At 36.9% G+C, this 144,179-nt stretch overlaps 2 protein-coding genes across 2 annotated transcripts in view; one reads left to right on the top strand and one right to left on the bottom strand.

Annotated features, from left to right (window-relative positions):
• The window catches only part of LHFPL6 (LHFPL tetraspan subfamily member 6), a gene marked incomplete at its 3' end in the record, with an annotated part of 219,716 nt that extends 217,019 nt beyond the window's left edge, over positions 1-2,697 (bottom strand). The window contains exon 1 of the mRNA XM_084235979.1: positions 2,266-2,697. Within this exon, the coding sequence (XP_084092105.1) occupies positions 2,266-2,650 (385 nt within the window). The 5' untranslated portion in view covers positions 2,651-2,697. The remainder of the gene's footprint in view (positions 1-2,265) is intronic.
• A 47,210-nt stretch (positions 2,698-49,907) lies between these two features.
• On the top strand, positions 49,908-115,803 carry COG6 (component of oligomeric golgi complex 6; the record flags this gene model as incomplete). Its single annotated transcript, XM_084234352.1, has 19 exons — positions 49,908-50,060; positions 53,066-53,209; positions 56,919-56,990; positions 62,675-62,733; positions 67,544-67,655; positions 70,488-70,570; positions 70,915-70,985; positions 74,031-74,124; positions 79,143-79,271; positions 79,349-79,440; positions 81,305-81,369; positions 85,053-85,144; positions 85,905-86,022; positions 101,971-102,102; positions 102,715-102,882; positions 105,547-105,654; positions 106,678-106,731; positions 107,181-107,260; positions 115,656-115,803. The coding sequence occupies 19 exons, from the start codon at positions 49,908-49,910 to the stop codon at positions 115,801-115,803; spliced, it is 1,974 nt and encodes a 657-aa protein (XP_084090478.1).
• Positions 115,804-144,179: the final 28,376 nt, after the last annotated feature.

Genomic DNA, 144,179 nt, shown 5'->3' with positions numbered 1-144,179 from the left:
ACCACTTAGTTTTTATGAATGAAACCTCAAACAATTGGAAGTTGAACAACAGGAGGAATTTTTTTTTGAAGCATCTTTTGGTCAACCAGTCTACCATTAAGTCAAAGTGATGAATACTACAATTTTTAAAAACTTTTGCATAATCCAAGCTTTTTTTTAATTTTTAATTTACTATTACCTTGAGTAAGGGGGTGTATTTACTTATGCTTTAAAGAGGATTGAATCAGAAAAACCCTCTTAGGTTTTACATTCAGAATTGGTTTTGCCCCATATGAAAAATGAGAGCACACCAAATAAATATGAGTAATGTTATATCCTTAGCTTAATGTCAGTGACTCTGACCAAGCCAAAGTTCATGAAAAACATATACAAGAAGATAAAAAAGTCCTTTTATACATGTGTGTGTGTATATATACACATATATATGTAACTTTGCCAGTGGTCTTTCCCCTTGAGTTTTCTGTAAGTAGAATATTTAACTATATATAATTCAAAAAAAATCTATACATAGCTTAGAGAAGGAAGCATAAATCTCGTGGGTCTCAGATTCTCTTCCTGTTGCCTTCCTTCATTATACATTTAAAGATAATCAATAAAAACTGATTTCTCTTTGTAAGCATTTTCCTGTTCTGCCAGAAATAATAGCAGTCCCTGCCCTAAAATGAAAGGAAAAAATGGAAAGTAATATTTACCATAAGAGGAGAAAAAGAAACTCCCTAAGCATTTTTCCTGAGCCAAGTGAAATACAAACAGCAAATCAAGTTTGTTCTTAAAGAAAAAAAAAAAAAAAACTTTAATACTTCTGGCATTAGTTCCATTCTCTAAAAACCTGTGGTGTCAATAAGTTTTTAAACTCTGGAATAATATTTCAACTTTCAATAGCAACTCTTTTTGTCTCCTAATTATTTTGCTATATTTTCTGTATTAATAGACAGATCACTAGAAAGAACTTAGCTCAAGTTGAACACTGAGGCAATAAAGAGAGGACAGTTAAGCCCCCCAAATTGCCTTCTTAGGCAGAGAAAGACAGAAAACCACAGGGAAAAAACACAGACAAGAACAATTCCATCAGTAAGGAAATAAAGAACTGTAAAACTGCTATCTCTTGATGCAAAACACAAAACTTTTTGCACTTGAATTTTTTTTTAAGCACAGGAATTTTCTTACTTAAAACATTACTTGAAAAATTTTATATTAAAATAAAAGAAAGTGGTGGTGGTTTTTTCCCCAATATGTTGAGTCTATCTCATAACTATGCCTTCTTAATTGTTTTCTTCTGGATTCTTCACAAAGACTGGAAAAAACACTAACTGGAAAAGTAGCAGACTTTTACTTTGTAATGAAGTTACAAATACATTTTACATGTTTCCTGGCTTCCTACTTCCTTTCACTCTGTATTATCTACAGACGTTGTCATATTTCACCAGGGCAGATTGTAAATCAGACAAGTTCAGTCCATCAGGTTGAAGAATGGAGGTGAAAGGCACAGAGCAAAATATATAAAGTATAATTAAAACCATATGACCAGAGATATTGAAGCAATACTTACTGGAGAAAACCCAAGTAAAAATCAAACTTTTTCTGGTGTTAGTGAAACTATCCAGTCCATTTGGGACAAGCATGCATCACTTGATAAATATTCTTTTTTTTTTTTTTTTCCACAACAAGAGCACCCAAGGAAGTTAAATCCTCACAAGGCAATGAAGCCCATAGTTATCTTTGTGGCATACTGAAATTCACAGTTAATGTAAAACTGATCTCTCACTTAAAACTGTAATCACTTATTTAGAAAGACAGTTTGAGATTGGATCAGGATCAATTTCACATTCACCAAAGAGTATTAAAGGCTTATGATGACAACATGGAATCAAAAACCTTTTCCATTTTTTTCTATGAAGTCTTCATCTCTAAAGTCCTGAGGATTCCAATAAAACAAGAAAAAATCTAAGTGCTTGTTGCTGAACATAAAGAGCAAGAAGTCATAAAATCCAAACCTTCTCTCCTACTACATTATAAACAACCTAGATGTTACTGCTTCACATAGATGGGTACTTAGAATATACAGAAATGAACAGCTCTTGAAGCTGTAAAGCAGCTATAGTAAAAATCTTCAGTTCTGGCAATCTATCACCAAAGCCATTCCATGTCTAATTCCCCCAAGTATTCCAAGAATCAACCACAATAATCTCAGTAGACAACTGAAATATAATTTTCAATACTGCTTTGGGATTCTGGCAAACAACGCAAGTTTAGCAAATCACTTACCCCCCAGAAACTGAATTCCTCCAGCCACTCTTCCCACTGTCCTGGAGATGAGCTCAGACACACAGCAGCCCATGAGGGCAGTGAGCGCCACCAGGAGGAGGAGGCCACAGCCCAGGCCTGTCACGATGGTACAGATCCTCCATTCCGTGCTGGGGATGCCCTGGAAGGAGGCATAGCGCCCACATTCCTCCACCATCACCATCATCTGCCGGGTCTCATCATGCACAGGATATGAGCATCTCCGGAAAGTGCCAAAGGACACAGGCTTGCCCAGCTGTGAGCCCCAGAGCCAGTAAGGCATAAAGAACCCCACACAGGAGGTGGCAGCACAAAGAAATGAGAGCAAAGCCCAGATTACTCCTGTACAAGTCAGACTGGAAGCCATCGTTCACCAGAGAGAAAAATGAGGACCCAAAGTAATTCTTCTGAGGCCACGGGAGTTAGTAAATGTGTGAAACCACCAGGGACCCACAGGTAATCCAATTTCTGTAGGGATGAGTATCTATTAATAGAACGGATCTTCTGGCTCACTGGGCATCACCTTCCCATCCTCTGTAGTAAAGATGATGGTCCCTGGTAAAACAACAGGAAATATTAAAAGTTAAATAATTTTTAGAGAAGTGATAACACCAATTCAGTTGGTTTATAACTTTCAAGAAATAAGCACTCATACTCTGCTCAACACTTTAAAAAAAGTGGGAAAAACTAGTTATTTCCACAAACTTTTCTGATTCAAGTTTTGTCAAACTAGCCCAAAGCTTTTTCATGTCTTTATCTTGTACAAATGCTCTCAAATTAATTCTGACAGCTATTTATTTAAAGAAATGCATGACTTCCATTTGCCAAGTCAGTGAATTTACTTCACATGCGCACATTAAAAGTAATGTAGCATTTTTTACTGGCAGTAAACATAACTCCAAATACTATAATAAAATGAACCGTATCGCGGTTTATTCGGCTTGCAAGTTCATGCTCATAGTCTGTAGCAACTTTTCTGTGTCCCTTTAGGTGTCTTAACTCTTACATGAAACCCAAATAAAATAACTGATTTTCACAATGACAGGGAATCATAAACTCAACCAACATTATAGACTGTCTAGGCAAATATATTAAATGGAACTTTTAGGCACCCCCAGTACCCATACAGTAGCATTTGTAAATTCCTTCATCCTTGGCCATCTTCTCTGAGCTGTTGCTCAGAAGTGCAGTTTTGATTCATCGGTTCTAAAAAAAAAAATTTACTGAACCCATCTCTTCAGTGGAATGACTGTCAGAGTTTAAACTGAAAAGTACCCTTGGCTTCCCAGTACTCCACATCCAACTCCAGTCATTCAGAAGGTTCTGCGTGCATTACTCCCATCCCTCCTTTCTTCTCAAAAACAGTTCCTGAACCACTTCCCACACTTTCCATAAAGACATGAATCGAGAAGCACAGAGCCCATGCAAGCTACACTTCCATCTCCAGAACTCCAAAGTTCAGCTTTCAGGGTTCACAGCAAATCCCCACTTCTCTCATCTTACCTTTTCCCCAACCCTCACAGGCACCCGTTTCATTCCACCCAACACCCTGCCTCCCACCCAGTGTGTCGCTCCAGGGGAGCTCAGATACTTTTTTAAAAATCTTGTCCACTGTGGTTAGCATCAGCGGTTAAAGTTGGTCCGTGTGGACCCAGAGGCTGGGGCAGACCGGGGGGGAGGGGGCCGGAGGGTCCGCGTCTAGACGGGAGGTGAGGCGTCCTCATCCAGTCCGGGCCACAGCCAGCCTCTCCGAGCCCTCACCCACCCATCCCCAGACTCCTGAAGACACACAACGCTCGCTCAACCCCAAAAGGGGGAGAAGGACAAATGCCCGCCCGCCCCGCGCGCAGGGAGGAAATCAGGCTGGGAAGCAGCACCCCCCGGAGGCAGACGCCGCGAGCCGACGCGGAGGCTGGGAGAGGCGACCGAGCCGCCGGGCTCAGGAAGTCCAGAGCCGGGGAGCAGCCCAACTTCGGCGTCCGGGGAAGCGGGGCTCCGAGAGAAAGGCGCGGAGCCCACGCCTCCGAGGCAGCCGAGCGCTCCACTTACACGGCTGGCGGGCGGCGGCCACCTTCCCTCCCGGGTCCCGAGCGCAGACACAACTTGCCGTCTGGCCCGAGCAGCACATCCGCGGCCGAAAGGACGGTCCTTCCCCCCGCGCCGCGGCCCCTGCCCTCCGCGGAGACCCCGGCCGGGCTCGGAGAGGAGCGGCCGGGCAGGCGGCGGAGAGTCGGCAGAAGCGCCCGCTGCGCCGGCCCCGCGGAGCCCCGGGAGCCCGCGCGTCCCCGGCGGCGGCTCGGCAGGAGCACTGTGGCAGCGCGGGGCGCCGGGCTCGCCGGAGAGGAGCCGCTCTCCCTTGGCAGGCGAGGCACGCACCGCCCCCGCCCCGCCGCCGCGCCCGGCCCGCGCCCGCCCCTCCCCGAGCGCAGACCGAGGGCGCGCGCGGCCGGCGCGGACCTTCCCGGCGCGGGGCTGGGGGCGCGCCCTGCTGTCCGGCCCCCGGTCCCCGGCCCGCGCCCTCGGCCCCAGCCCTCCCACCCCTCACCCCCTTTTGAGCAACTCCGTCAAAGGGGAGAGGGAGGGAGGCCGAGGACCGAGAAGTAGGGGAGAAAGTTCCTTGTTGTCTTCGCGATCCCGAGGGATTCGCTGAGGAGGAGCCGCGTTCGGTGTTTGCTTTCTGGGTCTGCTGCTTGGGGCTCCAGCTTAAGGTTCCGCCCGCATTTCTGAGATACAGAGGGCGTAGCGGGCCCTACATAGTGGCCCTTTGGAGCTCTGAGGAGACTGTGGGCTGTGGCCACTTTCGCAGGGAGTGAACAAGACCAAAGTGGACTTGGGGATGAGGATGGGAGTGGAGAGCCCAGGCCTCAGGGACTTCATAGGACAGCCACCGCTCCGGAAGAGCTAGGGAGAAGGCAGGGGGACACTTCACAGAAACTCTCCCAGGATCTGTCCTCCTCAGGAGCCTCTTCGAGATCTCGACATCTTTCTCTCTCTTGTTCTCTCCCTCCTCTCTCCCTCTCCCCCCCTTACTACCTTCCCTCTTCAAACCCTCTGCCCAATCAATAGCATCACTGAATATCTTGAGAAACAAGTGATTCTCATTTCCCTTAGCACTATAACCCCTTCTGAGGTTTAGTTACCTTTAGTAGAGGACTGTGGGAGTCTCTGCTGAAGATAGTATTTTAAGAATGGTGCCATCTGGGAGTAGCAGTTTGTGAAGTAGATACTTCCCTAGATCCAATTTGTGAAGTGCCTTTTCAAAGTAGTTAAAAGTAATAAATGGATAGGTATTATCTTTCATACTAAATTTTCAAACTGCACCATGTTAATTAGTCTGATAGCTTACATATTTTTCCACAATACAGCTAGAGATGGGCATTCTATCATTATTATTTTGAAAGACTTGTGTAACTGGTCCCAACCCTTTTGAAATCATAGAACATTTTAAGAATATGATGAAACTGATGAGCTTTCCAGAAAAAAATGCTCATACATATTAAATTGTATAACAGCAGTTCTCAAGGAGAAGAAGGGAGATTCTGTGACACACACACACACACACACACACAAAATTATCCAGGCCAAAATGTCAGTGGTATCAAGGTTGAGTAAACCTGTTTCAATCAAATGGCAGATGGTTCCCTGTTCCTATCCATGATCAGAATCCCTGATTTAAGTTATTTTCATTCATCTTGCACAAATCACCAGTTGTAGAGCATAATAATGATCAGTTTTACTTCCAGTAATGTTCCACATCCTTAGTTATTACAGAGCCTTCAGCTCTATATGTAGGAGATATTACTATGTAAATATAAAATAATGCTAGATTCCTACTCCCCTTCCATCCAGTCCACCAGAGAAATTGGTCTAGGTTGCTTTCTCAAGCTTGGAGGAGTTCTAAGCATTGAGATGGATGACTGGAATTAAGTCCTTGCTGTGAGTTGGTCAATACATCACGTTTTCTTAATTACTTTATCTAGTTCTGAAAAAAAGAAGAAAAAAAATCTTTGAAGAAGGTGCGATGGTTGTTTTACAGAGTGGTTAAATAATTGGTCTGAGACCTTATAGCTAGAAAAGTGGATTTCTAGAAATGTCATTATCTGCCTTCTGTGAAATAGAGCAAATGGGAGAGATTCTGCCTAAAGTGAAAAGAAGATAGAGGCTCAATTTTTAGAAATTATCAGGATCAGTATCATTTGTGAATAATAAAAGAATGCATAGTGTGTTGTATATAAGGACTTAAATTTCTAACTTAGATAAGTCAGTTTGGACCAATGGTGAACTTTCTGAGCCTGTTATCGCATATATAAAAAAAGGTTAAAATAGATGATTTTTATTGTAGTCTTCTAGCCCATGACTTCTAGTATCATGATTACATGGGTACTCATATTTGAGAAAGGTTTAGGAGTCAATAAATCTTGTTCAAGGACTTAATTTTACAGATGAGAAAGCAGAGGCTTAGCATCCTTCCAGGATCTTATCCAAAAATAAACCTAGGATCCATGTATCCTGATTTCCCTTTTCTTCCACTGTGTAATTATCATCCCAAACTATAAAGTCTTCCGAATTACTCTTTGGGTTCTTACATGCATACTTTATAAGCAGAAGTATTATAATATCTTTAAAACCCTTGCATTAAATTTGCACCTTAAAAAAAAATCTTTAAATTACTTCCTAGCCAGAAGTTCCCACATAGCAGATGCTACTTATACCTCCTATTCTAGGCCTGAGTAGCTAGTATGTCTGGATAGTTGTCCCATTGAGTCATAAAATGAGATCATGAATGTAAAAAGTATGTGGAAAGGTGCAAAGTATCTATGACAACATTCTTAGTTTGCTACCTGATATTAATTCCCAAACCCCTCTCTTTCATTCACTAGGCTTTTCTATCCTCCTTCAAACTCAGTGATGGACACAGGACCCTGTTTTAGCCAATTAGTCTGCTAAGAAGGCCTTTGGGAAAGATTGTATTCTCTGATAAAATGAGGAGGTCTGAGAGAACAGTGCTCAAAATGTGCTGGCTGCCTTTGGACACATTCTTGAAAGATGAGATGTTTGGAGCTTTGGAAGCCTTCTTGTAACCATGAGGGTAATCACAGAGACACAATCCCAGCACTCTCACATTATGGGGCTACTTACCTCCTTTTGAATTTTTTAAAAGTAAATTATAGATTTTTGCCATGGTTTAATTCACTGCTGTTTGAATTTTCTTCTTGTAGTGGCTGGAAGCATTCCTAATTGATAATGCATTGTGCAGATAAGACATACAGTCGATGACAGGAAACATACATTAGTCAATGTTGCATCCTAATGCTTGACAATGGAAGATAGGTACTCAATAATTAAACATTAACTGAGAGGACTAACGAACAATTCAAATCTTTGTGATTATTATCTTTGTTCTAGTGCAGCCTACAGAATGGATATTTTACTTTTTTTAAAAGATTTATTTATTTAACTTTTAAACAAATGGACTGTGCTTTGTGTAATTAGGGTTGGAGTATGATAGTGAAATCATGGAATCATGGATAGTGAAATTATGAAATCATGGAATCAAATCACCACTGCTGACCATTGGGGAGCGGTTGGAAAGGGGCTTCTATTCATATGTATGTCAAACAAAGTGACTGGATTGATACAGTATTCATACCCAACCTCCTTCCTCCATATCATTCTCTTTAATAGAAGCAGTGCATGTTAAAATCTCTATTTCCCAGCTTCCCTAGAAATTTGAGTGGCTTTGTGATAGTTCTAGCCAATGAGATGGAAGTGGATAGAAGCCACTTGAAGCACAGAAACCATCTTTTAAACATTAGGTGGCATGACCAAGGGCAAATATCAACACACTAATGAAAATGGAATAAAATGGTCGAAAGTCTTTGTAGGCAAAATCCTCAGATGTCTCTTGGGGGACACCAGTAACCCTTAGCTCTTTTAGTCACTTTAGCAATAAATACATTCCTGCTGCACTAGTCACACAAGGTATTTTCTTGCAGTCCAGGGACCAGCAGCACAGAAAGTGGTAAGACAAAAAACACAGAGAGGACAGCAGAGTGTGTAGGGAAATTCTGTCTCCAGCAAATGGTGACTGTGAAGGGCAGTTATTGTCTATGGCATGTAGGAGAGAAGGTGGGTTCTCCTTAACATTGAGCAAAGGAAACAAGAATAGGCATGAAAAGTTTACAAAATGTCTTCTCTTAAAGTGTTAACTTTGAGGAGTTTAAAATAATAAGAAATTTTCAGCATTATAAAATGGCCGGATATGAAAAGGTTTGAATACTGACCACTGAGATATAGATGCAGCAAGGTCCATGGTGTAAAAGAGAACTAGCTGATATAAAAGGAAGACACTGAATTGGGACAGGGAAGAGAGCTCATCTGTAACTGCTCTTGACTGTGGTGTTCATCAGTTCTTCTTTGGAATGTGTCATTTATTCCTTAACAGATGCTGGGAGATACCCCCAAGAAATGCACCACTAGCTGAAAAACTGTAATCACAGTTTTCAGTATGGAAGCACTGAACAGCATTTAAAATCAATAGTTTGAGACCTTGGTAACTTCCTCCTTTTGGGCATTTCCTCCATTTTTTCATTCCTAAACTAGCTCTTTCCCTCATGAATCTTAAGACAAATTTGAATGGGTATTGCTATGGGTTATGTCTAATAGCTATGGGTATTTTACTGTCCTCTGTTCATCTTATATAGTGGGAGAAAAATCTCATTGGACAAGTGACCTGTTAGCTTTCCTGGCCTCCAATTCAAGTAATCATTGCATAGAATAGTGTATCACTTTTAGCATTCTCATTCTCTCATTTTTATACTTATACTTACCATAGCTATCCCAGCATCCTACTGAAGTAGAGTTGCCTATTTCATTTCCTATTAAATTTCTTCCATGTGTTTGATAGACTCAAGACACTTCTTCCCTGTAGAAATTCTGTGTGTCTAGTTATGTACAATTTTTAAACATGGTGATTTGTGTAACTATATTCCCCAGGAACTCGCATGGAAATAAGGTGCATAGCCATAGCCCATCCCCCAGGGTGCTATCTCCATTATTCATTTAAAGTTTGGAAATTACTTTGGAAATATGAATTGCCATATAATTTTATATATTATTCTTTTATGAATTAAAATAGCATACAAATTTTAAATCAATAACTTATTCATAAGAAGGAAAAAAATGAAGTGTTAAATCACATTTAACATAGCAAATACTTCACATTAAACCATCAAAATGGAAAATGTCCACAATACATTATATATTTTTTTGCTACATGACCCAGTATGCATTTTAAAGCAGTGCAAATTACATTTTATATTGAATCAGTGTCATGCTTTCATACTTTTAAATTCTGCCTTTTTATTACAATATCAAAAATGAGCTCAAGCTTTTCAATGTTATGGTGTTTCCTGGTTTTAAAAAATATTTCCCCAGAATATGTAGAAAGATGAATATAATGAACTCTATGGGAAGAGATAATAATTTTTTTGTGAGTGACAGTATTTGCCACGATCACTCATAGCTTTCTGGAGAATCCACCAAGATTTGTTTGTACAGCATTTTAAAATAAAATGATATAAAAAAAGAATGCCTAAATTCAAAATAATTTTGTATTATAGCACTAAGAAAGGCTTAACGAACACTAATTTTCCTAAAATAAGTAATTCATATTATAGAATTATTAAGAAATGGTAGGCTACATGCATCTACCCAGTTCTTTGGTTTTCCGTGGGGAGAATTGGCCTCTCGCTACTTATCTGAGCACCAGCAACAATTGGAGAATCCGGGAGGAACCCTTGAGTGAGCTTGCTTAGCACTGTTCTTCTGATGGGTAAATCAGAACTTGGGCAGGAGTGTCCCTGCAAGGATCGGGAAGTCTGTCCCCACACAGGCTGATGCTTTTTGGCAAATGAGTCTGCCAAACTCTGGAGCTCAGTTAGCAGGCCCATTTTTGGCCCTCATTAAACTACACTCTCCATTTTAACCTTTATCAGTAATAACCATGGTATGTTGGTCTCCATCTGCTACTTTTCTCCCCTCAATCTTTCCAGATTGCAGCTGGGGAAGCAAAATACTATTTTCTGGCTCCACAGAAACCCCAATATGAACAAACTGAATGTCAGCACACTTAGTTAAATATTAATTACATATTACCATTTTGTGACCAATGTGACACACACACCAGGTCTGTGATGGGGTCAAGGAGAAAGGAGGAACTAATTTTCAGCAGCTAGCATTGAGTTGAACTGCCAAAGGTTGGGCCATAAATGTTGAGCTTGGTTGACTTGCCAACTAGAGTTAGTGGATGGATGAAAAGAGAATGCTGTTTGGCTAGTTTTGTCTTTGAAAGATCAACGTCTCTCTGTGCTAAAAGCTAAAGAGCATGGGAGATGTGACAAGAAGCAGAAATACAGGAATAAAAATAGAGTTAAGAACTGCATACTACCCAAACACATTAACAGATAAACATTAGAAGTGGTGAATGTGTAGGGAGAGGAAGGAAAAAGAGATGGGGTGAGAGGCTGAGGGAGGCAGATCCGCAAAGAAAGAAACCAATTGTTTCTAGTTTGGGGGTTGTTTTGTTTTGTTTCTGGGGAGAGAAAGATAAAAAGCAATACCTATCAACCACCCTTTGAAAACACAGATGTAGAGTACTTACCATGTTTTGTGGAGAATGTGTGATGAGAAAGACATGTCAACTTGTAAGCATAGTCATCAAAGGAATCTTCGCTATATGCAGGGAGGAGATAAACTATATTACCTAACCCTTTGTCCAAAACCACCTATATAGGTTCCTATAATGACAATGCCGTATAATAATCAATGTTGGCCAACTTTCTCAGGTGGTTAGCCAGTTCTTCCTCTATCCTTCCAATTTATACACTTGATCATTAGTTCTTTAAGAACTACCTGACTCATTTTGCTAGGCACATAGGAGACACTTATATGGTAAAGGCAAAAATTTCATGGAATGCTTTGACATCTTTGAGCCACAAGGATCTACCTGTAAATTAATTCCCTGCTCTTCCCAGATAGTCTCCCTCAACCAGAAAGAAAGCCCATCTACCCAACTAGCTCCTTATTGGCCAGATGAGTTATAATCCACCTGTCTTTATTTTGATTGACTTTATCTCCCACTAAACATTTAGACAAATCAATCACATCCTGCTGTGGGAAGCAGGGGGCCCTTCATCCTTTCGTATCTATAAAGCCTGTCTCCCTCAGCCCGGCTGGCTCACTCTGTTCTTACACAATCCAGTGCAATCCAGCTGCATGGTGTACAGGCTCCTCCTTTCCCAGATTTTGGGGGAAAAAAAAACAAAACAGCTTTCATTGCATCTTTCCAGTATCAGATGTCTATGTGCCCAGTCATATTATTTAATGGGGGATACCCCATCTTATACTATTTAATGGGGGATACCCCTCTCATCAATGAGATGAGTAAGAGATGATCAGAATAGTGATGAATAAATATTTATTTAGAAAATGAATGTAAAAGCCCATGTCATTGAAAAACTTACATTATATGTTTCCTTGTTCTGCTTAAAGTCACTAAATTATAAAATATGCCTTGGAAATTTTTCATGTTACAAAGATTAAAATGTCGGAATATGAAATCCTTATCTATCTAGAAATTATTAGCCAAATTAGTCATTCCTTGATGGGTGCAGGTAAAAATTTTACTATATAATTGAAATAAGCAATGACTTACACATCATTAAAATGAAAATGTGGTAAGATTAAAGGATTTTTTTCTTTTAGCTTATCTGTATTTCCTAATCTTTTCCTCAAAAAGCCTGCATTGCTTATATGTGTAAAATGTTTAATTTGAAGTAGAAGCCAATTATCAAAATGAAACACAGAATGACTAAATCTAACCTACTGGACAGAACTACTTATGAGAATCACATTTCATATCAGAGCAAAGGAAGGACAGGAGTTGCCCCTGAATGGACCATGTATTTCAAATACTTGCAAACTGTAACTAGATAATATCTACTTAGAGCAGATCTGTGTGTCAGGAATGTTGGAGATAACAACTCAGATTTGGTCTGCATTTCTATTTGATTCTTTTCTGTTCCCTTCTATTCTTCAGGGTTAGAGTCTTCTTTAACACTTGAAATAGTTCAATTTTAGTTTGAATAGTTCATCTCCCCACTCTGCTGCCAATTATTTGAAGAAGCTCTAGTCTTTTCTCACTAAGCTCACATCTGTCTCACCCCGGGGTTCTCATATGCAACCCCAGATGGTAGAATACATTTTCTTCTGTATCTCCAAAGTAGAACCACTCAGGGTGGCAATTCTTTCAAAGGCTTAACGGAGGACCTGGGAGGCAGGTTGTATTTTAGCTCTGCAAAACAATTTACCTACAATGGAATGATGGCATTGGAATCTTAGAGCACCCCATCCAGTAGTCTCACAAGTGATGCTACTTCCTTTCTTCCTGCTGCCATTTTTCATAGCTGGGTGGGTTCCTCTTCCTGAAAATTCCTTTACTTGTCTTATGCTGTACCCCTATTTTTCTCTGAACTTAGCACCTCTCTCCCAGGCTGCCCATGAAAGCTGAAGTCTCTGTTTTCTGTCTGGTGTGAGCAGTAAAGCTTTTCCCCTTTGTCTCAGATCACCCTCCAGAGAGTGAGCATGACCAAAGGCACTAAAAAAATCTCCCCTCCCCCGATCCAATTTTAAAAATGTTAAAAATGTTCTCTTGCTGAAGGGACTTGGATGTGTGCCTTCCTCAAGTGTTAACTGGCTTAAACATCAGCCTGCTTCTTAAAAATGTAAAATAAAACTTATTTAAAACATGTTATTAGACTATGTTCCAAAAGACACTTCTTTAAAAGCAACAATTATCATCTGTTTAGTAGGAATTCCATATCTTCTTAGAGACCCTTGGAGGCAAAATATTGAAATAAAAAGCCCACATTACTAATTGCTTAAGAAAGATAGCATAAAATACACGATTACATAGCCTTCAAAAATTTTTATCTTTTCCAAGACAAGTCAGAGTCAGCTTCTGGTCACCATACACAAAAGATAAAGCATTCAGGAGTGGAAAGAACACCACATGGGGGTCAAAACCTGAGTTAGAGTCTGTATCTTGACTGTACTAACTATGTCTTGGCTATCAGTTCTGTTAGAACTAATCTACACAAGGCAATGACTTTGCCCAACAAGGCTGTCCACCATATCTAACCACTTGTGTCACATGAAATGAATCAACTTATATACATGAGATCATGGTAGAGGTTGAACTAATGCTAATGGTTGGATTGAATATGGTTTTCCTGAATATTTCATATTTTTTCTTTATTTCAGAAGCCTCCTACTAGAAGAAATTCAGCAAAAAGGAAGTTGGACTTTCAGTAATTTTTCTTCTAGGTGTAAGGGTGAATGTTAGCTTTTAGCCTATCCTTGTCTGATTTATCTGTTAATAACAAATTAGCATCCCAATGTCACTTATTGCTAGCATATTAACATGGGAATACTTGGTTTGGAATAGGTATATTGAAAATGGTATTTAGGCAGAGAGAAACCCAAGTTCTATCTTTGCTGTAAACACCTTGTGAGTTATATTTTTTCTCTTGTTTTTGTTTTTACGTACATGACTATTACTTATTTCATGGTCATAATGCTCAATCAGAAATGTATACTGTATTTACTGCTAATTTTAAATTGTCGTGTACCACCTGCTTCTGATCCCAAAGTGTCACAAACCTTATTTGAACCTGGTGATTGCTTTGAAAACAAATGGTTGTGGCATAGCAAAGAGAGGGAAGGCCCACTTTTCTTGATTTGAACAAACCTTTGAGTCTGGCTAAACAGAAGAGACAGAAAATAAACATCCGGTGTTTTATTGACATTCTCTAACAGTCATTTTGTCTGTAAAAAGTCAGAAAATGGAGAGGAACACAAAGGACCTCTGTATGGGAACAAGAATGGGATAGAAGTCAGGAACACCTAGTTCTGGACTTGCTTTAGCTACTAAACTGTTGCTTGACCTTGAACAAGTAAGAATGTAACATGAAGAATCTGATCATTCTAGCTGTGCTCTCCTCAAAAACAAACAAATAAACAAACAAACAAAAAACCCCTGCATGGAGGATTGGAGCTGGGTATAGCTCAATGGTACAGCATTTGACTGCAAAAAAGACCACATGGATCTGTGATGAGACTAATAAGGTGATTCTCATAGCCAATGAGGCCAGTATCAGAAAATTCCTGCTGTTGTATGTTAGCTAAAACCTTATGGGATAAACATCTTTAAGTTTCAACAAACCACAACATGGACATAGGTGAAAAGATGTCCCATTTTTTCATGGATTAACTTTTCCCCTATCTCTTAGTCCTATACTTCTTACATTAAAAACAATACCCTGAAGTCTTAATAACCATTCTGCTGTACTAGTCAGTGCTGGAGAATGATTAAAAAAAAAAAAACTCTGACATCAAGTTTCCTAATTTATTATATTAATACAGACCATCAATTTTGAATCATTCATTTTCTCTAGCCAGGTTTTGCAGAATTTCCTCTGCCATCTTAGAAGTCATTTAGTAACAAATAATCCAACATGTCCACACTTAGAATAAAAGTCTGACCTGTCATTTTAAGATGAACTGAAGAAAGCAATTAGTTTTCCAGGAGCACATAAAGATCAAGATTCTTTTGGGGTTATAACATAGCATAGAGAACCTAAATCCAATTGATTTTCCTGTTTTATATTAAAGGAAAAAGTTTCTCTTTGTTGGTATGGCTACTTTTCTAGAGTTTTTTTGATTAAATGTTGATGTTCAATAAAGACGAGCCGAAGTATAGATATATCATAATGATTTCCTACCACCAAGACAGGTTTGTCTTGATTTAACCTTAGAAATAACTCCTATGGGAGAAAGGCCTGTTATGATTTAGACAGGGAGATTCCAGTTTCTGCCACCTACTGGTTTTCTCATTCTAGATCAGCAAGTTATGTATCCAGTCTAAAACTCAATTTGCATATCTGTAAAATGGAGATAATAAGATGTTCCCCATTGTGTTATTCTGAAGACTAAATGAGATAATATATTTAAATCACTTAACACAGTACTAAACACACAGTAAGCTCAATAAACAGTAATTATTATTTTGGTAGTATTTCTTACTATTTTAGAATTCATTTAGCAACAAATAATCCAGCATATTCAAACTTACTGGAAAGTATGAGCTACCCTCTTAAAATAGTTATATAAACATAGTAAACATATTAAAGTGAAACTTAAAATATGATTATTCAACATGCAATTTGTTATGCTTTCTATAATTCCTTTTAAACGAGAAGACAAATTATGATCAACTCTTTCTTATAAATAAAAATATAAAAATGCACCCCAATTTTGGCATATTGTTCAGTATGCTACATTACACAATAGAGTAACCAGTTAAAAATTTCCAGTGAAAATAATATTACGCCTGTAATCATTAAATTAATGAGAATTGAACTTTGGAGAAGGGATAGAAATACGCAATTTACTTTTAGAAATATGAAGGTGAAGTCCCCAAAAGCCGGTCTATTTTCTTTCCTCTAATCAGTCCAACTCCATACCACACCCGTCCCTTTCTTTCCATTTTCCTTTCCTATCTCTGAATCTATCTTGACAATCCAGTTTAGCAAGGACATATGTATGAAAGTACTTTGGCTTTCTAGGGAAGACACACTAATAGAATCCCAAAGTTCTTAATAAACAACACCAGCTCATAGTGTTAAAGCCTTCACTGATTTATATCAATTCTAGTTAATTACAATTAATAATAACCTTTGTTGATAAAACCCCAAAAATACTGGTCTGGAAAATGTTGACCATCTTCTAATTCTTCACATTAATTGTGATATTAGAGATACACATCTAAATATACACACGTGAAGAAATTGTTCCACTAAAATAAACTTCAGACTTCAAAATTGATGTAGAACCCCCAGTCATCATTTTATACTGATACGTTTTCAGAAATCAAATAAATATTAGTTTGATTATTACAATTGAAAAATATCCTTTCATGGCAGAATTAAAATAATGCTTCTCCAGTTTACATAGAGATTAGTAATTACAGAACCTGTGAGCTAGAAACAATGCACCCACTGCTCAATAGCGACATCTACTGACCCAACAGGTACTGAGTGGCTGGAATCAAGCAGTTAACTCGCAGGCAGGCACAGGTTTATTTTCTAGATGGTGAATTTTCTAGGTCTTAAGTGACTCTCTGTTCTCCCACTAATTCTCTGTTAGTTGGCTGAAGGCAATCTTGGCATTCCTACCAGATGTTGAGTGAATCAGGAATAAAAAAGAAACCTGACATCAATCTATATTGTTTCAGTTATTTAATGGCTTACAAAATATATATAAAGTATCCTTACAAAAGAATTCCAAATAATATATGTAGACATCCCCCATAACCACAACTAGAAGGTAGAATTTATGCCCTCCTCCACTCCTTTTGTTACTGGGCAGAGTAAGGGGTACCCCAGAACTCCCAAACCTGCCCGCTCTAAATAGGGTTCCCATCTGCCACATGAAGACAAAATATACTCCAGTGTGTAAGACTTTTAATGGAAAGGAACCTTAATACAATTCCTGTGCAATAAAGAAAAGAGAAGGCAAAGAATACATTAAATAATTTCCAAATCAAGCACCCCCAAAGTTCCCCATCCCCTCATGGGTAAATGCACAGCCAAACAGGGTTAGGCCAAAGCAGGCCACCGAGACCCACAAACCTGCAACAAGTCTAAGGCATCTTCTAGTGGGGACCCAAAGGAAATGGGCAGAAGGAGACAGGCACATTTGGAGTAAACGAAGCAAAAACAAAATCAAGATAAATGCTGCCATTGTCAACTCTCCATGGGTCTCTCACCTGCCTCTGTTTCAAGTGTCTTCTTCCATGCCCCCGAAGTCCCTGGTGCCAGTCCAAGGCCGAGAAGCAGGCACGACTTTTTCACATGGGTTTGTGCTCCATGTGCCTCCTCCAGGACTCCTTCCTGCCCATTTCCCTCACTCTCTCTTTCAACCTTCCTCTTCAGCTTCTCCTCCTCCCTCTTCAGCTCCACCCTCCTTGGGTGGGGGAGGGAACCTGGAACCTCCCCTTTCCCTGAGGACACCCTGTTACACGTTGAGGGTCAGCTGGACTTGGTGACACATAAAATATAGAGCATGGAAAGGGAAAGTAGGAACTTTACAGTGGAGAAGGCTGGCGGACAGCATCCTCAACAGGTGCCGAGGACAACACCAGTGATGTGTGGAGACCAGTTGCAGGACACCTCTGTGGGAGTCTTTCAAAAACCAATAACCCAGTTCTAATCACAGCAGACCAACCCAGCCTGGGGGACATTCTACAAAATACCTAATCAATACTCGTCAACATTGTCAAGGTTAAAAAAACAAGGATGACTGAGAATTTGTTACAAATCAGATAGGATGATAAAACATGGTGTCCTGCGAAATGGAATGCCTAGGCTGTTCCTAGGCAAACTGGTGAAATCCAAATCAAGTCCGCGGTTTAGTTAGTAGTTAAATGCCAAGGTTAGTTGTTAGTTGTTTCATCACCACAGTGATGAAAGAAGAAAACATTAGGGGAATGGGAAAATGAGGGGTATCAGGGAAACTTGGTCCTATCTTTGCACATTTTCTATAAATTTCCAAGTATTCAAAGCAATGTATTTTAAAAAAATTATTAAGTATTTGCTATATGCCCATTTCTATGCAGACATTACTGGAGATAACGCCTCGTATTTGAAGAACATGTCACAGATTGAAACATCTGTTTACTTTCCTTTTAACTTTCATAGCAGCCTGTGAAGGGGGTAGATGAAATAATTTCTAGCTACAGTGTATAGGCGAGGAACTAGAGGCTCAGAAGTTTTGTGCTGTTCAGAGTCCCACAAGGAGAAAGAAGCAGTGCCAGGACCCAGCACAGGACTAGAGGTTGCACCTCCAGGACCCTGTCTGCACCTTATGTCCCTCCCCTTCTTATTCAAATAGAAGTGATTGTGAGGGGAGTGATTGACACAATCAGAATGGAGATGACTGAAGGGAGATTTTTGGATTGAATGGATCTATGGTATCCTGACCCCTCTGGATAAGGATATAAGTGGGGAAAATAGTAGCAAACACTCTATGAAAAAACTGAAATTGGAAAGAAAAAGTTGAAATCCCAATATTTACTTCCAGACTTCATCATAAAGTAATAAAATTCTCTCGGCCAGAAAATATCCTTCTTATCCCTAAGGATTGACTCCAGAATGACTCGGTGAATCCAACTGTTATAGGGCAGCCCCGATACAAAACGGGGTGCCTGACTGTGGGTCCTCACCCGCGCGCTTAAAAGGACTTATCAATGCTCTACTGCAGGCACACGCCAAAGGTTAATAAAAGGTTTATTTACAAGGGAAGGGCAAATGAGGAAATGTACAACTCAGGGAGAAAAGTGGGAGACAAAGTTTTAAATGCGTCCTACCCGATCCGCCATCAGGAATCCCAAATGGCACTCTGAGAGCTGGCCGCCAGCCAGGAGCCATGAAGCCAGGAGGCGAGCGACAGAGCGAGCGAGCCCAAGGCCCACGTGTTTGGTTTTTATACCCAACCTGGCTGCTTAACTCCACCCTCAGGTCCCAGCCACTTTCCCTTTGGTGGTGACGGGATTTGTTTTTCCCAATGTCTTGATGACTTTTCTGGAGTGGGGGTGGGGTCCACAAAGCCTGTATGGGATTAGCTCAGGACATCCTTTCCCCCTAACACTTCCTCTAGATTCCCCTATACGTTAATGGAACATGACCTTCTACACTCTGTATTCTTGCAGCACTGTTTATTTTGTTTGTGATTATTTTTTTGAGAAGCCTTTAGAAATAAATATTAGAAATATGCATTTATATTTTGCTCTACATAAAATGACTCACTTCTCCTTTTCTTATAATCTCATTTTCTGTGGGTCTGCTACTCCTAGGCAGCCTATTCAGCCGCCATTTTGTCACCTAAACAAGGTCAAAATGGCCTGGCCAGTTAGGAACAGGAGCCTGTAAAGGGCAGGAATGGACACTGAGCAAGTTTTCTAGGATCCCATGCAGACTGGGTAAAGGAGGAGACAGAGTCCTCAGTGGTTTTGCAGGTTTTTATTGGGGTTCAGTGGGTACGTGGCAGGCAGGGGTGCTGGAGGGCTGGGAGGCTGGCAGTCCTCCCAGGCCCCAGCAAATCTTCACTCTATCTGGGCTCTCTGGCGATCTCTGCTTCTGCTTCGGGCTTCTTCTCTTTCGGCTTTTACTCAGCTTCTGCTGGCATCCCTGTGACGCTGCCCTTAAAAAGCACAGTCTTAGTGCAGGTGTACCCACTTCAGGTGCCTGCCATCAGGCATGCATTCAGGATCACAGGGTTCCCTCATCTATCCTGATGGCGGGAGGGCAGAAAAGCCTGATACCTTTTACCTTACCCTACAGTCCACCTCCTCGGGGTTTTCTGCCATATAGTCTACATATATATACAATTTTCTAAGCAAACAAACAATGCAGCCATGGCCCACAAAAGCAAATACATCACAATTGTAAAGGGCAGGAAGGACCACAGGGCAGGTTTTCTGATCCCATGCAGACCGGGTAAAGGAGGAGTCAGAGTCCTCAGTGGTTTTGCAAGTTTTTATTGGGGTTCAGCGGGTACGTGGCAGGCAGGGGTGCTGGGGGGCTGGGAGGCTGGCAGTCCTCCCAGCCCCCAGCAAATCTTCACTCTATCTGGGCTCTCTGGCGTGCTCTGCTTCTGCTTCGGGCTTCTTCTCTTTCGGCTTCTGCTGCTTCTGCTGGCTTCCCCGTGACACCGCCCTTAAAAAGCACAGTCTTAGCCCAGGTGTACCCACTTCAGGTGCCTGCCATCAGGCATGCATTCAGGACCACAGGGTTCCCTCATCTATCCTGATGGCGGGAGGGCAGAAAAGCCTGATTTTTAGCCTTACGCTACAACAATATAACAAAATACAACAGAACACAAATAAGTCCAGGCAGGGCCCCAACCTAGTGGCAAAAGACAATTATTGGTACCAGCAGATGAGCCACCAAATCTGCTGCCGAAGGCACTGCTCATACGAGGGAGGGGAATCACTCACGGCATCTACTGTAACACACCAGGAGCCGTCAGGCTTCCTGGCCTTCTCTGGCTGTAGTCTTGGCTACAAGCCACAGACCGCATCCACCCCCAGGATGCACTCGCTCTGGGATTGGCGATTCTATTCTGTTGGGGGTAATTGCCAACCCTCAGGGTTTCTGTCTGCAGTTGCTCCAACACTCGGCCTTCACAGCCACCAATGCGACTCGCAGACCCCTGCACTCAGGCCAACCCACTGCACAAGCACATGGGTCGGGGATCCAAATTCTACATTTGGCCTCTTTCAGGTCCCCTCTTCGGCTTGGGCTCCACCCCAAGCCACGTTCCCCACCCGTCCCCCAAGGACGGGTTCCTCAGCTCCTCACCCTCACTCTACAACGAGCAGGGCATCACCCACAGGTGATTTTACGAGACTCACAGGTCTTCAGCATACCCAGGCTGCTTAACAGCCACTCAGGGCTTCCCAAACTTAGCATCAGCACCAGCTTTTGCCTTCTCAGTTGGCTTTTCTCCTCTGCCTGGCTGCTGGGCATGCACAGGCTGCTTTTGGCCACCAAGGCCCATTGGCCACCCCCAGATTCCCAAAAAAACATAATCTGCCAAGGTCCTCCGCCTTCTGGCAGGATTATCAGTCCAAATTTATCAGTCCATGTCCATCAGTCGAAGTCTGTTGGCCTCTTCCTGCATCATCACTGGCGAGCTCTGAATCATGGTCCTCTCCTCCCCGATGATTCTGCTGCCTCAGGGGTCGTTGGCTGGTCCTTTCAGGTGTTGTTGGCTGGTTCTCTTGGGCGTCTCCTTCTCCTCCTCTGGGCGAGGTCTTATCCCGTAGATCCTGGACATTGTCCATCTCCTGGGTCGCCATGACGCCTCCAGCGTCGTCACAGGTAAACACTGTCACCCCTTACTCCCTCCAGATCTTCGGAGGGCTCCAATACCCGTCTGCATGGATCATCTTACTGACTTACGCCAATTGTAAAGGGCAGGAATGGACACTGAGCAAGTTTTCTAGGATCCCATGCAGACTGGGTAAAGGAGGAGACAGAGTCCTCAGTAGTTTTGCAGGTTTTTATTGGGGTTCAGTGGGTACGTGGCAGGCAGGGGTGCTGGGGGGCTGGGAGGCTGGCAGTCCTTCCAGCCCCCAGCAAATCTTCACTCTATCTGGGCTCTCTGGCGATCTCTGCTTCTGCTTCGGGCTTCTCTTTCGGCTTCTACTCGGCTTCTGCTGGCGTCCCCGTGATGCTGCCCTTAAAAAGCACAGTCTTAGTGCAGGTGTACCCACTTCAGGTGCCTGCCATCAGGCTGCATTCAGGATCACAGGGTTCCCTCATCTATCCTGATGGCGGGAGGGCAGAAAAGCCTGATACCTTTTACCTTACCCTATAGAGCCCAAACCCTTAAGCCCTTCAAATCAAACAAGAGCACAAAGCTGGATCACACTGGGAAGGTTATGCATCACAAGGTATGTCCGAAACGCCTGGGGGGCTAAGGACTGATGCATAACATGTACATCAGGAAGTATGCCCAGAATGCCCAGGGGGCTGAGGACACATATTCCCAACTTATACATCATGAGGTATGACCGGGAACACCCGGGGGGCCGAGGACCGATGTATGACAAGGGACCCCAGAAGCTGATCAGTGGAGCACCTTGTTGATAAGGCTAGAACCATGGCTGGGGATTGGGGTGTATCATCAAGTAGATTAGAAGTGCCTGGAGGGCAGACTCACAATCCCTAATCTTCTACACCCTTCCCCTTTCTTTAGTCTCCTTAATCTCCTTACAACCTATTACATGTGTGAATAAAAGGGCCAGGATCTTGCTCTTCAGCAGCATCCTGCATTGTGCAGCCTGCTCCATGACTCCCGTTTGACAGTGTGGTATTGTCCGATGCAACAATTTTCTATCCAAATTTAAGTTTCACACATATTTTTTCTAGCTCAATGTCTCAGTGTAGATGAACATGTTACGTTAATTTAAAATTCTCAAGCCCAGATGACAGAGACCAGTGATGGCACATAGATGGGTGAATAGGCCCAAGGATAGGAAAAGCCAGGTGGTTGTCTTTGTCTTTTATTTTTCCACTTATGAAAAATCCATGAAACTGATATTTACCTATTATGAGAAAAATGGTGCTTGATGATCAATGGCAACTGATAATTGACCTCAATATTTTTGAGGGAACCAGAGGATTATGTGAATTGTGACAAATAAGTGCATGGCCTATTTAAAGGGAAAGAACTATTTTGTACCAACAGCTATTATCTTGTGCGAATTTAAGAACAATATGGTATATATCCCTTTTTATTTTTTGAAAGAAGCTTGAAATTTGAATTTTTATGTGAAACCAGTTTTGAAGTTTTGGTTTAGAGTTGGTTAAAGCACTGTGTTGACTAAATATGACAGATTGTAGGGTAAAGAAAATGTCAGGCTTTTTCTGCCCTCCCGCCATCAGGATAGATGATGGATCCTTGTCCTGAATGCATGCCTGATGGCGGGCACCTGGAGTAGGGTGTGGGCATAGGTAGATGGGATTCAGCTGAGCTAAGACTGTGCTTTTAAGGGCGGCATCACGGGGGGGACGCCAGCAGCACCAGTAGCAGCAGTAGAAGCCGAAGCAAAAGCCGAAAGAGAAGCCGAGAAGCAGCAGAACGAACGCTAGAGAGCCCAGCTAGAGTGAAGACTTGCTGGGGGCTGGGAGGCCTGCCAGCCTCCCAGCCCCCCAGCCAGCACCCCTGCCTGCCATATGCCTGGTGAACCCCAAATAAAAAACCTGCAAAAACCCACTAAGGACTCTGACTCCTCCTTTACCCGGTCTGCATGGGATCAGAAAACCTGCACTGTGTCCAGTCCTGCCCTTACACAGATATAGCCCCAATTTGCCAATGTATACCAGTTCTCAGCCTCTGGTTTAAATAATGTGTCAAGACCAATGTTAAAGTTTTGCTTTGAGAGGCCCCAGGAGAGATTTTTACCCTACCAACCTGGGACAGATATCAGAAATTCCAACACTGAATACTCTTTTTTTGAGTTTATTTGAGTTTATTTTTTGTGTTTATTCATAATGCAGTTATCTTTTAAAAACCAATATATTAAGTTATTTTTAAGGATGTTAAACTTTAATATATATGATATCATCATATCCTTTAAAACTGTTGGGTAGATGGGACATGAGGATTGGAGGAAACAGAGAACATAAGATTAGAGAAACAACCTCCTCAGGATAGGAAAGAGCTAAAAGCTAAATCAGCTTAACCTTGATTTATAATGATAGTGCCAATAAGCAACCATTGTTCTTATTATAAATCTTGAAACTGAGTGGAGACGTCTCACTTTTGATGGAAAGACCTTTTCTTTGATTAGTTTACAGTTTCCCAATGACAAGATGTTAGGAAAGGCTGAAAATTAGTTGTAGATGAAATGCACAGATGAAGCTCATACAAAAGCTCACTATATCTAGTCTCTTCCTTAATTAGGCATAGAGCCCTAGTTAAAATGCGTCCAGTCAGATAGATAATGTGAACCCATTTAGTATTTCTATAGAGAGAATGGGACATTATACAGAATGGACTTTCCAGAGAAGTTTTGAACTTTGTGGGGCAGGCTTATGAAAGAACAGAAAGAGAAGCCCCAAGTAGAAATGGAGATTTGGGAAGATTAGAAAATACTATCTTTGACACTGTTTTGCCTGTAGGTCAGCTTTGTGAGTAGATATGATAGAACTCTCCTTCTGTGGAAACGTTGTCCTCTGCTCTCTCATCTCCCCTTAGGAGCTATTTCTCTGTTTGATGGCTAAATGAATCTCTGCTTTCATGTTGTATTTTATGGAATACTCAAGGCAACATTTGAGTCCTTCAGATGGGCCTTCCATAATTTTCAGAGCCTCTCAAGTTATTCAAGCATTAACTTCATCACTGGCGTAGCCTTCTTTTCTGAATTTCCTTTATGGAACGCCTGCCCCTGACAAGATAAGATTAATTACAGTGTTGGTAACTCTCATAGCTAAGCATTTTGGAGCCAAACAAAAGGAGGGAACTGACAACTGTCAAAGCATTTTGAGAAAAGGATTATACCTTCAGAGAAAAAAAAATCAAGTTTATGTATTGTTTGGATACATGTTCTGGATATTTCTCTCAAGTGAATGTTTTTTAGTATCAGTCAACCCTTTCTGCTATTTAGGTACTTCTTTCAACTACCATCACTTCATTGTATTTTCTGATTTCTGATCACCCAATTAAATTCTATATTTTCTCATTATTCTCCTTGTCTATTTTATTGGGAGTTCCAATTTCCCCACAAGTTTAACATTTTGGATTTTTTTTTCACCTACCTAAATAAGTAAAATACATGCATATGTAAATACACATACACACGTCAAATGTTCGCATTTTTAAAAATAGAGAAGTTGATTTATTTTTAATGACTTTCATCTTTATTTCTTCTTTTGTGAAATGTTTGTTATTTTACTTTTCATTATTTCCCTGTGGGAATGTCTCAATTAGTTATAAAAATCCTTATTTTAGAAAGTCAAGGGAAGAGATTGGATAAAAAAATTTGAAAGCCATTAAGAGTCTTTCTAAGAATTTGAACCCAAATTAATAAACAATAGAACTTTATATCAATTATCCACTTCTAGCCAATTAATTTTGAACATTTTATTTATTTTTTTAAAGATTTATTTTTATTTATTTATTTTATTTATTTATACAAGCACTGGGTACAGTCAGAAGCGCGGGAGGGTGAGAGAATTCACCAGAGCCAGAGCGGGGAGCAGAGCAGGCAGAAGGACCGAGGTACACTGCTGAGGGGAGCAGCGGGCGTCAGGAGAGGTCTGCGCGCCTTGTGGGACCCTCCTCCGGTGGCCGGGGAGCAGCAGGGGATTGAACCGGCACTGCAGAGGCTGCGTGCAGCTTCGCAACCCAGCGCTCAACGGCTGAGCCACCGGGGAGGCCCAATTTTGAACATTTTAAATTATAAAATATAGGGCCTCCCCTGGTGGCGCAGCAGTTGAGCGCTGGGCTGCGAAGCTGCCTGCAGCATCAGCAGCGCTGGTTCGATCCCTGGACTCCGGCCAAGGGTCCCACATGAGCACAGACCTCTCCTGCCCTCCGCTGCTCCCCTCATTGTACATTGTACATTGTCAGTCTGCCTGTTCTGTTCTCCGCTCTGGCTCTGGTGAATTCTTTCACCCTCCCATGCTTCTGACTGTACCCAGTGCTTGTATAAATAAATAAATAAATCTTTAAAAAAAGTAAATAAAATAAAATAATAAAATAAAATAAATAAAAAATAAAAATAAATTATAAAATATAATGATTTCAGAAAATGTCATTAAAAATTAAGTATAGATTAACAAATAATTGTAAAGTAATGCCAGACCAAGAAATAGCACAATATGGCACCTAGAAATGTCCGTTCTGCTCTTCCTTGAATAACCTTTCATTGCCTCACTGCCTACATCAGCAACATTACTTAGTTCTTTTTTTCAAACATTTATTTATTTATGAATACAAGAACTGAGGTACAGGCCAAAGGTGTGGAGTGGGGGGACATGAGGGGATTCACCAGAGACAGAAAGGGGAGAAGAACAGGCAGACCAACTGAAATACATGGCTGAGGGGAGCAGTAAGTCCAGACTGGAGAGGTCTGCTGTGCCATGTGGGTAGCTCCGTGGCAGGCTGGAGATTGAGATCATGCTGCAGAGACTGAGGATAGCTTCACAGTCCTGTACTTACCTCTTGCACCACCAGGGAGGCCCTACATTACTTAGTTCTTTTTGGTGTTTTTTTAAAACCCTCATATGTTACTATTATTTCAGATCATCCCTTTTTGCTCAATATTATACTTGTGAGAATAACCTATGTTTTCATTTATTGCTTGTAATATGTTCATTTTCATTGTTATGTAATATTTCTTTCTCTGAATAAAGTTGCAATTTACACATGCATTCAGAAGTTGATGGACTTTTAGGTAATTTCTAGTTGATCCATTACAAATAAAGCTACTACCAGTTTTCCTATTCATTTATCATGTATAATCTCTTTAAATGTACTCCAGTGGTGGAATTATTCTCCCAAGTTTGGTAAAGAAGTCCAGAATATTTTCCATAGTTTTTGTACTAATTTATACTAGACTAGAATAATGTGCCATTATAGGCCCCCTCTTCATCAACACTTGGGTTTGTAGTTGAATTCATTGTGGTTTTTAATTTGCATTTTTCTTATTTTTAATAATGGCAGGCACCTTTTACTATGCTTAATGACAATCAAATATTCTCTTTCATGGATTGTTTATCTAAATGCTTTGCCTGGTTTCTATTAGATTACAAGGAAGTTATCAAATAAATAAGGAATAATGGAAGCCAAATTTCTTACTGTTTGAGTAAGAAAGTTATAATTTATAACTTTATAATCATAGAGTTAAAATCGCAGTCATAATCACAGAAAGGAAGAACACTGAAATGAATCTTGTGGTATTTATAGGAAATAGAAGGATCGATGTGAAATCATGGCTTCAATATATGTAGAAGTCTATATAAGCAGGAAAAATAAGAGATTAACCTGGCATATATTCTTTTTTTATTTTTATTTTTTTAAAGATTTATTTATTTACTTATTTATACATGCACTGGGTACAGTCAGAAGCGCGGGAGGGTGAGAGAATTCACCAGAGCCAGAGCAGGGAGCAGAGCAGGCAGAAGGACGGACATACACTGCTGAGGGGAGCAGCAGGCGGCAGGAGAGGTCTGCGCGCCATGCGGGACCCTCCTCTGGTGGCCGGGGAGCATCCAGGGATGGAACTGGCGTCACAGAGGCTTCGGGCAGCCTCACAACCCAGCGCTCAAACGCTGCGCCACCAGGGAGGCCCTGGAATATATTCTGAGACAGAAAACAAGGAAATACTTAATGATGGAATTCCATTAAATAGGCACATGAACCTGTTTGGACAGTCTCCAACTATCCAAAATAAATAAATAATAATGTTAATGGACTCATTGAAGAAAATAGGAACTCTATGTCCTAATCAAACAAACAAATTTAAAGTTTGGTAATATCCCAAATTTAAAGTTTGGGATATTTGCAGTTTCAAATTATTTCCCATGAAACATTTTTTAAATAGATGTGAAAAAAGTTTTAATATTAAAGTTAAGTAGTCTAACAGGCCCTACTTTCATTAAATGACCAAAGTGGGTATCGTGGGTAATTGGACAAATTAAAAGTCTGCACTACCTGATAAGATGTAATGAGAAAGTATCATCAACGATAATGATATTCTAATAAGGTGCACTGAACCTCCTTATGAGGAAACATCAGAGAAGGTGAAAGTGAGGTTCATTCTATAAAATAGCAGGCCTATAATCTTCAAAGGTATCACAGTCATAAAGGTTGAGAAATTGTCCCAGACTGAAGGAGAATAAAGGCAAGTGACAAATAATATCATCATTGGATTCTGCAGGAGATCATTAGTGAAACTTGAATAGGATGTTAAAATTTTTGCAAAATCATCAAATAATTTACTGCTATTTAGTGTCTGGTGAGCCAAGAGAGGTCTGGTAGCAGAGTTACCAGCTGGGGTGCTGATTGTGTCAGGAACAGTACATGAGAGGCTGTGCAGAGTACCCTTGGGAGGGCCTGTGCTCATCTTTTTCCACCATCCCTTGGTCTTGCCAGGTTCTGACAGCATTCCCTCTCCTTCCCAGGTCTGTACCACCTGCTCCTTTCTCTACACCTCCATGTTCAGAGTATGTGCCATGCAGGATTCAAAGGAACAGCAGGAACTTCAGAGAGGAGGCTCCTGCCCTTAGGAGAGCAGGCAGCTTGCAGTTCTTGTAGCCCCTGCACCCTCATCCCCTGGGCTCAAGCTAAGAATCTGTTACTGTTCTATCTTGAGCATCAGGCTTGTGTAGAAATCTACAGGCACAGGAAGCAGTGTGCATACCATTATTTGAGCCTGTTATTTCCTCCAAAGTCCCACGGTGGCGTTGCAGAGGACCCAGATGGCACTTGTAAAGCCAGTGGTTACAATACACAGTGAAACATGAAATCTGAGAACCTGCCAATCTATAGAAACAGTAAGCAGGCCTGATCTTTGCACCTCTCAAGGTTGCTGGCTGCAAACAGAATCCTGTTATATTCTCCCCAAATAGTGAGTGTCCAGTCAAAACCTGTTTGGGAATTTTGGTGTCCATATTCATATTATTCCTACAATCAACATTGTGAAAATCTCAGATTCCCATCATTAGTAAAATATTTAAGTTAAGTAAGATGTATCCATAAATTGAATAGTATATATTAAAAAAAGAAATGAGCTGTTACATAACATTCATGAATTTTATAAACATAAGATTAAATGACTGAATCCAAATAGAGCAAATTTAGTGCACTGTTTCAGTTATATAAAATTGAAAGGCAGAGGGAACTAACCTATGGAGAGAGAGGTCTAAAGAGATAGAGATCCTGGAATTAGTGATTAGAATGGGTAAGATGAAGGCCTCTGAGATGTTTGTAATTTTTTCTTCCTTTGTGTGGTGCTTACATAGCTGTGTTCACTTTGTGATAATCCACTGAGCTGAACACTCAAGATATGAGACGTTTTCTATGTTTAATTTCAAGAAAAGATTTAAATTAAAAAAATCTAGTGCATGTTTGCTTTATAGGTGAAATAATATAAAGACATGTTAAAGAAATGCCATTAACTTTACCAGCTTCCTAGTCTCCTGGGAAATCCATTTTAAATAGACCGGTATACATTCTTTTGTATTTTCTTCTGGTTAAACATTCACTCACTATATGATGTACTTTATAGAATTTAATGTTTTATTGACAATTTGTCATAGAATTATTTATAAATACATAGCTTTAATTGGTGGATTTTTGATCTCCTATTTATAATTGTATAATTTTTCACAATTTTGTAATTATGATTTACATAAATAAGAACAAATACTGTTGTTTATTTTTAGTGAAGCCCTTTTTTCTATTTTTCTGCTTCTTTCACATGATCCCTATCATTCCTGAACAACATGAAGTTTTTCTTAATATTAATATTATCATTTATAAATGTATAAGTTATATGCATAGTTGTTTATGTACAGAAAATTTAAAATTATATACAAATATATAAAATATGTTCATATTAATATTCAACACTTACAAATTTTATTTACTATTTCTATTCTACCTTATTCCTAAGGTACATTAATGTAACTTTTTTGACCATTTATTAATTGAGGTTCCATACACTGCAGAGACATTCAAAATGCTATAAAACATATAGCTATTTTATTTTTATTATTTATTTATTTTTTTTATATCATTGTTCATTTTTATACAATTTTTGCTTCCCCCCACCTGTTCAGATGTAGTCCCCATGGAATTACCTTCCCCAATGCACCGTGCTCCATCACCTCAGTTGCCTGTGCTCCTCCCTACCTCTCTCTGATCCCTCTCCCTCCTCCTCCCCTGCAGTATGTCACTGATTTATAATTGTCTGTTTTTGCTTTGTTGTGTTTTGTACTGTTATTATTTCCCCCCCGATGTCTTATTTGGTTCCCCTATATTCCTGCTATAAGTGAAACCATTCCATATTTTTCTTTTTCCTTCTGGCTTATTTCACTGAGCATAATTCCTTCTAGCTCCATCCACGTTGCTGTGAATGGCATGAATTTATCATTTTTGATTGCTGAATAATATTTCATTGTGTATAAATACCACATCTTCTTGATCCAGTCATCTATTTTTGGGCATTTGGGTTGTTTCCAGGTTTTACCTATTGTAAATAGTGCTGCGATAAACATAGGGGAGCAGGTGTTCTTTCGAATCAATGTTTTTAGAATGTTGAAAAAATGTTTGTGTCCTTTGGGTAGATCCCTAGGAGTGGAATTGCTGGATCATATGGAAGCTCCATTTTTAGTAGATTGAGGAAGCTCCAGACAGCTTTCCATAGTGGTTGGACCACTTTGCACTCCCACCAGCAAGGTAGGAGAATTCCTTTTTCACCACATCCTCACCAACAGTTGTTATTGCTAGTTTTTTTAATATGTGCCATTCTTACTGGTATAAGGTGGTATCTCAATGTGGTTTTGATTTGCATTTCCCTGATGATAAGAGATGTTGAACATTTTTTCATATGCTTGTTGGCCATTTGTATTTCTTCTTTGGCGAAATGTCTTTTAAGTAATTCTGCCCATTTCTTGACTGGATTGTTTATTTTATTTTTGTTGAGTTGTGTGAGTTCTTTGTATATCTTTGTGATAAGTTCCTTATCAGTTGTATGGAGTGCAAAAATTTTTTTCCCAATCAGTAGGGTGTCTGTTTTGGTTAATGTCTCTTTTGCTGTACAGAAGCTTTTCAGTTTGATGTAATCCCAGGTGTTTATCTTTGCCTTCGCTATTACTGCTTTGGGTAATGAGTCTTTAAAGATGTTTCTGAGATGTATGTCTTATAGCATTTTACCTATATTTTCTTCTATATATTTTATGGTTTCAGGTCTTATGTCCAGATCTTTTATCCATTTTGAGTTAATTTTTGTGCATGGTGAAAGGTAGTGATCTAGTTTCATTTTTTTTGCATGTCGTAGTCCAGTTTTCCCAGCACCATTTATTGAACAAACAGTCCATGTTCCATTGCATATTCTTTGCTCCTTTGTCAAAGATTAGTTGTCCATATAAGTGCAGCTTTATTTCTGGGCTCTCTATTCAATGTGTGTGTCTGTTTTTGTTCCAATACCAAACTGAATTATTATGGCTTTATAATATAGCTTGAAGTTTGGAAGTGGAATGCCTCCTTTTTCTTTTGTTTTCATCAGTAAGGCTTTGGCTATTCATGGTTTTTTGTGGCTCCATATGAATTTCATCAGTATTTGTTCTATTTCTTTGAAGAAAGTCATTGAGATTTTTATTGGAATAGCGTTGAATCTGTATATTGCTTTTGGTAGGATGGCCAAATTCTTCCAATCCATTAACAAGAATATCTTTCCATTTCTTTGTGTATTCTTCAATTTCTTTTAACAGTGTTTTATAATTTTCTTTGTATAGGTCCTTCTCCTCTTTTGTTAGGTTTATTCCCAAATATTTGATTTTTTTGTTTCAATTATAAAAGGGATGGTTTTCTTGATTTCTTCTTCTTCAGAGTAATTGTGTATATGAAGGCTACTGACTTTTGTGTATTGATTTTGTATCCTGCTACTTTACTAAACTGGTTGATTATTTTGAGTAGTTTTCTGTGGGGCTTTTAGGGTTCTCTATGTATATCATCATATTGTTTGCAAATAGTGATAGTTTTACTTCTTCTTTCCCTATTTGGATTCCCTATTCTTTCCCTATTATGTCTTTCTCTTGTCTTATTGCCCTGGCTAGTGCTTGCAGTATTATACTGAAGAGAAGTGGTGAGAGAGAAGACATCCTTGTCTTGTTCCTGATCTTAAAGGAAAAGCCTTCACCTTTTCACCATTGAAAATAATATTGGCAGTGAATTTGTCATATATGGCTTTTATCATGTTAAGGTATGTTCCTTTTATCCAGAGAATTTCAAGGGCCTTCATCATAAATGGATGTTGGACTTTGTCAAATGCTTTCTCAGCAGCTATTGATATGATCAAATGGTTTTTATTTTTCTTTTTGTTGATGTGTTGGATTACACTGATGGATTTTCGTATGTTGAACCATCCTTGTGCCCCTGGGATGAATCCCACTTGATTCTGGTGTATTATCCCTTTGATGCATTAAACCATATAACTATTTTAAATACTTCGTTTTAAACATAGTTTTAAACATAGAAATAGTTAATGGTTTTATTTTTCATCACAATTCAATATTATCTCATGCATTTTGGGAAAAAGTAGTTTCTTTGAATTATAGATAAGACTTTATCAGGATGTATTACATGCCCCCTACTGGAAGCAAATGGAAACTTAGACTGAGTGACATGAATTAATTTTTCTGTCCAATAGCTGCATGTTATGCTTCTCTACCTGGTAGCATAAAAACTCATCATTAACTCATTAATGTTACTACTTGTAAGGAATTGTGGGCAGTGAACTAGGTCTTCTTTTATTATATTTAATGTAAATTATTTCTTACTTTTTGAAGGAAATTATCATTTCAGCAAGTAATTAAGTTGACTTTCTATTTTTAAAAGAAAATAACTATAAATTGACATGTAATTTCTTCAAAAATAAAAACTAATTAACATTTTGAATTAAAACAAACTCAATTGCATTTGATGGCATTTTGCTTTTTAAGAAAAAAGTAAAATTAGCATCATTAGAGTTTATTAAAAAATGACATTGCTTCATAACACTAAATAGGAATGAGAAACGTCAATAACAGAGGAATTCTCAATTTAAAAATTCATCATTGTAAATTTGTGTCAAGTTGGAAAACATGTAGACATAATTCATAAGTAATTTTTACTTTGATTTCAATTTCTTATCAGAGGCAAGTGATTTTATAAACTTTTTTTTTTGGTTAATGAACACATATAGAAACAGGCCCTATCCTTTACTCTAAAAAATAGGAAATAACCTTTAGAAATCGTTCTATGAGAAGTCAGCCTGGAATTACGCAAAAGAAAGAATTTTTCTTTGTATTTCACCATTCATCTGATGTCGTCTGGGTCTGAAGTTTTTGTTTGACATGTTTCTATTAATTTCATCTTGATTAAAGAGTCCACCTTTAAGAAATCTGTTTTCTCAGTTGTGTACCTAAGTATTTTGCCCTATCAGAAATAAAGAGTGAGGATGAGTTTAATAATATGAAATCCATGGTTTGTCAGAGCTCTCACATCAAGGTCCTAGGACTGCACAAAAGTTGCTGTTCACCTATTGTCACTCCTTGTCAAGTTTTCCTTTCTGCTCATCTTTCTCCTTTTACAAAGTGTCAGCTGGTTTTGGTGGCTCTCTTCCTTGACCTCATGATTGAATTTCTTCTTCAAAATGACTGACTCCAGGCAACTCTTTAAGCAGACTGGCTGAAAACTGCAAACCAAATAATCCCAGAGGTCAACTACTCATTATGAGGGATGTAATCATTCATAATCATTTGCCAATTGCTGGAGAGCAATTCAAATTTTACTAACCAGTCACTGTTGACAGCTTTACTATCAAATCTCCTATAATAGTCTCACCTGACTGAGGTCTTGCTGTTTCTGTGCAATTATTGCCTTAAGCTGACAAAAAAATTGTATTGCATTAATATTTAAAATTAAAATCAATGATTATTCTAGTGTAGTGACAGAACACTGCTGCTGAATGCCATTGAATTTCTCATTAATATTAATTTGTAGTTTGTAGAAAAATGGTTTAACAACTGAGCTACACACATATAACTCAAATATTGATTAACTGAGCCATGAATCTGTGATCATGAAAGAAATTGCCTTTAACTGTCAGTGTTTGATTTTAGGGTCTCTCTTAACATTTTAAAATTTATCATATTTCAGTAATAACACATAATAAACCTTTCTAGTTTATTTCTATGTTGGTTATTAGCAAATATGATCCAATTTTCTGAGCTGCATAAATTTGTTTTAGGTTGCCAGGAAGGACATACAATTCTCAATGAGAATTTTCTTTACCTAAAGGCACCATAACCCTAAAATCAATCTTATCATCAACCATCATTTACTGAGTGTGTTTTAAGAAACTGGAACTGAAGTAAGAATCTTGTTTTCAGTAGTATAGCAAAATGACCCTGAAAACAGTAGGATACCTAATTTGAATTGGTTTTTTTTTTTTTGATTGCAGTAATTAGCTTTCACTATGTTGTAGCTATAAACCTGTCATGTCTGTAACATTAGATGGATATGTGACACAAGGCCCACAGAACAGTAATTAAATATCCACTTTTATAAATTCCAAACAGAATACTTGCTTTTTATAAGAGAACAATAAATTTTCTTACTAATAAATATTTATTGAATAGATAAAGCATCATACCAATTTTTCATGTAGGCCATATAGGAAAATAACTCAGATTCTTTAAACTCAAGGTATATTAGTATAAGCTAGGAAAATTGATGAGGCATATATTTGCAATAACCATAATATAATTCTACTTTTATATATTCTTTTTCCCCCCACTTCCCTAGATTTGTGTGTGAGAGAGAATGTCCCAAATTATTGTAAAAAAGGAAATTCTCTTGGGATATCCTGTCACTGGAAAACACATGCTTAAAGTCAGAGCGGTAGAATACAAACTTCAGTGTATACCTTAATCACCTAGAAGACATGTTAAGACATAGACTGTTGGGTCTCACTCTCAGAATTTCCAGTTCAGTGGTTTGTGAATGGCCCAGAGACTTTGCATTTCTAACAAATTTCCAGATGATGCTGAAATTCCAGGTGGAGAAATCACACTTTGGAAGTACTTGGATTTTGGATTAGAAATTTCCAAAAGGGCCTCCCTGGTGGTGCAGCGGGTTAAGAAGCAACCTATGAAGCAATCCGCAGCCACTGAAGCACGAGTTCGATCCCCAGCCAGGGAGCTACCCAAATGGCGCAGCAGACCTCTCCTGACTTGCCCGCTGCTCCCCTCAGCAGTGTATTTCGGTCAATCTGCCTGTTCTGTTCCTCACTCTATCTCTGATGAATCCTCTCACTCCCCACAGCCTGGCCTGTGCCCCAGCTCTTGTATGAATAAATAAATCTTTTTTTAAAAAATGTAATTCTCAAAATTGATTATTCATAAAAATTACATAGGGAGCATTTTCTTGCTTCCTGTCTTCCTTTTATAACTCTTTCTTTCCTTCATCCCTCGCTTCCTCCCTTCTTTGTTTACTTTTTAACATAGAGATTCTTCCTTGTCCCCTTAAGAAATTCAATGAGTCTTTGCCAAGAATTGAAAATCGACACTTAAAACGATCATACCTTGGTGAAGGGGTGAAAAAATATTTTTGCTTTATGGAATTCTGGGTAAGTTAATTTTCTTTTCTAATGAACTGGGGGCAATAGAGGAGAGGACTGGGTGAGCATGATACAGGGATCAATAAGGTGGAGAATTTGTGCTCCTTGATTTGATTTGTTAATAGTCATGAAAACTCCCCTTCATATAAATTTGTCGGTGAACTTCTTCAGTTATGTCCAAAGACAGTACAGTTTAGAGCATTCTTAGGTACTGGTCCTGGCCATGCACTGCCAGGACTGTGGCTATTTAAGTTCTAAGGGTGTCGCAGCACAGTGGCAGTGATGAGGAATGACTCAATTACTTGATCTGTCCACATCATACACATTTTCCTATTTTTAAGCAAGCTTCAAGGTCCTATTTCACTTCTCACCTCACTAGCCCTAATCTAGTTAATGTATCTTTGTTTTTCCCAAACTGGACTATAAAAACATCACACACACAAATAAAAGCAAGGAACATCTTCTGGGATCGTTAGTTTTAGTTGAAAAGTGCACATCATCTCTCAGAAGAGATGCTAATGCAAGCACCATAGAAGTATATTGTGCTTGAGTGTGTGTGTGCATTTTATACTTTTGTGCTGGTAAAATATTAATAGTATGTCTGTTAGGGGGAAAAGGATGTCCTAAAGCTAATTCCATACAGGCTTTGTGGACTCCACCCCCACCCCAGGCCAAAGCCAAAGACACTGGGAACTCCAAATCCCATCACCACCAAAGGGAAGGTGGCTGGGACCTGAGGGTGGGGTTAAGCAGCCAGGTTGGTATAAAGCCAGACACGTGGGCTTTGGAGGGGTCCCCATTTTGTCTCTCCGCCAGCTCGCAGCGTCTGGCCAGTTCTGTGAGTGCTTTTGGGTTTCCAGGTCGTCGGATCGGGTAGGACGCATTAAAGACTTTATTTCCCTATTTTCTCCCCGAGTTGTACATTTTCCTTCTTTCCTTTTGTTTTGTAAATAAACCTTTTATTAACCTTTTGTGTGTGCCTGTAGTGGAGTATTAATAAGTCCCTTTTTTTTTTTTAAAGATTTATTTATTTATTCATATAAGCAATGGGTACAGTCAGAAGCGTGGGAGGGCGAGAGAATTCACCAGAGCCAGAGCGGGGAGCAGAGCAGGCAGAAGGACCGAGGTACCCTACTGAGGGGAGCAGCGGGCTGCAGGAGAGGGCTGCGCACCATGTGGGACCCTCGTCCGGCGGCGGGGATCGAACCCGGGCTGCAGAGGCTGCGGGCAGCTTCGCAACCCAGCGCTCAACCGCTGTGCCACCGGGGAGGCCAATAAGTCCCTTTTAAGCACGTTTGGGTGAGGACCCACAGCCAGGCAACCCGTTCAATATAGGGGCTGCCCTATAACATGTCTAGTTAGAAACAATGTTTGCAACTATTTTTTTTTTTTGATTGTTCAATGGCCAAAACTGGAAGATGGCAAAATCAGTCCAGTAATAAATTATGTTACTTCCATCACTTCATAGTCTCCATTATCTGTGCCTTCAGAAGGTGATCGGATAATATTACACTGAATTAATAAATTTAATAAATCTTGAAAGCAGGGAGTCAGTTCTTTAAAATAAAACTTGTGGGCCTCCCTTGTGGTGCAAGGGATTAAACACCACACTAAGAAGCAGTCCACAGCCTCTGCAGCACAAGTTCGATCCCCAGCCAGCCAGAGAGCAACCCACATGGCAAAGCAGCTCCCCCTCAGCAGTGTATTTCAGGCAATCTGCCTGTTCTGTTTCCCACTCTGTCTCTGGTGAATCCTCTCGCCCCCTGTATCTCTGGCCTGTACCCCAGTTCTTTTATGCATAAGTAAATAAATCTTTAGAAAAAAATAAAATAAAACTTGTGTATAATCAATTACTGAACTAGTTAATATGTAAAAGGATGGCCAAACCTATCAATAACCGAAATTGCTTATTTATAAATGGGATCTTATACCTATGTTAGTCAATAAATAAGACCAGGAATAGTCAATATAACGGAATTATGGCAGAAGATTCTCATATAACAGCATTCTCCACGTAAATGACCTTTAGAGACTTAGAGTTTCTTTCTGCTCCATGCCATTGAAAGGAACTTCAAGTTGATATTCCACCAAATAGGAGGCCTATTCTGCATTTCCCCGAGAATTGACAGCTGACTCCTGTTTCGCCCCTTCCAGTAAGAGTAAATGCATACATGCTGTCTTGTTTGCTAACGCTAAATGAAAATAGGCCCTCGTTTCCAAACTTTTTACAAAACAGTTAATCCTTCCATGAGTCAGGTTTCTTGACTCCAAAGCCCACATTTTTGCCTGCCTCAACTAAATGAATACCTATGAGGTGCTAAGTAGTTTGCAGAACAATTGTTAAGAATAGAAAATAATGAGATCCAGTCTCTCCTTTTAAGATGTTTATAATCTTCTCATAGGAGAAAGGATAAATCAGCACAATTCTTTCTAAATATTTCATATTCAAATGTCAACCTTTAAGTCCTATGAATGTTTGTTTAGATGAAGTAAAAGGAACGACCCTAAATGGAATGAAGTTTAATGAAGGAGAAACCTGACAGATGTAGATAGAGGTAAACTGGGGTAAACACCAAGACAGAAGGAAGGGCATGCACACAATGGGGACAAAAAATACTGGGTATGTTTAGAAACAAGAGATTAAAATATTTGATTTGCATAAAATGAAAATAGAGCAACAATGAGAGTAAAATAAAAGGATGCATTTTTCAGTTGGATTGGGCTCAAATTATTGGCCACCCCCTCCCCACCCTCCCTGGGATGTATGTGTGAGAATGTATCAGGGTGTGAGGAGATGTCAAAACATATGTTTGGCATTAGTTTTTAATATTAACAATGAAATACATTGGACATTATAAACTTTACCCTACTGGTTGACTCTGGCCTCCTCACTGTTCATATTTTCAATGTCACAGATGACATTTCATGTACAGGAAGGCAGGCCTCCTGAGGGAAGCATGGGGGCTCCAAAGCACCCAATGTAGAAATATTTCTTCAAATATTTGTTGAATAAATTAAAAATCATCCATGTAAATAAGTCTGTCCATTTGTAATAGTTTTAATATATTCAGTAAATACTTATTCAGCTCCTACTACATTTTGAAACTGTGTAAAGTACTAGATATTCAAAGTTTGAATGAGATGCTTTTTAGCCTCAGGGAACTCAAATTAGTAGAAATAATCAAAATGTATTGATAATGATAGAGAAGGTGAAAAGCACAAGGTGCTAACCAACACAGGCCACCTGGGAACATTTCTGGAAGATGAAGCTCTGGAGGAGCCTGACAGACTGGGTGCATGCTAGTCAAGAAAAGAAGCTAGGGACTGGGCTCAGGCAGAGGAGATAGGATGACCAATGCCCAGTATGGTGTATGTGTGAACTCAAGCAAAAAAGAGTTCAACAAAAATCAGATTCATTGGGGCGGTTGGGTTGCTTAATTTTTCTAAGAGTCTATGGATTCATATATTCTGAGAAGAAAATCAATAGCAGTCAATTAAAAGCAAAGATTCTCAGTTCTGTACAGAATTGCTATAGGGGAGTCAAATAGAAAGAAGGAAAAAAAAGTTTATGTGCTAAAACTACAGCATACAAGTTGGCAAAATATTTTTTTAAGCATAAGTTGAGAAGAGTTTATATTGATATTGTCTTGCTAAAGGGATAAATCGTGGTGGAAATTTTCTATCTATCCATTTCTTTATTTAGTGTGAGTGGGGGTGGCACTGTATATGAGTTCTCTTTCTATATTTAAGTAATTGTCCACTTTCTCAGCTCCCCTGCAGTGGGCACAAATCTGTTACCTAAGCTGTGCCAATAAGAAGCATCTGTCCTGACTATGAATCAAAAGAAAGTGACACAAAAAGCATGGACAGTGGAGAAATATTCAGGCAATGATACAGTTTCAAGGTTAATAATCTCTAAAGACAGCATTGGCAGTTATGCCATGGAGACATCTTATGTCCAGGGTCAGCAGTGTGGGTGGAGTGACCTGTCCATTCCAGACTTTCACATGACAACAATGGGACCCACAGTGAACTGCTCTGTGGAATGGTTTTGGTGCAAGTTACCTGTGGCCAGAGCCCTTTTGGCTTTGCCTCTCTTCCTCCTTATGTTCTGCTCCAAAGAGCACAGTTCTTCAACCTTCCTATTTGTTCTGAGATGAATATCCTTACACTAAATTAATTTCTACTTGAATCACCCACTATCAGTTCCTTTTAATTGCAATTAAGCACTCTAATTTATAAAGCCATAAAATTCATTTTAATGCTTTTTATTCAGTGAGCCTTTGATCAGCACAGATATTGTTGGAAACTAGGAATGCCAAGTACTTAGAGTCTAGAGGGAGAACAACAAATACATTAGAAAAATTTAAAGATAATAGGTGTTGTATATTAAGTGCTGTGGAGTCTACAAGATGGATCAATTAATTCTGTTTGAGGAGTGGTAGGGAACTTTGTGAAGATGTAGAGAAATGATATTTTACTGAAGTCAGAAGGATAAATAAGATTTCACCAGTTTAACAGAAGCAGACCTTCCTGGACAAATGGGTTGTATGAACCAATGTACAGAGGCTCAAATAATAGTGGTCTGTTTGTAGCCCCCAAAACACAAGTAGTTAAATTTTGCAATCACATTCAAGTGCCTAGAAATAAGGCTAGAGTGATAATCGGAGTTCAGATTATGAAAGCCTATGTATAACATCCCAAGTAGTTCTTTTAATCAGTAATTGCCATCATGATTTCAAAAGCAAAAGAAGTGATAGAACTAAATCTGTTAGAAAAGCAATGCTGGGATCAGTGTGAAGGAAGAACTGTGTCAAGGCAACACCACCATGGAACATATTTGAAAGTTTAACTGTAAATTTTTTGCCTACGTTTCAAGTCAGAGGTGTATACAAGTCAAAACCAAAACTGAGGAGGCAGTAGTAAAATTCCATAAGGAACTACTAACTTAGTTTATAACTAGTTGTGTGATCTGAGGTTAGTTACATATCCTTAGAAAGATTTCTTTAGCCTTAGTAAAATTTGCTTACTCATCAATAAAAGTTTTAGTTACATGATCTTATGTTGCAGGGTAGTTAAGAAAAGTAGTCTATAAACAGGGTCTCTCACCAAGCATCATTCTCAGTAAGTTTGCAAACTAAATAACGAGAGCTATTATTAATATACTGAAAATTCTAACTTACTTTATGACTCACCAGACATGGCTTTAATAAACACCATATTATATTTTGGTGAAGCTACAGTGACTAATATACTGTGACTTCCACTTACATAAGAAAACAAGGAGCAAAAAAATAAAAAATAAAAAAGTTGGGGAAATCAGAGAGGCCTTCCTTTCAATTTCTGTTTTGAAGGTAAGAATCTCCACATTTGAATCCAAAGCATGATTTTCTATAGTTATGTGAAATGGTTTACTCTTGACATTATTCAGCATTTTAGTAATGCAACATTATAATAGCCCAGATATGGAAGCAACGTAAGTCTCATCTATGGATGAATAAAGAAGATGTGATATAAATGATGGACTACTACTCAGCTATATACAGAGAGATGAAAACTGGCCATTTGCAACATCTTGGATGGATCTGAGGGGATTATGTTACGTGAAATAAGTCAGACCTAGAAAGTTGAATGTTGTATGATTTTACACATACATGGAAGATAAAGCAGCAAAGCAAATACATAAAAAGAACAAAGCAAAACAATCCTTAGACTGACAACAGAATGGTGGTTACCAGAGGAGAAGGGTAAAATCAGATTAAAAGGGTCAATTATTTGGTGGTGGATAGAAACTAGAGTTTTGGTGGTAATCACAGGGAAGGAGGTAGAGGAGGGGGTAGGAAAATCAAGTAAAGAGAGTCTACTGCACTGTACTGTGGAAACCAGACTTTTGGTACAGATCATATGTAGTTTATACAGATGTCAACTATAATGTTGTATACTTAAAACCTATACAGTTGTAAAGCAATGCAACTGTGAGGATCCTTCTGTTAAGATAGCAGATTTTGGGATGATGGGTTAGAGAACATTAGATAATTAACCTACTTATGACTGAGAAGAGAGGCTCTCAGCTGTAAGGATTTTCCCTTCAGTGACATGTGAAATATCTGCAGGCAATCAGGTTTCTGATTGTCCCAACCGAGGAGGAAGCTGTCAGTGTCAGTGTGGTAAAGGCCTAATAATTGCCACACATACTGCAATAAGCAGGGCAGTCCCCTCAACAAAAATTATCCATTTCAACTTGGCAATAGTGCCAAAGTCAAGAAATCCTGGCTTAGAAGAACTTAACCTTGGAATCAAAAATTCCTTTAAAAATTAAATAAAAGATATTTAAGATAAATAAAATCAGGCCTCGCCAGTGGCACAGCAGTTGAGCTTTGGGCTGTGATGCTGCCGGCAGCCTCTGCAGCGCCGGTTTGATCCCTGGCCGCCAGTGAGGGTCCCACATGGCACGCAGACCTCTCCTGACACGCAGACCTCTCCTGACGCGCAGACCTCTCCTGCCGCTCCCGCTGCTCCCCTCAGCAGTGTATCTCGGTCCTTCTACCTCTTCTGCTCCCCGCTCTAGCTCTGGTGAATCCTCTTACCCTCCCGCACTTCTGAATGTACCCAGTGCTTGTATAAATAAATAAATCTTAAAAAAAAAAAAGAAATAAAATCAATGGAGAAGTTACCTGTTTCCATAACTTTTACAAGGTAGAATTTCTAAACACCTCGATAGGTGCTTCAGTGGAAACTAATGAAGCAAGTTCTAACCAAATTCTGCTACATGTCAAAACACACTGGCAAGCAGGCACTAAAGAGTCATATAACCTTTTTTTGCAACCCAGCCGAATTCCAAACTCGCTGTCCCTTTTGTGGTTTTGATAGAAATATAAAAAATATTATTAATTCTAATGAATTTGTATGTTATTTTAGATTTCAAGAGATACATTTATGTCACTTACAAATAATGTGTGTTTGATTTTATCTTTTTCTTGCTTTTTTTTTGGTTTCAAACACCAATTTAATGTGTCATGGGATAGACCTTTTTACTAAACAATCCATTTCAGACTGTCTCCTTCAGGCAGAGAAAGAGCATTCAGATGCCTCCACGCCCCAGGGCCCCGCAGGCAGAGCAGATCACCTGGAGGTGCCCCCTTCAGTGGGGAGCCAGTGTGTCCATGGCGGCTACCTCCCTGAGCCATCTGGGACCTGTTATGCTCCTTGGACTTCTGTGCTCCCCGACATCTGTGCTCCATGTCTATGAGTCTCATGCCGCTCCTGGCCCCTCTGGCTGGGCCCAGCCCCTGACCCCTCTCTAGATCGTCAGCTTCCCCTGGTGTACTCCTGTTCACCATGGGGGGTGGAGGGGTGAATTCTGCAGAGTGTGGTGGTAATGTAACAGGGTGGTCCCCAGGAAAGGGGGAGGTTCCCTGCCCCACCCAAGGGAGGGTGGAGCTGAGCAGGAAGAGGAGAAGCTGCAGAAGAGACTGAGGAAGGAAGCAGGATGGAGCCAGGAGACCTGGAGGAGGCACATGGAGCCTAGAGACACGTGAAGAAGCTGCGCTTGTCTTTTGGTCGTGGACTGGGTGACACAGATGTGGGTGAGACCCGTGGGGAGGTGACAATGGCAGCTTTTATCTTGATGTTGATTTTGCTCTTTTCCTTCCGGGCTTGTCTGGTTGTTTCTGACTCTTTTCTGTGGGTCCCCACTGGAAGATGCTTTAGACTTGTGGCAGGCTTTGGGGCCTTGCTCTGGGCCAATCCCATATGGATGGACTTTTACCCACGAGGGGATGGGTAACTTTGGGTGCTTGATTTAGAAACTAGATTCTTTGCCTTACCTGTATTGTTTTCTAGTTGCATTAAAGTTCCTTCCCATTAAAGTCTCATATGTTTTGTGTTGATGCGGCGGATGGCAGAACCCATTTAGAATAGGCAGGTTTGCGGGGCTTGGGCTGCCCCTCTCCCTGTCCTATAACAGTAATAGTTTAAGTCTCTGGCGGTACGTATCTGTGGTGGCTTCTTCCATGGAACGGTGCACAGAAACAGCAAACTTTTACTATAGTGTTGATTATCCTCCTAGCTCTGGCCTTGACGCCTCGGCTGGAATGAAGGGTGGAATCTGAATTGTAAGCATTGTGTTCATGGCCCAGTCTTTCTGCAGGGGCCACTGCATTGCTGAACAGGAGGTGCCAGTCACTTCTTGGGGGAGGTCTTACGGTGGTGCTGGAGGGCTGGGGGGCTGGGCTGGAGGTTTTGCTCCTGCATTCCTGGTCCCCCTCTAGCTGGGGGCCAGGCAAGGAGGTGGTGCTGTGTTCCTTGGGGCCCTCCAACTGCTGGTCTAGCAGGGGATCCTCCAGCTGGGGGGTTGTCAAGGAGATGGTGCTGTGCCCTTTGACTTGCTCAGGCAGAGGGCCTAGCAAGGAAATGGTGCTGTGCCCCCAGGAGTCCTCCAGCAGGATGCCTGCCCCGGAGGTGATGCTGGGCTTCCAGGCGTCCTCCAGCAGGGAGTCTGACCCGGACATGGTGCTGGGCTCCTGGGTGTCCTCCAGCTGGCAGACTTTCATTGATAAGGTCTTGCGCCTGGAAACCTCAGGCTGCAGGAGGTAGTCCTCCGAAGCCAGGCCACAGTGGGCCACAACGGGATGTAGGGCTTGTGGAAGAAGGCAGGGCCCAGCCCCTCCTCCGCCTCCTGCTGCCTGGAGCACAGTATCCTGTATGTCCCCATAACATCATCATATTTTCCGTCCGAAACCTCCCTGTCAATGTCATCTCTCTGGAATCCTAGGCGGACCATGGCTTCCCTCGTGGCCTTGTCGTGGTGGCCGTGGGATGGCTCTCTGCAGGGCAGGAGTCCGTTCTCCAGTCCCACCCAGGGGTGCTGGATGATGCTCTCCAGGGTGCTCCGTCTCTGGGGGTCCCCTGCCATCATCTTCCTTAACAGGTCCTGGCACTGCACCTAGAGGTTGTCAGGCTCGGGGTAAAAGCCGCTCAGCACCATCGCCTGGAGTTCCGAGGGGCTGGTCCCCATGAAGGGCAGCTCCCGGGTCACCAGGTTGTAGAGGATCACCCCCAGGCTCCAGACGTCTGCCGTGGGGCCTCTATAGTCCTGGTGAAGGAAAAGCTCGGAGTCCGCGAATTCCGGGGTGCCACAGTAGGTCTTCAGCAGCACTGCCCGGAGTACAGGGCGCTGAGCCCGAAGTCCGCCTGCTTGATGTTTCTGTGCCAGTCCAGGAGCAGGTTATCCGGCTTCAGGTCCCGGTGCGCGATGCCATGGGCGTGGCAGTGGCTGAGCGCCTAGAGGATCTGCCTGAATATCCGGCGGGCCTCGCTCTCCACGAGGTGCCCGCGCTCACACCGGTAGTCCTCCAGGTGGCCCCCCTTCACGTACTGCATAACCAGCAGCACCTCGTCCGCAGTGTCCACCACCTGGAAGAGCCGCACTATGTTCGGGTGGCGAAGGGCCTTCATGCACCCCACCTCGCGGGCCAGGTACTTGTCGTGCTGGCTGGACTTGCGGATGACCTTTATGGCCACCTCCGTGCCTGTGGGCACGTGCAGCGCCAGCTTCACCTTGGCGTGGGCGCAGTCCCCCAGTGCCCCGAGCATCAGGTAGTTTTTCAGCGTCATTCCTTGGCAGACAGGTGCCTCAGTATAGTGAGTGTGGACTCGCTCACTACTCTCACAGGCCCTGACTGTCTAGCAGCCCTCACAGCACTAGCTCTGCTATTATATTAACAAATGTACTATTAACCTAGTGTTAACAGTACTTGAAAAGGACACGCTAAGCTAATTAAATGCTAACAGTGCTAACTTAACTCTACTAGCAATACTAACTATGCTAACCTAACTAGTGATACTAATACTAACTACACACACACACAAAAAAATGAAAATACACAACCAAAAAAATTACCAATGAGATAAAAATTTAAAAATATGATAAAAACAACCAATTACAAACTAACCACTAAAGTTAAAAATAAAACATAGAGCAACAAAAGACAAAAATAACAAACCACAAGGCAACAAACAACAATTGCAAACTAACAAGTAAAATTAAAAAAATAGACAACAAATGGGAAAAAACAACACACACAAAAAATAACACAAGGGAAAATGGGGGAAATAAAAAAAATTTAAAAATTAAAAACTCAAAAAATTAAAATAATAAAGAAAAAATAGAAAAAAGTAAAAACAAGCAAATAATAAAACAATAAAGGAAAATAAGAAAAAACCAAAGAAATAAAAACAAAGTAACTAAAATAAATAAGTAAATAAACCAAAAGAAATCCCAATAAACCAACACATGCTCTCTCCATCTGAGTGAGTCCACAGGTCACTATCCCAAAGCTTCCTGGCTCCTAAGGACAGCCGCATTCCAGGCAGGGCTTATGTAGGCTGTGCTGGTGACATCACAGTGGCTCTTTATGGAGTCAGAGCCAGAGGCCACAGCCCCTGCCTGAGGGGAACCCCAGTGGCTTTTCAGCCTTCACGAAAAAGCAACTTCCAAGAGGTGTGTTGATAGGACTTACCAGAGACTGAAATTTACCCAGTTCAAGAAACCTGTAGAATGCTTGTGAGGCTGTTTCCTTTGTCGTGAGAAAACCTGTCCTAGGTTTTGGCTTTTAAAGGTCTCTCCATACAGTCACTCCCTCAAACTCTGATGCTTCTACATGTGACACGACACCATCAACAATTTCTTCTGATGCAGTAAAGCCAGAAATTTTTTTGTATTTTGTCTCCTCGTTACTTTGCAAAGCTTCACTAGTTTTTGCAGACTTAGGTTCTTCCCACAGTTTTAGTCTCAATTCTAGACCTTGCTTCTTAATTTCTTTTTCTCTATTTGTCTTTTCACCAATATCTTATCAAGCATCTTCATCTTCTGAATAGCATCTTGAAGTTGAGAATCTATTAATTCAGGTGTATCTGAACATTCAGGGTTTGACTGATGTTGAACCATGTTCAGATCTTCATCTGACCCCTTTTCAACCAATTTTATTTTCTCATAATAGTTTTCTTCTTTGTCATCATTTCTGTTTCTACAGTCTTCTGCATTACTGATTTCCGAGTGGCCTTCTTTACTAGAGCTCATCTTGATTGTACTATCAACCTTGAAGGACCCGGGTTCCGGGGAGAGCACCTGCAAAGACGTAGTTGAACTTGAGGCTGGTTTTGAAGTTCCATGTAAACTGCCCTTTATAATATCCATTGATGTCCTTACGGGGCGAGTCGCCCGGCGGCAGAGCGCGGCGGGCACGGGAGGAACCGCGGGGCTGCGCGGCGCCCCCTGCTGCCCCCAGCGGGGAGGGCGTCCGTCCCGCGCCACGGCCTCTCTGGAGCGCGAGGCGCTGCCAGCTGCGCGGAACTTTTTCTGCCTCTTTTTCTTGCTTTGTTATTCTAGCTGTAACCTCCTGTATGCTAATGAAAAGTAGTGGATATTCTTGATTTATCCCTGGTTACAGAGGAAGAATTTTAAATATGTCACCATGTGCAGTGTTTGAGATCCTCTTAATCCAATTGAGTCTTACTCTAGTTGCCAGAAGTTTGTTTTATCAGAAATGAGTGTCTGCTTTTTCTGCATCTATTGAAAAGTTCATATGGGGAAAATAATTGTCTTTTCAACAAATAGCACTAACGTCAACTAGATAGTTATATTCAACATACAACAAAGCTGGATCCCTATCTAATACCATTTCCAAATATTAACTCAAAGTGGGTCACAGACTTTAAGTATAAATGCAAAAACTAGAAGACTCTTAGAATAAAAACACAGGTACAATTAATTATTCATAATCTTGGGTTAAGCAATAATTTCTTTTTTTTTTAAGATTTATTTATTTATTTATACAAGCACTGGGTATAGTCAGAAGCGCGGGAGGGTGAGAGAATTCACCAGAGCCAGAGTGTAGAGCAGAACAGGCAGAAGGACGAAATACACTGCTGAGGGGAGCAGCGGGCGCGGCAGGAGAGGTCTGCGGGCCATGTGGGACCCTCAACCGGTGGCCAGGAATCGAACCCGCGCTGCAGAGGCTGCAGGCAGCTTCGCAACCCATCGCTCAGCTGCTGTGCCACCGGGGAGGCCCCAAGCAATAATTTCTTAAGTATTGCACCAAAAGTACAAATAACAAAGAAGCAGCTTGATAAGTTGAACTTGATAACATTAAAATCATTTGTGTTGCAAAGGTCCCCCTTTAAAAAATGAAAGGTCACCTCCAGAGTAAGAGAAAATATTTGCTTTCTTTTTTTAATAAGATTTATTTATTTATGCATACAAGAACTGGGGTACAGGCCAGAGGTGTGGGGGGTGAGAGGATTCACCAGAGACAGAGTGGGGAGCAGAACAGGTGCATCTACTGAAATACACTGCTGAGGGGAGCAGCGGTGGAGACAGGAGAGGTCTGCTCAGCCATGTGGGTTTCTCCCTGCCTAGGGCTTGAACTCGTGCTGCAGTGGCTGTGTATAGATTCATAGTGCTGCATCTTAACCCCTTGCACCACCAGGGAGGCCCTTCAATATTTACTTTCTTCCTCACTTTTAAAAAACCAACATTGAGGGCCTCCCTAGTGGTGCAAGGGGTTAAGACACAACCTTTGAAGCTATCTCCAGCCAGGAAGAAACCCACATTGCGCAGCAGACCTCTCCTGCCTCACCCGCTGCTCCCCTCAGCAGTGTACTTCAGTCCATCTGCCTGTTCTGTTCCCTGCTCTGCCTCTGGTGAATCCTCTCACCCCCCACACCTCTGGCCTGTACCCCATTCTTGTATGCATAAATAAAATAAATCTTTAAGAAAAACCAACTTTGAGATGTAATTTACTTACCATACAATTAAAAATGTACAGTTCAGTGGTTCTTTGATTATTCACAGAGATTTACAGCCATCACCACAATCTAGGTTTAGAACATTTTCATCATCCAAAACAAACCTGCACCAGGAACTGTTGCTCCCCATTTTCTCTTCCCAACACCCTCCCCCCACAATCAATAGTTTATTTTCCCTCTCTATAGATTTTCCTTTTCTGAGATTAAATATAAATGAGATCATACAATATGTGAACTTTTGTGACTTCCTCACTTTGTGTGATATCATTGTAATTTATTTTATTTGTACATATCTTAAGACATTATTGATTTTTCAGTCAAAATATTTTTAGATGTACACACTCAGTCACACCTTTGATATATATATATATATATATTTAAAGATTTTATTTATACAAGCACTGGGTACAGTCAGAAGCGCGGGAGGGTGAGAGAATTCACCAGAGCCAGAGCGGGGAACAGAACAGGCAGAGGGACGAAATACACTGCTGAGGGGAACAGTGGGCCCGGCAAGAGAGGTCAGTGCACCATGTGGGACCCATGCCCAGGGGCCGGCCAGGGATCAAATCGGTGCTGCAGAGGCTGCGGACAGCTTTGCAGCCCAGTGCTCAACCGCTGTGCCACCAGGGGAGGCCCACACACCTTTGATATTTTAATTTTGATTACATTAAATTTGAATTTATATGTTAAAGAGAAATGGTATCTTTACAATAGTGAGTGTTCCCGTTGAAAAGTACAATGTATCTTTTCATTTATTTAAGTTTTGTGTTTCCTCACTAGCACTTACTTAATTCATACCTGTATTTTTTGTCTTTTGTGTCCTTTCTTTTTCTTCTTGCTAGTCTTCACTTACTACAGTAGTGATGAGGTTTTTTTTGTAAAAGCTTTCTTTAAGTAACATGTGTAATAATTTTCCTCAAAGTCAGAAAGACAGATGAGAAAAGACAGATTAAGGGTAAAAGCTAAATGGTTAATGTTTAAGAAAAATATTTCACAGAGGCTCAGAGATTTTATTCTGATCTAAATTTTTCAAACTGAGAAGAGAAAAAAAATACAAGTTTGTCATTCAATCTTTCCTGGGAATTCATTTCTCATCTTGAGTTACTTTGTAGCTATACTGATTTTGGTCAATTTGTGGAATAGTTAAATTTGGTCTTGTTACCCTTTGCACTTAAAATCTGTACCACCTGAAAATAATTTCTCCCCATGGTTGGATTCTCTTTCAAATCTCAGTAGAAATAGCAACTCCTTCCCCCACTGGGTAAAATATGCAAGGCCCCTTGATTATTCTCATCCACTTTTCTGCATTTTCTCCCAAGAACACTGATTATCTCTTGTCTCAGACACATAACACATATCTCCCAATGCCTATCAGAGTGCCTGGCACATAATATGGATTCAATAAATATTTTCCAAAAATATATCTGGTAAAGTGAATTTAATTAAACTTACTGAACGTGTTGTCAGAAACAAGTCACAGTGTGTTTTATTATGCTTAGCTCACGCTTTCATACATTCATGACTCCAAAGCCCTTGAAATTCTACAAACCTTAGTCTCCAAACTCTAGGAAAGTGGCCGGAATTTCAAACCACTGCGCAAATTCTCGCTTTAGCCTTCTCCCAGCAGCCTCAGCGTCTGGCCCCGCCTCCCGCCTTCCTGGAGTCTGGCCGGGCTGCCTTCAAGGGACGAGGGCGCACGCGCGATTTCCTGTGCACATGCGCAGTTCCCGCGGTGCCGGCGCTGCTGCTTCTCTAGGGCTGAGGTGGCGACTCGGGAGCCGGGGGCGGGGCGAGCGGCGCGATGGCTGAGGGCGGCGGGGAAGTAGTCGCAGTGCCGCCGTCCGGGGCTGCCAACGGCCAGAACAATGGGGCTGGAGGGGCCTCGGCGCCGACCAACAACCCGCTGTCGCGGAAGCTGCATAAGATCCTGGAGACGCGACTGGACAATGACAAGGTAACCGCGGTTGGTAGGACCGGGGTCCCGCGGGGTTCCGCGGGGCTTGGAAGCCCGGGGGTCGCATTTGCCAAGCACCCCAGTACCGACTCCCTCGGCCCCGCCGCTGATGGGACCCCAGACCCGCGGGATCTGCTGTTCTGCCCTCGCTGGTGAGGAGGGAGGCACCTTGGAACCCCTGGGAGTGCAAAGAGTTTTCCTGAGTAATAACTACCTGAAAAGGGTCCTGGAAGTCTGGGGGTGCAAACGGTGGAGCCCCCACCCCCGGACGTGTTCGGCTTTCTGAGCTGGGGAACTGGGGAGGTGAGCCCGGGGCGGGGTGAGAAGCGGGGCACGAGAACACTGCAAGAAAGGGCAGCGCGAATCGGGGTTGGGGGGAGCTGGTGAACTGGGGTGGACATAATTGGTCGTTTCCATTGACAATTGAAATCAAAAATTATTTGCAGCGCAAAAGAATATCTGCCTGCTCATGGCTCAGATGAAGTGATGGCTACTAGTTTTTGTTGTTACCTAAGCACTGTATGATTTGGGGGCTCAGGCTGTATTTCTTGGGGAGATAAACTGTGCGTATCCTTTCTCAAGTGCCACCTGGAACTTAGCTTGGTCTCTGCAGCTCCTGTAATAGCTGGTTATCTCCTCTGCATCATTGGGTCACCAGGTAAATTGGTCATATCAATGCAGCATAAAGACAAAATACATTCGGAAGTGAGAATGTATTTGACAGATAAATTTGCAGGTAACCGAAAATAAGCTGTCAGTGAGATTTTGTGTATAAACATAGCATTATAACAGAAGAAAGATGGGCTCTGGGACCACCACTTATTAGATACAACCACCAAATTGGTACATTATGATTTAAGTTTCCTAATGTGTTTAGTCTTCATGGCTTCTAAGTTGGGACTAAGGTTAGTAAATTCCCTGACATTGTTGTGAGGGTTTAATGAGAGAATCCAGGTGATGTGCTCTGCACAGTGCTTGGTACTTACTGTTTCTTATTGAATGTAGTCTTATCATACAACTTATTAAGTGTTTAATGTGACGAAAATTGACATTTGAATGAAATGGTAAATTGAGATGTCTCTACCCATGAGAAAAGTAAGGTATGGACAGAGTGTAACTAGGTTAAGTCAAAAACTAGTAACTGCTTGAGCCATAATTTGCACCTGAGCGTGCAACTTTGTGATTTCAACGTTTACTGACTACTTCCTTAAGCCAGATCCTAGCACATTTTAAAGCTGTAGTAAAAAAGATATGGCTTTATTTTATGGGTTCTTTTTTTTTTTTTGTATAATAAATATTTGTATCTCTAAAGACATTTTTGCTTTCTCCTAAATATTAAATTGAATTTAAATAACTACTATTTTCCTCAATCCAGCCAATATTTCAAAATAACGTTGTTACAGGAACATAAAAGGGCAAGCCTGTTAGAATTATTTGTTAGTTTAGGTATAGCTATTTATAACTGTAGGATGCAGGGTACTTTCGGTTATTTTGGGCTTGGTCTTCTGCCCTTTTCTATTCTTTCTTCAGGAGGATTCACTTTTTTTCATGGCTTTACACAATAAAGAGACGAATTTCAAATGTAAAACTTTGTTCTGACATCTCTAGTGAGGTCCACATTTGTACAATCAGTATCTTGTGTGATACCTCCAAATGGGCATCATAAAACTTCACATGACCAGAACTCTTGATTTTTCTTTAGTGTTAATAAAGAATATCAGATTTACCCATGCAAGCAAGATGTGTGTAAGTAATTTTTGATTCCTGTCATTTTTTTTTTTTTTTCATATTGCACATCCAGTCCATTCAGGTTCTACCTTGAAAATTTTTCTTTTGGAATAGCTCCTTATCTGTAGTTCTACCATCTTGATCTAGGTCACTGTCAAATCTTTTTTTTTTTTTTTTTAAGATAGATTTATTTATGCATTCAAGAACTGGGGTACAGGCCAGAGGTATGGGGGGGTGAGAGGATTCACCAGAGACAGAGTGGGGAGCAGAACAGGCGGATCTACTGAAATACACTGCTGAGGGGATCAGCGGGCAAGTCAGGAGAGGTCTGCTGTGCCATGTGGGTAGCTCCCTGGCTGGGGATCAAACTCAAGCTGCAGTGGCTGTGGATAGCTTTATAGGTTGCGTCTTAATACTTTGCACCGCAAGGAGGCCCCCACAGTGAAATCTTGCTTGGATTATTTTAATTTCCTCTTGCCTGCTGCTTTTCTTTTCCCCTCTGCCAACCATTCTCTTCACAAAGTTGGAATAAACTAACCTACAAAATTGGGTATTTTACTCCTTTGCTTAAAACTTCCAGCTATTTACATAGCTTCAGTCACACTGGACTTTCAGCAGCGTTAGGGTCTTTGCACTGGTTGCTTCCATGTCTTAAACGGGTGTTGTTCCCATGGAGTCCTCTTTCTTCCCACTCAGACCAAAGTTCAGAAGTCACCTTAGAATTCGTAGAATTCTGCTCCTAGTTCTACTCACTTCTTTGCCTGAAAGCTGATTACTCATTTTTTGTATTCTTATTTCTTGAAGGATTTCCAGAGATAGTTTACACATTAAAATGCTTGTGTTAGCATTGTATATGCTAGTAAAAATCCTTGTATATAGTCCTTTTTTAAAGTGTTATAGATATTTCTATACCTTGCTATTTTACTGTGTCTTCATATTATCTAAACATGTAAAGAATTTCCACTTTTAAAAATGGATATAGCATAATTTATTTAATCAATTAACTTTAAATGGACATTACATTTATTTCCAACCTTTGCAGTGCCAAGGTATTCTACAGTAAATAGTCTTTTGTGTGTAATACTTATATATGTAGTACAAGTAAGTATATCCTTGCTGTGTTTTGGAAATAAGTTTACTGTTCAGTAATGTGAAGGTCTTCCAATATTTTTCTGATTATATGATGAAAAATATATTTGAAAATGATTTCATTAAATTTTGGTAAAATATTTGAAAATTGATTCCAGTAATTTTCTTTTTTTTAATCAATTGAATAGGAGATGTTGGAAGCTCTCAAGGCACTCTCAACCTTTTTTGTTGAGAATAGTTTGCGGACTAGAAGAAATTTACGTGGAGATATTGAACGCAAAAGTTTAGCCATCAATGAAGAATTTGTAAGCATTTTCAAGGAGGTGAAGGAAGTACGTAAACTCTTTTCTTTATCCTTCAGTATTTATTGAGAATTTCCTATGTGCCTGCCTCCCTGTTAAGTGTTTTTATGAATAGAAATGAAAATTTACTTACTGTAGAAGCATCTCAGTCTCTCTTTAAATTTATATAATTTCTTAATCTGTGAACCCCACTAATGCTGCTTCTTAGAATGTTGTAACATTTGTTCTAGGCATTTCCTTTAGGAATTTTAGCTTTTTAACCAAAAAAAAAAAAAAAAAGCCAAAACATTTCGTTGAATGGATGTGCAGTAGAAATAGTCCCTCACTGAATAAACCTCTCTTGGATAACCAACCACTTCTCCACTGGAAATTAATTAAGATTGAGTTATTTTGCTAAACCTAAATTATATAATTTTTGAGATTAAGAGCAATTACTTCAATGCATAAATAGTGATTCATTATATTTGAGTGAACAAATCTATTCACCATAGGATAAAAGTGAAATTTATTCTGTTATATTTAATTATATAATATTTTGCTAATTTGCTTTAAATAATTATGTTACATAGTATTTCTGTGTAAGCTGTATGAAAGTGTTGTACATGGTTTCAGTGAGTACTTAATAAAGCATTATTTTGAATGACTGAGTAGGATTTCATTGGCTGAAGGCTAGTAATTGGAAGGTTGAAGGGAATTTTGGTGGTTTTCACAAAAATCGAAAGAGACAACGATAATGAGCTCATCCATATTGGGTTCTTTCAACACAATTTCCCACTGAAAGGAACAGTCTTGTCAGTATTAAAAAGCAAGCTACATACACACACAAGACTGTTGGGAAAGTATCAAAAGGACTCTGGAATTAACTTGCAAGGGCTTCCACTGGGCAAAAAACAGGATGATTTGAGCATCGATAAGAGTAACTTAATGACTAAAACTCCTTAACATGTTTAAGTCCATGAATTTAATTATACTGAAAACCAAAAAGTAACTTCATTGGTTATGAGGTTATATCCAACTCATTGTTGGGTATAAAGGAACCAATTTATTTTGAAAACTGAACAAAAGGAAAGAGTTGAGCATTTATTTATTTTTTGTACCTACTATATAAGTTAATACTAACCTCTTAATGGAAATAGTCTACCTAATAAATGGAGAGAAGATAGTATATTTTATAATCTCTGTCGAATTTATGTATTAGCTCAGAGTTTCTCAACCTTGGTACAGTTGTCATTTATGGTCAGATAATTGTTGAGGGTTGTCTGCCATACAGGATGGTCAGCATCATTTTAGCCCTCTGTCCATTAGACACCAGTAACACCACCTTTCCCCCAGTTGTTCCAACCAAAAAATCTCCAGACATTGCCAAACAACCCCTTTGGGGGCAAAATTGGTCTGATTGAACACCACTAATTTAGTCATCTGTCATCAGTAGCTCCTTATCTCACAAAAAGAGAAACAGCCATTTTTGTGATTCATAATACAGGTATACAACAGCACATATGAAGAATTTTTGCCAGAAAATTGAATAAATATAATTAAACTTCTAGATCTAACTGCCATTTATAGTAAATATAAATTGAGTCTTATTAACTGCAGTCATAAAGATGCAGTCAGCTATATCTAAATGTTGGGAAATGTAAAGTAACTGAACTGTAAAGATAAAGAGAAATAGGCATATGTGAATATCTATAGATCAAAAAATAAGAAAAATACCAACCAGTTTCTATTTGTGAATCTTAACTTGGTTCCCAACTCGGGTAAATTATTAAAGGAAAAAAAAAAAGAATAGTTCAACACCAACTAGATATTTAAAATTAAAAGAAAGAGTGATCATGAGTTCATAACTGTTGAAGTTGAGTATTATGTAGGCAGACATTGATAGTAAATCAATTTTTGGATACATTTTGAAAATTTTCTATAATAAATTTTTTAAAAAGTTTATCATGTTCCACTTATATTTCACAGCCTATAATTTTACTTAATTTGGGAAAATAGTTTATGTTCAAATAATCACTTTACAGGCTATAGAAAGGACCTTGAATTACCATTGAGCATATATCATAAGAAATGTAATTTTTATTATTTCACAAATGAAGTTCAGTATATTATGGTGGCTTGTGTAAATATTAGGAGAAATTATTCTTGTCTTTGCTGGCAGATTATGTCATAGTGCTGTTCTAATTAGATTATACTGAGATTTAAGGGAATGATGAGATTAGGTTGCTTGTGTATTTGCTATTGTTGATATTAATTGATATTTTGAAAACGAGCTTATTATAATATTTACCTAAAGGCACTTTAGTATTTAGTTTATTGATTTGATTTATATTCCCTTTTAGTAAAATGTAGGGAAAATATCTGGTGCTATTGTTTTCATAAATCAAAGTACTTACAGAGAGAAGGGAAAATACCTTAATTCTAGAGCTAAGATTTATGCTGGTAATTGTTATGTGATTTTCTGACTGCTTAATCCTCACATTTTGTGTATAGTACTGCTCTGCTGTTTTTTTATTTTTAATTTCTTGCCCTCTGATTGGCCTACCCCTTCATAAAATTGTCATGTTTCTATTTGAAAGTCTAGGTTTTATGTTGAAAGAGACTACAGTTAGCCCTGTCCACTCCTAAAACTTTGTTACATCATGTTTTTTTTTTGTTGTGTAACCCTGAATTGGGAAAAGGGAGATGATAGTACAGTATGAAACTAAATGTGATATTTTGACATTTTTTTCATAGTAAAAGATTGGTTCAGTAAAAGCCAGAGGATATAAGTTTGGTAAAGAATGTAGAGTCAGAGATACCTGTCAGAATACTCACAGAACTAACAGTTAACCTAACTAAAACATGTAGTAGCTGCTTGGGTAGCAAAAGTGAAATAGATAAGATGTATCCATTAATTAAATATAGGGGTATGTGGTAGGGGTGACTAGAGATGAGAGGGGGAGAACATTACTGAGAAAATTACCATTTTTGGCATGTTCTAATATGTAGATCACAAGATAGTAGGCGGCATTATTGTCTATTGGGCTATCAAATTTGGTTTTATTTATTAAAAGTTACAGATAATTCATTATAAAAACTTTAAAGAATAAAATCAGAGGGGGGTGGGGGCCGGGAGGGGAGGGATTGGGGTCAGAATGGGGCATGTGCAGTTGAATGGGGGAATATAAAAATAAAATTTATTATTTAAAAAAAAAAGAATAAAATCAGAAATAGAATTATTGTGATTCTGTCACCCAGAATTGTCACTATTTTATTGTATGGCCTTCTTTATGTTCTGTTTGCAGGTATGCATGAGTGCACACATTTTTTTTCCCTAAAAAATGGGAAGATATTACTTGTATGGTCATAACACTTTTTTAAACCTTATGTAATATCTTCCCATGCCAGTAAACACACATACACATAAATACACATACACATGTCCTTAGTATATCCGTAGATTTCCATGGATTAGTTCCTTCGGATGAATTCTTCATATTAGAATCCTTGGATAAAGATTATTCATATTTTAAAAGCTGTTTTCCTATTGTCATATACTCTAAAACAGAATACACTGGGTGTTTTTTTTTTTTTTTAACATATTTTCTAGTATTATATGTTACTCATTTCAGTTCCAGCCTTGTCAGATCTTTGTCATGCTTTGGCAAAAATTTTTATGGGATAAAAATAAGGATTCAGTTAAGAAAAGAGAAATCTCTTTAACAATATATAATACTCAATTTACTGTTCTCTTTTTCAGGAACTTGAAAGCATAAATGAGGATGTTCAAGCAATGAGCAGTTGTTGTCAGGATATGACAAATCGCCTACAGGTACTGTATGATGGCTGGGTGTTAACATAATGTGCTGCAGGAGGCCTTGTTGCTCCAGCCAGATAGATTACTGACAAGCAGCTAAGAGAAAAGGCCTCACACCGTGGGGCTGAAGATCTGGCATCCCTTTGCTTTTTGTTCTTGGTCATAGAGAGAGAAAAATTTATCAGAAAGTATATTAGGCAATAAATTATATGTATCAGCATACTGTAAGTAAATGGCACAGAAAATTATCTGTTTAGAAATTAGTTGTTGGGCTGTTTGGCTCACTTGACAATGGGAGATGGTTTGTTGAACATGCCTGACAAGCATTACAATACAACTATTATTGTAAGTCCTTTTTTTGCCTTCCCTTGAAGTTTCTTGGGAAAGTTTTTAAATGAAGCTATTTGAGTTAAGGAGTTTCTAGGTAGAAAAAGTTCTGATAGCTGAGTAGCAGCTGGTCCCCAGCTGAAGGCCATGCAAATAAGAGGAGTCTTTTCTTGCTTGGGCTTTAGCTGATAGGGATGTACTGATGGCTATCAACTGTCTTAGGTTATTATTTAGCTGAAACAATGAGTTCTAGTGTAAGGCTTAGTTTTTTATTAACCTTGAAGGTTGCCTTCTTACTGATAGCACGTAGTGGCCAAAAGCCCATAGAAAAAGAGATTCACTAATTGTTTCTGCTTTGTTTCTATGCACTTGATAATGTAATCTCAATGCTTGCAAAAAAATGTATAAAGAAAGAACCTGCTGAGCCTCTCGGCAGAAGATACTAGCACCTCAACAAGTGTAGCACCTCAACAAGTGTCGGTGTCTCCTCATTCCCTTCCCCTCAAGCCCTTAAGTTTCAGCCCCTTACAGGTCGCCGAGGCGGTCTCATCCTTTCAGGAACCCCTGACACGACATTTTGCCGGAGGCTGGTCCCCGGCAATAATGTAAGCCTTCAAAAATTGTTAGGTAATTCTATAAAATGTATAGTTAGCTAATATATCATGCCCTGTAGGAAGCTTGAATATAAATAGGCTGATTTTTTTTTTAACTTAAAGTGTCTTTTTGTTTCTTTGGATGATATTTTAATAATATTGCTTAGTTAACTCCAGAGCCTTTCTATTTTGATTTAGCCAGTCCAGAGCTAACTGTGTAGAATTTTTATAAACCTTTCAATTCTCTGATACCCCATTAATACAGCTGAAATAGTGGAAAACCTTAGGAATAAGTTGAAACTAAAGCTATGCCTGATAAAGACCCAACTTGGTTACAATTCATACTCAACAAAGGAGTTCTGAACCTCTAGTTTGGCCACAGAATTAATTTCACCTAATTACCCTCTTTCATGTAATTTTGGAATAATGAATCGAATAATTTCTTCCTAAGAATAAGCTATGTCTACTACCTTCACATTTTTATTTCACACTGTACCTCTAAGATTCTCCTGAAACTCTTGATAGCTACAGTAATTCTTTTTTTTTAAAGATTTATTTAATTATGCATACAAGAGCTGAGGTACAGGCCAGAGGTGTGGGGGGGGGGGGTGAGAAGATTCACCAGAGACAGAGTGGGGAACAGAACAGGCAGACTGACTGAAATACACTGCTGAGGGGAGCAGCGGGCAAGACAAGAGAGGTTTGCTGCACCATGTGGGGTGCTCCCTGGCCAGATGGGGATCTAACTCATGCTGCAGAGGCTGCGGATTGCTTCATAGTGCTGTACTTAACCCTTTGAGCCACCAGGGAGGCCCAGACAGCTACAGTAATTCTACAGAGAATTATTAAGCATGCACATTCCTCATTTTAACCGTTGGCTACTAGCTGATTTCTCTGTAGAAGCAGTCAATTATGTTTCTCCAGAACTTTAGGTTTTCAAGTCTTATCTAAATTTTTGTATTCTTACTAATAGATCAAACATTATTGGCATATTTATTTGACAATCTTTATACCCTGTTAATTTTATAATACTAAATCATAATTTTTGCTAAGTGTTACTGCCATTTTACAGTATTTTATATATATTACTTTTGTTACTTAGTGATTGACAATTCTTTAACTTTTTCTTTGCTTCCTTTTCTCGTCTTTTAGTTTCCTTGACTTAATAATAGTCTTTTCACAAACTACACACTATTAGATTTTCTATATTATACACATTTATTTTGTAATATTAATTTTACATATTTTGTGCATATATTGGATTACTTAGGTAACCTCTGTTTTTATTAGTACCTCTTATTTTCTAACTCTTAATAATTATATTTCTATTCATTTTATCTTTAAGTGTAAAAAAATCAAAATACTTTTATTCATGCTAACAGTTTATACGTATTTTATTTATTTATTTTTTAAAGATTTATTTATGCATAAAAGAACTGGGGTACAGGCCAGAGGTGTAGGTGGTGAGAGGATTCATCAGAGATAGAGTGGGGAACAGAACAGGCAGACTGATTGAAATACACTGCTGAGGGGAGCAGCAGTGGAGACAGGAGAGGTCTGCTGTGCCATGTGGGTAGCTCCCTCGCCAGGGATCGAACTCATGCTGCAGTGGCTGTGGATAACTTCATAGTGCGGTGCTTAATCCCTTGCGCCATCAGGGAGGCCCATTTATAAGTATTTTAAATCACAACATTATGTTTCATTTTGTCATTTATATTTTCTTGATAACGCCTTCCTCCCTGATTGCATTTTTTCCTGTATTGTCATGGGCCGTTTTTCATATTTATTGAGGAATAACTTACGCACAATAATAAACTGCATCCATTTGAATATATAAATTGATGCATTTTGACAGTTTTATACACCTGTGACTGTAAAATAACCACCATAATTAAGATAATATCAATAGAACATTTTGATCCCTTGCAAAGAATTCCCTCATAGCTTTTTAAATGATTATTTTAAATTAATTTATACTCCCTATTGTTTATGTTCATTTTTTGATCCTTTAATCAGTAAGGATTAGATCTATGATTATGAAAATTTTGTCTCCTGGCACTAATTTATTTGCATATAATGTTATTGGAATCTTAATAGTACCCACTCATGCTGTAATTCTAAATAATGTTTTCAATTTATTCAATCATGAAGAAAGGTATTTCTTAGAGTGGTATGCTCCACCATACCTTTTTTCATTATAGGATATTATGAGGACAAGTTTAGCTAACATTTCCTAAAATTCTTTGGATTGGGCATATTTTAGAAATTATTATGAGAACTTTTAAAAATGTAATTACACAAATGTAACTTTGTGTGTGTTGTGGTTTCTCACTTTGGCTGTGGTTTTAGTTGATTAAATTACATTTAGAGACATTTAATGAAAAATAACCACCCTTAACATTTAAGATAAATTGACTGGAACTTGTTTTAGGATAATAATCTTTACTTATGTTTTTAAATCTTATTTTGAAATCATTACCATGACTTATAAGTGAAGGGTCAGAAAATGGGTAAAATATGGATATAAAAATTATTGCATACCATTGTTCTAAAGTATTTCATTGATTAATAGGTATAGTTGTTTTAACATATACCCTCAGTTTAATAATGATTTTGGCGAAAATTCTACAAAGAATTTTTTTTTAAATAATAAATTTTATTTTTATATTCCCCTATACAATTGCAAACGCCCCATTCTGACCCCAATCCTTCCCCTCCCACCCCCCACCCCCCAAAAAGTGTCTCTGGTTCATAGTTTTTTGTTGATTTTGATTTTCACTTTCTTATATTCATTTTCCTGGTCCCTTATTTAAGTTTTCTAGATTCCTGCTATGAGTAAGACCATCCGGTATTTTTCTTTTTCTTTTTGGCTTATTTCGCTGAGCATGATCCCTTCCAGCGCCATCCATGTTGCTGCAAATTGCATGTGTTTATCTTTTTTGATTGCTGAGTAATATTCTGTTGTGTACATGTACCACATCTTCTTGATCCAGTCATCTATTTTTGGGCATTTGGGTTGTTTCCAAAGCTTAGCTATTGTAAACAGTGCTGCTATAAACATAGGGGTGCAGGTGTTCTTACAAAGAATTTTTTATGTTGATTTGGGGAAACATTTTTCACAAATATTGAAATGGAATTCTTCTATTTTAAAATTGAAGAAAAATATTTGTAAAAATTTTGCAAGGAAAGAATAAGGTTGGAAGTAGAGCTTTGAAACAAAATGACAGGCCTCCCTGGTGGCACAAGGGGTTAAGTCTCAGCACTATCAAGCTTTCAGCAGCCACTGCAGCACAAGTTAGATCGCTGGCCTGGGAGCTGACTAGCAGACCTCTCCTGTCTTACCCGTTGCCTGTTCTGCTCCCCACTCTGCTCCCCACTCTGTCTCTGGTGAATCTTCTCACCCCCCGCACCTCTGGCCCACACCCCAGTTCTTGTATGCATAAATAAATAAATAAAAATAAAATAAATCTTTTAAAAAAGTTAAAAAAAAACAGCAAAATGACATTAGGAAAGTTAAGCTTTTGAAGAACTGGATTTAAAGAATAATAATTTTAGAAAGTACTGTGGGAGCTAATCATAAAGAGCTCCCTTTCATAAAGGTTAGTGATCTGAATTACTTGATTCAAACCTGTTTTCTTATATATCTACTATTTGCTAGTCACATAATTTAGTTGCAAGTAACACAGACTCAAAATACCTTCACTTGAAATGGGAACGAAGCTCTGCTATCTGTGAGATGCTTATGAATCAATAAAACAGAAAAGTTCAATTGACAATCTAGAATGTGTAAGAGGACTGGACCTTTAAGAATCTAGAGGCTCTTTATTGTATTCCAGTGTGACATTCACCCTTATCTTCATGTGTTTGTCCTTGTATCCTCTCATTACCAGACTGACTCTCCACTTTGTGTTTTTGTTTACTGTATAATTTCTGCTTATTAGTGGCCTTATTTCTACCCAATCCAGGCTCAGTTAATGTCCCTTCAAGTCATGAACCCTTTGTCTCTACATGCCTCACAATTGCTTTTTCTCCATTCAGTGCTATGAAAAGTGTAGCACCATTGTTGTTTCATAATTATTTCATAATTGCCTTCTTTTTGTAGTATTCCTCAGTTCAGGTCTTTGGGAGAGAATTTGATTGACTACATTAGTCTTGTTTCAATCCACTTTATAAATACTTGCCTAGTCTTGTCTTTGGATGGAATACCTATTTGTCAGATTTTTGCCCCTAGTACTTTCAGCTCTTACTTGGGAAAGTGAGGATTGCTTAGTATGAAACTTGGTCAGGAACAGCCTTTTGTCTTTGGGATGGGGCTATCTCTACTCTACACCAAAACCTTATGTTACAACTTTCAGTGTTTGCCTCCATCTGGATATTTCTACTGAGTTTCACACCAGCCTTTCAGTGACTTAACTTATAGCTCTGTTAGAGGTCTCATGATAACTCAACTTGTCTATAACTGAAGTCAGCCTTAATTGCTCTTTCCAATGATTCTGTTTCACTAAAAAGCATCATGGATTATTTTAAATTCTCTTGTCAGTACCTGATAATGTTTTCTTTATTGTAATCATTAGCATTATGTGTGTTTGAGAATCCTGAGTTTTACTAAAGATAGCGTATGAGCTTTGAAACATCTATTTCAATACTTAGACCTCTGTTAAACTGATGAGTGTCAGAATGTCATCTCATTTGCTATAAGGGTGAACTCTAGTAAGTGATAGTATTAGTGTTCTGAAAATAAATAAAATGCACTAATATTATATATGTTTATAATTTCAGGCTGCAAAGGAACAGACTCAAGATTTGATAGTAAAAACCACTAAACTTCAAGCTGAAAGGTAAGTTTTTTTTATATAGTCATCTCTTTATTAATTAGGGAATTAAAAATAAAGAATGTAAAGAAAATTATAGATAACTCACAATCTAGGGTAAAACAAAATAGTAAAAAAGCATGATTCTAAATTTGTACAACATATAAGATTCTACGCTATCATCCAAGAGTAAAATAAACTTAAAACAATAGTTCAGGAGTTGAGAAATAGGGGTTGAGAGATTAATCCACTCTTTGGAAGTTTTGAAGTGTTTCTTATTATTTCCTGTGAAATTCAAAATTATTCTTCAGAAAATGTGAATGTTTTCTGATTTTTAGTAAGTGCATAACACAGTGTAGTTTCAATATTTTAATAAGTGCTTTTAAATGAATTATGTGGAATGCTGCTATCATAATGTCAGGAATGGAACATAAATAAAAGCTGAAAAATAAGCATTGAGTTGGGGTTTGTATGTGGGTCCCTGATTAATGTCTACAGGAGGTAGTTTCAGAACATGTGTTTCAATTCATGTATTCTCAAAACAATTTAAGCAAGGTTGTTTATGTTCATTATTTTAGTAAACATATGAAAGTGTTTTGGCCTGGTATGCTTTCAGGAAGTGAAAACTTCTGACATTCTAGTATCTGAAGAGCTATAGATGCGATGTGCCAAATGAACATTTGTGTGAAGGTATTTTTAGAAAATTACACAGCAGAAATTATGATGACAGACTCTGGGAGATGGCAGAGAGTTGTTTTCCATTTTGAAATATTACCTTTTTTTTTTTTTAACAAGAAACTGTTAAATAAGCAATTAGCTTTAGAGGTAGAAGTGTTCTGCGCTTGTTTGGGTAACATAATATACTTATTCAGACAATTGGATTGATAACTTGAATATTTTTCCAGCTGGGTTAGAAGAGGGCAGTCATTTTGAGAGCTATAATAGGAAAAGCTTAATATAGAATTGTCTTCACATAACTGCAGCTTAGCATTTCCTCTGATGTTTAACTGATAGAAGATGGGTTTCATTAATGATCAGGAAATGCTCTATTGACATGAATATACTTCCATATTTTTAGTTCTAGGCTGTCGTTTCTCATCTACTTCCCCTTCACCCTTTTCTATTTCTCAAGCCAGGCCTGAGATTTTCTTGTTGTCATTGGAGCGCCTATCACACATAATTACAGAAGTCACTATCGATGATATATTTTATTCTCTTAAAAAGCCCACAAATCAAATTTCTATCTGAACTTGGAGAAATAGTTTCTGGTGAATGTTTATGTTTCTTTTTGAAGTTTTGAATGTTAAAGCTTTATGGATATAGACTTAGAAGACCAAACCCCTAATTGTTATCTAAATCTTGTGTAAGATTGCATTGGATTTTTGATTTTGCACATGTTATTTTTTTAACCTCCCCAGGCTAAATTTCCACATCTGAAAAAAAGGGAATTAGATCTGTATCACAGGTTTGTTGTAAGGATTCAGTGATTTACATAAGGTGCAGAACATTCACAATGCTTGACATAAAGAAATTTTACCACCCCATCCTCCTCCTCTTTTATTAGACAAAGAACATCTCATTTTGGTGACTAGAAAGCTTAGGCTATTTTGTGTTATTAACTGTAATAGCTTTCCTCAGCTATATTAATTTTATCTACTTCTTTATTTCTTACTATTTTTAAGTTTTAATTTTGTTATTTGTCTTAAACTACGTTAATTTAGATTTTGAAGTTGGTAACACAAAAACAGATTTTTTACAGATACATGTAAAAATGTCTCAGAAGTGTATGTGATATGTTTTCTTTGCCTAATAAAAGGTTAGGAGAAGACAGGAGAGTATCACATCTCCTTTATTTTTCCTTCCTTTCTCATTTATGAGTTCAGCCTTTAAATAAGAAAAAATCAGACATAACTTCACCACCAGGCAGTTTCTGTTAACATTTTGGTGTATTTCTTCTTAGAGTATGAACAGTTATTTTTTTCTTAACGTTTTATGTGTGTTTTCCTGTCTTTATTTGGAAGATGATGTTTTTTAATAGTTGCATTATATTTTCTCTTGTGAATTAATCCATGTTTAAACATTCTTAAATTATGCATATTTATATTTTCATTATTAAAAATTATGGTTTGATAAATGTTTTTTAGATCATTATGGGTATTTCATACTATTTCTATAGGAAAAAAGTTTTAGTAATTAATGAATAAAATTGTAGAAATGTTAAAAAATAATCTAACATATACTGACTAGATTTCTCTCCAAAAGGTTATATACTAGTTTACATTTCCATCAATAATATATGAGAATGTCTGTTTTAGTGTGTCTTTGTCAACCTGAAAATTCAACTATGTGTGTATGTAGTATTTTCTAAAAGATGGGAGTTATCGTACATTTTTTTCTGCAACTTGTTTTTTGTACCTATATCTTATAGAGGGTTTCGCTAGTATATATATATAGATAGACTATGTGTGTGCTATGTAATCAACCTCATATTCCTTACCTGCTCTAATTATGCTGTGTATCTGCTATGTTTATTTATATATTTATATAACAAATAATAAGCAGTTATGAGCACATCTCAGATTCTCTAGAAGTTATAATTTATAATAACCATTTATGGTTTGTTAATATTTATTTTAAGTAATTTTTATTTAGGTTAAAAACCCACTAAAAGATACCATTTTCAATTGTGCTGTCAGGTGAGAGCAAGATCTGCATCAGATATGCCTTTTGTCATAGCCAGCTCTGACTTGGGACTTGTTATTGTAGGTCTTTGTTAATGTCATTCTATGACACATCTAGCTTTCTGACAGACTGGTTGTGATAATTTTCTTGGGAAAAATGTATATTTTAAAAAGTAATATGATTTAAAAAAGACTAGAATTTATTTCATCACTAAGAGTTGTCATCTTGAGTTAGCAAACCTTTTGTTTAAGCAGTGTGCCCATTGTTGAACAAATATTTTTGGGCTAAATCTTTTTTTAATATAGACTGTGCTTTGAAGTCTTAATTTCATAGATTTATATTTAGATAGTCAACCATGTTATTTCGAATGACTTAAAGACTAAGGGGTATGACAAAGATAAGTAATACTATTATATATTTGGTTAAAACAAAATGAAACTGTTAACTGAAGAGACTAATTTTATTTGCGCCTAATATATTAATTTTAAAGATAGATCAAAAATAAGCTCCAAAAATACTTTAATTGAAATGATTAATTTGTATTGTCTTTTTAAAAAAAAAAAAGATTTATTTATTCATTGATAGAAGCACTGGGTACAGTCAGAAGCGCGGGAGGGTGTGAGAATTTACCAGAGCCAGAGTGGGGAATAAAACAGGCAGACTGGTGAAATACACTGCTGAGGGGAGCAGCGGGCATGGCAGGAGAGGTCTGCACACCATGTGGGACCCTTGCTGGCGGCTGGGGATTGAACCGGTGCTGCAGAGGCTGCGGGTAGCTTCATAGCCTAGTGCGCAAACGCAACGCCACCAAGGGAGGCCCAATTTGTATTGTCTTAACGAGTTTAATGAAGTTCATAATGATTTTAAATCCTATATAACAGTTGGAGCTTTATCTCAGAGTATACAACAAAGCCTATTAAGGTAACTTTTGTGTATCAGTAATAAGATGATTAAAGATATTTGCCATTTTTGATTAAGTGCTATACATTATCATTTGAGAGAATCAGAACCTTACTGCCACCTGGAGGACCTTTTGTTTATAATTTTCCATATTTTTCACCAGGAGCATTTGACTTTGTGAATTTAAAGCTCGCATACCTCTTACACAAACAAGAGACAGGCACATTGTGTTGTCTATACAAATAGTGTTAATGTTTATCTTTGCTTACTTTCATTTGAATATTGTTAGATTGTAGAATATTACTATCCTCTTAAATCTACTAAGTGAAAACACTTAAAATTTTATTTGTATAGCTTTATTTTTTTTTAAATGGCTAAGAATTTTTTTTTTAAGATTTATTTATTTATTTATACAAGCACTGGGTACAGTCAGAAGCACGGGAGGGTGAGAGAATTCACCAGAGCCAGAGTGGGGAGCAGAGCAGGCAGAAGGACCGAAGCACACTGCTGAGGGGAGCAGCAGGCGGTAGGAGAGGTCTGCGCGCCATGTGGGACCCTCCTGCGGTGGCCGGGGAGCAGCTGGGGATAGAACCGGCGCTGCAGAGGCTGCTGGCAGCTTTGCAACCCAGCGCTCAATCGCTTTACCACTGGGGAGGCCCTTATTTGTATAGCTTTAAATCTAAGATCTAGAAGTGAGAATGTTGAATTTCTGCTCAGTTCCTAATGTGGCATTGAGATGGTGATCCTGCTTAGTGTTCCTTGCAGCATGCATTCTAGACCACTGTGCCCTTTCCTAGCTGTCAACTAGTCAGATAGGCTGCATTCATACAATATATTTTGAGGACTCTTTTTTAGTGACCACAATATGCAGAAAAAGTAGAGGAGACAAAAATGGAGAAGTAGTTAGTTGAAAATAGACTTATTTCTCTTTTATAAGATAATTGTTACTTTAAGGTGAACTATTAAAGTACATATATGTGGCTGCGAATTTATAATGCAGGAACCCTTTTTGAACTTATCTCTTCTTTTGCATAATGATTAATTTCTTTTGCTGAGTGCAAGTATTGGAGTTAGAGAAATATCAGATAATTTTATCACCTACATGTCTGATGAGTTTCTAATATTTCAGGTGGACATGAGATTTTCGAAGATGTTGAGAATTTTTCACACCTTTGTTTTGAAAGTTAGTATGTCAGAGGTATAATTTGTTTTAAAACTGAGCGCGTGATTTTTATTGCTTTTTTTCTCATTGTAGTCAAAGGTTAGAAATCAGAGCACAAGTTGCAGATGCCTTCTTATCTAAGTTCCAGCTAACTTCTGATGAAATGAGTCTTCTCCAAGGTACTAGAGAAGGACCTATTACTGAGGTATCTTACTTTCTTTTTATAATCATTTTCCATTTGGAGTCATGTCAAAATTTGATTTGAAAATATTGTTAAATTTGAAACTCAAGATGCATTTTTTTTTTTAATTTAGAGTAATTTGTTTTTAAATGAAGTACCTTTTTCTTACATTGTTAATTTTTGACAGTATATGATTTCTCCTCTCAGGTGTGGTCATCATAGTTCTCCCCAGCAAAGCACCCATAATCCTCCATCATAATCCCTATGCTTTTCCCCCCTACCTTGTTCTCATCTCTCCCACTCCCTTCCTGGATGCCTCAGATCTATGGGCAACTTTAAAGGTTTGTCTTTGTCTGACCCTTTGTTTGTTTTCTCTATATTCCACATATTAGTGATACCATCTGATATTTGTCTTTTTCCTTCTGACTTACTTCACTTAGCATAATCCCTTCCAGCCCCATCCATGTTGCTGCAAAGTTTATCTTTTTTCATCACTGAGTAGTATGTGTGTATATACACACCACAGCTTGATCCATTCATCTGTTTTGGGGAATTTATGTTGTTTCTATACATATCTTGGCTATTGTAAATAGTGCTGCTATAAACAAGAGTGCTGCAATAAACACAGGAGTGCAAGTTCCCTTCAAATTAGTGTTTATGTGTTCTTTGGGTAGATTCCAAGGTATGGAATAGCTGGGTCACATGACAGATTCTTTTTTTGTGTTTTGAGGACCCTCCATACAGCTTTTCATACTGATTGTACTTGTCTACATTCCAACCAACGGTGTAAGAAGGTTCCTTTTTCTCTATACCCTTAACAGAACTTCTTGTTTCTGTTTATTTTTAATATGGTTCATTCTCACAGGTGTGAGATGGTAGTTTATTGTTGTTTTGATTTGCATTTCCTTGGCAATAAGCAATGATCAATGTTTTTTCATATGCCTATTGGCCCTTTCTTCTTTGGAGAAGTGTGTATTTCACTCTTCTGCCCATTTTTGATTGGGTTGTTTGCTTAGTTTATGTTGAGTTGTGTGAGTTCTTGTGTGAATCTTTGCTATCAGTCCCATACCAGATGTATGGTGTGCAAAGATGCATATTTTAAATTACCTTAATTCATTCAAATTTTTAGGTTTTTCAAAGCAATACGTGTATTTTTTTAGAAATCAAAGCATATAGGGTTATAAGGAAAACCTAACTCTCCTCTTTTTGTTCCTCCTGATCTCTAAATCTTTTGTCAGCCATTGTTAATTGTTTCTTTTGTAAATTTTGCATTCTAGAGCTGTAATTTAAAAGAATATACTTTGATAATCTGTTATTTTCTATCAAAAAATAAGAGGATTTTGGCTCTTCTGCTCATGCTGCAGCCTCCTATTTATATATTCTCTTTTTTTAATAAACTCACAGTTGAGTGACATTTTCTGGTTTTGCTATATGACAAAGTGATTATATCTACATTCTTTCTTTTACAACTTTGTCTTTCCTCAACTTGATAATCCCTTGTCCTTTCATCTAATTAATTTTGTATCCTATGCCACCTAAGTCAACTTGACTTAAAACTATAAAACCTCTTGAAATGCTGAACAACAGAGAAAAGCTTTGTTCCTTTTTCCCTCCTTGTAGACACTGTTTTTCCAGGAAGGAGCCTTTTAGGCTCCCAAATCAGAGGCTGTATGAGCCTAAGCCCATTGTCATCATGCTAGGATCTGAGAGCAGGATGAGTTCTTGCTGAGAGAGGGTCTCACTGAGTGGCTCATACCTCAGGTGCCCATATTTGTTCATCTCATTGTCTAGGTTGGACTGAAACCAGTCACCAGGGTATAGGGAGTTAAGTAGTTGAACTTATTACTTAGACTCACTAGGACTGTCCTTGTAGTTTGAGGAACTTGTCACATTTTATTTGACATCTCACCTCTTCTCTACTTGGTAGATAATATTGGAGGAGATGGATTTTTAAAATTTTTATTCATGAAAGAAAAATAACACATCTATTATTTCATGGCTAGAACACAAATTGTTGTTATCTGGAAACTAAGGCTCTGATATGTTTTTCTAAAGGAGTAAAAGATCCTGGATTTCAGCATAAGTTAACTTCTGTATATTAAATGAGCATCTTTTATGTGTTCAACTTTGATGTATTCTAGTATGTGGGGGCAAGAAGGGATGTGTAAAAGATATGTAAAACATCCTTAGTGATAAGGAAGCCCTGCTTAAATAAGTCATAACATATGTAGTACACAGCGATTTTTTTTTTTTTTTTTTAATGTACTAGTTTTTAGGTTTGCCTTTCTCTCTCACTAGCCTGTATACATCTTGAGGACAGGGATTTTTTTTTTTTAATTTATTTTATTTATTTATTTACACAAGAACCAGAGTACAGACCAGATTCATGGGAAGATGAGAGGATTCACCAGAGACAGAATGGGGAACAGAACAGGCAGACTGATGAAAGACACTGCTGAGGGGAGCAGCGGGTACGACAGGAGAGGTCTGCTGTGCTGTGTGGGACTCTCAGCCGGCTGGCCGACTGGGATTGAACCAGTGCTGCAGAGGCTGCGAACAGCTTCACAGTGTGGCGCTCAACCGCCTGCGCCACCAGGGGCGGCCTGACAGGGATTTTTGCCTAAGTTTTGTATCTTTGGCAGTTAGCACATTGTTTGGCATAAAGTAGACACTGAATGAATATTATGTTTTAAAATGTGAAAAAATATCTACTTACTATAAATAAAATTAAGATCAGTGTGGGAAGGATTCATTAAAATAGGTGAATCTGGTTTTCCTTTTAATAATATTTCAACTTAGTATAATATGATTTTACCTGAAAACAAACATTTTAAAGTCACATTTTTAATTTTAAAGGATTTTTTCAAGGCATTGGGAAGAGTAAAACAAATTCACAATGATGTCAAAGTTCTTTTACGTACAAACCAACAAACAGCAGGGTGAGTAACCTTTTCAATTCATAATTGCATTGCCCCCTATAGTTCTGAAATTTTTAAGACATTCTAGTTCTTTTTGAAACTATGTGACATTTTGTGAAATAGGAGTTACTTTGGATAAGGGGAGTGTAATACCCTGATATCTTTAAAGTAAAACAGAAGTTGGATAACTAAATAATGGTATAAAAATTTGACAGTATTCATTTATTAAAAATTATTGAAAGTTTTCTACATAAAATGATAAAAAGTTAATATGATGTAACCAAATCTTTCTGTAATTAAACAGAATACTTATTTGTAGCTATTGCTCAAAGTTTAAATTACAATGAATCTTTAAAATTTTTTAGTTTAGAAATTATGGAACAGATGGCTTTGCTTCAAGAAACAGCTTATGAAAGGCTGTACCGATGGGCTCAAAGTAAGTGATTTCTTTCATGTGGTTCAGATTTATGAATATTTGTGTTTGACTTTTTAATTTTACTTGGTCTTTATTTGATACCATATTTTGATCTTAGTAATCAAAAATTATGTTTTTTAGAAGTAAACTTGACATTTGAATCTATTTTCTTTATATTTGTGTCATGATCATCAGCTAAACACTATGCATGATTAATAGGAATAAAAAGTCATTTGCCTTCAGTTATCTTAAAATTGAATACATCTCTGGTTATGTATATAATTATATTATAAATAGAGAATTAGTTTTGTTGCTGTAATAAATTATCACAAACTTTTAATGATTCTAAATAACACACATTTACTATGGTTTTGTAATGTAGAAATCAGACATATTTCTCACCACATTGAAAGTCTTGGCAGGACCCTATTTATTTCCAAAGATTATAAGGAGTAATCTCTTTCCTTGCTCATTCAGTTTGTTGGTATAATTTAGTTCCTTGAGTCTGCAGGACTGTGTGAGGTCTGAGTTTACTGATGGCTGTCATTGAGGGCTTTTCCTATTTTCTAGAGACTGCCTGCATTCTTTGGCTTATGGCTTCTTCCTCCATATTCAGATCCAGCAGTTGTGGATCTAATCACGTCCACATTTGAGTTTTGCATCTTGTTTCATGTCACATCTCTGTGTAACTCACATGCCAGCTACTGATTACTTTGGACCCTCTTGGGTAATCTGGGAAAAATCCCCCTATTTTAAGATCTGTCACCTTAATTCCATATGCAAACTCTCTTCAGCCATGTAATATATTAACAGGTTCCAGATGTTAGGAATCTTTGGTTTGTTTTATTTTTAAATTGTTTCAATAGTTTGTTGACAAAATTACCTGTTAAAACCAGAGGAGATAAGACAACTAGAATTGAATAGGAACATAATTTTTTTTTTTGACTGTCCAAAACTGTTTGTTAGGTCAGAATGTTACAAACATTACTTTTCAGCAGTAAGATGGAGCGGGGATTATCGTACCTTCTCTAAGCTGGATGGCAAGAATCACCAATAATGTGGTAGAGCTTGTGGCCCTTTCCATGACCACAGTGCTTGCAGCCTGCACATGTCAGCTGTCGATTATCCCTTTGCCGATGTACTGGTTTAGTGAGCCCCTGGGTGTCAGAATTTTTTCCTGATAGTTTTATGAGCTAGATTAATGCAGATAATCTCAGAATTTATACATGAATCTTCACCAACCCAATTAGAATTTAGGACTCTCAGAGCCCCACAGTGGCATCCAGCTGTCTCCTCAGCAACATTAACTTTTAGCATCTTGATGGACAAGCCAGCCACAGTTTGCATCCTTAAGAAATGGACATTTGCAGCCTCCATGGCACACACAAATCCAATATATAACAGCCTTGCTTGGCCTTACATACCAGTGTGTACTTTATATTGAGCCGAGTGGGGCAGAGGCCCTGTGGAGCGCTGACATCTGGCAGTCCTGCCAACAGTGCACCCTGAGAAGAAAGCACATCACATGGGACTGCTGCTTCTTCCACCACTCCTGGATATATTTGTAAGCACTGATTTTGGCTTACCTAATGGCTGCCACCAGATGGAAAAGAGTACATGATATTTTAATAGGTGTTACCAACTTGAAGGAATTAGTATTAAATCCAATTTACCAATAACACCTGTACTGTACTGTTAGAAACCTAATTGTCCCAGGTAATTTATTCTTTATCTCCAAAACCTGTTTCTTTTTCAATCTTTCATTTGTACATATTACTCTTATTTGGTGTGCTGTGTGGTTTTCATATTTATATCTTAATCCTACTTCAGTCTTCAAAGCTAAGTTTAGGGTCTCTATCTACTTGGAACTTTCTGAGACTGCATTAATTCTCAATGACTTTCCCCATAACCTTTGGAATTTTTTAAATGGTATTCAATACTACTGTTATTTACTTAACTTTCATATTTATGTATTTTACCTCTTCAGTTAGATTTCTTTCTCAAATGTAAGGACAGTATCTCAGATTTCTTCTATGCTCCTATGACATCTAACTTAGTGATACAACCTGTGGGCCTCTGACTCCTTGGGACTTTTGAATCTTCTTAAGATATCTACAATTCCGTATACATGTGTGTTTCTCTTAGTCGCTGCTGGAAAATAAACCGCTAGGATGAGGTCCTCATTTATCAAAAGGCTGGGCATTTCTGAACAAGCACAAAGTTCTCTGAACACTATAGGAACTTAGTAAGCATTTTATGGATAAAATTAGAATGCTAAAATAAAAATGTTGGTGTAGAGATTTTTAAAAGCTTAAAATAGGAACTATTTCGAAATTAAATCTCATTACCCTGTTAGTAATCCATATAAACATTTTCAGTGAACTGTTTAAAGATTGCTCTGAAAGGAAGGAAGTGGCAATGTATTTATAGCACTGCCCCTTCGCTTCTTGACCATTGCCATGTGTATGGCAGTTACTCAATAATATTTGTTCATTGGTTTCCTCAGAATTGTAGTTTTTTACTTTTTTTAAAAAAGATTTTTTTATTTATGCGTACAAGAACCTAGGGTCCAGGCCAGAGGTGTGAGGGGGAGAGAGGATCCACCAGAGACAGAGTGGGGAACAGAACAGGCAGATCGACTGAAGTACACTGCTGAGGGGAGCAGCAGGCAACTCAGGAGAGCTCTGCTGTGCCATATGGGCTGCTCACTGGCCAGGGATCAAATTCGTGCTGCAGAGGCTGCGGGTACCTTCATAGGTTGTGTCTTAACCCCTTGTACCACCAGGGAGGCCCAGAATTGGTTTTTTTCTATAATAATAAAATAGAGGATTGGGGTATGCCAGAGAGTAAACTATAGTATAAGTTTATGTATTATAAACTTGTTATCTTTAATTTTTATTTTGGTTGACAATATGAACTTGTTTTTGACTGATATATCCGTCTGGTTTTTCTAGGCATTTCTTTCATGTAGTATTTTCTATAATATTTAGATTCTGGATATCCAGTGGACATAATAAACACCTAATTTTAATATAACATAGAGTTCCAATGTTAACTGTTTTTCAGGTGAATGCAGAACATTGACACAAGAATCATGTGACATATCTCCAGTATTGACTCAGTCAATGGAAGCCCTACAGGACAGGCCTGTTTTATATAAGTTGGTGACTTTTTCCTAATTAAAAAAAAGCCCTACTTTTCCTCAGTAATTTACATTAACTTTCAGTATTATAAAATTCATACACATACACAATATAGCTTGAGTAACGTTTATAATAATTTACAGTGTTATTGTCATCTCATCTTCTGTGTTTCCATTGGAAAATCATTTTATTTGTATGTTATGTGCTGTAGAATACATGGAAGGAAAACCATGGAGTCTCTGTGTCTAGGCTACTTATTTTGTAGCGGTTAAGGGGCTTTTCCTCAGTTTAATTAACTACCTTAGAATTGTAAGTAAAACTCCTGTAATCAACCCTGTCCTGGATAGAAGGAGATCAGATAGAGGGCTGAGAAATATAATTATGTAAAGATGAAAAAAGAAAATTTAAAATCAGGAGTCCACTGATAGAATTCAATAAAAGAAAGAATTAAATCATTGATGCTTTAAGTTATGCCAGCCCAGAGATCTGTGATAATGCTTTGGAAAAGAACCTTACACATTATTAACTTATTTACATATTTTTATTCTGATTTTAATTTTATTTTCCTATTTTTCATGTAAAATAGAAGTAAATTTTTTTAAAATTTATTTATACAAGAACCCAGGTATAGGCCAGATGTGCGGGAGGGTGAGAGGATTTACCAGAGACAGTGGGGAACAGAACAGGCAGACTGACTGAAATATACTGCTGAGGGGAGCAGCGGGCGTGGCAGGAGAGGTCTGCTTCGCCATGTGGGATTCTCGCAGGAAGGCTGGGATTGAACCTGAGCCACAAAGGCTGTGGAGAGCTCCACAGTGCGTAGCTCAATCTCCTGTGCCAGCAGGGAGCCCCAGTAAATTTTTTTTTTTAAAGATTTATTTATTTATGCATACAAGAGCTGGGGTACAGGCCAGAGATGGAGGGGAGGGGGTGAGAGGATTCACCAGAGACAAAGTGGGGAGCAGAACAGGCAGATTGACCGAAGTACACTGCGGAGGGGAGCAGCAGGCGAGACAGGAGAGGTCTGCCTCACCATGTGGGTTGCTCCCTGGCCGGCTGTGGATCGAACTCGTGCTGCAGAGGCTGTGGATTGCTTCATAGTGCGGTGCTTAAGCCCTTGCACCACTAGGGAGGCCCCGAAGTAAATATTCTTAATGCCTAGAATATTATGTAAATAGGGAGACTGGGACTTTCAAGAATCAGAAAGCCATGAGTGTTAAGTGCTGTTCTAAGTACTAGAGTCATAATATCAATTAAATATTACCCTCAAGTTGTTTTACTTTATGGAACCCAGACATGAGTCCATTTTAATGAATATATTAAATGCTATTCTAAAGGATGTGTCCCAGGTGCTATGTGATTCAAGTATTTTGGGGTAGGAGAAGGATAAATATCAGGAAAAGTTTCCTCTGGAAAGTAAGGTTGAATAGGCATGTTCCAGGAATGAAAAAAGGAGGAGAGAATTGAGGGAATAGTAGATGCAAAGATGTAGATTGAGAAAGAATCTTTGGAAAATTCATTGCAAAAAATTGCACTGGCTATTGGGTTAGTAGCCTGAATGTTGTGCTTGTCTGTATATCAAGTTAATCCTCACTGTTGATCACCAGTTCAGCAGATTATAGTCCACTGAAATTTCTTTCCTAACATTTTCAACTTTAGGTATTGGTATTTGATTATAAGAGTCTTTTAGTCCTTAACATATTTAGTATTTTGAGAAAGGGTTTACATTATCCACAGATTCCTGTTTGTTCACTAGGTGGAAATTTTTTAAAATGCCTTTATGTATTTTTGACATCTGAAAATGTTAGCTGACTTCTACATGTGAATATATTTTTACTAAATTATAATTCTTGATCAACATTTGGAAAGGAGCAATACCGCATAATTATTTAAAAATGTGGGCCCTGCATTATGTTTTTTTGACAAGTCCCTGAACCTTTAGAAACTTTTTTCACTATAAAATGAGAATAAAATAGTGCCTACCTTATAGGGTTGTTATGAAGTTAGCTTGGTCATATGAGATGTTTAGCATAATGCTTTTCTTCATCTCTAAATATTACCTGTTTTTATTTTGAAAGAAGATAAAACAGGAAGTCATCATCTAATGAAGAGTGGTAGGCATTTACATGACAGCCAGGGACAAAGCTTGAAAGACAGACAATATAACTGTAATAGAGAGGTGAAGATCTGTCTCAGACTTAACTGAAGAGCATGTGTCAGGGAAATAGAGCAGTAGTGCCATTTACAAGATGATAAGAGAAATTTGAAAGTTAAGTAGGAAGGAAGGAGGACTTAAGGCCAAGGGATCACCAGAGATGAATCTTAAAATGAGAAAATTGACCTTTCGTTAATCATCTGTTTTCAGTGATACTTATCTTTAAATTTAGGGAAAACTTAGTATGTCAGGTTAACCACCAGATGGCACTATATGAATTTTAAGTATGTGAAAGCTTCACTGTTCATTGTTTTTCAAGTGTAAGTATATACAAGAAAAGTGTCAGTTATTGAATTCCTTGGGAAAGTTGCCTTATTCAGTTTTTCTTTGGTAGTGTATAACTGGAATATTAATGCATTATTAACTTTTCATAAATCAAGTACCTAAATTTCATTTTAAAGAAAGTTAAGTGGCAATAAAAATTGATGTCTTTAATTAGGTAAACCTTCAGAAATAAATTATTAAAGAGTGTAGAAATATGTAAAATACTGATTTTTTCCTTCATTCTTTAAGTGTTTGTTACATTTCTTAGAGAGGCTTTTACACTATTTTATCTTTTAATTTGTTTTTGGCCAAGCACTTTCATTTTTTAATTTGCTTTTAACTTTTAATTTTAACTAGAGGCATTTTAGAATACTAACATAATTTTACTTATAATTTGCCATTGTAAAGCTAGATTTTGAATTTTTTACTTTTGTTGGAAAAAAACTTACTTTGGTCAAGGAAGTTTTCTACCATCTCTGGGAACATATAGTTTATGATTATAGAGGTCATTGACGGGTCATTATAGCTCATGCTATTTTTGCTTCAAATTATACCTATTAATGCAAGATAATTAACATTGAAATTAATATTTATATTTCATATTATATAGATTAGATCTCCTATTGTCAGGTTTAATAATCCCACCCACTTACCTCATTTAAAGTGCAAGTGTAGTCACTGGTTTCTAATATACTTTGTGCTCACAGTGAAGAGTCCTAGAAACAGAATTTACATTGTTTCTATTTCTTAGTCCTGAGGGTGAGAATTAGTTTAATATTTTTTAAAAGTTTCTGAATTTTGTGCTATGATAGATCATCATCTGATCATGAGTCATTGCATAGAACTGGTGATAATTTAGAGGAATTCATTCTTCGTGCTCAACATTTTTGTTTGTTTGTTTCTTTGCTTTCTTCTATTTTTGTCATCATTATGGCTAGAATTTAAAAATCATACTACTTTTACATTGCCAAAATGAATTGAGGCTATTCAACTATTATATTAAAAGCCTAGAAATCTTTAGAGACTTAAACCCTCCAGTGCTGCTTGCATTAATTTTTAATCCATTAACAATATATAATATGAAGGAAACATAATGTCATACAGCTAAACAATTTTAAAATCATCTGCATTAACCTTTGGGTTGAATATATCAATTTGAAAAGAAGATGCATATGATGACTAAGGTTTTCTCTTTTTTTAATTTAAAAGCATGAGGGGAAAAGTAAAAGTAAGCATTTTGATTCTAATTTGTTTTGAAAAATAGAAAGTGCAAGGCACTTGTGAAGTTTAGTAAAACTTATCTTAATATTAAATTTTTACTATGATACGTTGCTGGCATGTCTTCATTAGAAACTTCAAAACCATTCCTTTAACTTAAAACAAACACAAAAGGGTCATGATCTAGTTACTGGCGAATAGCCCTTTAAAAAAGTTAAAATTACTAAATATTATAGCTATTGACCGCTTCATTTTCTGTTTTCTTTAAAAATATTTTCTCTTCTAGCTTATGTTTTAAAAGTAGAATTTTCATTAATTCAGTAGCATATTAGGGAAAGTAGTATAGCCTGCAAAACTAAGTAATTTGGCAACCTTGGGAACCTTTTATTTATCTTTAGGGTAATGAAAATCATTCCTAGGATTTAGCATTGTAGAATAGTGCTTAGGGATTTAAAAGTTAATGGGTCTAGAATCTGCTGACATTGAACTGTGAAAAAAATATTTGTTTTCCTATGGATATGGACATAAAATAGAAAACTTTCAGGTGGGCAGTGGGTGTGGGACTGGTAGTGATGCTGGGAAACAAAGGCTGATACTAGAGGAAGAAATGAACACTCCTGGCAAGTCCAGGAGATCCTTAAAAAATGTTACCCCAAATTATTGCCTCACTTCAAAGCTTGTCTTCCCTACAATTTCCTTGTCTTAGAAAGTCTTTTTTTCTTTTTAACCACAGGACAGGATGGGGAAAAAAAGTATTAGCTGTATTTGCTTGGTTGGTCATTAAATTTAAGGAACATATAATAGGTCTAATATAGGAGTCCAAATAAGCTTTAAGTGTGGATGGTGTGATTAAGGTAAATTTTCTTGGTATATTGTGGTAAAATGTGTAGGAGAATTTTCTAATAGAAAAAGGTTTATTTTTTGGATTGCACATTTCTAACTGTAATTAGAGTATGAGAACTAGATTTTTTGGCACTGTGTGGAGAATAGAGTATCATACTTTGGATTTTGAGGGTATTGAATCCTGAAGAATCCAGGATTTCACCTAAACCTTGATTTTTGCTTTTATCAAATCCATTGCTCTACCCCTATTACCATTACCCATTATTGATCCCAAACCCCAAACCCTTTTTATGAGGTAAAAATATAAACCTATAGATTGAATTTCATTATAATGTTATTTCATAAATTTTTGTTGTTTAAAAACAGTATTGATTCAGAGTTTTTTGTAAAGAAGCTTTAAATGTCTTACTTTACTTGCTTAAGAAATTGCTTAAATATTTTGATATAACCATTAGCAAGTTAAACAACTATCTTTCACATAACTTGTTTTTCTAGGTACACTTTAGATGAATTTGGAACAGCCAGAAGAAGTACAGTTGTCCGTGGATTCATTGATGCTCTTACAAGAGGAGGCCCAGGAGGTACACCTAGACCCATTGAAATGCATTCTCATGACCCTTTGAGGTATAGTAATCAGATTACATTGAAATATTGATGTTTTTCTGAAGAAAATATTTACTGACATTTTGTTTTTTCATTAGATATGTAGGAGATATGTTGGCTTGGCTCCATCAAGCTACTGCTTCTGAAAAAGAACACCTTGAAGCTCTCTTAAAGCATGTAACTACACAAGGTGGGTCCTCTGACAATTATTACTAATGACTGAATATAGAAAATAAGACTTATCTTTATTTTTTTAAATGTTTATTTATGCATACAAGAACTGAGGTATAGGCCAGAGGTGCAAGGGGTGAGAGGCTTCACCAGAGACAGAGGGAAACAGACAGGTGGATTGACTGAAATACACTGTTTAGGGGAGCAGTGGGCAAGTCAGGAGAGGTTTGCTGCGCCATGTGGATTAGCTCCCTGGCTGCGGATAGCTTCATAGTTCTGTGACTTAGCCCCTTGTGCCAGCAGGAGGCCCTCTATTTATTGCTCTTCTTCATGAAGATAAATTCCTTATGGTACAGTAAGCATCCTAGTTAATCTTCCTCCCTAGCTTCCTTCTTATTCTGCTAACAGACTTTCTCTTTCATCACTTATCTTGTCACACAACTGTTCACACTTTTATAGTGGACCTTATTACCTTCCATTTCCAGTTTAGACTCCTCTGCTTCACTTTTAAGGCATTTCTGGAGTACCTAGTGTACAGTACCTCAGATCTTCTGCTCCACACATCAAAGGTAAAAACGTGATATTATTTTCATTTTGTAACAAGGTGAGTGACTTGCTTAAGGTCATCATGCTAACAATTCTTTCTGCTATCTAATCCCTGTTTTCATCCTTATATGACTTTAAAGTTTTTTGAATAGTACCTATGTACTAAATGCACATTTAGTACCTATGTACTAAATGCACTTAAAATTTTGGTCTTGATTTCAAGGAAGAAAAAGGGCATTTTTTGAGCTGTTGGTGTCTGTTTATAGGATTTCAGATCTTAGTTGTGACTACCTTAAGATGCCTTCTTGAGAATTGAGAAGTCAATGGATAATTAAGATGTTCAATTTTTGATAGGAATGAAATATTGTCACTGGTGTCACATGACTATTTTTCACATCTCTGCCCTGTGTAGAAGAGGCTGGTCATGACACTTCTAACCATCTTGTTTTTTTTAATTCTTTGATATTGAGATTAAATAGTATATGTTAATTTAGCACAAATTCTACACTTTTAAAATTTATTTTCTCTTATTCTAATTACCCAATTCAAGGAATGTATTTCTTAAAAGATGTTTTAGTACATATGAAAGGCAGTGTTAAGAGGTGAAAGAAAATGGATTAGAGTGAAATGATAGAGATAATTGTGTGGGGATGGCTTAATTCTTCTCAGCCTGAGATTCTCTATCTGTAAAGTTGAAGTTACAAGCAGTAAATGTCAAGTACCCAGTACAGCTCTATAGCTTGAGAGATAGTATTTAATGAATGTCATTTTTCCCATTAGATTGCAAGGTTTGTTTTCTATCTCATCTTATGTGCTCATCTCATCTATGACTCATATATTTATTATTTTATAGAAGGAAATATTCATTTTATTAATTAATACTCAATTAAGAACTACAAACTCAGATATTAACATTGTTAGTAATGTCCTAAAATATATTAAATGTAGCAAATTATTGTTATGGTTATTTAAAATGTTTGTTATTGGGCCTGTCTGGTTGGCCTAGGGGTTAAGTCTTAGTACTATCACCATGAAACTGCCCATTGCAGTGACCTGAGTTCGATCCCCAGCCAGGGAGCTAACCCACATGGCACAGCAGACCTCTTTTGTACATCTCAGTAGATCTGCCTGTTTTGCTCACCATGCTATCTCTAGTGAATCCTCTCAGCCCCCAAATCTCTGGCCTACACTCCAGTTCTTCTTTGCAAAAATAAATAAATCTTTTTAAAAATAAATAAATGTTTTTTATTAGCGTTCTTCATCATATATATCATTTTTTAAAATTTAAGTGAACCAAGGTAAACATGGAAAAAAACTCAATTATGTTATAATTGTAGGTGTTGAAGAAAATATTCAAGAAGTTGTGGGACATATCACTGAGGGTGTGTGTAGGCCTCTAAAGGTAAAATATTTTGTTTTTACATATTTTATACAGTTTCTGGCTAAATTACTATTTTATTCTTAGAGATTAAAGAAACTGATAAAAGTTTGAATTCAAGTTGTAAATTTGTGAAGTTAACACATTAATCACATTAATGTAAGAGAAAGAACATTTTTTATTGAGGTTATATTGGTTTATAACATTGTGTATAGTTTAGGAACATAGGCTTACACCTCAGACGTGTGTCACCACACTGCCACCAAGGCACCCATAGACCTCTTCTTTGGTTCCTTGCGTCCCCTCTCCATTGTGTTTTCATACCTCTCCCTCTTGTACCCTCAATTCTAGTCAGAGTTTTAGAGTTTGTTATTGGTTTGGTTTTATCTGATCCTTTGTTTTGTTTCTTTATATGCCACATATAAGTGAAATTATCCAGTATTTGTCTTTCTTCTTCTGGCTAATTTCGCTTCACATTACCCCCTCCATTTTCATCCATGTTTTCAAAAATAGCAAGGGTTCATTTTTTTTTGATTGCTGAGTAGTATTCCACTGTGTATACACCACATTTTTATACTCTACTCCTCTGTCCTCGGGCACTTAGATTGCTTCCATAGTTTTGGCTATTATAAACAGTGTTGCAATGAATGAAGGAGTACATGTATCCCTTTGAATGAGTGTTTTTGCATCCTTCAGGTAGATACCTAGGAGTGGAATTGCTGGGTCATATGTTAGATCTATTTTTAATATCTTGAGAAATCTCAGTACTATTTTCCATAGAGTTTGGACCAGTCTACATTCCCACCAGTGTTGTACGAGAGTTCCTTTTTTTCCACATCCTTGCCATTGCTTGTTTCGGGTTTTTTTGATAAGGGCCACTTCTCATTGTTTTGATTTGTATTTCCCTGATGATAAGTGATGAACAGTTTTTTATGTGCCTGTTGGCCACCTGTCTGTCTTCTTTGGAGAAGTGCCTGTTTAGTTCTTCTGACCATTTTTGATTAGGTTGTTTTCTTTTTGTTGAGTTACATGAGCTCTTTATATATCTTAGAGGTCAGCCCATTGTCAGATGTGCAACTTTTTTCTTCCACTCAGTTGGTTGTCTTTTGTTTTACTGATAATTTCTTTTGCTGCACAGAAACTTTTTAACTTGATTTACCATTTATTTATTTAAGTTTCTCTAGCCATAGGGAACAAGTCTACAAAGACATCACTGATGCTAGTGTTCTGGAGTGTCTTGCCCATATTTTCTTCTGTATTTTATCATTTCAGGTCTATATACATGTCTTTAATCCATTTTGGGTTAATTTTTGTGTAAGCTGTGAGATGGTGGAAAATAGACCTGTATGCTGTGTTTCTTTAGATAGTCAGGGCCCTCAGATTAGTGATATGCACTTGGGACAGGCATGTACCCTTATTACTATCTGTGGTGATAATAAGATAATAAATGTAAAGGAACTTTATTCTTATCCTCTTCAATTCTGCCTTCTCTGTTCTCTTCCTCATAAACACAAATTCTTTCCTTCTCTAGTTCTATCATGCTTGCTTTTGCTCTGCCTGTCCCTCTGGCATCAGAGAGGAGATGTTTTGTTTTATCTGATATTCTGAGATATTCTGTTTTATCTCTTCCCAAGATTGTTATCAGTTTGCCTACAGCACATTTTGCTACTTTTAATTTTTGCATTTATCATCTGTGCCACTTATAATAATATAGGTACTTATGATTTATTGAGTGTTTTTTATATGCCAGGGACATATAAAGTTTTGTTCCAAAAACTTTATCTCTGAACCACTATTCCTATCACTCCTTTAAAGCTCTGCTAATGATTTTTCTTTGTCACCATTCTGATTTCCAGCAAGTTGCTGCTACTAGCACTTCTTTGATCTTTTACTCTTAAATTTTTGTTTCTCTTATCTCTTGTTGTTTTTCCCATTACTGTTACTTTTTGCTGAAAATGGTTAGACTCATAAGATAGATAGTGGCACACTGAAAGAATGTCCCTCTCCTTCAAAACCATTGTGTGGGGCCTCCCCGATGGCGCAGCAGTTGAGCACCACACTGCGAAGCTGTCCACAGCCTCTGTAGTGCTGGTTCGATTCCCTGTCGGCCAGGGAGAACCCCACATGACACAGCAGACCTCTCCTGCCTCGCCTGCTGCTCCCCTCAGCAGTGTCTTCAGTCCATCTGCCTGTTCTGCTCCCCACTCTGGCTCTAGGGAATTCTCTCACCCTCCCGCTTTTCTGACTGTACCTAGTGCTTGTATAAATAAATAAATAAATCTTTAAAAAAACAAAACAAAAAAAAACCCAAACAAAAAAAAAAAAAAAACACTGTGTGTTTGAATAAAGATAAAAGTTGTTTTCATTTTCTTTTCCTTCTTTCCTCACTCTCCTCTTTCCCTTTACTTCTTTCTTCTCTCCTGTCCTTTCTTCTTTCTGTCTTAAGAGAGTTGGAATGAAGAGGTGTTTTGGTTTTTTTTTTCATACCTGAAAATTCTAGAAGGGATATTGCCAGAAAGCTGAGATGGTTTTATAAATTTTTCAGGGAAGAGCTGCCCGAGTACAATTAGTATCCTTTATATTTTGCCCTAATACTTATATTAAAATACAAAAAATATTACTTTTATTGGTATAGAATATAAATCACTATTGCAGCCTTGGAGATAAAAAGAAATTGTAATATGGAAATTATGGTTTTAGGTTCATATGCCATTCATGATTTATAATATTGTGATAGTTAGCTCATCTATTATTTTATGACAACAGATATACCAGTTCCATAAACATGTTAAAGTAAACATGGATTAATTTCAGTAATTCAAAAGACTTTTGTATGCTCATATAAATGTATTATATACATTTATAAAATTTCATTTTATCAAGTTGTATTTGTTGGCATTGTAACATATTCCAAAATTTAAGTACAGAGAAACTTCAACTTTCAGAGCCATTTATTAAACATCTGTTGTGTATATACCATTGTTCTACCAAATGCTGCTAGATGTAAAAGAAGCAGAAAACACAATATCTGTGTTTGAAGTGCACTAGGAAGCAAGAAAACTCAGTATAAGCAGCAACTTAGGAATAGATGTAATATGTAAATAACCACATATCAGTGTGGTTTAGATTGTATTCATTAATTAAATATAAAGTAAGGGAAATATCAGTGAGGGATGGCATTTAATTTGGAAAAGATTCCTAATAATGAATCCTGAGATACATCACGTTAATCTTTAACTAGATCAGATATAGCTAGATCAGATATTGTCCTGGTTATCTTATAATTAGACAAATATGTTGGTGGTAATTGAGGTTTGTCTGCTTTTCTGTTCTCTAATATAAAAAAAATTTTTTTAATTTTTTTCTGAACATTTGGTGATTGAGCGTACATTCAAACTAACAATCTATTATTAGAAATGTAAAAGTTGTTTTGTGATTTAGTGCTGACCTAAATTCCACTATATACTGGTAAAATACCTCAGAATGATCCCATCACTGTGTTAGTTATTTCTGGTAACAACTGCCTTGAGCCAAATTCTGTAGGTAGTGGATCCTTTTTATAGAGTATATCTGTGTTAGAATGTTTGTTTTTCATCATCCCCTATGATTTAATATTCAGAATTATTTAAAAGGAATTCAGTGATTTCTGCAAGAAAAGTTAGATTTTCTTAAAGAAATGTTTAATCTTTCCTCCCATGTTTTTATAGGTTCGAATTGAACAAGTAATAGTTGCTGAGCCTGGGGCAGTTTTATTATATAAGATTTCTAATCTCCTCAAATTTTACCACCATACAATCAGGTAAGTGGAATGGTGAAAAGTGCTAGTTAAAGCTCATGTGATACCTTGTTTCATTAGAACATAGTATAATGTTGTTTTGGTTTTGACTATTTTCATGACTATGTGTTAGTAGAACTTCCTCATCATATGAATTGTTATGTGCATATTATATGTACCATACTTTGAGATCTATCATTTCCTTTTCCATTTCTCCAAATATAATTATATACACATTAAACACATATGCACACACACAACCTGTTTATTAGTGTAAGTCTATAATGTAAATATTCATTGATTCTTCCTGAATTAGTAAAAGAGAGCCATGGCAACTATGGCAACTGTGTATTATACTCAAATTGGGACATAATGAGTGAAATATCTTCATTGGTATATAAATAGCAAATTGTCCCTTAATATTTAGTTTTCTATTTGTGTTGAAATAGAACCATAGCTTTATCTTTTCTAAGTCAAAACTACATTACTTGCTTAGGAACCAATTGTCTATAAATAGATATAAATTTATTATCAAACATCAATTATTCAAAAGCAATAAATTGGTTTAAATTATAATGGTATAGGCTTCCTAAAATAAGTTAGTGATATATACCTATTAGAAAACTCCAGAGCAGATGAAATCAACTAACATATAGCTAATGTAATACTGTACGAAGATAGTGGTAAAATGATATTCAAGTTATCTATTTAATAATACCATGACTTTGTTCAGACATCCTATTTTAGCTTCCATTTTGTAATCTGAAATATTCTTTGTTTTTAGTGGCATTGTTGGAAATAGTGCGACTACTCTGTTGACTACCATTGAAGAAATGCACTTGCTTAGCAAAAAAATATTCTTTAATAGCTTGAGTCTTCATGCAAGTAAATTAATGGACAAGGTATGTTTGAAAAAGGTAATTCTTAAACTATGTGAATATGAACTTTTCACTCTTAAAACTGTTTACCTGTTTTTACATTTGTGAATTTTTTTCCAATTTCATACAGTGCTCTTTTGATTTCATTGTAACAAAATTCATTTTGAGATGACTTACTGGATCTAGGTTTATATTCTATGTTCCTGGAACAATATAACATTGAGTTGTAATTGGAGCTAAAATCTTAAACCCTGGTTTCACAACTGTTTTTTGTAATAAAAGATTTGTAGTTAAAGCAAACTTAATTATGTATAGGTAAGTGCTAAGGTGACCTGCAGGTTGGAAAACTGAAACTCGAAAAATGAAACTCCTACTAAATATTCTTTTTTAAATAGCCTACTTATATTTTCACTTTTTGTTGGCCAAGCTTTGTCCTTATGAAGTTTATGCTTTTTGAGGTATATATATTAATTAATTATGAAAACAAACATGATAAGAGAAAAACCCCACAAATAAAACAAGAGAAAACTGAAAGTGTTATCTGAGAGCTAATATTTTAAATTGAGCAATGTACTATAGCACCCCCTTAAGGAATGGGTTTACAGACAATCAACTCATTATTTTTGTTTTATTATTAGGTAATCAAGTTTTTCAAGGATATATCACAGTCATCATGCTGGCTTTTTTTTTTTTTTTTCTTTCATGCTGCTCTATCTAATAGACTGATTATATTAGGAATAGATTTTGAAATGTAGTTTAGAACAGTGGGTAACAATCCAGAGTTTTTGGTCAATTTCATATTCTTATGTTCAGAGAAATCTTATCTAAAGTCTATTTTCTGATGCTCATGTGTGACTCAAATAAACAAATCTTTTATTCATTAGAAAAATCATTTGGAAAAATGACATGGCATATAGATAGGAGAGTGGCCAGGATGGAAAGAGAAAAATGAGAAGAGGATTTTATCAGAAAAGTCATGAGAAGAGTTTCAAGAAGGAAGGCATAGTTAATGAAGAGTTGTAGTAAAACAAGGAAAGCGGGTTTGTTATCTTTGGCAATAAATAGATGATCTATGCCTTAGTAAACTAGGAGACAGATTGTAGTGCATGGAAAGGCACATTGATGAGCATTACCCAAAGCTTTACCAATTGAAAAACATATGGGACTAAAGACTGAAAATAGAAGGTAGTAGGCATTCATGTTATGAAATGTGAGAGAACAATAAAATAAACTGGTGACAAGAAAGAGGGGATGAACATTTTATGACAAATTAGAAGGCAGGAAAAGAAAACTGATTATTTATTGAGCAAATCAGGTGAATTGATAACCTCTAGCAACTCTTTATCCAAAGAAAGAAATTTTTAATTACATTAGAAATTAGAGATAATCAGAGATGAAGATTAAAACTTGTTAGAACTACTAAACATAGAGCTTGCATATGATCCAACAATTCCACTCCTAGGTATTTACCCAAAGGACACAGAAACATCAATTCCAAAGAGCACCTGCACCCCTATGTTTATAGCAGCATTGTTTACAAAAGCTAAGCTTTGGAAACAACCCAAATGCCCAAAAATAGATGACTGGATCAAGAAGATGTGGTACATATACACCTTGGAATATTAGTCAGCATTCAAAAAATATAAACACATGCAATTTGCAGCTATATGGATGGCGCTGGAAGGGATCATGCTCAGCGAAATAAGCCAGAAAGAAAAAGAAAAATACCGGATGGTCTCACTCATAGCAGGAATCTAGAAAACTTAAATAAGGGGCCAGGAAAATGAATAACTATAAGAAAGTGAAAATCAAAATCAACAAAAAACTATGAACCAGAGACACTCTATGGGGGGTGGGGCGCGGGGAGGGGAGGAATTGGGGTCAAAATAAGGGGATTGCAATTGTACAGGGAATATAAAAATAAAATTTATTTTAAAAAAATAAAAAATAAATAAAACCTTTTTAAGTATCAAAAAAAAAGAAAATATATTAGCCTATATCAAAATTTTATGAAGATATGAATAAAAAGTATGATTTTAAGACTTAATTAATGAAAAATGATTCAGAAAGAAGTAGGAAACTTGAATACACCTAAAGACAAAAGAAAAATTATTTTAAAAACATGCTACTAGGCTTAGTTCAGATTGTATAGATAACTTGATTCACACATGCAAAGAACAAGTTATTCTCCAAAATGGAGAAAAATATGGAAACCTTCCCTGTACCATTTATGAGGTGTAACATGGACAAAAAAGCACTAAAGACAGTACAGAAGTGAAAATCATAAATCAGTCACTTTTTGAATTTTTTTAAAGAAGAAAAAAATAATATGAAGTCTTTTCAAGTGAAATTCAACATTATATTAAAACTAAGTGCATATTATTCCTAGAATATAAGAATGTTTCAGTGCTAGAAAATACATTAAATGTTTTAGTGTTAACTAAGAAAAATTTATTTTTTAAAGATTTATTTATTCATGCATATAAGAACTAGGGTACAGACAAGATGTGTGAGAGGGTGAGAGGATTCACCAGAGACAGAGTGGGGAACAGAACAGGCAGACTGACTGAAATACACTGCTGAGGGGAGCAACGGTTGAGCTAGGAGAGGTCTGCTGCGCCTTGTGGGTATTTCTGTGGCTGGCCGGGATCAAACCCGCACTGCAGAGGCTGTGGACAGCTTCACAGTGCTGCACTCAACTGCTTGCACCACCAGGGAGGCCCCAAAGAAAATTTTTATATCATCATGATGTTTGATCAAATTGTTGGTGGGAAAAAATTTTAGTAAAGAATAAATGAAAGAAAACTTTCAGAGCCCTATAGAAATTAATAATATTAAAAGACAATATCATAATTAATATAGAAGTACTAGCAATATATTCAAAGAAACCAAAAAAAAGAGACAAGAATGCTTGCCAATAATTTACCAATAATACTTTTTAATACTAGCTAGACTGGATCAAGAAATAAGAGAAATAAATATTTCAAAAGAGTAGACAGAGTATTTATCAATTCTGTGGTTGTTTACTTGAAAAAATCCAAGAGAATAGAAAAACTATGGAACTAGGAAATTGATTTAGACAGGAAGTTGTGTCATATACTTTTTTTTTAAAGGATTTATTTATGCATACAAGAGCTGGGGTACAGGCCAGAGATGCGGGGTTCACCAGAGTCAGAGTGGGGAGCAGAACAGGCAGCTTGACTGAAATACACTGCTGAGGGGAGCAGCGGGCGAGTTAGGAGGATGTCTGCTGTACCATGTGTGTCAGCTCCCTGGCTGGGGCTTGAACTCGTGCTACAGAGGCTGGTGATAGCTTCATGGGTTGTGTCTTAACCCCTTGAGCCATCAGTGAGGTCCTGTGTCATATACTTTGTATAAGGTAATTATGCTTATGAACAATGACAGCATAGGAAGCATCAGAAGTCTGTCTCCTTGAACCTCCCTGGTAGTGCAGGAGGTTGAGCTCCACGCTGCAGAGGCTGTTCGCAGCCACTGCAGTGCGGGTTCGATGCTAGCCAGCCGGGTTGATGCCCACATGGCTGGGTGGACCTCTCCTGTCTCGCCTGCTGCTCCCCTCAGCAGTGTATGTCAGTCAGTCTACTTGTTCTGTTCCCCACTCTGTCTCTGGTGAATCCTTTCACCCTCTCGTGCATCTGGCCTGTACCCTGGTTCTTGTATAAATAAAAATAAATCTTTATTTAAAAAAAAGAAAGAAATCTGTCTCCTTTTCTAGACAATTGCCCTTGCAGAATCTGCCTAGTGTAACTATTTTGGAACTTGAGTCAATTGAAGACTTGTTATTTCCAGGAGAACGTTTGGAGGCAAGTTATGTTTAGTTTCAGTTATTTTTAACTCTTAACACAGTAGCAACTACTCATCTTCCCATCCACAGTCCCAACCATGTATTTGTTCCTGAAGCAGCTTGTGCAAGGCTTATGGAGCTAGGGTGGGCAAAAAGGACACTGTCCTCCAAACCTCAGGGGGATCTGTGTTTTGATTGCTAATTGCTGGTTCTGATTACAGAGGTGTAAAGAGGAAGCTGGCCATTGGTACACCCCTACCATTGTTGTAAGCATCTTCCTCTCTGACTGAAGTGCCTTTCTGAAAGGGCATTTCAACCAACACACTTTTTACTGCTCTTAATTTTTTCTCTTTTTCCCTTTATGGAATGTAGAATTAAGGACATCAAAACCAGTTGCATGTATATGATAAAAAATTGAAAAAAACTACACATCTCCAGGGAAAGAAGCAGGCTCAAAAAAGACTTGAAAAGACCTAAACTTTATATCTCAGACTGAGCCTTGCTATAGAGACAGCCTAAAGCAATTAAAAACAGAAAAACCTAGAGAAGTATATCTACCTGATTTCCAGAGTTACACATTATTATATTCAAATATTCATTTTCAACAAAAACTCCTAAGACTTACAAACGAATAGGAAAGTATGGCCCATTCAAAGGAAAAAGATTAACAGAAACAGTTTCTGAAAAAGACCTGATGGCAGATTTACTAAGCAAAGACTTTAAGACAACTGTCTTAAAGAGAAATGAAGGTAACAATGTATGAACAGAATGAAAATACCAATAGAGATAGAAATTCTAAAAAGAAATACTGGAGTTGAAAAGTACAGTAACTGAAATGAAGCATACACTGGAGGGATTTCAAGTCACTTTTTAGTGGAAGAAATATTCAGTTAAGTTAAAGACAAGACAGTGGAACGTATCAGTTGAGGAAAAGAAAGAAAAATGATTAGAGAATAGTAAACAGAGCCTAAGGGACAAGTGGAACACTGTGAGGAGAATCCACATACTCTTCATGGAAAATGCAGAAGGAAAATAAAGAGAAAAGGGGCAGAGATGATACTTGAATAAATAATGGATAAAAGGTTTTCAAATTTAGTGAAAGACATGACTATAAACATCCAAAGAGCCCAACAACCTTTGAAAAGATTAACTCAAAGACCCACCTCAAGACACTTTATAATCAGATTATCTGATAGGTTATCAACATATTTTTAAGAGAAAGTAAAGGGCAGAAAACAATAACAGCTATTTTCAAAGTGCTCAAAGCAAAAAACCTATCAACTATGGGTTCTTTATCTGACAAAAATGTCTTCAAGATTGAGGGAGAAATTAAGACTTCTCCAGTAAACAAAACTGAGGGAATTCATTGCAATTAAACCTCCCTTGTAAAAGAAATGCTCAGGGAATGCAGTATGAATTATAAAGACACTAAATAATAACTCCAGCTCTTAAGAAAAAGTAAGATCTCTGAAAAGATAGCTACACTGGCAGTAAAAAGTTAATATTGTAGCAAAGATTAGATTTGTAACTCTACTTTTTGTGTACTGTATGATTTACAAGACAAATTATATATATATATATATATATAAGAGCTAGTATTATAACTGATTTGCAACTATTTTTCTACATAATTTAAGAGACTAACTCATTTAAAAGAATAATTAGCTCATGTTTTCAGGCACACATGTAAAGGTATAATTTTGTGACATTAGCAAGTGAAGCAGGTGGAGATGGAAGTATTAAGAAGCACAGTTTTTGTGTATTACTGAAATTAAACTGGTATTCAAATTAGAATGTTATAATTTAGGATATTAAATGTAATTATTTAAATACAATAGTAAGTCACTAACTTTAAATGGAAATGGGTTAATTTCTATCAAAAGACAGAAAATTGCAGAATGGATAAAAGCACATGATCCAACTATATGTCTGGAAGACACTTACTGGAAAGCCAAAGACACGAAGAGATTGAAAGTGAAAGGAAAGGAAAAAGATATTTTATGTCAATACTAATCAAAAGAAAGTATAAGTGGTTATACAAGTGGGCAAAGTAGATTTGAAATCAAAAAGGTTGTAGGAGATAAAAAAGAATTATATCATAAAAGTTCAACATAACAAGATGATATAGCAATTATAAACATTTACTCACCTAGTTACAAACCAGGAAAATTTATGAAGCAAAACTGACAGACTAAAAGAGATAAATAGTTGGATAGTAATAGTTGACAACTTCAATACCCCAATTATAAAAATGGATAGATCAACTACACAGAAGAAAAATAAAGAAGTAGGGGCCTTAATACAAAAAACCAACTAAATCTATCAACCATGCACAGAATATTACCCATACTCAAGTACATATAGCTCATTTTCCATAATACATTATATGTTAGGCCACAAATTAAACTTCAGTAAATTAAAAAAAATATATATATATATACACACACACACACACACACACACACAGTATTTTCCCTGACTGCCACAGGTTGAAGTCAGAAATCTGTAACAAGGAAAATTGACAAATTTTTAGAAATTCAAGAGTGAGTCCTTAAAGTGAATGGAAGAAATATCAAGGGAAATTGGAAACTGCTTAAAGAAAAATGAAAATAAGGGCACAACTCACTAAAACTTAAGGACACAGTGAAATAGTGGGTAAAGGGAAATTTATCTATGAACGCATTTTAAGAAAAGGTCTCAAAAATCCCCAACATAAATTTAGGGACTAGAAAGAGAAGAATACTCTAAACCCATATTGGACAGAAGGAAGAAAACAGTGAAGATCAGAGCAAAGATGAATGAAATAGAGGATAGAAAAAAAGAGAGAAAATCAAACAAAAAAATGATTCTTTGAAAATATCAAAAAAAGACAAACCTTTACCTCATGAACTAAGGAAAAAATAAGACATTACTAAAATCAAATCAAAGTGGGGACAATTGTTAACAATTCTATAGAACAGAAAGGATTTAAAAAGTATTATGAATATCTCTATGATATAAATTGGGGATGACATAAATAAAATAGACAAGTTTCTGGAAATATAAAAGTTGGTAGATTAAATCTCAAATAGGAGATTTGCATAAACTTATTTAATTTAATGAATAATCAAAAATCTCCCCCAAAATAAGAGCATTAAATTTGATGGCTTCACTGTGAATTATACTAAACGATTAAGGAATTAATATCAGTCTTTTTCCTAATAATTGAAGAGGAGGGAACACTTTTTGTTGTGGATTGTGTCATTATTATCAATATTTGTTTCCTAAAATGATTTTCTCAGATATGAATTGGGGCACATGTAAGGATATTTTACATTAAATTGAGGTTGGAATATGATACTGTTTATGGTTTGTATGGTACTTAAACTATAACCATTTCAGGTTTTTTTCAAGGATTATCTTTCATTAAATTTTAATGTGCTTTGTAATTCTACATCCTATAAGCCATTTACTTCTGCTAAAAAGACTCTTAACTTTCTGGGGAAAAAAAAACAAAACACTTATTACAGAATGGTCTTCATTAGTAAAGCAGCCAAATGGAAATTTTTGTATAGAATTTTGAGTAGAAAGTAACATTGTTAGGAAGAATGGCTTTTAAAATAAAGTTACAGGCAGAGATGGATTCTCTTTTTTACATAATTCCTTCTGTGCTTTTAAAAAGACATTTGGGAACTAACTCTTTTTCTATTATGAGAAAAAGAAAATTCAAGGACATCATTTCATTGAAAGATGTACCTTTTTCCTAACAATGCAGTTTGAAGCACTTAGTATTGAAGCATATGTACTTCCTTTCTTATTAGGCTCTCCTGAAACATTCATAACTGCAGATCTGATAATGTCTAAAGGGAATTAGAACAGGTAAGGTGAAGCTTATACACACATAGAAGTGAAGCTGTATTCCCCGAATCCATAGTGTATTGTAAATCAGTGGCATATCAATAAAATTTTATCAAAAAATATATAGGGAATATGCATCCATACTGCGAAAGATACAGTGCCATACATTTTCTGAAATTCTTTCCACTATTATAGTCTAATTTAAAAGGATATGGCATGTCATGAATAAAATCAATGTCAAATTAATTTTTAAGGTTAATTTGCTTAGTCCTAGGGGAAAAAAAACCTACATAATCCTTTATTTTTTTTTAAAAGATTTATTTATTTTCATACAAGAACCAGGGTACAGACCAGATTCATGGGAGGGTGAAAGGATTCACCAGAGACAGAGCGGGGAACACAATAGGCAGCCTGACGAAATACACTGCTGAGGAGAGCAGCGGGCCAGACAGGAGCGGTCTCCTGCGCCATGTGGGACCCTTCCTGGCTGGCTGGGATCGAACTGGACAGCTTCACAGTGCGGGCGCCTGCGCCACCAGGGGGCCCAAAATAATCCTTTAAATAAATTGTGGTTTAAATTTTAGGAACTGGTTACTGTTTAAAATGTCTTCTTACTGTACAAAATTGAGTGCATGGACCAGTAACTTGAGCATCACTTCAGAACTTACTAGACAAGCACAAACTTAATACCCCACCCCAGACCAACTGAATTAACATATATGCATTTTAACAACATTCTCCACTTTTTCATGTGCATATTAAAAGTTTGAGAACTGTTATTCTAGATGACTAGTTGCAGATTTGTATTACTCCTTCATATTCTTCTGCCAGGAAAAACAAATAAATCAAACCAGGTATTCTGCTAAAATGCTTTGTAAATTTTAAATGAAAGTATGTGAAATTAAAAGTTGTAAGTTTTAGTTTGAAAATTTTCAAACCATGGGCCTCCCTGGTGGCACAGGGGTTAAAAGTCTTGTGCTTTTAAGCTGTCACCAGCCATTGTGGCATGAGTTCAATCCTTGCCAGGGAGCTAATCCACATGGTGCAGCAGACCTCTCCCATCTTGCCTGTTGCTCCCCTCAGCAGTGTGTTTCAGTAGATCTGTCTGTTCTCCCTGCTCTGTCTCTGGAGAATTACCACCCACACCTCTGGCCTATGCCCCAGGTGTTGTATGCATAAATAAATAAAAATAAATCTTTAGAAACAAAATTCAAAACAGTATTATTTTACACTTTTAAATTTTGTTGGACGGCTTACTTGATTTAAAAACTGTAAGTCCATAAATAGATGGGCTGATCAGTTAGGGTAAGAGAAACCTTGGAGATAATAGATATATAATGTGGTAGTTTGATGAATATATATCAATATTTATGTCCAAACTCATCAAATTATAGACAGAAAATATGTACAGCGTTTTGTATGTTGATCTTGCATCAGTTAAAAAATTTCATTAATTATCTAGAAAAAATATATATGTATATATATATAACAGAACAAAAGAAATTAGTTTATCAATGAGTGTTTTTATTTGGATGATTGGGGTCTTATTTTGGAAGCGGATGTTTAAGTGGTCTTCCAAGAAGCTACAGAGCAGAAACTTAAAGGACCTATAATAGAAGATATTTGAAAGAACAAAACTAAAATTGGCAGTGGAATGAGATCACAAAAGCAGCTTTTGGAATTTTTATGGTGCGACCTTTTCATTTTTCTCTAATAAAGGCAGATTACCTATCTACAAAAGGATGAAAAGTATCATAAATAGTCACAGGAAAACTGTCTAGTGTTACACATTTACAAAAGAGCTTCTGATATATGGAATATAAAGTTTTCAGTAGACTGCTTTTTAATATGAAATTTTTCTTAGAACTTAGACTTTGTCAATTGGAAAATGTACCTAAAAAATATAAATCTGTCTTTAATAAAGATCCTTTATTAATAATTATTACTGATCATATTGTTCATGAATTTGGATAGTTTAAAAAATATTGATTTTCAATTATAATACAAACAAAAAATATCAAATGAACCTTCTTTACAGTACAGTTACAACTAACAGTACACAAATCTTTTAAATATATGATTTAGTGAATTTTTGTATTTGTATACATTAATTGCCATTTAATTATCCAAAAATTATATGCCAAAAATCACATGTAAGTCCTTTATGCTGTATTAAGAATTTCAAATAATCTCTCAAATTTGCCCAGTCTTTACAATCTTATGTGTATTTTGATAAACAGAGTTCTTAATTTAATTTAATTTTTTTATAAAAATTTATTTATGCATACAAGAATTGGGTTACAGGCCAGAGGTGTGAAGGGTGAGAAGATTCACCAGAGTGAAAGTGGGGAACAGAACAGACAGGTTGACTGAAATACACTGCTGAGGAGAGCAGTGGGCGAGTCAGGAGAGGTCTGCTGTGCCATGTGGTTCTCCTCCTTGCCTGGGGCTTGAACTCCTGCTGCAGTAGCTGCTGATAGCTTCATAGGTTGTGTCTTAACCCCTTGCGCCACCAGGGAGGCCCCCTGAGAGTTCTTAATTTTAATTCAATTCTGTGTCATTAATTTTTGCCTAGCCCAAGGTCGTGAAGTTATTTCTTGTTTTTCTTTTCTTGTTTTTTTTTTTTTTTTTTAGGTGACTGATTTATAACACTATGTTTTAAAGAAATAGTAGGATCTCCCTTTGCAAGTGTTACTACACCATACCTACCACCAAATCACCCATAGTGCACCACCTTAGTCCATTGTGTTCCCTCCCACTTTGTTTTCCTCCTTCTCCTGTGGTATCCTTAGTTCTGCCATCATATTTCTAAGCTTTGTTGTTTGGCTTTATCTGACCCATTGTTTCTCTATATTCCAAATATAAATGATACCACCTAGTATTTGTCTTTTCTCCTGACTTATTTCACATAGTGTAATTTCCTGCATCTGTGTTGTCACAAATGGCAAGAATTTCTCTTAATAGCTGAGAGTCTTCCATTGTGCATACATACCACATATTCATGATCCACTTATCTTTTTCTGGCAGTAAGGTAGTTTCCATAGTTTGGCTATTGTAAATAGTGCAAGAATGGACATGGAAGTGAATATTTCTCTCTGAATCCGTTTTTTTGCATTCAGTCATATATCTAGGAGTGGAATTGCTAGGTCATGTGGTAGATCTAATATTTTGAGAACCCTCCATGTTGTTTTCCATAGGGGCTGTACTAATCTGTATTCTCACCAACAGTTCAAGAGGGTTCATTTTTCTCCACATCTTCGAAGACTAACACTTGTTTCTGATCTTTTTGATGTGGACCATTCTCAGAGGTTGTGAGTTGTATCTCCTTTTGATTTGATTTGCATTTTCCTCATAATAAGTAGAGGAAATAGAACAGATTAAGAAAGAGATAGACCTTTATTTATAGGGAAAAAGTTAAGATTTTCTTGAACTTTTTTCTACTAGTGTGTAAGATTTCTGTTATTACCTCAAGTCCTAGCCCAAGTAACAGTGATATTATTAACACCTTTTTCTCCCTCTCATATCACTTTGAGGGTGCATCTGCCACTCTGTTGCCACTGCTGACTAGATTTCAAGGATATAGAAAGTGAATAAATTATCTGCTGCACATCTTAAAACTTACAAGAATTTCTATATTGTGATTCTATATAAAATTCATAAGGTTTGTTTCTTAACAATTGCTATTGCTTTTGACAGGTTGTCTAAATTATAAAACCTTTTAATTTTAGTGTTTGGACTCCACAATCCAATATGTAGATATAGAAGACAAAAATTCAGTACGAAGTAAGCACAGGAATGTGATGAAGGGACTTGAGAAAAAAGACAGACCTGTAAAAAGTTTAACGATTAGAAAGGAATTTCACTTATTTAGGTATAATTAAATTGAAGTGATAGAAGGATTTTAATCAGGTATTTCTCTTCTTTAGATTTTCTTTCCATTATTTCTTCAAAACTGTAAAGTCATAAATCTTGTTTCTCACTTGACTTTACAAGTGTGATTCTGATCTGTTGTTGATGTGATGGATGTGTGTAAAGATGCCTTATAGAATGGCAGTTGTTAAATGAAGTGAGTTCTCACTTGTACCATTTGCTACTGACTCTGACAATAACAAGTAATGACTTTTGTTTTAAATATGCAAGCTTTTTAGAATCTTAATTCAAGGGGATAATGAGATTCCTCTAAACTCTGTTACTGGTGCGTAAAATTTCTATCATTGGCCTTTTGTTTTGAATGGCAATTGAGAAATTCTTATGTGAATTTTTAAAGATGTTCCTTAAACATTTTTGTTTCTGTAAAACACTGCTGTAATTTATAACTTGGAAGAGAAAATTACACATTAAAAAAAGGAAATAAAATTGCACACTGAACATTTAAGATCCTATTCATGCATTGTGTCTACTTCACACAGCTTCCCTGGTAGGTTTATGTAATTCTTGCTTCTAATTTTTTCTATTTACGAAAGGTATTGGAAAACAGACATATACGCATAGTTGCTCTGGCTTGTGTGACTGCCTGTTTCTATATTAAAGCTATCAGATTGCTAACAAAGATTCTATTAACTTTTATATGACTAGCTTCTGTTCAATTATATTACTGAAATGCATGTATGTATATGCAATACCTGTATATTTTAACTAAATTTCTAAAATTATGAAAACTTATTAAATAAGTTTTTTTTAATATATGAAAATACATAGGAGAAAATAATCATTTATATCTTGTGACCCTAAATTAATTATTATTAACAGGTTTCATTCAGCTTAGAGAACAAGAATCACTTATTTTTGAAGTATTTTTTAAGTATATGACATACATATACTTATAAAGAATTCAAACCATACAGAAAAGCACAAAATAGAGTGCTTTTAAAACCCTTCAACTTAAAAATAAAATTATTGAGCAACATTCTAGATACCTTCTTAAATTAGATAAATGAATACAAAATACTTTAAATTATATCATAGCCTAGCATTTTTGTTAATTCAGATTTATTTGAATTTAATAGAAAGGAGGAAACAAAATTGAAGAAGCTATGAAACTTGAAATATTCCATTGCTGTGAGATTTTTTTTTTCCCTTCAAATGTATCAATTTTGTCTGAAAGTACTTCTGGACTTTGTTGTTAGATGCATGATTTTCGTTCTTGATGACCAACATTATAAAATATATTTTTTTATGTTTCTAGTAAGAGTTTTGATTGCAAAGTCTGTTTTGTCTGATTTTAATGTAACCATTCTAGTTTTAATCATTGTTTACAAGGTGTATATTTTTCCAACTTTTTATTTTCAACCTGTTTATGTCTTTAAATGTGTTTTTTAAAGGCAGCATATAGTTTGATCATGTTTTTTAATCCATCTGCTAGTTTTTTGGGTTTTTTTTAAGATTTATTTATTTATACAAGCCCTGGGTACAGTCAGAAGCGGGGGAGAGTGAGACTCACCCCAGCCAGAGCGGGGAGCAGAACAGGCAAACAGACCGAAGTACACTGCTGAGGGGAGCAGTGGGTGCTGCAGGAGAGGTCTGCGCGCCATGTGGGACCCTCACCAGCTGCCTGGGATGGAACTAGCGCTGCAGAGGCTGCAGGCAGCCTCGCAGCCCAGTGCCCAACCGCTGCGCCACCGGGGAGGCCCTAGTCTTTGCTTTTTGAGAGGAATCCTTAATGTATTTGTAGGTAATTTATTTTTTTTAATTTAAGATTTATTTATTTATTCATACAAGCACTGGGTACAGTCAGAAGCATGGGAGGGTGAGAGAATTCACCAAAGCCAGAGCGGGGAACAGAACAGGCAGACTGATGAAATACACTGCTGAGGGGAGCAGCGGGCTGCAGGAGAGGTCTGTCTCGCCATGTGGGACCCTCGCCAGTGGCCTGGGATGGAACTAGCGCTGCAGAGGCTGCAGGCAGCTTCGCAGCCCAGTGCTCAACCATTGCACCACCATGGGAGGCCCGTAGGTAATTTAATTACTAACAGAGTATGATTGTTGTCTGCCATTTTGTAATTTGTTCTTCTGTGTCTTAAGTGTTTTTTCCTTCGATGCCTCATTATTTCCATTGTGTGTGTGTCTATATACACAATATATAAATATATGTATCTATATTTATATGTTCACACAAACATATAGAGAGAAAGAGTTGTTTTCTTAGTGGTTATCTGAGAATTGCAGTTAAAATTGTTAATTTAAAACAATATAATTCAGATTATACCAACTTTCAGCAGTGTACAAAAGTTTTATTCCTTTATAGCCCTGTTTTCCTTAATGTTATTATTGTTGCAAATTACATCTTTCTACATTTTGTGTGTCTTTTATAATTATTGCTTTGTGCAGGTATCTATTAGATAAGAAAAGAAAAAGAGCTACAAACAGAAGTACTCTAATATTGTATATTTACTTCTGTGAATTTGAGTTACCATCTAGTGTCCCTTCATTTTAGCCTGAAGGATATCCTTTAGTATTTCTTGTAGAACAGGTTTGGTAGTGAAGAATTTTTATTTATTGGGAATGTCTTACTTTCTCCTTCATTATTGAAAAGTAGTTTGATTTAATATAGAATTCTTGGTCTACTTCATTCAGTCTTTGAATATGTCATCCCATCTCTTTTGACCTCCATGTATTCTGATAAGAAAACAGCTGTTAATCTTACTTACTGAAAATTCCTTGTTCATAATAAGTTATTTTTCTTTCATTGTTTTTTAGATTCTCTTTTGAGTGTTTGAGTATGTTGTTTTTCAGTGTGGATCTATTTAAGTTTATTCTGCTTAGAGTTCATGAGCTTCCTGGATGTTTAGATTGTTTATATTTAGTCAAGTTTGGTGAGTCTTCTACCACTATTGTTTTAGATATTATTTCTGCTCACCTATCCCTTTTGAGAGCCTCATTGTCTTTATGATGCTGATGGTGTCCCCCAGGTCTCTGAGGCTCTGTTCATTGTCACTCATTCTTTTTATTTTTTCCTATTCCTCAGAGTTCTTTTAATTGACTTGCATTTAAACTTACTGATTATTCTGTCTCTTCAGATCTTCTCTTGATTCCCTAGTTAATTTTTCATTTCAATTTTTTTTAATCATTCTGTCTCTTTATAGATATTTTCTGGTTAGTGAGATGTTATATTTTACTTCATTAACATGGTTTCCTTTAGTTCTTTGAATATATTTAAAATAACTTGGTTTTTAGTTTTTGGCTAGTAATTCCCACTCTGGGTTTTTGAGGGAAAGTTTCTGTTGACTTTTTTTCCCCCCCCTCTAGATGGAGCTTATTTTTTGTTTGTTTTTCCACATAATTTCCACATAAAGTTTCTCCTGACTTTTTCCTAGTTGTTTTTATGGAGGGAGATTTTCCAAGATATATATTCTGCTATTCATGCTATATCACTTATGCATTAACTTTTATTCATAAAATGCTTTAAATATAAATCCTCACATTTATAAATTGGACTGCTTTCTTTTTACTTGACACAAGGCTATATATATAATCTCTTACATGGACATTCAAGTACCAGATTTAGTTGCATTAACAAAATCTGACATATCAGCATTATAAATACTCGTAAAAATAGTCTTGAAAGTAAATTAACAGACACCTGTCTTCTTGGATAACATGATGCTGTCAAGTAGGGATAATGAACTTGACATAACTTCTCATTAATGAGTTCCAGGCATTCTACTTAGTAGTTTAGATGCAGTAATTCATTTAATACTTGCATGGTCCCTCTGAAGCTCCAAGTGAATAATTTTTCCAAAGTCACACAACTCTTAAAGTTGTAAATCTAAAATGTAAACTTAATCAATTTTACTCCAGAGTCCAGAATTTTTGTGGCAATGTAGTTTTGTTTCTGTGAAGTATGTGACCTATTGTTCAGGCTCCTGAGAATCTTCTGCAATGGTTTTTGAAAGATCCCTAGACCCTGAGCCTGATATGTGGGCCTGAGAGTGGGTGATGATTCTCATATATAATTGGTGAACTGCTAGCCTCTGAATTGTTTTGTTCTTAGAACTTATGCTAAAAAAATAAATTGGTAGGCCATTTTAAATCCATATGAAAATACAACAATTCAAAGATCACTAAGTTTCTTCACAATTTTTTTGAATTTTGTAATGTACAGATTCTACAATTCTAGTTGTGATATATTAATTGAGATAAACTAACAAAAAAACTCCTGTGTCACTTTCTGTGTTGGTTAGTATAATACAAAATATTGATAAGTTATAGATTTTGTAATGTGTCAGCCATTGTTTTACTTACTCTATATGCATCATTTTATTGTGAACTGGCATTTATACATTACAGTTTAGCAATGATATGTGAACAGTAGATAACCCATCCATTTTTTGTAGGTTGAACTCCCACCACCTGATCTTGGACCAAGTTCTGCATTAAATCAGACACTCACATTGTTGCGTGAAGTTTTGGCATCTCATGATTCTTCAGTTGTACCATTAGATGCTCGTCAAGCTGATTTTGTGCAGGTATGTTGTAAATTCATTTTTAATGATTATTTATTGCTTCTTGGTTACACATTCTGTTATAAATCTGACATTTTCCAAACCATATATTTTGGCATACCCTCTTACTGATTTTCCCATCAAACATTAAACCAATTCACTTTAATGTGAAAAGTATTTATTCATTAATGCTCATTTTAAAAAACTACATGATTGGGCCTCCCCTGGTGGTGCTGGCAGTTGAGTGCAGCGCTATGAAGCTGTCCGCAGCCTCTGCAGCACTGGTTCGATCCCAGCTGGCAGGTGAGGGTCCCACATAGTGCGGCAAACCTCTCGTGTCACGCCCGCTGCTCCCTTCAGCAGTGTATTTCATCAGTCTCCCTGTTCTGTTCCCCGCTCTGTCTCTGGTGAATCCTCTCACCCTCCCGTGCATCTGGCCTATACCCCAGTTCTTGTATAAATAAATAAATAAATAAATCTTTAAAAAAAAAAACAAATTATACCATATATTCTTTTTGATGTGCTTCTCTAAGTTGACCTGCTTCCAGTTAGTGTGGCATTCATTCTGGAGTGCCATTAACCCAGGCCTGAGTCTCTGGTTGGGAAATAAAGAGTAACTTAGTTTTTCATTTATAGGTTTTATCATGTGTCTTAGATCCTCTCCTCCAGATGTGTACTGTATCAGCCAGCAATTTAGGCACAGCTGACATGGCCACTTTCATGGTCAATTCATTATATATGATGAAGACAACATTAGCTTTGTTTGAATTCACTGATAAACGTCTGGAAATGCTACAGTTTCAGGTAATTTTTGCCATAAAATGATTGTACTGTGTGATGGAATCTTTTTCTATATTTGATATACATCAGTAGCTGACTGTAGCCTAATTTCATTGACTTAATTCCTATAAATTCCTTTCTATATTCTCATGGGGTCTCTCTCTCTCTCTCTCTCTCTCTCTCTGTATTTCAGTTTTTTCTTGAAGGCAGAATATATATTGGGTGAGATATTTGATTCAAACTGTAGTGTGTGATGGCAGAATGAAGCTTTTCTGATTAATTTGAATGGTTATTTTGTATGCAAATTTCAGTTTCTGAACAGTGAATAATGTGCTATATTTTTCAAGCTGTGTAGCTAGTACAGAAGGTGTTACAGAGGACAGATATATTTTTGTCTATGTGTAAGCCAGCGTTAGGCAAAACATTACAATTTGGTATATCAAGCACTCTAGTCCAGGAAACCAAATTATATCAGTAATGAGTCCGTAAAATGACTAAAACAAAACTATTTATACAATTTATAGATATTTGACTTCTGATTGAGTTTTGATACATCTAAATTTGTGAAATTTTATAATTCTAATCCATTATAAAAGAATTAACAAAGTATACTTAATTTTTCTTTATTGTTTGGCTTTGGTTTGATGTAGAATTAATAAAATTATTTTAAAAATTCATTGATTTTTACTGTATTTATCACTAATTCAACTCTGCCATTTAGCTAAATCTTAAGTTTAGATATATCACGTGTTCATCAAGCTATTGCCATTTTTCAAGTCCCGCTGTGCTTCTTATGGCTGTGCTTGCATCACGCTCACTGACATGATGCTGTCAGGGCTGAGTGCATGGACCAGCCAGGGTCAGTGTGAGAGGACTGCAGGATGTGGACACTGGGAGGTGTGGCTTAATGTGACCCCTCCCAAGTAACAATTTCTTTTGTGGAATAAATGATTCTTTGATTTTCAGACCTTTCCTATCAAAAGACTGTTTCTTTTCTTCCACTCTGATTTAGCTTCAGTCAGTGTTTCAAGTTGGAATTGCAGACTACTTTGGTTCTCTTTTGTTCATGGCAACCTATTCTGTTTCTGGAAGCTTATAAGGGTTTTTCATGGAGTTCAGGTATTTCTTCAGGATAATTTTTAGTATGTTTCTCTTTGCATTATTTCTTGCATGAATTTCTTAACACCATTTCAGTCTGAAGATTCAGACTTTCTTTTGCTCAATAAAGTTTTCTATTACCTATAATTACCTCATCTCCATCTGTTAAATTTCATATTCTGAAGCAACTGTCCATCGTTGCTCCTGAATCTGTCTTCTACTGTTTCAAAAAATCTCTCCACTTTATTTCTTTGATGTTTACTAAGTATTACTTTTCTTCCATTATCTTTCAGACCCAATTTGGTTTATTAAATGTTTACATCTGCGCAGCTTGTTTTTCTTTGACTTCCAGTATATCTAGTAAATTATGGGTTTTCTTGGACATTCGTTTAAAAAAAATCAAAGTGCTATCTATGTGTCTTTGAGTGGTGTTGCATCAGGAAAATGTACTTATTCTGATTATTCAAATAGATTTCCCTGGGCCTCCCTGGTGGCCTAGTGTTAAGTCTCAGTGCTATTGCCTCTGTGGGTAGCCTGAGTTTGATCCCTAGCCAAAGAGCTAACCCACATATGGTGCAGCAGACCTTTCCTGTCTCGCCAGCTGCTCCCCTCTGCAGTGTATTTCAGTAGATCCGCCTGTTCTGCTCTCCACTCTGTCTCTAGTGAATCCTCTCGCTCCCCCACCTGCACCTCTGGCCTACACCCACTTTTTCCATGCATAAATAATAAATCAATAAATCTTTTTTTAAAAACTCATGAATTTCCTCTTAGAATCTACTCAACTCTTTTACAGTACTTCTAAGCTTTTTAGGGAGAAGAGGTTCTCAGCTATTGGGAGTTACTTGAACCAATGGCAAGCTTTCCAATAATAACAGATACTGGAATACTGTTTTGTTGGCAAAGAGGTAAAACTGAGGGAACTTGTTGGTGAAGAATAGAAGGAAGCTCTCTAGACTTTCAGGCCTGTAGTGGTAAAAGTAAGGAAGGAGCAGATCATCCCAGTAGGGAATGCTTCATCCCAGGGAAGTCCCCTTCTGTGGCTACTGCCCCCATTAGCATTAGGTAGCTTTCCAAATTGCATAAAGCAGGTGAGACCTTTTTTCTCCTCAGCAGAACTCATTGCCTCAACCGTAGTGGGATTTTCTCCAGGCATCTGCAGATAACACACTTGGTTGAGTAGTCCAGCAAGTTGGAAAAGTTAGGTGGTCAGAGATCAGACAGGCCTGACTCTCATCTTCCCAGAATTCTTTGAGTATTTGATTGTACACTGTTGATGTTTACTATTTTGTGTTATGTTATGCTTATTAAAAGAGCTGAGAAACTCAAATTTTTTGACTAGTGGCAGTCCTAGAATCCTCTTTTGTATCTCTTTTTTTTCTTTTTCTTTAATACTTTCCTTCACTTTTGTAGGAGAACTTCCTCTTGGAAGGAAGGAAAAGCCTTTGTATAGAACAAGCCCTTTTCCCTTGTGGTCTGGCCTCATGGTCACTACAAGAGACAAGTTCATGATGAATAACTAAGAGTGTTTTATTTCTACTATAGTCTTCTTTCTCTTTTAAAATATTTTCTTTCTATTGTGTTTTATTTTAGATTGAAGCACATTTGGACACACTTATAAATGAGCAAGCTTCTTATGTTTTAACTAGATCAGGCCTAAGTTATATATATAACACTGTACAGCAACATAAACCTGAACAGGTGAGTATGTCATTATTGCTAACTAGAGAAATACATACATCAGTTTAGAATATGGGTTCTAGAGCTAAACTCTGGATTTGAATATTGACTTTAGTATTCCATAGCAGTGCTTAATAATATTTTATAGCAGCAGGTTTCACTGGGAAAGTGACCTATCTATTTCCTCATCTGTGGACTGGGAATAATAAAAATATCTGTGTCATAGGATTTCTCTGAAGATTGAGATTACATGTGTATACATATGATGTATGTGCAGATCTCACATGGTTAGATGGTTTCCTAAGATACAATAGAGTGCCCCAAAATAGTAACACTTTTTAAACTGCAGTTTTGGCTAAAAGTAATGAAAATATTTGTATTGATGAAATGTATTAGTGAAAAAATTGTGTTATAGAGTGTATAAAGTATATTTATATTTGATAAATTTTTCAGAGTCCTTTATCATTATCAGTTAATTGATGCATAGATTACTACATCAATAGCGGGCATCCCTTTCTTAATTTAGCAATCATTATCTATTACTTTGAAAAGGTAAATACTTCTGGGCCAGCAGATAGATAATGGAGTGGTGGGAACCCTAGAAAACCTTGTAAACATCTTTCTTTAAAAGGCAAAGAACCCTTTTAAGTGATATTAACATAAACAATATTTTTGGCACAGAAACTCTTTTGCTAAAGCAGTAAGCAAATTTCTATGAGGAGGAACCAATTCTGCTGCCTTTGAATATTATCTACAATTATCAAAATGCAACTCTGAAAGCCTCCATGTCTAACTGTCATCTTCTGAGAGCTTCATTACCTTTTTTTCTTGCTTATGAATAAATCTGAGGTATACTGAGATTTCCATTGTTAGTACTCTCTCCAATAATTGTTATTGAGTGGTTTTATGCTGGTTATATAAATTGACATTGAGGAGATGAAACTTGAGTTCTTTGAAAATAAGCTGAATTTCCAAATTTGGGTAATCCATTAACAAACGGAATTCCATAAATGAACTGAAATATGTATCCTTTTTTTTTTTTAGGGTTCTTTAGCTAATTTGCCCAACCTAGATTCTGTGGCACTGAAAGCAGCAATGGTAAGTGCATCATAAAGCATTGCAATTCAGGCTTCCTTATGGAACACTGTTCTTAATTTTTTCCAATGTGGTAATTTGTGCTAAGTGGTAATTTTTATTTCTTGGTATACTGCATTCACATTGGGCCCAATAATGATAGTACAATGATTCTTTTAACTAATGGGGTCTGACCAAGATATAAATTTGTAATAATAGCCTACCCTACTCTAATAGTCTCATAATTCCTATTGAGGTTTTCTTCATTTTTAGAAATTCCCTAATCTAATGTAGAAACAAAATTGAGAGTTTTAGGTAGACTATTTAAGAAATAACTCATTTTGAATACAAAGAACTCATTATTTGGAATATGGAATTTTTCCCACACATTAACCCTTAAAAGTGATGGGGGTATTTAAGATATATGTTTGTAGATATATGTGCTTTATGTTTTACATTTCTGTTTCAATTAGGTTCAGTTTGATCGTTATTTATCAGCCCCAGACAACCTGTTAATGCCACAGCTGAACTTTCTTCTAAGTGCCACAGTGAAGTAAGTGTTTTTGGATCCAGTTAGTCAGTAAAGATTCACGTATTTCTAAATACCAAGCATGTTTTTTTGGAAAAATTTATTTTTAAGAATAGAAGATTTACTAGATCTTTCAAGTTCTCAGCATCTGATTTTCTTAATTTAAGAAAAATATTGACAAATTAAAATTGTCTACAAGTAGGGTGTTAGAAAACAAATGTAATTTTTTTCTTTCTATTCGCCTAGCTGTGTATTACATACTTTCTTTGTAACAGGCATTAGGCATTAAGTTTTAAAAGACATTTGCACTATCTCCATGGACATTAAAATCTGGTGGATCATTTAGAAATACAAACTTTTTATAAAAGTACATTAAGGAAAGAACTGTTGAATTTAGAAGATAATACTTTAAATATCTGAAAGGATATAGTGGTGCAGAAGTGATTCGCTTGTTTTCTTATCTGGAGGGTAGGCCTACAGCAATATATATGACAAGGAAGGCAGCTTTTGATTAAATGTGTGAAAGAATTTGCTGTCAATTAGAATTGACTGGAAGTGAGACAGATCAATTTTCCTCTTAATTAGAGTTATATTATTCTAGGAGCTGTCATACTATCTATTGTAGATAGCCAGAATTCTAAAGACCTGAGAAGTTTTCATAGAAGCTCGACTACACCATGGCTCAAATTATTTGTGTACATTTCTTAAATCATTTAATTTTTCAGCCAAATATGTAATACTTTTAGAATTAACCATATTTCAGTGTTTAGTATTTTAATGTTCTGTTGTTTGGAACATTACTATTATTTTCATAATGATTGAAAGGAAATTTTAATATGTTTTAAATTTTGTAATCTTAAAAGATTAAAGTTTTATTGCATATAGCCCAGATGCCATAAAGGAAAAAAAAATGACAGATTCAGATATATAATATTTTGGGTTTTTATACAGAAAAAGACAATATAAATTGAGTAAAAATATAATAAAGTGTAAAGACACAATTTAATGATAGAAAAATAATACTTATTATCTTTAATATAGTACACAAAGCTACAAATCAGTACAAACCAGTAGAAAAACAGGCACCTTTGGACAGGTCACAGAATAAATGTAAATGATGTGTAAGTATATAAGAAGATAATAATTATCAAAAATGTAAATTAAAACAATAGTGAGAATTTATTCCTATCCCATTATTGACAATAAAAAGTTTGTTAGTATATGTTATTAGGAAGTATATAAAAAATGGGCATTTTCATACTTAGTGAAAGTTTAAATTGCTACAAACTTTTTAGAAGGCAATTTGACAACACATTCAAATTTCCAAAGTATACATATTTAGGTTCAGGAATTTTAGTAAGAGTTAATTTTAGTAAGAGTTATAAAAATGTTCAACAAGCAGTGAAGTTGAACTTTTTTTTAGGGATCTGTATGAATTTTTAATCTCTAAGGACTTCTCAGATTTTCTAAAGCTTAAATATATTTCAAATCAAATGTCTTCTGTTACTGAAGAAATATTTTAGCTTTTTATTTATTTATATCACCCGGTTGTTTAATAGTAACAATGTAAATTTTATTTTATTAACAAAGGTCAAGTGGATAAAAGTTGGTATATTATTTAAAAATCTAATTTAAAAATTAATATTGGGCCTCCCCTGGTGGTGCAGCGGTTGAGTGCTGGGTTGCAAGGCTGCCCACAGCCTCTGCAGCACCAATTCGATCCCCAGCCATGGGGGAGGGTCCCACCAAAAAAAAAAAAAAAAAATTTAAAATTTTGGTTTATTATACAAACATTTATGTATCTTGTAATAAATTCTTACTAAGTATAATCTTTAAAAGTTGAGATATGCATATGGTTTATATAGATAAAAATAGTACAAGTGAGAATTAGAAATTGCTTAGTTTTTTTTTAACAGCTCATTTTTTTCTTTCAGAACATTTCTAAAGTCAGGGTTGTCTTGAAAAAATATAGAGTATTTTACACATTTAAGATTGAATTTTAAAGATTTTTAACTGCTTTTTTTCCTTTTATATCATTGACATTTCCTTATTTTCAAAAATAAATTTTATCCTTTTTTCTACTACATAAGGACAATATATATTTGATCTTATTTATAAAGTGTTTGAAATAGTAGTAACTTTACTCAGTTAAATTATGGCTCTTTTTAGAACGGTAATTCATTTTTAAGATCATTTTGTATCTTTATACCCCTGATTTCTGTCTATTCATATTTTATTTAAAATTTCAGATTGATTGGTTGATATAAATCCTTGAAATATGAAGCATTATTTTTTAAATCCCTTCTCATTTTGTTAATATTCTCTGCTCTTGACAATGCTTGTCTTTATGATTGCAGTACCTCTGGGACACTATCAATCTGTCTCCCTTTTTTAAAAAAATCATTTCTTTCAAAAGAATATTTGATTGAGCTCTTCACCCTTGGAATAAACAATTGAAATACAGTTAAGTTCCCAGGAAACAGTTATATAGAAAATGAAGGAAAGAATAGAAATAAAAATTATTTATTGAAGAATTCTTCTTTCCTTCCTTGGGATGAATTAGGAAGGTGGTTTTCTTTTTTCAATGCCAAATTCCATTATTCACCTTTTAATGGTATAAAAATCAAATTGGACTACAGAAACCACAATTTTTGCATATATAACATTCTCAGTGTTTTTTCTTGTTGAAGCAGTATTATTTCCATGAATAATTAAGAAGGGAATATAGATTAAAAAGCAGAATTTATTGCAGCAAACTGTTTTTTCTTGTTGAAGCAGTATTATTTCCATGAATAATTAAGAAGGGAATATAGATTAAAAAGCAGAATTTATTGCAGCAAACTGTGGATCCTAGGCCTGCAGCACACGAAGGAGAGCAAGAGGTATCTAAACAAGGGAGGGAAATGCACAAGGAACTATGGTGATGGTTCATGGGTGATGTGGTAATGGGAGATTTGTGGGAACTATGCCTGAGGAGAAAAATCAAATATTGTACAAAAATGAACAACAAAGTAAGAAAATTAAAAATTTTAATCAATAAAAAAGGCAGAGTTTGTTAGATTGGATGAAAAACATGATCCACTTTAAATAGAAAGATACAAATAATTTGAAAGTAAAAGAATGGTAAAATAGGGCCTGACGCCCGCTGCTCCCCTCAGCAGTGTACTTAGGTCCTTCTGCCTGCTCTGCTCCCCGCTCTGGCTCTGGTGAATTTTCTCACCCTCCCGCGCTTCTGATTGTATAAATAAATAAATAAATTTATTATTTATTTGCTTGTATAAATAAATAAATAAATCTTTTTTAAAAATAAGGTAAAATATATACCATACAAATACTACTAATAAAATTGAAATAGCTATATTAATATTAGGAAAAGAGGTAGACTGCAGGACAGATAATACCAAAAGTAAAGCAGGACATTTCTCAGTAATAATAGGATCAATTTATAAAGATACAATGGTAACTATGTGTCTAATAGCAGAGCTTCAAAAACCATGAAGTAAAGGAATAGAACTGAGATGGAATAAATACATTAACAGCAATAGTTACATATTTCAACACTCCTCTCTCAATAATTAATGGAAAACTGGTATGGCATAAATGACTTAAAAAATGCCACCATACAGCTTCATCTAATATAGCATACTTTACCCGACTTACAAAAACAACATTGCTTTCTAGTTAATAAAAAACATTCATCAAACTATGTAAGAATGAGCAAAATAGGAAATAAAGCATAATCCAATCATGAATATCCCCATCCATGAACATATTACACCTATTTATTCAGCTCTTTTAGAATTTTCAATAAAGTTTTATCATTATTTCATATAATTTTCCATATATATTATTGTCTTTATCCCTAGGAAACAATTTTGTGTTTTCCATGTACTGTTTAGATATTGTTGGTCTATAGGAAAGGTACTAAATTTTGCATGTTAATTTTGAATTTGACCAAGTAACTCTATTTTAGTTCTGTTTATCAACTGCCATGTGTTGTTTTGATATGAACATCTAAAATTAATGACCATATTAATTATTTTCCATGTTTATGACATTTACATTGGCCAAGAGCCCCAAACTAAATAGTAGATGTAGTAGAGAATGTGTATATCTTATTTTGAACTTAATGACATTGTTTCTGATGTTTTATCATTAAGTGTGACATATCTTGTAGATTTTCAGTATTTCAATGTAGTTACGTGGCATTCTATTTGGTTATATAGTGTAGTAATCTATAAGTCAACATGAGTATAATCAAAATTCCCATGGAACCCTTTTTGTTCAATATCTATTTAGAAAGAAGTATGTGAGAAGAGACTCTGGTCACTTTTCATATCTCCACAGTTAACACCCGAGTCTATGTTAGTATCATCTGTACCTGGATTATCTCATAAATTTCTGAAACATTCCCTGTGTTCACTCTTGACATCTCTACCCCAACTTCTATAATCTAATTTGAACACCTTACCAGAGTGATCCTAAATGGATTACATAATCCTCTCAATGAGTCTATAAATTAGGATCTCCATTTTACAAAAGATGGCTTCCTTTACAAAGGTTAAATAATTGAATTGTGGTCGAACAATTAGTAAAAAGCAGAACCAAGGTTTGAATTCTGTATTTAGGATTCCAGATTCTATTCTCTAACACTAGCTTGTACTACATTTCTATTAATCCTTCTTATGTTGAAATTGTATTTTATTATTCTTAAAGGAAGTTCAAAATGTCTGGCATATGTGTTAGATTACACATGTGAGATGTGTGCCTTGGTTTCATGAGACATCTGCCTTGGTCTCATGTAAAAATGTGCTTTAATTTTACTGTAAGTGACAGCAAAGCTGACCTTGCATCAAACATTGATTTGACCCATTCTGACATTCTGGATGTTTATAATGTGATAAAGAAGAATCAGAATGGACCTTTGTTAACTAATCTATTGTTCATAAATATTTATTTTTTAATATTTCAGATTTAGATTTTTAATGTCTACATTTCTTCTATGGCACATTTGATTGCACTATAAACTGTGGTTCTGTAATAAAGCTCAATTTTAGTGATCACCGAACTTTAACGTTGAAATAAACTATTTTTAGAAATGCCAGGTTTATGGTAATGATAAGAGTTGTAGCATGCTGCTATGGCAACCAAAACCCTAAAATACTGATTAATGACAAGCTGACTGATTCTGGAAGTAAGCAGTGCTTCTCAGTGCTTTAAAAGTATACTTAATTTCATTTTAAAATAAGAATATTTGTGTGTAGTAATATGTTACCCTTTATTATTTCAAATTTATAATACTAAGAGTTTATGGCATTGCAACATTTATAACTGAACAATTTAAATTCCTCAATGTATTCTGATGTGTATGTAACTGAACATATTCCCCTTCTATAAAATTTTATAACAAGCTCACCTTTTCCTCCTCCAATTTTTTTCTTTTTTATTAGAGTAAGCTACATGGTCATTATTTTTTGATTTATGATAACTAGTATAGAAAACTACTTACTAAATGGAAAGTTTTTCCAAAACTTAAAAATAAGACAAATAAGGTCTGGAGAAGAGCAGCATGTTCTTTCAGTGTCATGTGCCTCAGTGAAGCACTGTTAACAGGCCCATCAAGAATTATCTAATTACTTAGGGGTGTGCACCATTATTTGATTCTCTGTTTACCATTGATTTAAAGTCCCATTGTTTTTCAGCTACTGTGGTTTTCTTGCTCCTAGAGACATGAACCCACTTTATAAATAGCCTGTTTTATTTAAACCATTTTCAAATGCCTATTAGTGACCAATTCCTTAAAATGTTCTGTGAACCAGCTTTATCATGTTAGTAGTTTCCTCATTAATGAGATATTAAATCTGTAAAATTCTTGATTTATATTCATGTTTTAAATTTTTTGAAAGTTATACTTCCACTGGAAAGATTATTAAACTGTCAAAGGCCAATATGATAACACCTAATCAGTTCCTACCTATGGAATTGTCATGGTGGTAAAGATACCAAGAAAATTAATGAAATAATTTTATAGGTGATCATAGCTCACATTTACTTTTTTTACTTCACATTTTATTTTTATATTTACCTATATTTACTTCACATTTACTTTTACTTTTTTCCCTTTTAACTTGCCTTTCTACATATTATTTGGTCATGTGAAAAGCATGATTTACCTTTAGAATTTTAACTACAGAAACAATCCTAAAAATTCTTTACCTCTACTAGATATGGACGTGGCTGTGACTGATTAAAATATAGTAAGAACTGAGGTGGTTACTCATGTTAGAATGATGCTCAACATACACTACTGAAAAATAGAATCCACCCTTTCTCTGTGCACAGGGTGATCAGTGAATAAGAAAAAGGGCATTCTGAGTTTTCATAGGCACATGACTAGACTGAAATGATTTGTTGGTCATTTTGGATTTAGTTATAGAATGCCTATACTTTTCCATTTTGAACATTATTTTTTTTTAAAGATTTATTTATTTATTTATACAAGCACTGGGTACAGTCAGAGGCACAGGAAGGTGAGAGAATTCACCAGAGCCAGAGCAGAGAGTAGAACAGGCAGAGTGACGAGGTACACTGCTGAGGGGAGCAGCGGGCGGCAGGAGAGGTCTGCGCGCCATGTGGAACCCTCACCCAGCAGCCGGGAATCAAACTGGTGCTGCAGAGACTGCGGGCAGCTTCGCAACCCAGCACTCAACCGCTGTGCCACCGGGGAGCCCCATGAACATTATTTTTAACTATAATGATTCACCACTATTAAAGACTATTTCATTCATGATATTAGTAAATAATTTGGGCCAAGACACTAAAAATACAGGCAGACAGACAGATATATGGATATATGCATATGCTTTTTAAAATAAAGGATGAACTTTCATTGTAATTTGCCCTACAAATAAAAAAGACAAATAGCAAGAAATGTTGGCACTTTGGGAACACCACCTATATATATATATATATATATATATATATACACATAATTGATGTGTTTAGTAGAAATCATGATTTAGGAATCTACATACCACTTTTCATAGTGGCTATACCAATTTACAATCCCACCAACAGTTAAGAGTCCCTTCTCTCCACTTTCTTTGCAACATTTATTGTTTCTTGTTTTTTTGATAATGACCATGATAGAATTAGAGTAGTGATATAGAAGATATCATAAAAGATTTTATAAAGGATACACTAAAGAATTGTTGCTTCTCTGCAACTAAAGGAAGTCATCGAAGTTCCTTGAATGTTCGAAGTAAGAGAGCAATGTGTCAAAAGATATGCTTTGAAACGTATTTAGCATGCATTGAATAGAAGAGCCTGGAGGTTATGTCATTGGCAGAAATAGGAATCCTAAGAAAAATAGGTTTGGGAGTAAACTTAAAAGACAAGTTTAAGGGCCTCCCCGGTGGCGCAGCGGTTGAGCGCTGGGTTGCGAAGCTGCCTGCGGCCTCTGCGGCGCCGGTTCGATCCCCGGCTGCTCCCCGGCCACCGGGGGAGGGTCCCACATGGCGCGCAGACCTCTCCTGCCGCCTGCTGCTCCCCTCAGCAGTGTACTTCGGTCCTTCTGCCTGCCCTGCTCCCCGCTCTGGCTCTGGTGAATTCTCTCACCCTCCCTCCCGCACTTCTGACTGTACCCAGTGCATGTATAAACAAAAAACAAACAAACAAACAAACAAATAAATAAATAAAACATGCCTCTATTAAAAAAAAAAAAAAAAGACAAGTTTAAGTATTGTAAAACTCCAAAAAAGTAGTTTCAGTGTTCCAAACATTGGGTATAGTGATACATGAAAAGTAGAAGTAACCAGGGATGATGGGAAGTAAATGTCATGAAAACATGGAAAACTGGTGCAGATTTATTAACCCATAGCAATTTTTTTCTTGCCAAATATATTTCTCTTTTTAAATTGCTTCAGTTATTCTTTTACATGCTTATGTAGAAATGCTATTTGTGAAAACTTTGTGATTTGTCATAAGCAATTATCATGTTATTTTGCCTAATAATATAGAGATGAGAAATCTAAGATGTGGTTCTTAGTGTCAGGGATATCGGCAAAAGGACAATACTTGTAAATTATTTTGAGATTTGCAGTATCTTTATTATCAGTTGTGTTTACAAATCAAAGCAGGGCACTATATCAGGCACTGTTTAGCCTAGAGACTATAGTTGTGAACAGAACATAGTGCCTAATCTCTTGAAACCCATGTACTAAAATAGAATTTAATAGTTGATACAAATGCCTTATCCCCAAACTAGGATATATAACTTAAATATTTGTACAGTGATTTATTTAATATGTGATAAAAGCAATATGAAAATGAAATACATTGATTTAAGCATGAGCTTTCCTACAATTTTTAGTGAATATTCTGTTTTCAGATTCTATGTCCACATTTTGTTTTTCAATAGAGAACAGATCATAAAACAGTCAACAGAATTAGTCTGCAGAGCCTATGGTGAAGTGTATGCAGCTGTGATGAATCCAGTCAATGAATACAAAGATCCAGGGAGCATTCTACACCGATCACCGCAACAAGTGCAGACTCTTCTCTCCTGATTATCTTCTTTGAATGTGTTTGCAAAATATTGCATCCCTAAAGGTTTTCTTATTTTTTTGCTTTGTTAATTTTTATTTTGAAATTTGATGGTTAGTTTTCATTATATCATAAGATGTATGGTAAGTTCAATAGTTTCTTTAATTTAATCAAAATAATGTAGAAGTAAGTTAACATGTTGAGTTACTCTTGTTTTATATCTGTTCTCTCTGATCGGTGTTCTCCTCTCTGTTAGCCGCCTCTGCAGCTCTGCAGTCTCTGCTGTATTCTGGAATATAAATGTATGGAGAAAATGGTATATGAGCTTGAGGAATATTTTTTGAAAGACTAGTTCTAATATAACCATACATAAAAAATTTGCCCAAACTTAAAAATTAATGAGAGTATAACCTAATAAATGTCTCTTTACCTAAAAATTCATTTGCTTTCATATTATGAATATGAGCAAATATACTTAAACTGAAGAGCAGAAATATACACTCAACTAAAAGGGAAAAAAGAAAAGTAATTTGAAAAGTGAGGATTTTACTCTGTATTTCATGGACTCAATTTAAGATGGAGTTCAGAATTTCAAACAGATCTTAGGAATGTAGGAATCCTGTGCTTTATGAAGTCTAGAATATAAAAGTAGTTATTTATTCTGCAGTGTGGTCTCTAAACCAACGAACTACAAGTTTTATGTAGTGTTCAAACCAAAGAAATAATATCCTAACATGAGGAAGCTATGCCAGCGTAGCAGTTTCTAATTGATGGTATATATGTCTGTTCCACAAAGGCCCCTTTAAAAGAATGACTTGAGTTCTGACTCTAGAATTTTACCGCTAAGTAAGATTCAAAACCACTGTTGCTTTTTTTTTACAAAATAAATCTCAATGTATTTGATGTGCGTTTACGTTCTTAACAAAATTATTAACAAAATGCCATAATTTCTGGTAAATCTATAAAAAAAGAATTAAGTTCCTAACTAAATTATAAATAAGAAAACTAAAGCTTAAGGAACAAAACTGACTAGCCTAAAATATTTTGAAAAATAGTAAGATTAAGTTAATATTTATAGTAGATTATTATATAACAAATTTGTATTTATAGAACATGCCTCTTGATCTGTGTGCAGTTTATATACCAATGTGATTCTGTTGGTGCAATAGTGATTACATATAATCTGTTTTGGTATAAACTTTCAATAAAGGTTTTTCCTTCAGTAAATATGTATGATGTAAAAAGTAGAAAATAAAGTATGATAAAAATCAAGAGCTTAAAATTTATATAATTCTTACTGTGAAAAAAGATTGCAACCTTATTAATGAATTGCTTTGTTATCTAAGAAAAAAGGCTGTTTGACTTTTAGTCTTAAATTATTAAACTAGTTCTAGAACAGTGATGACTGTAGTGTTTGTACATATCCTTGATTTGTTTTAAGAAAATACTCATAAAAAAGGAAGTCCGATATAGGACCAATGGAAGACTGAACAGAATGTAGCGTCAGTATTATCTTGAGAACTAAGTAACATAAAAGATTATAAGCATTAATACCTTGGCATAACATGTATTTGCTATATACTCATAGTTTGCATTTTGAACTGTTTTGATATAGCTTAATTATAACTTTACATAATGCATCCTTTAGAGGATGGACTGAACTTTTCCATTCCTTTCCCTTGATGGGGCCATTCTTACGAGTATGATAAGATACCTCAATATGGTTTTGAGTTGAATTTTTCTGATGATATGTGATGCTAGATATGTTTTCATGTGCCTGATGACTGTGTGTATTTTCTTTGGTGAAGTATCTGTTTAGCACTTCTGTCCATTTGTTGATTGGGTTATTTGTTTTCTTTTTGTTGAGTTGTGTAACTTCTTTTAGATCTTGGATTTTAGCCCCTTGCCAAATGTATGATTTTGAAATATTTTCTCCCATTTCATACAATGTCTTTTCATTCTAATAGTTTCTTTCACTGTACAGAAACTCCCCCCCAACTATTCCTATGTTCCTTGTCCCTTTCCCATCCCTTCTCTTTTAACTTAAAGACCTCATGAAAGTCCTCATGATGTTGGATATCCACTGGTTTTTAAAACTGTCTCATGTAAGTGAATTGTCTGTAATGTGAGTGTCTAGTATTTGTTTTGTATCATCTTGACTAGCTTTACTATACATAATTCTCTCAAAATCCCTCTATTTTGTTGAAAATGGCTACATTTCATCCTTTCTTAGGACTCCATACTGTGGATGCAATAAATCTTGATCCAGTTATCTTTCAATGGAAGTGTAAGCTGTTTCCATGAGCTAACTGTTGTAAATAATGCTGCTTTGAACATTGTGGAACATACGGATTTTTGTATTGATGGTTTCATATATTTGTGTACATGCAGAAGAGTGGGATTGTTGGATCGTCTAGTATCTTCATTTTTAGTTTTTCAAGGTAAATGAGATTGTTTTCCATAATGGCTGTGTAGTTTACATTCCCACCAATAGCAGTAGAGTTCCTCTCTCTGCATTCTTTCCAACACTTGTTGTTAGTCTTTTTTTTTTTTTAATTTTTTTTAATAGAGACATGTTATTTATTTATTTATTTATTTATTTATTTGCTTTGTTTATACATGCACTGGGTACAGTCAGAAGCACGAGAGGGTGAGAGAATTCACCAGAGCCAGAGCGGGGAACAGAGCAGGCAGAAGGACCGAAGTACCCTGCTGAGGGGAGCAGCGGGCGGCAGGAGAGGTCTGCACGCCATGTGGGACCCTCCTCAGGTGGCCGGGGAGCAGCCGGGGATCGAACCTGTGCTGCAGAGGCTGCAGGCAGCTTCGCAACCCAGCGCTCAACCTCTGCGCCACCGGGGAGGCCCTTGTTGTTAGTCTTTTTAATGTATTATTCTTACAAGCATGAGATGGCAGCTCATTGTGGTTTTACCCTGCATCTCTTATTGGAAATGATTGATGAACATTTTTTCACATCTCTATTAGCCTTCTGAGCAACCTCTTTGGTGAATTGTCTGTTCATATCTACTGCCCATTTATTAATTTGGTTCTTTAGGTTTTTTTTGTTGAATTGTTTTTTTTTTATATATATCTTGGATAATGGATTAATCCTGTATCAGTTATATATTGTGTGAATAGAACTCTCCCATTCAATAGGGTCTCTTTTAATTAGCATGTATTTTCTTTTGTTGTATAAAATCTTTAACTTGAGCTAGTCCCAACTGTTTATTTTTGATATTAGTTTCCTTGCCATGGGGGTCAAGTCACCAAAAACTGTATGTGTCACTGATATCATGGAATATATTTATCTACATTTTCTTCTATATACTTTATTGTTGCAGATCTTTTTATAATAGATATCTACCTGTCTTCTCTCTCTCTCTATATATATATATAGAAAGATAAATAGATAGATAGATAGAGATATATAGATACACCTTTAATCCACTTGTAGTTTATTTTTGTGTTTGGGTTTAGTGAGTAATCCATCTTAATTCTTTTATGTGATTTTCCAGTAATTCCAGCACAACTAATTAAACAGACTGTCTTTTCCCCATTGTATGGTCCTGTTAGTCTTTATCACGCTGGAGTGTACATGATTTAATTCTGTACTTTCGATTCTATTCGGGTGATCCATGTATCTATTTTTGTGCCAAAACCATGTTGTTTTTAGTATTGTTGCTTTATAGTAAAGTTTCAAGTCAGATAATATGATACTTCTGTGTCTCTCCTTTTTTCTCAGGGTTGCTTTTTCAATTCAAGGTCTTTTGTGATTCCACATAAATTTCAATATTCTTCATTTCTTTGAAAAGCTGGTGTGTTGATAGAATATTTTAGGCAAGATTGTCATCATGGGATATCCTTCTATTTCCTTATGTTGCTTTCAAAATCCTTTAATAATATTTTGTAGTTCTACTTGAATAGGTTATTTGCCACCTTAGATTAATTCCAAGGTATTTAGTTCTTTTTGAAGCAATTGTAAATGTACTACTCTCATAATTTTTTTCTTCTTGTTTATTTTATATTAAAAGGCTATAGATTTTTGTATGGTGACTTTTTAACCTGCCACTTTACTGTATTCATCTATTATTTCTAATAATGTTTTAGTGGAGTGTTGGATTTTCCATATGAGCTATAAGTAGTGACAGTTTCTTCTTTTCTGACTTGAAATCCTTTTGTTTCCTGTGTTTTTATGATAGCTCTGGCCAAAAATCTATTTAAAAAAACTAACATATTCTTGGATCTAGAAATCTAAGCACATGTCTAGGACTGTGTGCCTGCTCATGAGGAATACGTGTTCTCAGAAGAACCTCTCACCTCTCTCTGACTTTGAGGCTTTGTGCAAGCAGGCAGTGATGGCTGAAGTAAAGGGAGAAGTTGCATGGCCTGATGTTGATGACATGACCCTATACTTACGTAGAACAATAAAGACTATGGGTATTATTATTATTATTATTTGGTTACAGACATTTAAGGAAATCTTTGTCCAATTATTACCTGACAACTAGGCTAATGGGACAGATACATTAAATGGTCACCACAACGAAGAATATGAATTTGAGATTATTCAGTCTGAGAAATAAGACTGAAAGAAAATGCACAGAACCTCAAAGACATGTAGGATATAATCAACAATATATGTACAATGGAGTCTCAGAAGGAGGAGAGGGGAAAAGAAACCAAATGAAATTTTTTGGTGAGAAACTTCTAAATTTGATGGAAAACATTATACACATACACATTCAGGAATATATACCAATTCTACTTAGGACAAATCCAGAGAAGCATACATTGAGACACATCACAATCAAACTATCAAAAACTAGAAACTAAGGAAATTTCGAAAGCAGCAAAAGCAGTAACTCATAATGTTTACATGTGATTCTCATTAAGTTTAACACCTGATTTCTCATCAGAAGCCATTGAAGTCAAATGCATTGGGTGACATATTTATAGTGCTAGACCAAAGCTGTTAACTTAGAATTCTATATCCAGTGAAACTACCTGTGAAAATATAGGAGAAATTGAGACAGAAGCAAAAATTACCAGAACTTAAATAAATGTTAAAGGGAGTTCTTGAAGCTGAAATGAAAGGAGAGTGGACAGTAATAGAACCAATAAAAGAACTGAAGAATAGAAAGTAGAAAACTTGGGCAGTGCTATGAACCAGCTAGATCTAATGGATATCTATGAACACGTTATCCAAACAGTAAAACATGTTTTTCCTCAAGAACACATTATATTCTCTGAGAATGAACAAATAGACCATTTGTTAGGCCACAGTACAAGTCTAATTAAATTTCAGATGACTGAAATTATACAACATATGTCCTCCAACAAATAATGACGTGTAATTAGAAATCAATAACAAAATTTTGAAAATGTGTCAATATGTGAGAATTAAACAACATACTTTTAAATAACCAGTGGGGTAAAGGAAATCCCAAAAGAAATTAAGAAAACTGAGATAAATAAAAGTTTGGTGTGAAATAGCACTTCAATTCTTTTGGGATGCAGTTAAAACTGTGCTTATAGGTAAGTTTATAGCCTACATTAAAGAAGAAATAACTTTATACCTTAAAAAACTAGGAAAAGAAGAACTAAACTGAAAGAAGGAAAGAATAAAAGCTACAGCAGATACAGAGAAAATAAATAGAAAACTAACTTGTTTTCATGAATGGATGTGCTAAACATTTTGTAATGCATTAGAGATGTAGTTGACTATGCATGTCAGGAGCATGCTTCAAAAATCATTTTTTGTAGAGTATATTGAGAACAATATTTTTGAGAATGTGTGTTCTGACTTATTTAATGCATACAGACCAGTGTCTGACAGATATAAGAAGAGGTTTCCAGAAGTGCTTCCTGCTTATGTTGGGAACAATAGTTTTTGTTGTGGATGTGTTCTTTAGTATGGCGTGGAGAGAGAGGGGTGTTTAAATAATATATAATCCTACTGTATATAATAGAAATATGAAAGATAAAAAGTTGGTTCTTTGAAAATATAAAAAATTGACTTACCTTTACCTAGACTGATAAAGAAAAAAACTTAAATTATTAAATTTATAACAATAAAAAAGGATAACAGTACTATGAATAATCGTCAACAATTAGATAATGTAGATGACTGAACATATATCTAGAAAAACACAAACTATCCTAAACTGATTCAAAAGAAATAGAAAATCTGAATAAACCTATTGCAAAAATATTAAGACAATAAGCAATAGACCTCCTACAACAACAAAAGCCAGGACTCTAGTTGGCTTTACTGGTGAATTCTACCAAGTGTTTAAAGAACTAACGATCTTTAACTAATAATCCTTATTATATTCTTCTGAAATAAAGAAGAGAAAGGAACATATTCTATATTATATATGACCAATATTTGTTATTGGTATAAAAAAGCTAGAGAAGGTACCACAAGAAAGCAACAGACCAATATTCCTTATGGACTTGATGCAAAATACTTAACAGAATCCACCAACCTATTAAAGAATTATATACTTATATTAAAGTACAATATAAGTATTATATGCTTATATTAAAGAATTATATACTTATAAGCAAGTGGATTTATTGCTGGAACACATGGCTAGTTTAACATGAAAGTCAATCATTGTACAACAACATATTACCAGAATAAGTGAAAAAAAAAAAAACCTACGTGATAACCTCAATAGATTTTAGAAAAGCCATTTGGTAAAACCCAACATTCTCTCATAATAAAAAAATAACAAAAACTAGGAATGGAAAGGAACTTTCTCATTGATAAGACATTTATAAAAACCCAAAGCTAACATACTTAGTAATAAACTGAAATCTTTCCCTAAATGATCATGAACAAGGTATGAATGTACATTCTTGACACTTCTATTTCACATTGTACTAGAAATTCTTTTTTTTTTTAAAGATTTATTTATGCATACAAGAACTGGAGTATAGGCCAGAGATGCGGGGGATGAAAGGATTCACCTGAGAGACAGAGTGGAGAGCAGAACAGGTAGATCTACTGAAATACAGATTACTGCTGAAGGGAGCAGTGGGCGAGACAGGAGAGGTCTGTGCCATGTAGATTATCTCTCTGTCAGGGGATCAAACTCATGCTGCAGAAAATGGGGATCGCTTGATAGCGCTGTCTTTAATCCCTTGCCACCAGGGATGCCCTGTACTAGAAATTCTAACCAAGGCAATTGGTGAGTAAAAGAAACTCAGATTGGAAAGAAAGATGTAAAGTTCTGTCTATGCTGTGTCTGTTTGCATGTAACATGGAGAATATACCGAAGAAATAAAAGTTACCCCAAACTATTAGGACTATTTAGTGTAATAAAATTGCAACATACAAGATCACTGTACAAAAATCTGTTGTATTTCTTTACACTGTTAATGCACAATCTGAATGAAAATAAAGAAAACAATTCCATTTATAATACAACAACAAAAGATAAAATACCTGGGACTAGATAAAACCAAGTAAGTGAAAACAATAAGAAATTAAAGATAACTTAAATAAATGGAAAGATACTTCATTTCATGGATTGAAAGACTTAATATTGTTAAGATAGTAGTCCTCCCCAAATCGATCTTGCCAGATTCAATGCAATCCCTACCAAAATTCATCTTTTTTTTTCCCTCAGAAATAAACAAGTTGATCCTGAAATGGATAGGAACTTTAGCAAGTCAATGAATAGCCAAAACAATCTTGAATCTTCCCAGTTTCAAAAGTTAATAGCAGTGCTACAGTAATCAAAACAGTAGGAGACATACAGGTCCATGGGATGGAATTTAGATTTCAGAAATAAATCATCCATTACCAACTGACTTTTCACACAAGTTCCAAGACTATTTAATGGGGGAAAGAATAGTCTTTTTTAGCAAATGGTGCTGGAATAACTGGAAGTACACATGCAAAAAATAAAGTCGGACATATCTCATAGCATATGTAAAACAATTTAAAACGAATCAAAGATCTTAATGTAAGAGCTAAAAACTACAAAGCTCTCAGAAGGAAATGTAGGTGTAAAAACTGGTGGCCTTGTATGAGGCAGTAACTTTTCATCTTTTAAAAAAAATTATTGAGGTGACATGAATTTAAATACTGTATAAATTTCAAGAGTACACTTTATATCTCAACAAATACATATTTCACACTACACCCACCACCAAAGGTGTAGTTACCATCCACCACCATCCATTCAAACCTCTACCTATTCTGCTCACCCCTAACCACCTCCCCTCTGGTTACCACTATTTGTAAAAGTCTAAGGTTTGTTTTTATTTTATGTGCTCATTTGCTTTGTTTATTTTTCACATCTGAGTGAAATCATAAGATGTTTGTCTTTCTGACATTTCACATGAACCATGTCTCAAATGGCAAGATTTCATCTTTTTTTGTTTTTTATAGCTAGGTAGTATCCCATTGTGTCTATATATGCGTTTGTGTGTGTACACACACACCACATCTTTATCTGTTTATCTCTTGATGGACACTTTGGTTGTTTCCAACTCTTGGTTATTGTGAATAGGCCTGCAATGAACATAGAAGTGCATGTATCTTTCAAATTAGCGTTTTCATAATTCACAGAAACCTAGAAGTGGAAATGCTGGATCTTATAGTAGTTCTATTTTTAATTTTTTGAGGAACTGCCATGCTTCTTTCCATAGCGACAGCACCAATTTATATTCCCACCAACCATGTGCAAGGGTTTCTTTTTCTCCATACCCTTTCAAACACTTGTTTCTTGTCTTTTTGATATAATTCATTCTCACTGGCATGAAATGATATCTCCTTGTGGTTTTCATCCTTTGTACAATATGGATTTTTAATTATAATTGTAACAATTATAAATATAATTATAAATGTATTATAAATGTAACAACATAATATTTAATACTTGCAGCAGTCAGTTTATTTTTCCTATTTAATTATATATCCTTTTTGGCCAGTATTATAAACAGCCCTATAAATGGTTACTTTTGGACTTTTAATTGTATTTCAACACAACTTTTGAAAATGAATATTTCTCCTCAGAAAGAATGTGCTTTTGGAGATAGATAATATAATTACATATTTTTACAGATCCAAATATGAAATTGTTATAAACTGGCTAAGAATGTAATATATTAATATTATTATAATAGCAGTATGCTATTCTATCAAATTTAACTAACATTAATGCTAGTGAATGTTAAAATAAAAGCTTTCTTAGCATTAAAAATGTAATAAGATAAAAATAAATGGTATTAAGCTTATGAAAATGAGCCAGATTAGGGAAAATTTTGGATCAGGCCAAAATTATATAAAATGTAATGGTTTCTCTGCAGGAATATATCACTTTTGACTAAGTGTTTTGTCATGGTATGCTTTTAAACGGAAAGTCCAAGATAATCGTGGATTTTCAAAGTTTATAACTTTTCCATCAGAAAATTAGTTTATTTGATTATTTTCTTTGTTATCATTAATATCAAGATTAAAATTACACTAGAGTAAGCATTGGTTTTTATTTACTAAAAGCTAAATGACGAGAAACAATTGTGATTTTTCTTATACCAGGCAGAATCAAAAGTGGGGTCACCTTGCTGAGATAACATGAACTTTCTGGGGTTATCATCTATATGACCTACAGATGTAGGTCAAGAACTGGTTGCTATTTGCTAACCAGGCCTCAGATGAAATATAAAATGGTAATGAGGTCTGCACTGAAGTAGAAAAATGCACTTGCCTTAGAAGCCAAGATTTAGTGCAAAAACCAATGAATGATTAGTATTCCACAACTTACAATAAGTATTTAATAATAGACCAGGAATTTTTCTTGCTTCAGAAATGTTTTAGTTCCTGCACAGAGATGTAAGCAAAGTAGGCATTCAAAAGCTAAAAGCTATCTTAAAAATAAAAATAAAAACAGAAACACCATGTCAAGACACCCTGTCTTTATTCTGAATCCTACAAAGAAGAAAATTGCTTATTCACTGAGTACTAACAGATTATTGTAATGAATCACACACTAATAAGCCACAATGCCATCTGCAGAAACCAAAAAATGTGCAAATACACTCTTGAGATTTACCGGAAGACTCTTCTTTCAAGCAGTAAATGTTAGCCATGGTGTTGCTCTTAGTAACTGCAGGTCTCAGGGGAAAGTGCTGTATTAGTATTGCTTCCTCATTTCTGAGTGTGATAACTGTGGGAGAAATCTAAGCGAAACCTCTGTCTTAAGTCAAATTTCCCTATATATGGGTATATTTCTGGATATTTATTACATTCTTTTCTTAGTTACTTCACCCCAATAACAAATGTCTTAATTATTATAGCTTTAAAATAAGTTTTGATATTTATTACATTTTATTTTCTTCCAGTTGGATTCTGGAATCAACTTACATTTTTCAAATAGTAGTTAAAATTGCTTTGATTGGGACTATTTTGAATCTATATGTCAATTTAGAGAAATAAATATATTTATGATATTAAATCATACAATCATGGACATGTTCAATTTTCCTTATTTAATTAGGGTGGTTTTAGTGTTCCTTAGAAAAATTTGTGATTTTCTCCATGTAAGTCTACAAAACTATATTCCTAAGAAATTTTTTTTTTTTTAAGATTTATTTATTTATTTATACAAGCACTGGGTACAGTCAGAAGCGCGGGAGGGTGAGAGAATTCACCAGAGCCAGAGCAGAGAGCAGAACAGGCAGAAGGACCAAAGTACACTGCTGAGGGGAGCAGCGGGCGGCAGGAGGGGTCTGCCCGCCATGTGGGACCCTCGCCCCGTGGCCGGGGATTGAACCCGCGCTGCAGGGGCTGAGGGCAGCTTCGCAGCCCAGAGCTCAACTGCTGCGCCACCGGGGAGGCCCATTCCTAAGAATCTTGTAGTGCAAATTATGTCTTTTTTTTCTTTCTGGCATGTTCAGGATGGTATGGCTGTATATAGAAGTGGAATTTATTTATTTATTTATTTATTTATTTGTAAAGATTTATATATTTATTTATACAAGAACCGGGGTACAGGCCAGATGTGCGGGAGGGCGAGAGGGTTCACCAGAGACAGAGCGGGGAACAGAACAGGCAGACTGACAAAATACACTGCTGAGGGGAGCAGTAAGCGAGGCAGGAGCGGTCTGCTGCGCCATGTGGGACCCTCGAAGTCCAGCTGGGATCGAACCGGCGCTGCAGAGGCTGCGGACAGCTTCACAGCACGGTGCGCAACCGCCTGCACCACCAGGAGAGGCCCTGGAATTTACTTTTGTACACTTGTTATGTTAGATTCAAGCACCTTTCTAACGCACTTATTTCTAATGATTTTACTTTGGGTTTTGTGTATAGACATTTATATTACCTGCTTCTTTCTTTGTAATCTTTTGCCCTTTGTTTCTTTTTCTTATGCTGATTAGGACATCCAGCACAATATTAATTAATAGTAATGATAATGAGCACTTTTCTTAACTTACATTTTACAAGTAATGTTCCCAAGAATTTACTGTTAAGAATTATATTTGGTATAGGTTTTCAGTATATAGTGTTCATCAGAAAAGAAGTTGTCTTCTATTCTTTTTATACTATTACTTATTAATTACAAATGACTTGGATTTTATTATTACAAATGACTTATTATCTACTGAGATGAGCATGTAGTTTCTATTAGCCTATTCAGTTTTTCTGATGATAAACCACACATTCCTGGGATAAATCCTGAATTATATTATCTCTTTGAATAAACCACTACATTTAGTTTTGTTTGGTTTTTGTATATAAACTACTGACCTTGCTAATCTGCTTACAAATTCTAAAGTATCTGTAGATATATTTTGTAAACTTTATAGATTTTATTATTTCGGGGGCCTCCCTGGTGGTGCAGGGTTTAAAGACAGCGCTGTCAAGCTGTTGCCAGCCAAGGAGCATCACGGGCCAGGGAGCATCACACATGGCACATCAGACCTCGCTTGCCTCGCCGGTTGCTCCTCTCTGCAGTGTATTTCAATAGATCTGCCTGTTTTGCTCCCCACTCTCTCTGGTGAATCCTTTCACTGCCCCCCACCCCGCACCTCTGGCTTACACCCCAGTTCTTGTATGCATCAATAAATAAATCTTAAAATATATATTTAATTATTTCGTAAACTTGATAGGTTTAGTCATATAACCTGCGATTCATGACAGTTTATTTTTAATCCTTTACTGACTTTATATCACTGTCAAATATTTAACCAGTACAATGTTACAATGTTGAATAGAAGTGATGATAGCGATTAATATTTTATAATCTTTGTCGTATTAAGGACAGTTCCTTTCTGTGCTTGTTTGGTTATGATTACATTAAACCATCAGTGAGTACTGAATTGTATGTTAATTCAGTACCTAATTAGATAACCTTAAAGTTCCTCTTCCTCTTATTTGCTTAATGTGGAGACTTTCAAATGTCAAAAAAACTTTGCAATCCTAGAATAAACTCAATGGTCATAATGTTCAATCTTTACACCTCTTGATTTGATTTACTGATATTTAAAATTCTTGCATCTGCATTCTTGAGAGTGATTTCTTGTAACTTTCTTTCATGCCCTTGTCATATTAACATGCCCTTGTCATATTGTTATTATGCTGGCCTCAAGAAATAAATTGGGACATATTCTTTCCTTTTAGGTTGTGTAAGATTGCTATTACTTCTTCCTTAAATGTTTAGAAGACGTCCAAATAAGCTAACTTCCCTGGAGATGTTTTTGTGGAAAAGTTTTAAATTACAGATTTGATTTTAAAACAGATGTAGTACTATTCAACATTTCATTTCTTATGTCAGTTTTTATAAATTCTGCTCTGTAAGGTTTGTCCATTTCATCTAAATTTATTGTGATAATATTGTTTTCTTTCTTATCCTCTTGTCTTTTTAAAAATATCTGTGGACCTGGTATTAGTGATTTGTGTTTTCTCTCTTCCTCTCTTCTCCTTCCTTCTGTTTTCTCTCTTTGTTTTCTTGATTAGTCTTGTTAAGATTTATGGATTTTTGTAAGTCTTGTCAAAAAAACCTGTTTTCAACTTGGTTTATTATCCGTGCTTATTTTATATTGATTTTTATTATTTTCTTCTACTTTTTTGCATTTTATTTGTTCTTTTTCTACTTTCATGAAGTGGAAGTTTTATCATTTGTTTTCATACTTTCTTTTGTACAATGTTCATTTAAATATGTTTAGTTCTGCTTCTATCTAAACACAAACTTAGCTATCCTTAAGTTTTTATATCATGATTTCATCTTTCATTTCAAAGTGTTTTCTAATTTCCATTGTGATTTCTTCTTTGACTCAGGGATTATTTAGATATGTAATTGCAAATATCTGAATATTTCCTTGTTTTTAATTATTAATTTCAAGTTTCATTTCTTTATATCAGTAATAGATAAACACACACATACATATAAATATATACACACATATATATGTGTGCGTGTATATATATATCCTTTATTTGATCGTACTTGCTTTATGGTTTAGCAGCTAATCTATTTTAGTGAATGACATCCCTTTTATTTGAAAATGATGTATTCTGTTGTTACTGGGATATAATGTTATACATATGTCAACATGATAAATTTTGTTAATCTTGTAAAATCTACATCCCTGTAGATTTTTTTTATCTGTGTCTTCTATCAACTACTAAGAGAGATATTTGCTAAAAATTTAAACAAATTGAATTTGTTTTTCCTTTTTTTTTTTTTTGTTTGTCAGTTTTTGCTTTACATGTTTTAAAACTATTTCTGGATATTTAAATTTTATCCATTATGGCTTTTTTTCTTTGAATCACTGATGCCTTACAAGTTCGTTATTTATTTGCATTTTTTATTATTAACAATTTTAGCAAGGGAGTAAGGCAATAAAATTTCTTTTTTAGGGCCTCCCCTTGGTGGCGCAGGTGGTTGAGCGCTGCACTGTGAAGCTGTCCGCAGCCTCTGCAGTGAGGGTTCGATCCCGGCCGGCTGGGAACGTGCCCACATGGTGCGGGAGATCTCTCCTGACTCGCCCGCTGCTCCCCTTAGCAGTGTATTTCAGTCAATCTGCCTGTTCTGTTCCCTACTCTGTCTCTGGTGGGTCCTCTTACCCTCCCGCACATCTGGCCTGTACCCTGGTTCTTGTATAAATAAATAAATCTTTAAAAAATAATAATAATAACTAGTAATGAGGGCAGGTTTTCTTCTATCATTCCCTTTGACATCCCTCTCTGTGTCCTACTTCAAGTTATAAAAACAAGCTGGTGAGTTGCCAGTTAAGCCAGTAACTTATAGATGAACTACTGGCAGGTCTGCTTGTGGGGTCACATTATAAATTATGTGAAATCATTATAGTTTATTTAGATATCATTTATATTGTTCACATCTCTCAAACTCTGGATTGGATGACTTGAATTCTTGATTCTGATTGTCTTTTGAATACAAACATAAAAGACTCTTAGTAGCATAAGATTTAAGAGATACTGGTATCTTACATACTAGAGATAAGCTCATTTCATTAACTCACCCATTTGAGTTATGGTACATAATCACATTAACAAGTATAAGCAAGTATGTTATATTGATTCCCAGCTTTCAATTTTTACGATAGCTAAATGTGAATCCTTTTTATCACTGAATATTGCGACACCCTTCTAGATGGTTTCTTGAACAAAATAAGGAAGCAATTTTCTTCCTTGGTGGATAGTGTGCTGTTTTTTAAAACTATGCATAATCTGAAGTATAAATGTATTGTAAAACTCGAGTTTGGCTGATAGCCAAGAGCCTCAGAGAAGCTTTCACAGAATTGTGGTGGTCAGGAAAGGAATTATTGGAATAAAAATATCACAGCTTTGTGTTGTGTGCAGATACTCAATGAGTGTGATGGAGGAATCACTCTCTAACTGAGCACATATTCTGAGCAATTAGGCCAAATGCCAAAACCATTAGAGCTCAAATGCCAAGTGCCTGTAGGGAGGGTTCTGTTACAGGATTTAGCAACCAACCCCTGGCTCATTTACCAGAGGGTGGCACTCCAGGCTTCCTGATAGCCATGCCAGACTGGCTGAGATTCAGCATCTGCCACCCAGCTACTGCTGGCTTCTAGATCCTCTCCTCAGTGCTGCCTCTGACCCCACCCTTCTTCCCATCTGCTGTCCATCTGCCTGCCACTTGAATGATGGGAGCACAGTTGGGGTCACCTTATAAGTTGGGTCATGACACCCAGATAACACATTGCATTCACCTTTCTTGCATCTCCACACCACCCCGCCCACCCCTTCAGCCCCTTCTGCTTGGCAGCTTGAAAGGAAAGGTTGCCAATTCCTGTTTCATAACATTTCAGGGGCTCCATTCAGAGGCTTCTGGATTATCTTGGCACTCAAGGAAATTGGGCATGGGGGTGGGGATAGGGAGATCAACTCAGGGGATTATGGGCATCCAGGCACCCCTGGCCTGCAACCAAAAAAACCTGGGAGAACAGAGTGGTCTTTGTAATTCCAATTTTTCAACAAGATGAGCTGAAATCTGGTTTTGTAGTTTCCTCATCCCACCCCTTCCCATAAGCCACCCCCACAAAGGGGGAAAAAAAAAAAAAAAGAGGCAAAAACAGAGCAGTGATATATCTTAACAATTTGACTTTTATCCAGAACTGAGGCTCTTTATTTGTTAGAGCTAAGCATTTGGCCCAAGATTTTCCAATTCTTTCTGTGGGAACTTGAATCAGCACTCCGCACCCCCAAGCCCCACAGATGCAGATGGCGATCTTGGCAAGTTTGGAAGTCCAGGACTTGGACAGGTTGAGAGTTCTATTTGCCAGGCTGGATTGCTTGTAATTAAAAAGCTTACCCTCCTCCTTTTTTTGCACTTCTGAACTTATCAGAGGAATCAAGAGCATATTTAATCATGCACAGAAACGAATCTGTCCCTATAAGCGAGAATCTGCATTTGAAGTCAAGGGGTTACCAGCAGAAGTGAGTCATACAGGGTGGTTAGAGGAAATTGTTAAGCTCTCTCCTGTCGACTTTTTTTCTCTATTAATGGACAAATAGGCATATAATTGAAGTCGTTTTTGGAGATGTATTGGGTTTGGAGAGTGGGGTCCTTGGGTTAACTCTGGGAGAAGCTTCTCCCGAGCTCCCCTTTCAGCGGCACGCGGCAAGTTTCCCAGGCGAGTTTCTCCACAAGACAGAGATGTTAGTTTCCCCAAAGGGCAGGTTTATTATGAAAAGGGAGAGAAGAAAAAAGGATACTTGCATAGATACAAGTGGGCAGAAAGAGCTGCCCTCTCATGGGACAGGGTTTCTAAAAAAGTGGTCTGCATGGTCACAGCAGGCAGTCTTGGGAGGAGAGCTGCCTCTGAGCTTTGCAAAGGGAGAAGGTCAGTGAAGTGAAGCACCGGCATGGTCACAGGTCACAGCCCACAGTAGGGCTGCTGCCCTGCAAAGGGAGAGTTGGTGGCGAGGAGCACCTGCAGAGGCACAGGTGGGCAGAAGGACTGCTGCCCCTTGCCAGTGCAGAGACTGCACTGATAGAGTCTTCTCTCTGGAGGGGCTTATTCCTTTGTGGAGTGGTTCTTTTGTTGTTGTTGATTTTGAATAACGATGTAGAATTTGAAAAGGCTGTCGATGTTACAATGGTCTCAATCTCCATATGCTCACCTCGGTGTGCCCCCCAAGACACTCTCTGCAGCAGTTTGACACCTGCTTGAGTCTGTACTGATGATGGAGAGGTTGGCACCTAAGGATTTTTCATATCTATAGTTAGTTTAATGTCGATGTTAATCACTTCTACCCCCACCTCCAGCTCCCAGGTTTCTGGTCCCTCCTTTCCAAATTTTCTACTCAACCTCCACCATAATCAGTATCTGTGGGACAGCCCGGGGCGAGGGGGTTCAACCCTTCCCTTATTTCCTTGCCTAAGCTGTGACTTCAGTAAACACTCCTGAACTACAGGATTCTGAAGTCTGACTCCAGATTGTTAACATTTATCTGCTTTGTAATACTGGAAAGAAAATAACTCATTAGTCTTGACATTTTAATGTATGAAGTTTCTGAGACAAAACTTAATATGCCCCCTCAGGACTACTTTGTACTACTTGCCAGATTCAATGCCTGTTAGAAACTTTAGGATAGAGTGAGACGCGACCATTTGTGGCTTTTGGGGTAAGAAGAGCTTTGAGTTATTTTCAGAAATAACTGGGTTTTTCTTAAAAATGTTCTAAAAGAGATGAGTTGCTCTGATTTTCTTTAGGAGAACTTATATTGGGACATTGTGGGTTTGGGGGTAGAAATTGAGGTGGCTGTAGCAAGAAGCATTGTGGCTGGCATACCCCTGGTGAAGGAAGAAGATCACTGTTTGTGTTCATGGTGGGGACATTGCGTCTAACCAGAGCCTGCTTGTGTTTTGTCCTTCCAGGGCAGGAGGGGAGGAAGTCACTTGGATGGACTCCCTGCTAGGTTGGTAAGGACCAACACTGCTCCTTGGGGGTGTTTTCCCCATACTCATTCTCTGACTCTTGTTTCCCTGTCACACAGCTAGACAGCTCCAATTCCAGTTCTAAATTCTGCCACGAAGACAACCAGGCATGAGAAGTGCCAACTGTACCTTTTGCTCAGGTAGCAATGCCAGGGTGAACTCTAGAAACGTAGAAGGGGACAGAAAGATCTTTCCTACGTAAGACTTTATCTTCCAAAGTAAAGAAGAGTTTTATCTTCCAAAATGGAGCCATCCAGCAGAGATGAGACTTGATCACCATTAGTCAGTCCTAACCACAAGCCATCATTGTGCAGAGCAACCCCAAGCCATGGGTTTCACAGGTCACCCAGAAGGCTCCATAAGTCACCGGGGCCGTCTTTATCTAGGTGGCACAGTCAGGCTCTCTCAGATGGCTCCTGCTCACATTTATTTATGCAATTTTGTTTTCTTGCAGTTTAACGCACGTGTCTCTATCTCTTTTACACTCATGCACAATGAGATTTGGTAACCTATTTTAATGAGGCAATTATATTTTAACTCCATTATGTGCAATTACCCACTCACTTAAATTGCCTCAGCTGCAGCGCCTGGTGTTGATGTCTCACTGGCACTTGCTTGCTGGCCCCTGGGGGCAGCTGGCAGCTGGGCCTGGAACACTGGAGCCCTGACACTCTACTGCCCCTGCTGCTCTCCACAGGTGGCTTATGCTGCCATGGGGCAGGGACAGTTGCAATTTCCAGCCCACCCAGTGGAGCTCTTGATTGCTGTGTGTGTGGCCTAGCTTTCTCTCTTGCTGTCCTGGCAGGTTTGTTTATCCAGGCCACAGAGCCCCCAGGTAACCCTCTAGCTTGGATGAGCCAGAAAAACAAACTTGGATAATCAGAGACATGCACCTTTGTCTTCGTGGTTCTGATTTCTTAGGATTTAGGTGCCTAGGGGTAGGGTTGGGAAGCTCCAGTGTACCCATCTTAGCTTTAAGGTTAAGTCCCAGTGGTAACTTTTAAAAGGAGGGTTTTAATTATGAGATATCTACTTCATTCAAAGTAATATATTAAATTTTTTATATGGTAGCCAAAAAGCTTTACAAAGCAGTGACCCATGGATTTACCACCAATTTATTGACTAGAACATTCTGAGTAATTTACATCTGTCTGTCCAGCAGGTGTTTATCCCACTTCTGTCTACCATTGGCTTTGATTTTGTCCTTACCTTTCACCTGGTTTTTAACATTTCAATGCATATGTAGATATCACTATCCTTATTTTATTTGCTTTGAGTTCTATTAAAGTGGTGTCATTGTGTGGGAAGGAGCCTTCTTTAACTTACTCTTCTCCACTTAGTACAACTGTGTAGAATTATTCCTCACCCATCGTCCTTGTTATATAAAATGCCATTGTGTGAGAAGTACGTTATCCATCCTCCCATCGAATGAACTTTTGGACTTTTCTAGATTGCTTTTTGTTTTCCATTATGAACAATTCTTCCATATGTTCCTGTGTAGAAATACTAGTGCAAATGCGTAAGTATGTCTCTGCTTAGAGTGGAATTTCTGGGTTGTAGAGTATGAGAAAGTTCAAGATTATAAGAGAGTCCCAAATTGTTGGTTGAACCAACTTAGAGTCCTTCCATCCAGGCCATATCTTTTGCAGTTTCCAGAGTCCCATAGTGTTCTGAGCCCAATGTGACATTATATCAAGAGCATTATTTGGATATGAATTCCAGATGTTGACTCTGGAACCTTGAAACAATTAGTTGCTTTCTCTAAACCTCAATGTCTCAAGTGATTTTTCTCATGTGTAAAGTGATTATTATCACTTGTGGGAACATACAGTTTTATTGTAAGAATAAAATAATCTATGCAAAGCCTTTATAGAGTTCTGGGCATAAAATTATATTCAATAACTATCAGTAATGATTATTTTATGTTTATTTCAGAGTTAAGAGTAGAGTACTAGTAATATCTAGTGATGATGTTGACACACTTCTTGCCTTATGAAAATGCAACTCATTAACTCCACACTGCCAAATGTAGCTAGCCATAATTCCTTGTGCTTTTGTTTAGGAGATTTGCTACTTAACACTACTCATGATTTAAATTTAAATTCACAATTGAAATCTGTCCTGCAAAGAAAATTAGAGAGCAATAAGCTTACAAGAGGTATAAACATGTCCTGGTTTGTATCACAGGTGATATTATTGGTAATTTACTATAGTCACACTCATGAGTATTGCGGTTACGTATGCATATAAGCTGGGTTTTCTCTTGGGGCTGCCAGTGGAATACCATTGCCCTCAGAGCCCCAATGGCACAATACAAGCTACACCAAGGCTCCATCAAGTTGATAGAGCTCTGCCTAGAGACAGCCACTAGGGATGCTAAGGACTTTACAAAGCATCTTCCTATATGGCCTATCATTTGTATCTCTAGTAAATGCCTCAAAATTGAATATTCTTTCTATTCCCCTTTTTACAGATAAAGAAACAGAGAGACAATTAAGTGATTTGACTTATGTATGTGACAGATGCTTGACTGAAACCCAAGTCTTCTTTCCCTGGCTCCAATGTTCTTCCCCTGCCCCCACTGCTTCACCCTGACATACTGCATTATGCCCCATAGTGTGTCTTTATTTGTGCCTTTCTATGTTTATTCAATATAATCCACTTAATTATGTTAAAAACAAAAAGAAATCTATTTGTGTCTCCAGGGGTGGCTACAGGCATTAGAACACTAAATAACATTCACTGTCAAATTTGTTTTAAGAGGGACAGTTCAAGAATTAACTGTGAAAAGCTTATTCATAATGAAAAGGGCTTAAGATCATGAGCTTTAATTTCTCCCAATCAAGTTTTAATTACTGAAAAGTTTGGTAACAACTGAAGCGTGCAGTTACTGCACTCTTGATGGCTGGGAAGCTTTTTCACAAGAGCTTCCACTGCCACGTTGTCTTCTCGTTTCTACATGACCTCACTTGATAATACTATTCTTTTTTGCATTCACTTTCACTAAAAAAGTCTGCATTCTTCCGGGCGCAAGCATTAGCTGCTCATTAACGGCTCCTGTGGCCTAAGTGGAGCAGCAGAGCATGTTTGCTGCTACTGGCAGCCTCCACCCACACAGGCTGGTGGGAGGTAAGCATTGCCCCGCTGGGGCCTCTCCATGCCAGGCTGATGGGCAAGAGTCACCTGACTCCCATCAGCTCAGGATCCATCCTTGTAATATCACTCAGCAGATGACAGAGCTTAGAGTCTTCCTGGCCTATTTCCAACACATACTGAAAGGCACTTGCCACGCTCAAGTCCGTACTACTCAATTTCCAAGCACTTCTGTGTACACTGTCTTGATGTCAGAAAAGATCAGCCTGCTGTGCTTGTCCTCAGGTGGCCAGGTGTGTGGGAGTGTGGAGCCTCAGCTTTCCCAGGTCTCCTGGAGAGCCCTGCCCTGCTCTTGTCCTGTTGCTTGATCATCTTGGTCAACAGAGTTTGTGACTGGACCATGGAGCAGGGAATTAAGGAAGTACCTTGGCCCAGGTTTTGAGACAATCGTGATTTAATCCCTGATGGGACTGCCCTCTTGGGGGAGTATATCAACCAACTGGCCTTTTCTTTCCATAATAACATGGTTCCTGCCCTCAGGAAGCTTTTAGTCTTTATTTCCTCAGTTCTTTATTGTTTGAAGGCAGGAACTGGACCTTATTCATCTTCAAGTTATTATTAGTAATATAGTTTAATATAGTTTGTAGATAACTATATTAGTTATTATCTATAAGCTATATTATCTTTAAGTTATACTCAGTGCAACTAATATAATATATGCTCACTGAAAGTCAGAGAAATTCTCAATGACTGAAATAGACTCTCCTGAAGTTGCTCCCTGGCACAGTGGTGTCACCTCACTGATCATCGATTTCCTCAGGGAGCCTTCTCAGACTCTTCCTGATCTGAGACTTCAGTTCTTGACCTCATATTTTTTCAAGTATATATTGATTCACCTTATGGTTTCTTTAGAAAACAGAAAAACAGTCCTCATCCAATTATCAGTTGAGGAACCAGGGTTTTTTTTTTTTTGGTTGTTTTTTTTTTAAGATTTATTTATTTATTTATACAAGCACTGGGTACAGTCAGAAACGTGGGAAGGTGAGAGAATTCGCCAGAGCAGGGAACAGAACAGGCAGACTGACGAAACACACTGCTGAGGGGAGCAGCAGGCCTGCCAGGAGAGGTCTGCGTGCCATGTGGGACCCTCACCCGGTGACCGGGTATCGAACTGGTGCTGCAGAGCAGCTTCGCAACCCAGCACTCAACCGCTGCACCACCAGGGAGGACCCCGGAACCAGGGGATTTTCCAAAGCAGCCAAACTCTCTAGCTTGAGGCTCTGATGACACAACAGTGACTGGCTGGTCCACACCCAGTCTGCCTTACTGGCACAGGTGCTGTCTTCCTTCTACACCCGCCGTGCTGGGTCACCAATTTGGGGCCAGGCACTTGTATATTTTATGTCTTACCCTCACATGAGCCCCACAAGGCTGATAATGATTTCTTTGTTCTTTGGATGAGAATCAGGAGAACCTGAGAGGCTGAGGGATTTCTTCCAGTGACAAAGCAGGGATCACAGCCATTCTGTCCACTCTGTGCTCCTGGTACCTTTCCACTCCTCCATCCTGATGCCAAAAAAGGAAAATAGTAAATCCGTCTCCAAGGCAACCAGAGGAAGGAGATTGGTCCTCCCAAGATGAAGCTCATTTGGAATATTTACGTACAGTTGTGTCTTGGGAAGAGGTTTAGACCTGGACTGAAGTAGCGAGGAGAACTTTTTGAATGGACTTCCATGGCTGTTTAAAAGAGAGCTTTCTCCATGATCTAGATTTCCCCAGTACTGAGTGTCTTCAGCCTGGAGACTGTTTGTGAGGCTTCTGGAAGACAAAGAGGAAGAGATTTTATGCCAACTATACATTTTTCCACTGACAACCAAAGAAACTGAGACCCCATGATTTTCAATTATCAGAAGTTGTTTATGTGTCTGCTTTGATTCAAGCAGGAAGAAAATAAAACATAACAAAAACTCTCAACTAAAAATTGTCTGCTTTCAGATTAGCAGTGCCCAGTTAGTAGAAGATTTGGGCCCGTGCAATTTGTCAGTTTCCTAATAGTCATTGGAATGTAGAAATTCTGCACCAGACTGACTTTAATCAGGATTCTTTTAAAGAGCTGATAGTTTGGGGCAAATGGGTTCATTCTTTTCTATGACCTAATAAACATCTACTTATCACTTAAAAGTAAATGCTTTTCTTAGAATAAGAAATACTGTGTCAGCCATGTTGTACTGCATTTCATCCAGATGGAAACAGAAATTATGAATCTATTGACATTTGTGTTTGGATCCCTTTTTTTCCTCCATGATGTCTAAATATTGGCTGAAATGAACCTAGAAATTAGTCACAAAAGAGAACTCGAAGGTTGTAAGGCGTTTGGGTAGATTCATGTCAATGACTGGGTGGAAACCCATATGTGTGTGGCGTGTGCTGAGTGCACAGGCCCGTCACTCACAGTGTGGGATTGTCTAATTGCAGGAAAGGTCCCAGACAACTGCTCCTCTGACTGTATAAAGAGGGCAAATCAGAGCATGCTAATTATAGCATGCTCTCCAATGAGCCCTGTATTCTTGGCTGCCCCGGGAGACCTTAGTTGGGACTTTCAAAGTCTTTCATGTTATCTAGCCTTTCCCAGACTACACATAATTTTAAAACTTTATAAATGTAATGTACATTTTGGAACCCTCCTATTTGTGATTAGAAAGTCATTTTTAAAATAGGTCGGGATCTTCTAGCATTTAGAACAGCATATAAGATTCTCATTAAATATGGTTTTGAAAATATTTGAAAACTATATGTAGTATTTGGTATAACTTACATACTCATAAGCTTTTCCATTTGATCTGTTTGGGATATTAAGAAACTACTTTTTACTTCTATAGATTTTTTTGACTGGTTCCTCTGTCCATCTTCTTGTTTATAATTATTTTACTTTTATCAATGTTTTGAGATAGCTTTTTAATAGTTTTGCATCTACATAGTTTACAAAGATGCAAAGAGTTTACATTTTCATGTTATTACAAAATAAACGTGATTATATTCAGAAAACTCTGAAAGAGATTGCAAATTCATTAGTAATGATTATGTATAATAGGAGCCATCAAAACGCAAAGCCATAGCAGTAGCATAATGTCAAGCATCAAGGGAATAGGCATTTTCACTGCTTTTCCAGTCCTGGAGCAAGGTCTACTTTTGCTCCTACGGTTGGGTGTAATGGGGTAGGTACGTGGACTCAGGAGCCAGGCCAAGGAATCTCTGTCATCTGTATCCTAGGAAAGTAAAAGTGATTTTTTTGTGCCTCAGTTTCCTCATTGGTAAGGTGGGGATAATGATTTTGTGACTCAAATAATTTAAGACATAAACAGAATAATGCAGGACACAAAATAAGCATTCATTGAGTGTTAGTTGTTCTTTTATTATAGTTATGTTGCTGAAATTTGTATTGAAGAAAAGGAAAAAAAAAGAACATGACTCATTTGATGTTACCCACACCTTCCTTGCTATACTGGAAAAAGTGCAGGATAAGAACGAGGGCATCTGGGTTGTGGTCTTGACTGACTCCTACTAGCTTTATGACACTACTACGTGTCCAGGACTTGATTTTCTTGTCACTAAAGAGAGAAGTTTGTATAGGAGGCTCTCTGCTCCCGTTCCCTTGAACCATTCAAATAATCCCAATAACTTCGCTATTATAAAATGTAGTATAACATTTAAATATATCAAAACAAAATAAAGCATCACAATGCTAGCTAAAATGAAAGCCTGGAGTGTTTCTAAAACAATTTTTTCAGAGGTGCATCTGAAAGATGATTTTTAGGTGAAATTCTGATCAACAAAGAGAAAAACATGACTACTTAAAAGCTAAGGAAAACAACTGCAAGAAAACAGTAATATCAGTTCAATTATTCTGGTATCTGACTTTGTTTCTAGGAACTATCAGATAAAAAAGGGGGGTCAGAAGAAGAAAGAGGGTGAGGGAACAAGAGAAATGAAGTACAACTGTGTTATGCATAGTTGTTATTTTAAGAAAATTTATTCTGACCAATTTTATTCAAAGAATAAATCAACAAACACCCGGTAGCAATCTGCCCCAAGATTTGTTCCCCAATATAGACCTAATCAGAATAATGAAGTTGTGTCAAAAAAGTTTCCAGTAACATGGCTATCTTTATCTTCTCCGATGTTATTGTTAAATATTAGCCACTCTGGGCTTATAGAGTCCCCTTGCTTGGTAATGTTAACTAAGTAAATATTAATACTGTGCACTTTTTCCTGGGGAAAATGAAGGTCAAGCAAACGGGAAAAGACAAACAAATGGGGACAAACATATTATACCCTTATTATAAATATTTTTCAATGAATTAGAGAAAACTAAAAATAGAAAAGTCCACTAAGTCCTTACCCTGTTTATTGCTATATACTTTTAAGTGGCCTGGCTGGTCTCTTTAGTGACTCAGGTTATAGGGAATTTACTGCACCACTTTGCTGGAGGTGACTATCTGTCTCTCTTAATGCAGCTTCCAGCTACCTTGATACTGAAAGTGGGGAGAAGGAAACCCACATTTACAACAGTAGTAGGGTTATGTCAAGTCATGGCAACTTATTGACACCGGTCTAACAATTTATGAGGATCATTTTCTTTTAACAGCACATGTGGGGAGCGATGAGAGAGAGACAAAGACCACTTACTGAGCATTCACTTTGTGTACAGCTCGGCGCTGTGGGCATTGCATTTATTATCAAAGAGGTGGCATAAATCAGTCTTCTGAGAACTAAGCAGACCAAATGAACACATAATAGAAAACAACCACTTGTGGAGATATTCTATCCAAGGGACCAGTTGTTTATGTTTTCCTCCCAGCCTAAAAGTAACAAATGACGAAAGAGGGTTAATACTTGTCCTCATACTTGAGGTTAATAGATTTAATACCGGCCCAATTTGGTTATAGTTTCCTTGGTATAATGTATCCTCAGGAAAGGAAACTGGTCTGATTGATGATATTGTAACAGGCTTACCTGAAGTAGTATGCTCATAGAAAAGTAGCGTCTTTCTGGGTTCTAGAGAAAGCAGGATAGGGCAAAAGGCCTTCACCAGCATTAAATGATAACATCCAAGGAAGAGATTGTGTGAATCCGATTACGTGCATTGCAATTCGTTGCATTCCAAGGCTCTAGAAATGCATCAGATTTTTCTGCATCTTGGATGAAATAGTCTTTCCGAATATTGAACTCTTTTTTATTTCCAGAATCTGAGCTCAATAAATCATCTCTTCTGTATCAGCAGAGGCAGAACGGTATGTGGTAAACTGGGCACTCTTCCGTTAGATTCCCTGGGTTGATACCATGGCCCTGACATTTAGAGGCTGTATAAGTTGTCTAATGACACATAAATTTCACCCCAAAACATAGTGGTTTAAAATAATAAACATTTATTATCTTACAGATTCTGTCAATCAGAAATTTGGAAGTAACTTGCGCAGCTAGGCAGTTCTGGCCCAGGTCTGTCCTGTGAGGGCTTCCAGGAATCTTGGGGCCCTGAGTGCCTCTTCCAGGGGCTTGGTGCTGCTCGCTTGTCCTCCCTCCTGGCCCTGCCTACAGCTGCCTGAAAGTCTTCAACACATGATGACTGGCTTCCCCGAGAGTGAATGCAAGGGAAACCTGGGGTGAAGAAGCAATGTCTTTTATCCTAGACTCAGAAGCTTGTACCATCACTTCCACCACCTTCTGCTCATCAGAGAGAGTCCTTAAGTCTGATGCAAATCAATGAAGACATTTTAAGTAATTATTTTTTAATTTTTAAAACTTAAAAAAATTTTTTTAGAAGAACTAGGGCATAATCCAGAAGTGCAAGGGGTGAGATGACTCACCAGAGACAGAGCAGGGAGCAGAACAGACAGTTGAAATACACTGCTGAGGGGAGCAGCAGGTGAGACAGGAGAGGTCTGCTGTACCATGTAGGTAGCTCCCTAGCTGGGGATAGAACTCAGGCCACAGTGGTGATAATGCTGAACTTAACCTCTAGGCCATCAGGGCGGCCCCAAATAATATTTTTTTGAGTTAACTTTTGAAGAGAGGAGTATCAGAGAATTTCATACACAATTTTAAACCATTGTTCTTTGTCACCTTAGGCAAATTATTTTCAATCTTTGTGTTGCAGTTTCTTCATTTCTTTCTATTTCAAAATAGAAATAATATTAGCATAGCGTCATTGCAAGAATAAAATGAATCGATGTAAAGACCTTAAAACAGTGCAGGATAGGGCCTCCCCGGTGGCGCAGCGGTTGAGCGCTGGGTTGCGAAGCTGCCCGCGGCCTCTGCGGCGCCGGTTCGATCCCCGGCTGCTCCATGGCCACTGGAGGAGGGTCCCACATGGCGCGCAGACCTCTCCTGCCGCCCGCTGCTCCCCTCAGCAGTGTACTTCGGTCCTTCTGCCTGCTCTGCTCCCCGCTCTGGCTCTGGTGAATTCTCTCACCCTCCCGCGCTTCTGACTGTACCCAGTGCATGTATAAACAAACAAATAAATAAATAAATAAAAACATGCTTCTATAAAAAAAAAAAAAAAAAAAAAAAAAAAAACAGTGCAGGATATATAAGTCTTCAACAAGTATTAACAAGTATTATATTGATGACAAATTTTATTCCAGGGCTCTTTGGTCTGTGATGGAGCTAATATGAAGAAAGAACAATAGATACTGGTATCAGTCGTGGGAATCCCCTTAAATTTATCATTCATATAAATTACAGAATTACCTTCAAATGCTCCCATTGGGCTTTGATAAACCTAGATACTGTTTTTGCCCAGGCTGGGGGCTTAGGACAGGCAGCATGTTTTCTCTTTCCTAAAAAGCCTCATTATTTTTTCTCACCAGAGGAAGTGGTCTGGAAAGGCAGGCCATGTGGCTACTCATGTTCAATGGCATGGAGATGAGAACGAACGATCAAATGTCGCTGGGGGTCCTGCTGAAATCAGAGCTACAAATCTCAGGAGAGCCATTAGGAGCCATCCAAGAATGCTTGAATATATCCTTTCAGATTCTTAGGGTGACTTCATTGAGCAAGGGCTTCTCCAAGGATCTATCCTGAAGTTCCCTCAGGAAGTGGTGTCTCTGACATCATAGGAAAGGGATCCAGGGTTAGAAATCACTTCAAAATCCCCAACCTCTTTCCACCTCTGCCAATTGAGATATCATGAACAAGTATTGCAGGAATGCTCAAGAATTTGGCTGCCAAGTTGCCCATAGAGATGTTATCTTAGATTAAATCTAATCAATAAATATTTATTAAGTGCCTAATGTGAGTGAGTCGCAATATTTCCTAAATTAGAGGAAACTTTCTGATGACCAAGGAATAAATAGAATGTTAACCCACCTAGGATCTCACAGAGATTAATTGCCGTGTGCTGCAATCAAAATTCACAATGCTATTCCAAGAACATGTGTCAGGAAATTGAATGAGGATGTTCTTATGTTTTCTGTAATGTAAATAATTACAAATGCATTGGGTGTAAACTAGAAAGCAAACTCACTACCTGCTCCTCACCATTACAGCTCATGCCAGCAAACTTGCCTTCAAAAGAGAGAGTGAGAGAGAAGAATTATTTATTACAGGATGTCCAAATATCCCAAGTCTTGATATCTAACAAAGCGAAATAGAAAAGTTCACAACTTTGCTTTGGGATATATGAAGCAACACAATGGCTGGTTCATGGAAGACAAGTCCATGGGGAAGCATAACTCTCCCCTTCAGTGTGTGTGCCCTGGTAGCTGACCTTTCCCTGAAAGAAATGGCCCTTCTTTTCACAGGCAGTATCTGGGGGTAGGGGGTGGAGGTGGTAATTTATAGATGTCACTGAAACCATTGCAAATTAC

This window comes from Talpa europaea, assembly GCF_964194135.1.
Source record: "Talpa europaea genome assembly, chromosome: 6".
Taxonomy (NCBI): domain Eukaryota; kingdom Metazoa; phylum Chordata; class Mammalia; order Eulipotyphla; family Talpidae; genus Talpa; species Talpa europaea.
The sequence above is the reverse complement of the archived record's forward strand: the minus strand, read 5'-3'. Positions and strand labels throughout refer to the sequence as shown.